Source organism: Patagioenas fasciata, chromosome 3, assembly GCF_037038585.1.
Source record: "Patagioenas fasciata isolate bPatFas1 chromosome 3, bPatFas1.hap1, whole genome shotgun sequence".
NCBI lineage: Eukaryota > Metazoa > Chordata > Aves > Columbiformes > Columbidae > Patagioenas > Patagioenas fasciata.
In genome coordinates this window covers 46,734,976-46,879,154 of record NC_092522.1, presented here as the reverse complement: position 1 = coordinate 46,879,154, position 144,179 = coordinate 46,734,976, and the positions used below count along the sequence as shown (strand labels likewise).

The 144,179-nt window shown below is 41.0% G+C and overlaps 2 protein-coding genes across 4 annotated transcripts; one reads left to right on the top strand and one right to left on the bottom strand.

Annotated features, from left to right (window-relative positions):
- Positions 1 to 44,097: 44,097 nt before the first annotated feature.
- NID1 (nidogen 1) lies at positions 44,098 to 92,396 on the bottom strand. Its single transcript, XM_065835918.2, has 20 exons — positions 92,162 to 92,396; positions 84,775 to 85,074; positions 83,323 to 83,552; positions 82,296 to 82,723; positions 80,822 to 80,971; positions 79,319 to 79,570; positions 78,009 to 78,209; positions 75,909 to 76,154; positions 75,043 to 75,186; positions 74,163 to 74,291; positions 71,644 to 71,787; positions 70,793 to 70,915; positions 60,901 to 61,125; positions 60,077 to 60,249; positions 57,964 to 58,090; positions 52,835 to 53,006; positions 50,577 to 50,734; positions 49,076 to 49,199; positions 47,806 to 47,918; positions 44,098 to 45,951 (listed from the first exon to the last, which is right to left on the bottom strand). The coding sequence occupies exons 1-20, from the start codon at positions 92,363 to 92,365 to the stop codon at positions 45,830 to 45,832; spliced, it is 3,765 nt and encodes a 1,254-aa protein (XP_065691990.2). The 5' UTR covers positions 92,366 to 92,396; the 3' UTR covers positions 44,098 to 45,829.
- Positions 92,397 to 113,702: 21,306 nt separating this feature from the next.
- Positions 113,703 to 141,107, top strand: GPR137B (G protein-coupled receptor 137B). 3 transcript variants are annotated; one of them, XM_071806268.1, is made up of 9 exons: positions 113,703 to 113,906; positions 114,125 to 114,392; positions 115,943 to 116,389; positions 124,982 to 125,031; positions 130,075 to 130,297; positions 133,958 to 134,111; positions 136,014 to 136,138; positions 138,901 to 139,025; positions 140,497 to 141,107. In XM_071806268.1, exons 3-9 carry the CDS (start codon positions 116,021 to 116,023, stop codon positions 140,606 to 140,608), a joined length of 1,158 nt encoding a protein of 385 aa, XP_071662369.1. In that variant the 5' UTR covers positions 113,703 to 113,906; positions 114,125 to 114,392; positions 115,943 to 116,020; the 3' UTR covers positions 140,609 to 141,107. The 3 variants fall into 3 exon arrangements, with proteins under 3 accessions (XP_071662369.1, XP_065690571.1, XP_071662368.1); XM_065834499.2 differs by lacking the exon at positions 114,125 to 114,392; XM_071806267.1 differs by lacking the exons at positions 113,703 to 113,906; positions 114,125 to 114,392 and adding an exon at positions 115,174 to 115,274.
- The last annotated feature ends 3,072 nt before the right edge of the window (positions 141,108 to 144,179 follow it).

The window sequence follows — 144,179 nt, the reverse complement described above, 5'->3', positions numbered from 1 at the left end:
TTTCTAGGGCAAGTTTTCGACCAGATCAGCTTGCTGACCTGTTTGATGGCATAGTCACAAGTACTGTGCCAGCACAAGGGAGGAGGGGGACATGCATCTAAAAGATGAAGGGCAGCGCCATCCATTTTCATTTCAGTCTGCATGTCAGTCTGTTAAGACTTACTGTGAAGGCAAAGTTTACTATACGCCTGCTGAACAATGTAGGTGCTGGCTAAGCAGAGTTGTATTGTACTTGAGTCTGCATTTATAGTCATCAGTTCTATACCTTCTTAACTTCAGAGGATTTTCTCCAAATGTATAGTTGTCTGAAGGGGTAACTCAGGCAACCTCTGTACAAGAAGCAGCTTGTCTGAAGGGAGAAAATACAGATGACCATCAGTGCAATGTTGCTGAAAACATGTGATCACTATTTAATTTGACCTCTCCCCTTTGGCAAGCTCTTAGAAATTCTCCAGATGTAAAGGACATTCCTACTCTTATACTGAGAGAAAACTGTTTCTCAGTTTTAAGGAGACAAAACCTGGCACAGGAGGCTATATAATACTGAAGTGGAATACTATATAAATACTATTGTGGAATTTTCTGTCTGACACAGAGACCTAAGATAATTCCTGCAGTGGTGCTATAGTATCTCCATGCTATAAAATGACCAGGAAATCTGCTTGTACATCTGCCTGGGCATTTATAAAAATTGTGATGGCTCTTTAGAGTTTTGCTTGGAAGTTGGACATCTGTAACAGGCAGATGAGGCATAAGCTTTGTCTCGTCTGTCTTCTTACCCCAATAGATTAGACATGCAGTCTAAATCAAAATTCTTATATGGGCAGTCGGGAGAGATAGGAACCTCCAGAGGACAAATCAGTCCACCCAACACAGGTATGCTGCGTAAGTGGGGTGAACTGGCCCCTGAAAATACCCCTCTCCCTCTCTCTCCACTGAGGATAGAAGAAGCTGAGGCAGCTGCCTTAAACTGAAGAAGGAAAGGAACTCCCCTGGGCTCACTAAAGGACTGATGTGAACCAAAGAAAACCCAGATTCATGAGGACTAAGTGGGCTGTGAGAGTAATCTACAGCTGTGTGTGTCAGGTGCTGTCTAAGCTATGCACAGATCTGTCAGAAACTCACACAAGCCTGTTTTCTTCTAAATTCTTGAGCTATTGTTTGCCTATGGAATGGGAGACCAGAGTGTCCATAGGGTTGGAGGTCTGGGACAGGGTGTACTTAGGCCACCAGGAAGTCCCAGGGCCCATGCAGTTGTACTAGGGTGGGAAGGGGGGGGTCTCCTCTTTCAGGTGAGTGACTATTGCGGGCAGAGGAACCACACCCTGAGCAGGACTGCAGAGGTCCAAAACCAGAGTAGAGTTTAGATCCTGCTCACAGTGACAGTGGGCTCAACATACTGGGAGACAAGCACAACAACCTGATGAAGGTCCAGCAGTCTGCAGAACCTTTAAGTTTGGAAATGCGCTTCAGGCAGAAAGTGAGAGCATCAGGCTTTGACGTCTATAGGCATGTTGTACAAAGTCACTTTGTCACTTGCTGGCTCCAGTGCAGGCAGGACGTAAATCTTACCACAAGTACAATTTTAAACAGACACTTCTTCTCAGACCAGATTTCAAGTACCTGTAATCTGGGAACAGAAAAGCCTAAATGTTGCACATGCTCAGCACCGAAACAGTCCCATTTCTGCGGCCTGCGTGTACCACAGCTGACAGCATTGGAGCCTAAGTGATGGAAACGGCTTCCTCCAGGCAGAGCAGGTTTGTTGCTGTGCCATTTCTGAGCCCTCTGCTTACTTCTCTTACTGGAAATGACTTATATTTGTTTCTAAATCTGTCTCTATTGATTAGCACTTAGTAAATGGCTGCACAGCTTAATATAATGATCATTGCTCTTGCTACTTTTGTTGTTCCTGATGCACAAAGACTGTTCTTTCTTTTTTTAGTTGCAGGATGTTCTGATTAGGTCAGCTTAGCACTGTGCTCACTTCACAGGCCAAGGTATTTGCGATTTTCTTTTCAAGTATTTTACACTGACAACAAATAGAAAACAAAGTGCATGTTACTAATTTTGAATGAAATTGTGACTATCTAACCAAACATTAATGAGGTATAAAATACCACATAGCTCATTAGTTTTTATTGCAGTAGGTATTTTGTTGGCTGTCTTTATTACAAAAAACACTTGGTTTTCTCACAATTATATTAATTATACTTGCAAATAGTTTTGGTTTACACTACTTGTAAGTCTATGATTTGACTAAAAAATAAAGATGATTTTATCAGATGAGTCCATTAATATTTGCTTTTAAATGCATTAATTGCAAATATCACATTATGCAATCACCACTACCTGACAAGCTGCTGGATTCTCTCTGTACTGATGTCCTGACTGTGGGATCACACTTTTTGTGATTGTATCTCTAAATGTCTTTTACTTAGGTCATGCATTCCAGCTCCTTTCCTGAGAAAAACTTAGTATCAGATGTCAGTTATTGGTTACAGAAATGTATTCAGCCATTGTCTTCAGCAATTTCTACTAATTTTCATCCTGGTAAGAGAGTTAGTTGAAAATGCAAGCAAAACTATATGTGGTTACACTAGCAGTCAAAGTAATTCTCATCAATGTTTGTTGTATATGTTCAGGCAGATGATCAGCAAGACAGTAACAATAACTCCACTGTAGTTCAGTGGAAAGAGAGTATATGGACTATTATATTATAGCATGCAATGTGTCCCACTATGTGATACACGTGTCCTTTCCAAAGCAGCCCTCTAATGTCTGCATTACCACAGATTGGTATAGGTCTCATATCTCCAGAGTTTGTTTGGGAAGAGGATCAAACAGACTGTTTAAGTTCCTGTTGAGGTTTCTTGGGAAACTCATATATCCACATTTCCCAGGAATGCTGCTGGCCCATTCACCTCTGCATCCAAACACCACAGCAGTGCCCGCTGCAGGCCTCCCTGCCACAAGCCACTGTCTGAGCAACACTACCAAGGGGAAAACAAGAGTTTCCTGGTGGCCACCACTGTGGTCCTCTTCAAACTGGCAGAGCTGTGGTGCAGTAGGGCCAAGCTCCTGATGGGGACACAGATACACTCATTTCCTCATCCCGCAATTCTGCAGTTGCTATTCTTCATTTTGGGACCTAGGAACATAAGTTGATGGTCAGATCTGGATCTAAAAGAGGTTGCAAAGAGCTGTTCTAGGCATAGCATAGAGCCATGCCACCAGGTTGCCACTCGAAGGTATCTGACAACAACAGTATGAATTTTTGGAGCCATCTTTCAGTCTCTGGCTCTCCCTACACAGTTCTGCTGTGCCTTGAAATCAACTCAGCTATGTCTCAACTATTCATGACCAGCAGGAAATGAAAGCTAATAATTCACTTTCATCTCTCTTCTGAGAAAAGGACTTGAGACTAGTGCTGGCACTGGGTGACCAACTGGAGTAGCCCAGCAGAGTATAGCAGCACTCCATCCTCTCCCATTGTACAACAAGGCTCCTGTTTGAAAACTTACAAGAAGCTACTGCTTCAGGTAGCTGGAACTGGTGTCCACGTCACTATGACCATAGACAAAATTGATATGAACACTGTGGAGGCAGAAGGAAAACCATTGCATCTGGAATAATGCATGAGTGAGGTCAGTTTTGCTTACGCTGGTGCTGACTTATCAGGTCAGTTCTTGAATATGTATTTTTCACAAGGAAATACTGGAGACCAGAGGCTCTTCCCTGTGGTGTGCGTTCTGCATCTCAGTTGCTTTAATACATCCAACTTGTACTGAATACACTCAGGAAATCATGGTCTAACACTTTGGATGTCACAAGAAGTATCACCTCAGTAGCACTAATGCTATCCCGACTAGTGTTAGCAGTGCTAGGGTCTTTAAAAAAGCTAGATGCCTATGTCTGTTAACATAAAATCTCTAAGAGATGGATGAAGAAGATTACAAAAATGAGAAGATAATACTAATGTAGATAGCTGATGCTGATTTAGCTGCAACATACGACAATTTTTAGTCATCCTTCGAAGGATGCTAACCTTTATCTTGGCAGCTGATAAACAAAACCACGATCACAGGATACACAAATGACTCACCTCAGCGGGCTCAGCTTCTTAAGTGCCAGTGTGATGTTCCACCTAAAACACATAAATGCAGAACATCATTTAAGAGTCGAGAAGGGCTGAGGATGGTATCCTGGGCTGTATTCTCCACTGCTCTTGCTACAGCCTCCTGACCCTCCTATATGCTACTCATAGGACTCTAAGAGAAACACAATGCAACTCAGTCACAGATGGAAGCTGTCATTTCGATAAAATGGCCAGAACTGAATTGTGCACATACATTCAGGGAGATACCCATTATGAAATGAGATGCTGAGAAAGTTCCCATCCTTAACTTCACCTTGATCTAAAATAGAAAACAAATAAAACAACAGCAACCCACATCCTTAATCTTAATATTTAAACACTTTCCAATGAGAGAGAGACATTTTTGTCTTATTTCATTCTGGTTTTGGTTGCTGCTTTTTATTACCAAAATGGGAGGAAGGATGGTCTTGTGATTGTAGTTGCAGGCTAAGAGTCAGGAGATCAACATTCAGTTTTTCAAAATTTTCCTCAGTAGCTTTGGTCCCTGTTTGCCCTAGGAAAGAGTAAGTGTCACACTTCCTTAGCTGACAGAATTCTAAGAACTTCTGAGATGTGAAAAAATGCTTTCAAGGTCTCTGTCCACATGTCTAGTCTTTATGTGGCAAGGTCCTTGATTTCCCAAGCAAAGTTTGCACAAGTAAACCATTTATTCTGAAAAGTCAGGCCTGTAACAGAGAAATGGAAGACAGAAATGTCTATGTTAGTGATCCAAAGGAAAGCGAAAGCCTGTCATTCTCTGACTGCGGCACAGATATTCCAAGAGAGTTAGTTGGTGGAAACATTGGGAGTGATTCCAGCCCCAAAATCGGTGTCAGAGCTGATGAAGACATGTTGTGATCAACACTAGGGAAATGTAGTTCATATACAGGACCTATCCAGAAGTCCTTTGGAGTCAGTGTGATGTAATGTCATTGCCTGTTATTAATCAGTCAAGCCGAGGCCTGCTATGTGTTTGGAGACCCACGTTTCCCATGGGAACATGGCATTGTGTCCTCTTCCTTCACATTATCTGTCCTTCATGCCCAGAAGGCTGAATTTGGGCTAGCGCTCTAACTTCACTGTATGCTCTTGCCGTCCCAGATTTGGCTCACAGACTTACAAATGTACACCATCATGCAGGATCCCCACCCGTCCATCCCTGCCTGGTCCCCTGCTGTATGTGAGTCTGCACTGTTATCAAACAGCAATTTCACGTAAATTTGTGTTCTGATGCATAAACCTTAACTACAGCTGATGTGAAATAATAAGTCACTGCACAGTGTCTTACACAAACCAAGCATTTAAAATTAGGGACCCGACAATCTATTTTCTTCCTGCATTCTGTAATATTCCTCCATTGTTGGTCAAGCTGTTCTTTGAATAGATCTCTGAATCATTCTTTCAATAGAGCTGCAAAAGGTCAGGAGCACCTTTGCTATGAAAAATGCTGGATTTAAAGTCTGGTGATTGCATCAATTTTTGGGTGACTAAGTCTAGTTACATTTCCAGCAGAAAATTTGACTAAATGAATGCTCTGTATGCATCTAAATCACTGTGGCTGTTCATCTTGCAAGTGAGCTTGGAATAAGCATCCAGTGGCATACCAACTGACACATGGCTCACTTATGAGATGCCATTTTCAGGTCATGGCCATGTATATACAAAAATGCCAGTTCCCAAACATATTACAGGCTGAGCTTTTCCATAGTAATGTGTCATGGAAACAACCAAGTAGTTTTACTCAAGCAATCTTGTCAACCTACTAACATTGACATTGTGGTACCATCTAAAGAGTAGCCTGTTCAGGGTCCCATTGTGCCAAGCGTGGCACAAATAAATTACCTCCCTCCTTAAAGCAGATCGCAATGTTTGGAGGCAGAGGAGATCTTGCTGCATTCGTTGTGGAATGACATATTCAGTCTCATAGGGTGGGTTCATCACTTTGTGGGAAGTTTGCAAGGAGAAACACACAGCAAGCTGAAGCAGAAAGGGCTGCTGCTTGTAAAAGCCTTGCCAGTCAGAAAGGAGACAGCCCTGAGAGTGAATTCTGGCTGCCTCAAGCTGTTGGAAACTTCTGAGAGGGCAGGCTGTGGCAGGAAATAAAAAAGCACATTGAATAAATCACTTGATGCTCTGATTAAGAGGCATGGGACTGTATATCATGTGATAGTTAAAGCCATAAGCTCCAGCCTTGAAGATATTATTTGGTACATGAGCAGTCTGAATGGGCAGATGGTATTCATGAGCAGGATTACTATTTCCAGCAAAACAGGTCAAACCAAGTAACTTAGAAATGGAATTAAAATTTGAAGATCATTATCTCTGAAGGTGTATGGCTTTTTAAAGAGAGCTAATGAATCTGGCTCATTATAGTGGCATCATTTTAAGCATTAAAATCGTTTCATGTAACAGAGAAAACCCTTGCCTTTGTTTCCTTTCTGTCAGCTAACTACACACATTTTCCAGCATGAAATTTGCCACCAAATAGGAATGGATCGGCTGGCTGGTACTGACCAAAAGTATTCATTTTCCTAAACTACCCAGTAAGGCCACAGGCTGACTGATACCGTGTCATGAGTAAAACCAAAGTTAAACAAACAAAGTGTGGTGTGCTTACAGCAATGCTTGGTGTTCTGAGAAGCACTCAGCCTCATTTTCCTATGGCATTTCTGTAAGCAGGCTCATGGATGGGTGGCTGACTGCTCTGAGCCAGGGGTTAAATCAGGTTGCTCAGGCAGCTCAGGGACAAGACTTTCTCCCCTGAGAAGGTATGGAATCGTTAAAATCAACCATGCAGCAGAGGTGCAAGACTGACTCATGGCTCGGGTTACTTCTTATGGCAACAACTGCACAACTTTACTACCTCTGATTGTTTGCTAGTCTGAAGCAGAGGGTCGGAGGACCTGCTTTTCCATACACAGGTTCCAGTAGCCCCTCAAAACTCCTGATCTCCCCACACTGAGGGAGGGAAAGTGATGGAGAACCCAGGGAAACAGCAAGAGCCAGGCAGCAGCTTACAGAGGCAGGATGACAAGCCAGTGCAAAGTCCCTGCAAAGGAGTGGAAGGCACTTTGGAAAGGGCCTCAGGGAAGGAGGCACCCTTCTGCCTTTTCTATATGAGCATCAGCCCTCTGGGACCATTTCTCACAGATCCATCTCCGGCATTTTTCTTTGCCATAAGGCCCCCCCAAGCCTCAGCACATTAGCAGTTTTAGCAGGAAAATAGTATCTTAATTGATTTTAATGGACTCCAAACACCCGGGAAGTTCAAGTTCTCTGCTTTGCCTTCCTGAGACTGGGTGAATGAGACCCTGTTCTCCTCTTTACCATGTGCCTCAGTGCCTCTTCAGCCCTGGGGAAGTCTCCAAGTCTCTTCAGTGCTGACTGACATCAGGGTCCCAAGGCAAGCCTGAGAGGTGCCTCCCAAGCCCATGTCTTGCCCCAGAAGACAAGTGACGAGCAGCTGCCAACACCAGCAGGCAGTGCTGCATGGCGAGAGGCAGAGCTGGCCCTGCAGCTCGCAGATGCTGAGGAAGATGCTGCTGGCCCGTGTCTCCTGGCAGTGCTCAGGCAGGCTGGGCCAGCCAGGGCTGTTGGAGGAAGCAGGCAGTTCCCTCACCTCGGGCAGGGGAGGGGGCAGCAGGCAACAGCCTCACAAGCTGGAGCAGAAAGAGGCCACCAACCTGGGACAGCTCTGCTTGCTTGGGAGAAACAGGGTGGCTCTTCCCTGCCCCTCCTGTGCCACTTCTGCATCAGCAGTCTTAGCAGTGTGAGGAAACTATACCTGGAGATGCCACTGAGCCTGTAAGGGCTTGGACAAGAAAACAGAGAGCGCTTTGCTCCACTGGCGTTTGGAGGTATGGCAGGGAAAAGCCATGGAGCTGCAGGAGAGCAGAGATGGGGTAAAAAAAGAGACGTGAAGACTTAAGGGAGTTGTCACAGAATTAATTACTGCCTGAAGAAGATGCTTATCATCAGGTAGCTCCTACATGAGCTGTGATTTCAGCTGGGCCTTCAGAGGCAGTGTCTGCAGCAGGGGCCAAAATCACCCATGTGGGAGGGATGGCAGTGCCGTCCCTACACAAGGCATGGGCTGGTTAAGCAACACCAAGGGGGCTCATCTAGATTGTATTGGGATGTTTGTGTGGTGGGCACAGCACAAACTCACAGCGAGACAGTCTTCGCTCCAAGGGACTTGTGCTGCAGATAGGTCCACTAGTAAAAAGTAGGAGAGAGGAGACAACAGACCTTTGCAATTTGATCTGAGGGAGTAAAGGAAGTACAGTGGAAAACAGAGTTTGAAGGTGGTAAACCATGGACAAAGGACAAGTGGAAGAACAGGCTGGCTGGAAGTGAAGGGACTGGAAGAAAGCGATGGCAAACAGTTCGGCTTGATAGATGATCAGCAGAGGAGGTAACCAGGGACACAGCACAGTCCAAGCACAGCGTTGACCTGTTTTGCCTCCCTGCTTTTGCTTAAGTGAATTCCCTGCATCAACTGGCTCTGCTCCTGGTGCCAGAGGCTCTTATGTGCAGAGCAGATGATGAGCAGCATGACCCTGAAGAGAAAGATTGTATTAGATCGATATCACACCAATTTGTATGCCAGAAGGTACAAAGCAAACGACTATGTATTTTGGCTGATTGCTATATGTAGAAGATGCAACCTTGGTCCCAAAGTCGGGGTTTAACTCATTCTGCAGTTATACTTTCATTCTAAGCTTTAGACTCTCCTGCAACTGATCAAAACATGCTTTGTGTTTCTCCTACCCATGCCCACATACAAATTCGATATGTGTAACACTTGTGAGAAATACCAAATCAAGGCTTTTGGAAAGTAAAGCCATGCATTTAATCACAAGACACATGCAGCATAAATAGGGCCTTTAGTGTGCCTTTTTCCACTATGGGGGCCACAGAGCTTGGGGAAGAGGTGCTGTAGCAGTTTGCATTTCACAGGCAACTGCTGCTTCTTCTCTCTGCTGAATCTTTCAGCAAAAGTGGCAGTTCCTGGCAGCTCTGGTGGCATCTCTGCAGCGTGCATTGGCCAGTGACTGCTCTTTTTAAAGTTTCAGCTAGAAGACACTTATTCATTCTTTGTCTTCCTATTTTTTCTTTCTTTCTCTCTCTCTTTCTTTCTCTCTTTCTTTCTTTCTTTCTTTCTCTCTCTCTCTCTTTCTCTCTTTCTTTCCTTTTTAATAGTCTGGAGAGCAAGATATAGAGAGCAAGAACCAGCAAAGGGAAATCAGTGACATTCCTTTCTGGCTCACGGAAACCTGAAAGGTTGCCAATTTGTAGACAAATATGCAAAGAACCAAATCTAAGCGCTCTCATTTGAAGTTGTAAACAGGATTTAAATGCTGCGTTGGCCTTGTGATTTCTCTTTTGACTTCTACTATCCATAATTCTTGTTACATGTGACTCATTGGTTAAATCATATGCATTATTTCTGCTACGTATGTGCCTGCTAGTGAGTTTATCTAAAACTCGTCTATGAAAAATAGCTCCCTGAAATGTGAGTAAAAAGAAACTCCTTTTGCAAATGTTGGTGGAAAATAAAAGAAAAACAGAAATAGGGTAAGTTTGAGCAAAGATTGCTTTTGGATGGGTAAAAGATTTGGAAACAGTTTATTTCCTTTTTCATTCACATACTGTCAAGCTATGCCAATTGACCCAGAGAGAGATGAGGCACAAGAGATGCAAAGGTTGTGTCTGATACAGATAAACTTCCCTTTTATCGCATTCTGTGGTCAGTTTCTGAACTGTAATTTGAACCATGGATCAAGTAAATGTAACAAAGACACAAAGCATTAGTCAGACTTCAGTAGGCACAGGTCCTGAGATTCAGTTTCCAAACTTTCCAGTTTGTGGTGAGTATCAGATATCATAAGCTTTACATCTATTCATTTAAAAGGATTCAGTTGTCTGAAGGGAACATAAGAATGCCAGTGACCAATTACAGTATACAGGTAAGTAGGTTTGCTTGCTCTTTTTTGCCTCATTTCTCCATTTATCAGATTTTACTGTAAATTCTAGCACAATTGCTAATTCAATCACAAGCACCTTCATCTGACAGCCTTCAGCAAAGGAGCAACATGTGATGGTTTGGCCCCAGCCTTTCAGAAGAATAAAAGAGTAATTTGTGCTTTGCAGACCATATGGCCACTACACAGGTGCACCTTCAGTTAGTCTGAGGTGTCATCACCACATCTGTGCAGTGTAGGGGAAAGGGACCTGGGGGTCCTGGTGGACAACAGGATGACCATGAGCCAGCACTGTGCCTTTGCGGCCAGGAAGGCCAATGGCATCCTGGGGTGTATTACAAGGGGGGTGGTCAGTAGATCGAGAGAGGTCCTCCTTCCCCTCTACTCCGCCCTGGTGAGACCCCATCTGGAATATTGTGTCCAGTTCTGGGCCCCTCAGTTCAAGAAGGACAGGGAACTGCTGGAGAGGGTCCAGCGTAGGGCAACAAAGATGATTAAGGGAGTGGAGCATCTCCCTTATGAAGAAAGGCTGAGGGAGCTGGGGCTCTTTAGTTTGGAGAAGAGGAGACTGAGGGGTGACCTTATTAATGTTTATAAATATATAAAGGGTGAGTGCCACGAGGATGCAGTCAGGCTCTTCTCAGTGGCAAACAATGATAGGACAAGGAGTAATGGGATCAAGCTGGAACACAAGAGGTTCCACTTAAATTTGAGAAAGAACTTCTTCTCAGTGAGGGTAACAGAGCACTGGAACAGGCTACCCAGGGAGGTTGTGGAGTCTCCTTCCCTGGAGACATTCAAAGCCCGCCTGGACACATTCCTGTGCGACCTCACCTAGGCGTTCCTGCTCCAGCAGGGGGATTGGACTAGATGATCTATTGAGGTCCCTTCCGATCCCAAACATACTGTGATACTGTGATACTGTGATACTGTGATCTGAATGCTGGAGTGATTCAGGGAGGCCTTAGTACAGATAAGCACTGGGCTCTGTTTGACAAGATGGCCAACATGCAAACGAAAGATAAATAAATGACAAACTGCAACAGCTTCAGCTTGCACAGTGTCAAGTAACTCTTGGAAAGCACTTTCCATTTCAATTAATTTCCATGGAAGCTGAGAGATTTCGGCATGGCCAGAATTGTTCCGTCACTTTGTAATACTGAGCCTTAGAGAACCAGAGGAGCGAGGAGCTGCAGAGTCCGGGACTGCAGGAGCTTTGCTCATGTAACAGTGACCTGCTCGGCAAACACAGCTCTGGCTGTTACTCTTGCACCCTGTTGTCTTTCTATGGCAGATAAGTGGATGTTCCAGGCACTCCAGCCTCTGAAGCATTATTTAATAAATCCAAGGCCATCTCTGCCTTGTTTAAGGATTAAATTCTCATTTTCAAGTCTAATTGTCCTGAGGAAGACCCTCCTTTCCTCCGTCTCCAGAGTGCAGGCAGTGTGGTAGCCTGTAGACAGCCTGTGTTATAGATGTCACTACGGTAGCAAAGGTGACAAGTTTATGGACATCTACTGTACACACAAAAGGAGAATATTCTACTTATCAACTCTACTTTTAATATATGTACTAATTTATGCTAGCTGGTCAGGTTCATTGAAAAGAGGTACATTTATCAAAGCTGGTATATTTATTCTAGTGAATATTTACACATGTAGTCCCATAGCAGCTGTGCACATGACAGACTAAGTATAATCAGCCTAACAGCCTAAACAGAGTGTGAGAGGCAGCAAAAATAATTCTGCAGGGTGTGCTGCTCTGCCCCAACAGAACCCACATCACCTCCTTTAGTTACTATGATACTCAGTAACTTTCTAACTTGGTTATGCAAATAATTTGCAATTAATTTGGTCCTTTTATGTTGCTTTTCTTCAGAAGATGTTTGTCAGTGTGCTTCTCTCATGCTGTGACTGCAGATCCCCAGGGGTGTGCGAAGCCTCCAGTGTCCAGGACAGGCATTTACCTGCAGGGCCTGGATTCACAGATGGAAGAATTGGGCTGTGGGGTCAATCTCGGATTAGGACATTCCTCTTCCCTGCACTACTGCGTGTTGTAACAGTGATCGTGTGCTACACTTCAGGCTGAGATGCTTGGGATTTCACTAAGTGGAATGGCACAGAGACGAGAAACTAATCACTGAGCATGAGTAGTGCTGCTCAGGAGAGGCAGATTTAACAGTGCCCAATGGAGATGCCTCATTAAACTGATACAAACCTAATAAACAGAAGAGCTGCTAATCGTCAAAAGCAGTTAAGCAATGAAAAGTGGCAGAAAGCCAAGCACCAATATTGAGCCTTCTTAATGCAAACTACCCAGCAAATTTGTAGTTTGTAATACGAGGGGGAGGAAGAGACTGATACCTTTTAAGATGAGGATTTGCACTGAATTAGTAATCCTTCCTGTATTTTTTTTTAAACTGAAGCTATTTATATACATTCAATGGATGAAGGATGGTCACAGAAGTCATGTTGTTTTAAAAATATACTTTGGAAGCCAAGAGATTCTCCTTTGGAAATAAAAAAGAGGTTCCAAATGTATTAAAAAAAAAAAAAAATACAAGAGGCACTACTTTCCATAAGTCTGCTGTACTCTGTGGCTATAGTATGAGGAGAATGTGCACGTGTTTTCAGGAAAGGAAGAAGATGCCATAGAAAGGAAACATTACACATACACTTGCATTTCTGGCTCCTGGAAACCCAAAACACTGGGACCAATATGGTCACTATGGTTACAGACAGATGCGAACGCTCCCTTTGAACAGACCATCAGCTGCTGCTGCTGCTGAGGGAAGCCCACAGACAGGTGGTGAAAGATGGGAGAGAGCGGTAACGCTTCCCCAGCCTGCAAAAGAGGATGCCCATGGTGGTTCAGAAGCCTCTCAAAACCATGCCCTGCTAAGATGGGGCTAGAACTAGCAGCCATCCTGTTGTTGTGAACAGACTGTGTCAGGCCTAGCACAAATGCAACACAGACAGAGGGATTGTCTCTGAGAAGCTGCTCTGCCTCTCTGATGCAAAGGGAGGAAACAAAGTGGGCATTAATGCACAGTCACCGGCAGTTAGGGAGTGGCTATAAGCAAAGCAGTTCTTCAGAGGTGGGCTGAAATGGACATAATGACTGAACACCATAGAGCCTCATCCCAGTGCAAATCAGTTCTCCTCTTTGCCTGTAATCCATATGATTTAGTGTTTGCATAACAAAAGTGTCCAGTCTACACAACATGCAGGGACCTGGATGTTCCTGAGTCAAGGATTCTCTGGCACAAGTTATTGCTCTCACCCCAAGTGTGGGCAGGCAAAGATGAAATCAAACCTACTATGTCTGGAGTGAATGTCATCCTTACATAACACTGTCTTTTGGGAGGAATAATCCTAAACAATACTTCCCTGACTGTGATTTGTGCAGTGAGTCAGGAAGCCCTGCACGCCGCCTGTGGTACCCTGCCCACTTCTCCTTGGGATATGGCTGTGTATGCATGTGGATATCACACATCATTTTACAAGTTGCTCTAGCTCCACTCCCGGGGGAATATATCATTAACAGTTTTCCCAGTCTTGTTGTTGACTTGGTTAACCATTAACAGAATCACCCTTTTTCTGAAGTCCTCACAAAGTCCATAAAGCGTAAATAAGCAAAAGGGGCAACGTTCTTGCCCTCAGCAGACCAGGCTCTGGTCTTCAAGGATGCAGGTGACCAGTCGCAGACTACTGAAATGTTGTTCCTGCTCCACATGTGAACTAGAAATATTTTCATTGCTTTATGCGAAACTTCAAGAGGCCTTGGATAACCCTTTTGTACCTCTACATGAACTCTCTATGAGAAATAAGGGGGTTTGGCTATTATTTTATGAACTATATTTGTGCTTCTCCAGCTTCCTGTGTGCTGCTGGATGGGGGAGAGATGGGAAAATAGTTAATCACTAGCCCTGATTGTAGAAAGAAAAATGTGGGCAAACAGTGCCCAGGGCAGACTGGTATGAAACGATCCGTCAAGAACTGAATTGGCTGTTTTCCTGAGGAAAAAGCACCATGGTTGAGATAATAGAAGGTCCAATAACTGAGAAGTAATTTCAGTAATTAACATTGTAAAAGGACATGACCTAGTAGGCAAAGATGCATAAGAAGAGGCACACAGAGGGAGGTAAAGCAGCAAGATACTTCCTGGGAAAAGCAAAGTCTGTTGTGTGGCTACTCCTGTATCTGTAGGCATAATCTGAATTTTGACTCACTATGTCCAGTGAGCTAACAAATGCTGGCTTGTTTTGAAGAGAGAGCTGCATCACTAGAATTATTTCTGATAGCACTACTTGCCTGGAAAGCACGTGCCTTAAAAAACAGACTCCTTGGCATATCTGTGGAAATGAGTAAGAGCTTGACTCACAGACCTTGTCTTGAGGGATCTGTTGGACCCACTCCACAAAGAAGATACATTGTCTCTCACTTCAGGGTATATTTGGGGAGACTGTAAAGAGGGCTGTGATCCTGAGAAGAAACTGTGGTGACTTCTTCCCCTAGGAAGAACCTATCACATGCCTTCAAATCTCATTATCATCCAGTTGCACTTGCAAGTCTTCAAAAAATGCTTTTCTGAATTGTGTGGCAATATGAAAGGCTCATCGATTAACCACCCATGGGATGGGAAAAGTGAAACTTTGGCTGCAGCTACATGCCTTATGGCTTTGGCACAAGCTGATCTGAGAGCCATCGAAAGAGGATGGCACATTCTTCCTTTCCTTTTCCCATTCCCTTTCTGCCGTGTGCTGCCAAGCCACTGGGCTCCCCCAGCTCACTGACTGGCCCCAAAAGTAGCACCGGGCAGAAGGGAGATCTGGGGACTGGGCAGTGGGAGGGACACCAAGAGGAAGGAAGACCTCTCCTTCTGCTGCCAGGGACATGTTGTAACAGCTTAGCCACAATGTGCAGCTTTGGGTGCTGAGAAATGTACAAAGACAGTGGTGAATGTGCGAAATAAATAGGTGAGGTCATGAGGAAATCACTTCTTCCTCCAGCTGCCTTCGTTGCCACACTCCAAAGTAACACACGAATTGTTGCGAGAGAAGGCTGACTTTCAAGCTGCAGGCTCAGTTTCAAGCCCAAGGTGAGAAACCTCCGTAAGATGATGTAATTTGCAAACTAAAATTATGCCTCTGAGAGAGGAGGACGTTCTGCCACCGAGAGACTGTATCGCACACTCCTCCTAACCCTGACTCTGCTCTGACACACTGTCAGCAGCAGCTGGACTCCCCCGACTCCAGGGGTGCTCTCTCTGCTTTGCAGGGTGCAAATCACTTCTGCAAATGGTGAGAAATGGTGAAAAATGTTAAGCAAGACTCTCCTTACATTAAACATAACATATATCAAAGCTATATTTACAACTTGCTCAGGAAAAAAAAAAAAGGGGTGAGGTTTCATAGGTAGTAAAGAGCAAATACAATTAAAAATGCAGACTAAACCCAGAGAGAAAACAGGTGTGTTTTTCATACAGTATGTCTTCCTAGTCATAAAACAGATGAGGCATCTGTCGTTCAGAACAGAAGAAGGTTGGAGGGGCAAAAAGAACCCCAACCACACTACAACCAAAAAACACAAAGATCCATTTTACATCTAGAAGACACAGGCAATAAAGTAGTGACTCATTCTTAACAAATTCATCGGCTATTTTGTGACTAATGTATCAAATTATATAATTCACGAATGTCCTACTCCTTCGGATTTTACTAAAAGCTATTTGCTGAATTAGAGTTAGAGATAGCAAAATGAAGCGAAAAAGCAGGGCCTTTTAGAGAAAGGGAAGCAATCAGCACTAATGGATTTATTGTGCAAAAGCCCACGTGGTTGAGAAACCACGCACGTACACACACATCTGGCTGCTTCAGCTGCTGGTAGTCATAAACAGAGCTTGCTGATGCCAAACAAAAATTAATCTCAATACAACCATTCATTTATTCATTTTTATGATATGGATCTCTAGATATTAGCTAGAACTGTGGCAACAACAGAAAACAAACAGCTAGGTTTTCCAAGAGGAAGTTAAATTTGACCAAAAGTTACTCAAAGTCCATGCAGAACAACTTAGCTAATAGATTGGCAGGGCTTACCTACTGAGTTGCAGAGGCACCGCTCCAACATCTGCAATGAAAGCAGCTGGGATATCACTTCCAAAGGAAAGGAAAAGCTCTTTCCCTTTCTGATCCGTGACTCTGACCCCCGTATGTAGGGCAGAAGCATGTGTACCTTTGTTACTGCAGGTACTCAGCACACTGTCACACCAACAATATATTTACAGAAAATACGGCCTCAGAGTTAGAGACACCCTAGTACCAAATCTTTAGATAAAAGATTAGAAAGAGAAAAGTTTTGAGGAGGGTACAGGCAGTAAGTGGATAGAAATTGTCAGAGATTCACCTTAGGTAAATAAGCTAAATCTCTGCTCAGCAATATAGACAAGCCAATCATGTTTAAAAGGGTGCACGTAGGAAAACATTTACTTCATGCCTGCAAGGAAAGGAAACAATTAAGCTGAACTCTGGATGCAGGTACTTGGCTGCCAGGATGCAATGCCAGAGTTCAGAATTTTTATCTTCACCTTGCTCTGTTCATTGGTACCTGGTACTTCTCATGCCCTAAAGCTGTCCTCTCAGCCATGCCAATTCTGAAGGGTTCATCACTAGTTCCATAGTATCAGATTATCTTCTATAAAAGCCCAGCTCTTGCATTTATGTGGTCAAGGAAGAAACTCCGCTTCCCCTTTAAAACTTACTCATATCCTCAGACTTGCAGATCAAAGCACGGAAAATGAAAGTGGTAAATTCTCAGGAAACAGAAAGCTAAAAAATAAATTTTTAATATTTTCAGAAACATGAATTCTAAAGCTGACGTCATTGTTTTCTATAGGGAGACTGATTCATAGCTTGTGGGCCTTGCTATTATACACAGAAGCTTAAGCAGCCTTCCTCCCCCAGCAGTAAAGAGGAGTTAAATTATTCTCTGTATTCTGAGCCCAGTCAACATCACATAAAATCCAGCTGCAGTTCTCCACTATTTCTAGTCTGCCTTTTGACAGCTGATGACACATATTCATTTTCTAAAAAATGGGAGGATACCATAAATATATATTTCCTTAAAACTTCCACATCACTGAAGAAATTAGGTTCATTTACGCTTCAAATTTAGTTGTGCTATTAAAATCTGCAAGGTTTCCCTTTTTCTGTTTGGACATTTCCCCCCCATCCCTTACTTGCCAACACCGCTTGGCAGAGGTGATCAGAAGAAGGCTTTTGGAAGACTTCAGCCTCTGCGTAGTGCTTCTTAAATATAACACTCTACCTATCCAAATCACATTCTTAAAAAAATCCCCCCATTTTCGGGCAAACCCTTGGGGGAAAAAAAAATAACACACACACACACAAAACCAACAAAACCAAACCAAAACAAACCCCAGTGTGCTTCCAAAATTAATGTTGAGAAGTGATCCTGAATAATAGTTTTTAAAAGCAATAATTCTAACAAATTGTAAAAATTCCTTACAGACTGCACTGTTATTCCCTTATTAACTGTGATCACACCACAAACCAGGAAACCTTATGGAAAAAGTAAGTAATAGATTGTCAACTTTAAAGGGGAAATTGTATTTTCAATTTTTTTTTTTTTTTAAATTTTGCAAGGAAATGGATTAGAAACCTGTTTTGAAATGACAAGTGAGATCATTTTACACATTTCTTCATACCAGAGAAGCTGTGTGGAGGCACGTCTTGCAAGTGCGCAGCGTCTGGCTCCAATAGCAACTCGGGGCACCCACAGGATTTGCCACTTTTAAATCAGAATGGTACATTTAACACAACAGGACACATCAAATGAAAAGCAGGATATATTCATTTCAGTGCAGAGTGGGTAGGTTGAGATGATTTAAATGAAGTTATGATTTTATCTATGGTACATTTTAATTGTGCACTATGCTTTAAATATATAAGAAGACCTAGTTTACCCAACATTTATATAACATTCTTCCTCATTAAGAATTTATTAACAGTGTCATCGACACTGAAATCACAAGAAGGAGAGGGAAAAGAAAACAGTCCATTTAAAACCACTAATTAGCTGGGTAATCTGATTATGCATTCACAACAGCTGTTGCTTTCTTGGGGTTTCAGTGATGACCTGCAGAAACAAATGCACACTGGAACATACTGAAAGAAGCTTTTTATGATTTTAGAAAACCCTCAAAGGTGGAAAAATTCCAGGAAGGTATGGAGTACATAAATCTGCACGGTCAAAATTGTGTTCAGTTTTCCTGAGGAGCATTTAAAACACTGAAAATATCTCCCGCCGTTACATGATTTTCTTCCCTGATGAAGAACACAGAGTGCTTCCCCGAATCCCTGCCATGTGGGGTTCTACTGTGCACTTCAACTCTTGGTTCCATTTATAATTATCTGACAGGATTTGTAGCTCTGGCCTCCGCTCTCCCTGAAGACAATGGGAACCAAGTTATTGAATTCAAGGAGATGCAAGTGTCGGCAGATTTTCCATCCATAGCAAACACACACATGCAGGAACAGGCTGCCTTAGGCTCCAGTTACATAGAAAACAGTCAAATGCACAGGAAAATGGTGCAACTTTAACTACTTACGTCCTGTTCCTGGTAATGAAAGCTATGAATAACATGGACTGCAATTTCCCTTTTTGTCTCAAGACAGCAACTCTTACGCCCCTAGTACTTCTACAGAGAACCAGGTACTGTTATAGGCCCTGTGCTATTGCCTAGATTTGGAGGAGTTTTTAATCAAGAAGGTTTCAAACCTGGGGTCCTCTGAAGAACAATGAACCTCATTTGTTTTCCCTTGAAGAGAGGGTGACTGATTCAATTATTTTGTACACCACAGTTGAGGAAAAGTTATAACTTCAGACAAAAAACCAATAGCCAGCTGGTGTAAATCACACAATGCTGATATCATATGCTGCCTTTAATGTAATTTATAAAGTGGTCTGTTCACTAGTGTTCATGTCAGCTGGTACAGGAGGTAGTTCCTCATAGATTGTTTCATGTCTGTTCTAGAGAGAACGTGAGTCGCTATAATTAGATCCAAGCCTACCTTCCTTCCCTTCAGATGATCAGTTTCCAGGAAATCTTTCTCATGTCACCCCTTAGTATAAAAGTAACTGGAGATCAACCACTGACAAATTCTCTTCAAGTAAGGCCATACAGCTGGTCAGTCACATTTACTCTAAGCATCTCTACCGAATAAGCAGGATTGGAATACAGTTATCATATAAAGAAGTAAAATAAGTTCAAAAATCACAAGCCTAGTCACTGACCTAACTTCTCTGACAACTTCCACAGCAAAAACATGTCCATTCATTCCTCATTCATAGACAGAAAGAGCTATGTTTTGACATTTTAAAGAACAATGTTTTGTCCCCAGAGTTAGGAACTTCAGTTTTTAAAAACAAGCTTGTGAAAGAATTTGATGTTTACTGATACTAGCTAACTTGTTATATACTATCAGAGGCTCAGAGAACTTTTCAATCTGTAGGGGTTTTTTTAAACTGTTGGTTGTAAATTACACATTCTACAGGCTGAAAAATATTTAACTAGTAGTTTCTAACATAAAAATTTTCCTAATTATTTTTCAAATGAAAGTCTGAGAGCTGAGGATGCCACTTGGTTTCTTTTCAAATAGAGGACAGAAATACCTGTGAGCACTATTGTACTTTCTGTTTCTGACATATTTCACATACTTGTCTGATAGTGCAAATAAATATTTGGCTTTGATCTCTTTTACCTTCTGTTGATCTATAGGTAACAAGGCTGAGTGTCTTCACTGATACTGTATGAAATCTGCAAGTCTGTTCAAGTGTGCTTTTGCCTTTCATACATACTTAGAGTTTTCAATTCTGAATTTTCAATTTACTTGAAACTAAATGCCCTGTGATACACCTGTTCTGTAGGTGGAAAAGCCACAGACCAGCTCCCTGTTGACATCCGTCCTTATTCCAAGACTGCCTAGAACAACGGCCTCATCTCCAGTCCTCTTATTTTTTGTTATTAGTGGAAAGGAAGGAGACCTACAGTTCTATTCAAAAGCAAAATAAACTAATCTAAAATGCTTCAAAAGTTGTTGCTTCTTTCTGTCGTGAAGAACTCAAGGTTATTACAATTGTTTCACGTGCTCTGATAGAACTGCTTATGTTGGTACCACCCCTCTGTTACAAACTCAGCAGATTTTAGGGTTTGTTTTACAAACACATTTGCTTCCAATTGCCAGCCTGCTCCATTAAATAGGATATTCTGCAAGCACGACTTACTGAAAAAAAAAAACACCAACAAAGCAAGCAAGGAAAGATAGCATTTTGCAGTCAAACCAAGAAACCAGCATGCATTAACTGGTGTGAGAAATTTTGTCATTTAAAAATCAGTGAGTTGTTCGAAGTAAAAAAGAATAACATCTATCCACAAGAGGGGTTAAAATTCTTCAGGACATTTAAGAGAAGAAACCAGCCATATTACTTTGTCAAGTAGACTGGCTCCTGGTTGTGCCCAGTAACTTCTTGCCAAGGAAGGTGCCTTAGGACTGTTAAATGTGAATGCACAGCCAGGTGCACTGATAAGTCACACCGTACTTTGATGTGCTAGATTGAACTTTCATTGCTTATCAGGTCAATAATATGTGAATCCACCTTACCTGGGTCATCTGAGACCACCATGGCCAATGTGACCATAGAAGTTGCTCAGGCAGTCAGTTAATCTTGCCATCTAAGTCAAAAGCTCCAAAGGTTTGAATCCAGCGCTGGCCAACAACAAAGTGCGCACGAACAGGAGGGTTGCAAAGGTCTCAGCTGCACTTGTGAGTCCCCTGCAGGGCCATGGGACTTAAAGATTTGGCAAGTGGAGGTTCACATGCCTTGATTACTGTTTAGATGTTGAATTACATACTTTCAAGCAAGGAAAAAAAAGTCACTTCTGTGCTTTTTCATACAGAGCTTGGCCCAGCTATCTTTGCTGAAGTTAGACATAGAAGTCCTTCTAAAAATGCAGAGTCAACAGACAGCAAGAGAAAGGTTGGGCGATGTTGTGTCTGCTGCAGAGAGGAACACTGCAGCAGAGCTCCCCTCAAGGGCTGCCAGGGGTCTGCCCTGCTGATGAGCAACAAGCCCCCAACAGCACAGGAGAGTTTATTGGGTAATTTTCTTCTGCCGTATGCATATCTGCATGTTAACCACTAACTCATTTTGTGTCATTGGACAGCAAGAAGTGGATAACAACCCTCTTCTTTTCCACTCTTTCACTCTACTCATGTGAATGCAGAGCTGGACTACCTGTGAGTCAGTTTGTTTTCAGCCACAAGAGGAAGCAGACGAAACAGTTTTACACTCTAGTGCAGAAACAGAGAACATGTGTATGTAGCCGACCTCTACCACTCTCGATAAGCAAACTGTGCCTTGAGATAAGAGCGTATTTCTGAAAAAATCCCACCCAACCATTTTTTAAATGAAAAGGTGTGAGTTCACAAAGTATAACGCTTTTATTCCTCTCTGTTCCCCCCACAACTGTGTATATACCACCACTGACATTTCCTGACTATCTGCAAGTAGATTTGCGTGCAGAGCACTTTTTAAAATGAGGTTTCAGATTAATATCATAGGAAGTGTAATTTTTTAGATCAGAAGTGATAAACCATATTTGAAGCAATGTATGAGAAATCGTAACACTTTAGTAACTGGCAAAACAATACTACACAAGAAGGAAGTTTTCCCATAAGATATCAAGCCAAATTTGTAGTGACATACATAAAGGGAAGAACCTGATCCAATTTGGTACATCATTATCACATATATAATATACCTGACAGTATAAACACAGATAGACATGTTATATGTATTGTTCAAACCCAGTATTTTCTGATAAATTTCCTTGCTTTCCCCAAGAAAAAAACATCTTAAGATGTGATACTTGTTGTAAACTTCGATGCTAAATAGGTCTACTTAGTAAAAATCATCCAAAGCCAATAAAAAACATTAACTGTTTCCGTTCCTAAAAAGCATAAGCAATCTATTCATATTTGTGAAAGTGCAAGGTAAAAGTTATCTGATTTCTTTGAAATACTAGAAGAACATCCGAATCTCTGAGGACATCTCTTTCTAAAGTTTGTAGTGACTTAAATCCTGAATTATTTCATCACATCTCAGTTTGTTAGATAGTTTTCCCTCCTCTTTCATCACCAGCGTGACAGTGGGCTGCACCATAAACAGTCCACACTTCGAGCTGCAGTGGAGCAGGCTCTTAACAGAGGAGAAGAAGCTGTTGAGAGTGACTGACCTGACCAGAGGAGAAAGCTCATGAATCATGGAGTCTTTGTTGATGTGGAGATTAAGTTTATACTCTCAACAAGAAGAATTCTCCTATATTATTTACTTCATAATGAAAACTAAAACACGAGCCTGATAGAGTGTGAGCAGTGAGAGTTCTTTGTGTAAGTGGTTGTTTTACGAAGGAAACTTGTGAAAGTAGTTGATCATGAAGAACGTTTCATTATACCAGAATTTGCTTTTTGGTGCTCAGTACCACAGCCAGTTTTAGTCCGATACCTCCATTCACTTTTAGAAACTTGAATATAGAGATTTACATTTTCACTCCTGCATTCTACACCCTGACCAACAGCTGCTTGTATTTTCTGGACTGAAAGTTCCCCAGTTTCATTCTCACTGAAAGATACAAGCTCAATAAATTTTCTACACCACCACAGTTTAGAAGGCAGAATAGAAGAGCTTTCCAGTCCTTGCCAGGTGGTAGGAATAAAGATGTTCTGAGTTTTTGTTAGTGAGAATTTGCTATCGTGCTGGCCTGGAGGTCAGTAGCTCCAGCAGACAAAGCTATGACAAAGGGAACCCTCAACTATTCAGACTACAAAGTCCAGAAATTTATCACCCTTTCCAGAATTTTACTGGAAAGGAAGAAATTAGAATAAGACAGCAAAAAGGAAGTGATTATGGCAAGTCTCTTCAAAGACAATCAGCAACTCTATCTGTAGACTGCCTGGTCTTTACAGGATGTTCCCTTCCTTCATGCTTCAGAGGTACAAAAGAATTTGCTGTGTGATTTACCTTCTGTCAGTTCTTGGGATGAGACCTTAAAAACAAGAGTCACTTTACTTCTACACAGATAGGAAATACTTGGTGATACTTCCACAACTGGTAAAGGTTTTCCAGCACGCCAAAGCACACATTTTAGGCACAGGATGACTTCAGGAAGGTCGTGTTGTGGGTAAACAGATTTTTACTGCACCACCTTTGAAGTCAATATTAACATTTCCATTTTTCTCTGTAGAAATGACAGATAGCAAATTTCTAGTAAAGCACTTTACCCCTTCCAAGTTGATTATTTTAAAATTAAATGCTAAAATGTGAGAAGGTCAAAAAGTCCCATGCTTTAGGAACTAAACCAATCCCAGTTCCCAATGCTTAAGCAGAATGCAACAGAAATGGGTTACCACACATCCATCTGTTGCTGCTTCACTACTTACAGCCCCCACTGTTAGGGATGAAGCCATGGAACAAAGGGGCAACAGCAATGGACTCAGCAGGGCAGCTCTCAGGAAAGGCTTTGCACATGTGTGAAGTATCACTTCATTAGCAACTGGTGCAAATCGGTGTCAGTGACATCATACAGCCATAAATGGTGTCCATCTGGCTGCCTGCTTTCCTGCAGACACACCATCTATTTCAGTCAAGGGTGCTGGAGGCTTGAGTCAAAGCCCATTACTGGAAAGATTCCCATGAATTTATGACTCTGTGACTCATCCATAGCTTATACAATGCATAAAATGTCAGGCTCACTAACTGCACTGTGCAAGTGTGACAGCTAAGGTTTGAACAAAATGCAAAGTGGCAGTCAGCTCCCTCACACCAATATATGCCAAGATTTGTCTGCTGAAACCACTGCAGCTGCAGCAAGATATAACAGGAATAGGTGAGACGGAGAGAAAATTCTGAACTGATACCTTTTACTTGGATGATTTAAGGGGACAAGAGGACTCTCTCAGAGTGAGAGGAACCAGTTCTGTTTCCATATCTCTCAGCTCACACTGCCATCACTGGGGATGATGCGCTTGAAAGGAAAAACATGGGCCATGACGCTTGAGGAAATTTCACATCACAGAAGAAGTGGGAGGAAGGAATCTCTGAAAGAACATTAAGAGCAGGCAGAATTCAATAGCAGCAAGCAAAATCGGAGGATGACATAAAAATAGCCAGCTGTATCTATGGATTCAAGTTGCCTTCCTTAAGTAAAGATGACAGCCCTTTTCTTTCCCATCATTATATAAAGGGGCCCAGTGCCCTGCATGGAGCTCCCACTGAAGTCAGTGTGAGTCACTTGTGCAGGCTGCTGGGAAGCACATCCCCAGGAGAGCTAATTATTACATATATCACAATAAGCTTGCAGATGAGGTTTTATAAACACCTGCCACTGTTTCATTATCTCCAGTTCAGGAAACAGAACAACTGTCAGCCTAAATGACATGGTTTGGTATTTTCCACTAATTCTGAAAATAAAGAAATGAAGAGCAAGTCTTGACAACACCTTCGGTTTCAAAGTTATTTTCAGGTAAAACACATATTTTAAAAAGTATGCTAATTTTATCTCCAGTCCCCCATAGGAGCATGCAGTAGTTAGGACCTCCTCTCTCACTTTCTGGACAAGAGGGGAATTAAAAGGCTCCCCAGTGCCTGGTTTCTCTCTTGGACTTGCAGAAAACAAAACACTCCTCCCATGGTAATTGTTCAGCAGACCTCAAACAGGTAAGAAATATAAAATTTGATTGTATAAAGCCAGCACAACAGAAAGGAGGCTTTATTAAGGATAATGCTTCTGTGTTGCACTCCATGGATTTAAAAGTCTATTTACCTAAAACAGAACATGGCTGGAAAACAAGTTATGACTACAATCTGTCTCGTCTGCAAAGACTTATTGATATTTATGGACCTTTAAAGCATGAGCCTGCTTGTGATTTAATCAAGATCTTTGAGTCATCAAATCCTTTTACTGACCAGGTACTGAACATGAACCTCATATATGGTAACCAAGATCTCTGTCCCCACATTGGCAATGGTAGAGGCTCTATAACAAGACCATTTGGTTCTTTCCTCAAGGAACTGCAGTGAAGGGCACCAGCTCTTCTCCTCTTTTGCACTTTCTCCTCTTGCAAAGTAGAGTCATAGAATAGACACAAAAGGTTTGTTTTCACTTTCTTATTCCAAGAGAAAGACTGAGAGGTTAGAGGCAGGCAAAAGGAAAAGGACTTCTGAAATCAGGGAGATGGAAAATGAGGGGAAAATCTCAAGCACAACACCTAGTCCCAAAATGAAACTGTAAGATTGGCAGCAGAATTTTTCTGGATTAGTGGTTATTTATGTACCTCATACTCAAGAAATCTCTTCTCGTGAGGGACTTTCCTTGGATGGGTAACTGAGAAGTTGTCATGTGAAACTGCTCAGCTCCATGTGGCCTGCAACACACTGAGGCAATCACAGCTACCACTAGGTACAGCCTATTGAAAATATGGTTGTGATAAATACTTGCACTCATCTTCATTATCTTCTATCAGACAATGGGTGATAAATAATAATTAATAATATATATTAAACAAAAAATTAAAAAGGGAATAGGGATAAAGTGATTTTCCCTAGACTGGTAATGTTTCTCTGAGTCCACCAGTTGTTCTGTGCAGACCCTGCTTTTATATACCTTTTATATTCCTCAAAATGTGTCAAAGGAAGATGCAGCTCCATACATGCCCCCTGGACAGCTTGCCTTTGGGGCAGTACAGCCTCACACAGGCAAAGCAGAGCAAGGCAACAGAACACATTGACTTGCTCAATACCTATGATCTATACCAATCTATTTAGCTGTCATGAACCTCAGTGTCTGCACAGTTTTGTCTTTTTTAACACTTCATTGACTTTAATACAGTAGCAAAACAATTCAAGAAATAATGCAGCAAAACTGGAACTTGCTACATAAACAGAACAGAAAACGCAGTCAAGGTCTAGGGTGGCTGTGGATACCATGTTTTACTGATGGTTACTTTAGACTGAGCCACATTAGTTTGAAAAAAACACTGACTAGAACAAAATACACGATTTGTTTTTTGTTTTATCCAAATGCTCTTTGGAGTCTCTCCTATATCCCTATATTCTGCCTGTGTACTAATGTAAATGAGAAATTACAAATCTATGGATATTAACTGGAATAGGCAAAATAAGAATTAGGTTCAAAAAAGCAGTAGTTGTGTACACCCTTAGAACATCTCTAACACAGGGACCTATGGTGTCCTCCCAAACAACGTTCACAGGTGAGAGTTCCACTTTACTTCCGTTTTGTCATAGAATCAAAATCCAGCAAATACAGAAAAGCATTTTCCCGGTTCCGGGAAACTCTCTGGTTGAGCAGGTTTGGGTACAATTCACATCTGGCTTTCTCCTTTAAATAACATTAGTAGCCCTAGAACATCCTAATTTAAAAAGATTCCAGAACAAAAGTTCAATTCTGCACTGGGTAGCAGGCATCTGAGACTCTTTGTTATATTTGTTACTGCTTACTCAATTTGTGTGCCTCAACATCACCTGGGAAAGCATTGGCATCAGACATTATCTGGCCAAACTGGAAGAACTCCAAGTCCTATTAAAAACATAACACTGGCCACACCTAGTATTTTTTGACTGTATTTATAGAACAGGGATATGAAAACATTTAATAAGGGTAAAAACACCCTCTTATTATGGCTTGACCAATTCAGAAATTATAGAGTCTATACTCACACTGCTTGAAGGATTGTCTGACGTGGCCTAAGTAAAGATGTTGTTTTGGTTTGGTTTTTTTGCCTCCAGCTTGCTTCCTCAGCCAAAGGGATGTAATGACATAGGACACTCAGCTGAGATTGGCTGGGCATGCCTGGGGACTAGCTGATGATGGGGCTAATTGCCAAAAGCTTTCATGCACCACAGCAATCTCACAGAAAAGCCCTAAGCACTAATGCCGTGGTGTGAGGCATTGCCTGGATGAGGCTTTTCCAGAACAAAGCACAGTACCGTGGCCCCCCATGGTCAGGGAAAACTAATTCATGTTGGTAGTGATGCAGAGAAAGATATGAATCTAAAATTATCTTATAAGAGGAAACTAAAACAGCTAAGCTTGTTTCATCTAACAAAGTCTGGGAGGGCATATGATCCCTTTTTGTAAAAACATTGGAAAAAACACAAAGCAAAGGAAAGAGCAGTTTAAGCAGTGGGATAACGTTGGCACAAAAACACATGGCTACGAACCAGCTGCATAAAAATTTAGACTATCATTTTTACCCATCAATGAAGTAACGCTCTGGAACAGACTACCAGGCAGAAACAGTGGCCACAAGAGGCCTAATCAGTTTTAAGATGAAGCTTGATAAATCTGATAAAGGGATAATGGGACAAGGCTGCCTGCAACAGCAGACAACTGGACTCTCTATATTAGAAGATCCCTCCAAACTCTAAGCTCCCAAAAAAATGTGGCAGTAGTTTCTCATGCTATGAGTACTTGCTAAACAGTATATTGAGTCCACTAAACTCTGCAGTATTTGACCTACAAATACATACTTAATTTAGGTCTTGGCTTAAAAACATTTCTATTTCAAAGTGCTATACATAAAAGACCTTTTGCATAGAAAAGTACATCAGTGTTGAGATCGAATGATCTCAGATTTTCTCCATTCATATAATCCCTTATTTTCAGATACTTATATGACCCTATTATTGTGGCTTATTCTTCCATTATTATTTTGCAAGGTCCTAGTAACCACCCCCATTATCTTGTGGCTTTAATACAAAACACTTTAAACATTTTCTACAAAGGACTAAATTTATTCATTAATTAATAAAGCATGTTGTAATGCCCCAAACGACTCCATATGAAAGATCTTCTAAATCAGTATTAATTATAACAGCTTTGTGATAAGCACATCGGTCAGTTCTGAACAGACACCACTATTCCTCTCTGAAGAAAGATTTTGGAGTTTTTTTTTTTTTTCAATTGGAGACAGGAGGTTCAGCATGTAAAAAACATCTTTTGCAAAGATTCAATGTCAGACGAGTCACAGATCTGGACTTTCTCCCAGAGGCCATTACAATGGCTCTGCTGTGCTCTGGCATGGCCAGTGACCAGGTACTCCCTGCTGGACCCAGACCAGGGGCATGTTGGCAACCCAGGACATGGGCTGCCCGGCATGGTAGCTGATCCCAAGGTGGATGGTCTGAGAAAGAAAAATCAGTCTGTTGGGGTTTATAGCTGTTTTACTGGAATTAACGTTTTCGCAAGAGGTTGCTTTATTGGAACTTTGTTTCTATGGGAAGCTATTTAATTAGAAGATCACTGACCAGCCCAATATTACTGCTGGCTGTTGCTAGCACAGAGCAGAATTGAGGTTTTTTCATAGGTCTGAGCTTTTCTCTGCCTGCACTGTTCTGAGTCCCCGAAACTGAACCCTACCATTACCACTCACAATGCCTTCATTCAAGAAAAATGACAGCAGTTGCCGCAATACATATTACTGATAAAAATGAATTTAACTCTATTTCAGCACAGCTGTTTGAAGATTTGCTGTGAAGCACAGCACTGTCCAGGGACCCATAAACTAAAGATTGCATAGGGCCTAGATGCCTTAATGCAGAGTCATCTCAGAGGCAGGATAGCAGCTAAAAGCTCTAAGATAATTTAATAAAATGATGGCAGCTTCCTTAGAATAGCTGTTTTCTACTAGCCCAGAAAGTCTGTTTGACACAGTGCCATCCCAAGGGGTATGCTTTACCATGTTTGGCCAGATCACACCTCATCTCTGTTTGTTATGCTCTTTTGTTTTTAATGGAAGGAAAAGGGTTCCACTCCCAGAGCTGGCCACTCATCTTTTTTGTTCCATTTTCTATAATACTAACATTTTTTCTTTCTGAACCTTCTGCACTTCCTGGTGATACTGCTCAAATCCCCAGTCACCACAATTTTTGCAGAGAACTTTCAAAGTTGCATTTCTTTGTAGTCTAGGCATCACAGCAGAAGTTCTGCAGGTTCAGACCCTGCCCAGCCTCTCCCTGCCCGCCCCTCCTTCAGGTTTGAGGAGCTCGCAGCTGGGGGAGAAGACGTGCTGTGTTGATCCACTACCACCTAGTGGTAAGTCCTGCTCCCACCCAGACTTCCGTGGGACAACTCCCTACAGCCTGCTCCGTATCAGACTCCTGAGCCTGATCTCACCGTTTGAGGGTGATAACCTGAGAAACATCATTGCTAATGCTGTGCTCAGGTGCTGCTCATGCAGCACCTTAGGGCTGCTGCTTCCTTGCTGCCACTGCTCCTTCACTAGGCCACCATGAGCAACATTGATTCTCACCATCACTTTTTTGCAAGTTGGCTGCCTGCCCCACAGAGAGTCCTGCCCAAACCATCGGTCTTCCTGCTGCAGACAGGGCTAAACCTGTGTTGCAGCAGAGATGTCTCAGTACTGCCTCAGTAGAGACTTGCTGTCTGGAGCTCAGCTCTCCCTTCCCAGAGTTAAGAAGGTAGGTGGGCTGTTGGTCTGCAAGGTGGATCCAACCTTCCAAAGTGACTCTGGTTCTTTTGGGCAACCTCCAGCTGCAGCCACAAGCTTCCCAGGCAGACACCCTGTGCCTGCTCTCAGGATCAGGACCCTTCAGCCCCTGGCTGCAAAGCCACCACCACCCAGCTTCATGAGGCAAAAGCAGATGTTAGGAAACACCTTCAGCTGAAGAAGGGCTCCTTATCAAACACAACACTCTCAAAAGTAGTTCTGACTCTTCAGGCCCTGTTCCAGAAAGTGTGGAAAACATAACAAGCTAAAGACACTGTAACATTTTAACTATTACGAATTTTTGAAGATTTAAGAACGCTATGCCTTACTCTGATGCTACGCAGGCCCTGAGACGCCAGAGAATGCACCCCCCCAAGATACAGAAATGAAAAACTTCCCACAAAAACCAAGTGTCACAGTAGGACAAAACATTAGGGTCTGCTCCCCTGATTTGTCAGCATGAATACACAGTTGCAGAGCACTCAGGTTTGCTACCAAGATGAGGTATGCGAGTTACTGGTCCTAAATACTTCCACTCTGACTAAAATTCACCTGCTTTGCCTTTGTTTGTTAGTTAGCAGATTTAAAAAACGAAAGTGCAAAAGAAGTGTTAACTCTCCCACTAGCTAAAATATGTGGTGAAAACATGCAATAGCACAGTGCTCTAACCTCAGCATTCCTGCGAAGGAAAGCAAAGAATTCTTGCAAAAGCTCTTGACATTTTCTTTCAGCTGATTTTGCAACTTATCAGTTTTCCTTCATCCAAGAATCACAGTCCACAACTTGGGGATTGTAGTGAAATATGGAACAATTGTTGTTTAGTTCTTTAGCTTGGAGAAGACGAGACTAAGGGGTGACCTCATTAATGTTTACAAATATATAAAGGGTGAGTGTCAGGAGGATGGAGCCAGGCTCTTCTTGGTGACAACCAACAGTAGGACAAGAGGCAATGGGTTCAAACTGGAATACAAGAGGTTCCACTTAAATTTAAGAAGCAATTTCTTCTCAGTGAGGGTAACAGAACACTGGAACAGGCTGCTCAGGGAGGTTGTGTAGTCTCCTGTTTTGGAGACATTCAAAACCCACCTGGACACATTCCTGTGTAACCTCATCTAGGTGTTCATGCTTCAGCAAAGGGATTGTACTAGATGATCTTTTGAGGTCCCTTCCAATCCCTAACATTCTGTGATTCTGTAAAGTATTTCTAAAACTGACAGACTGTCTTTTGCATACACCATCTAGGAAGCTTTCCACTTGTGGAATCCTTTACAAAAAATTTCAAATTCCCAGAGATTGGTTGTACAGGAGAGGGGGAGAAGAGAAACAGTGCTGCGCATTTGAAATCCTGTACTGGCCTTGATTACAATGCATTATACATACATTAATAGCTAGCTTTCTCTGTCGCTTATACTGGATTATGTAAAAAAAAATTCCTTATAATTATAGATTGGACCTATTATTTGTGTCTTTGTCCCTTGGATGCTACACATGGTATCTTTTAAGCCTTTTGATCCTCCTCTTGTATGACTCTTCCATTAACTTCCTTGAGTGATGCTTATGTGATTTTTACTGCTGCATTCAGGTAATCTCACAATGTTTTGCCTTGCCTGCTACAGAAGCCATGTCTGCAGGCCTTCACACAAAAAGCAAAACATCAGTTACAGAGAAGTGTCATCAAGTCCTTTCACTGCATCCTACAGGGTCAAAACACAACGCTCAACTTCCCTTCTGAAACCTTCCCTTTTTTCTGTCCAGTCAGACACTCCTCCCAGCCACCCATATCATTATTCAAGTCCATAATTAGTGCTGCTAAACTCATCATCCAAACCTGGTAACCCTCTGCTTTGGTAGCTCATCTACTCATTGCTGATCCACATCACTCTTTCCTCTGGGTTGTCCAAACTGTCTTCTCAAGTCTTCCTTTTATCATCCTCAACTTTAACCCTTCCCTGTTGTCTTTGGTACTGATTTCTTATCCTTTCAGTCTAGTTCTACCCTAGCAAAAAGCTGATTTTTCTACTTATCTTCCTGTGCTTTCACACTGCCGCCCATGCTACCCCAGAAAAACCTTCCTTTTGCAAGTCACTAACCCCACCACTGAGTTCCTCTTCAAAAGCACAGCCTTCCCTAATGCATCCTGGTAACTCCAACCCAATAACAGAGGTAAGTAGTGAAGCCTACGGACATAATTTTTACCTGGGTGTTTCTGTTCTTTTTGTCCCAGATCCAGCCCACTGTTTGGGCTCACTACCGATCACACATTTTGTTTCACCCTGTAAGCCTCCATGGATGGGGCTGCCATTTTTCTGGTATATTTGTTTTCTCTCAGATGCATATACACACAAGATGGAATTTAAATAAAACTAAATCAGAAAAACCTCTTCATTGCCTTAATTTTGATAACCATTTTTGTAGGCAGCAAAGATATATTGACAATGCATTTTTCCAGTCTTCACTTTAGAGGAGGGTTGTGAAAAGTTCCACTTGTTTAAAAATGGGCCCAAAATTGCCATAATCTGCCCCTCCTTCATTTCCATGAATCTGGCCTCACCCTTCAACTAAGAGACCTCAGCAAACAGCTCATGCACAGGAATAAAGGTCTTGCATATAGTGTGAGGAGCAGACAGACTTACTGAGTGGGCAGCAGAGCTGCAGCTCATTACTGTCACTGGAACAGCAAACACCTTCAGACCTCTGCAGCCTTCCTCCTCATCCATCTCCCCACAGAAGATCAAGGTTGCATCTGTGATCCTGACAGCCAAGCCATGAGGTGACAAGCTATTACCTTCCCGGATTTGAAACAAAAGAATGGATCAAGTCATGTTATCTTTGTCACAAAACTGCCAACAGAAAAGGCTTTAACACAAAGTCTTGTGTTCAAGCTTTGAACCTGGGATGCTCAGCCCTCTCCTGCACACTTGACTTACACAAGAACTACAACATGTAATATTTCTGAAATTGCCAATTATTTCTTCTCAGATCTGTAAAAGTTTTGCCATAGACAGCTTTCAGTTCTGCACGCTATTCAAGCAGAACATGCACCTAAAGAAGACTACAGAGCAAAACAGAGAAATCAGACAGGCCCCTATACCAACCCCCAGCAAATGCTACGAAACTTTAACCAGCTCAATGACCCCCTGACCTCTCACTCCAACAGGCATTAACCACCAAACCTCTCACCTTTCTCCTCTTTAACAATCTCTGCTCAGTAGGTGCCAATTGCTCTTTCAAATTCAGAGTGGCTGCTTCTGATCCACAGGTGAAGTCTATTACTTCTGTTTCACACCTGTGCCTTAAAATTATTTCCCTCTAGCTGTTTGCTCTAATAAATCACAACCTCCTGCTAATCTGACTTCTTTCAAGCAGCAGGGACATCCGTGATTTCATTCCTGTATCAGATCAGTCTGTTCATCGTGTTCCTCAGCCAAAAGCGGCATCAAAGACAAGTTGCTGGAGCTGTGTGAAACCAGACAGCTGCCAGGGAGATGATGAAGGAAGGAGGGTCTGGGGAAAGCTGCCTGATGTTGGGCCATAGAGGGGGAGCTGACGTTTGCTGGGTGGGTGAAAACCTCCAGCTGTTGAGGCTGTGTAAGGCTGCAGGAGTATCGATGCTTGTTTCCTAAAAAGGTATAACAGGTAATTCAAAGTGCTGGCAGCAAGTCTGGGTGCAGTGCTAAAGGGCCTGCAGGGTGATCCCACAAGGACTGGCTAAGGATGGGCTTCCACAGGTGCCTCTTAAGAAAGAGGGAGCATAGTATCAACAGTGGGCTCTTTGCTACTTGATCTCTCAGGTATCTTTTCCTAGGAGTAATGGGACTGATTAATAGCAGGATTCAAGATAACCCATTTGTGTTTCCTGTACCAAGGCATTTAGAGGCTAGAAGAGTTTTTTTTTAGTAAAGATGTGTCTGAGCTACAATAAATAAAGGTTTCAAGTTTACTCTGCTAGTTACATGGATCTCAACTTTTCATGTGGTTCATTGGAGACATCAGATAAAGCAGGACTACATCTACTGGGTTTTCTCATACAAAACTGTTAGTGCAAAATTTCTCTTTTCTTCTCCTTTATGTGTACAAACTGCCTGTTTTAACACATGTACTTCAAGACAGGGGCTCATGTCACAAGTTTTCTGTGCATAGTCTAAAGGTCTGGTAAAGTAAAAGGGTCTTCTCATAAAAGAATGAGCCCCAGCTGTGAAGCTTCAAATTTCAGCTCCTCTCCAAACTTTGATTTTTGCACTGGAGTTCACAATTCCTAAACAATGCTTTCCTATTTGGATGCTGTAAATTAACAGGTGGTCTGCTCTTTGAGACAGCTTTTTGTTTGTTTGTTTTGTTTTTGGCAGCTCAGTAGCTCTGATATTAGATGACAATTTAAGACCTTAGGTCTTCAAAACAGTGACCTTGTCTGTCACTTAGATATTGAAGAGTGAATGATTGTCATAAAATGAAGTAAAGCAATTGAAATACATTGTTAACAAGCAAGAGGCAAACTCTGTATCAGCTTCCTGTGCTTGAAAGAAATACTCATTTTAGAGAAGAGGAGGATGAATTTCAAATTTACTGTTCTAAAGTTTTAACCTTCTTTTGACAAATATTAATTTCTGACTGACAAACCTTGCAAACTTCAGGAAAATAAAGTACCTAGTACTATTTTCAGTTTCAGTACATACTGACAACATATATCAACCCTGCACAATTAAGGTTGTGATTTATTCTTTATTTTTAATTTTGGCTTTATTCTGCTCAGAAGAGAGCAACACAAGGAATCCATACGATCAGCTGACAGTCTCCTGAACTCATCCATCACACTGTGTTGGCCAACACAAAATTAGTTACTCAATATCCTGTTTGCAGCACACAAGCCAAGTAGAAGAAAAAAAAAGTATTTACCAAAAATTCTTAAATGGCACTAAAGCCTTAACAAATGTTTGTTTTTATAAACAACATCCAAGCTAAACACTGAATTGTCTTTGGCATTTTTTAGATGCTGCACTTTCCAATAACCTCAGAATAGCTGAATGTGTGAAGTTTTAAGAAATATTAGGCAAAACACATGTTTCAAATACTAAGCACTACTTTCCTTGCAAAGTTGGTTTTAAGCACTGCACTCAAATGGTTCATGCTTTTAAATCGGAGTAAAGAACAAAAAAACCTCCACAACTCACAACCCCCCCAAAAAAAAACCCCATGCAGACCTAGGAATCAAGTGGTTTCAAATGCATTACTGAATTCAACACATCAGACTGCTCCCAAACAAGAAACTGATTGATCATACTAATTGGAAAATAATTTCAAATGATAAATACACAGGTGATGGTTAAAAACTATTAACAGATTATTTGACAAGAAGCTGACTTTTAATTTCCTGAGTTTGAGAATCACTACAACAAATACATTTTTGTTCTGGGATCACAGAAGGTCTTCAGCAAGAAGATTCAGTATATTGTCCACCGTAAGCATTTTAATAAATTCCAGAGAATAGACCAACGTGATTGTAATCAGATTATTTTTGACCTTCTGCCACTAGATGGTGTCCAGTTACATGAGCTGTAGCTACACCTGCATTAATGAAAAAACATCAGAATTGCTGAATGCTCACTTTCACAGCCTTTGCTGATAGTTTGAGTAAGCTATTTTTCCAGGGAGATTTGGCTTTTCAAGTCTTAGTTTTGATCTCTGTACAGTCTTCTGGACAGGGAATGATGCAGCCTTTGATGTGGTTTCTTGCAGGAACAGAAGCAATGAACTACACAGCACCTGACTGCAACCAAGGAAATGTGAGCCACGGTTGAAGTAAAGCAAAATATACTTTTGAAAAATATGGGGGAAAATAAAAAGGAGAAATGCAAAGGTGAGTCCAGAGGGCAAACACCACCACCACTGTCCAACAGAGCAAGCAACAAAGATTATAAAAGCTAGTCTGGAATAAATTAAACCCTTCCTGTGTGTTGTGGAGCTTGGTATGTGGTCTTTTACCTCCCATTTGAGAGATACTGCAGAGCCATACTGTCGTGAGGAAAACTGCAAGAAGAGAGCACTGAGGGAATGTGGGATCCAGACATGAATGGATACTGGAAAAGGGTCTTTTCTCCTCTTCTACCCCATGAACAAACACAAGGACAAACGGAAAACTCAATTACTGCAGTTCTTCACTCTGTTCCCAGCTCTGCTAATAAATTAGGCACCAGGGGGCCGCAGCCATTCACTAGCAAGAAAAGCAGGACATATTAACTCTTTACTTGCTGAATTAATACACTTATAAGTCTTAATTTAGCAAGAGTAAAAACAATGTCTTCAATGCAAAAGAGGAAGAAGCAATTGAAGAGGAGTATTAAAGCTCACCTTTGCGGAAATTTGCAGTAAAATGCCTAGAAAATGTGACTCCATTTAGTTTAACTGTTTGCATGGCAAGTCTCTGAAAGCAGAGTTTCATGCTGGAAAAACAACATAACCCCTTACTTACCAGTGTCACAATAGAGAATGAAGTGATTTAAAACTGAATTAGAAAAAGGAATTTGTTTAAGACCTATAATCAGCTCTAGCAATAGATAACGAGGTGTTTAGAGATACCTATGCTGTTTATGAAGGAAGCAATTCAGTGATTAAACTCATTACTTCAGGGCTCTTTAGCTATAACTAAGAGAGTTCGTTCTTTCAGCTCTTCCTCAGAGCGACACCTGCATGTCCAAGGACAAATTAGACTCTTGTTCTGTAAAACTATTATAAATCAGTGCACCAACCGTGAGCAGACTTCCCTGACATCAATCAGGTTACGTGCAGTCTTTCTCCTACAGACTTGGGGCTTGTAACTTCTCACGTACTCTAAACCATTCAACAGCTGCCTGACAATCAGATTAATTTGATTTTTCCTATAAGACACTAGAATTACAGCCATTTGAGCAGCTGTACAGGGATTGTGGAGCAAAGTAACAGGGCTGTGGGATCCAGACAATTGCAAACAGCTCAAAAAAAACCAAACAAACAAACAAAAAAAACCCCACCTTCTCTGATGCCTGAACTATTTTCCATTTGATGCAGCTGCAGCTGGATGCATCTTGGAGTTTCAAGCAGCACACCCATCCAAGATACAAAGAACAAAAGATTATTCTCTTGCACAACTCTGGGAAGCCTCTGAAACCAAGAAAATGTTTTAGAAGCCTTTCCTTTTGGAATTAGTAATTTACCTAGACACCTGAAATGCTGAATCAGAAATTCCTATAACTTACACGATAGTCGGCAATTTTGCATTAACAAAATGATACCTGATCCGTACACAACACTACATGAAACTTCAGGATAACAAACTGCAGTTAGTTGGCTATTTAACTAATGACACTAATACAGTACTTAAAGTTTAAAACATTGTTTGTGTTACGGAACTTGAGGATATAACTTGACATCAAGGATTAAATTCTGTGACTGGTCTGAAGGCATATTGGACTCAGCTGTATTTTGCTGCTGAATGTTTTGGTATCCTGTGACTGCACTGACTGTCCTTTAAACATCTCATGAGCTCATGAGACCAGTGGCACCTCAGAGCAAAACAAATGCAGAATCTGAAATACAGACAGATACAGAAAATGAAATATCTCATCTCTGACACTGACTTCTGTGACACGTAACAAGTTGCACATTCTCCAAAGCCATTATTATATTTCAGATTGTGATATTAGAATAATTATTTTGTTTGCATTCTGCTTTGTCAATAATTGAAATGACAGAATCTTTAATTTAAATGTGTTTCCCAAGGCTTCCTTTCCTGCAACAGCAATCCTGAGTCTTCACCTCAACATAATATAAATCAGTTAGATCCAAGTCCTTCTTGCCCTACTGCTCTTTTGAGAAAGCACTTAGCTACCCTCTGCTCCCATTTATAGCATGTGTATTTTTGCAGAAATGTTTGAGGGCTGTGCTCCTGGCACCAACTCTTCCCCACCCCAAAGGTAAGCTTAGTGTAAGAAACCAAAGTATCTGTAGACAGTTCTTCCTAAGAACTGCATTCACCATTGTCCACCCCAAGCATTAAAGTCAAAACCCTGGTCAGGTACCAAGACAATTACATCCATCTACTCAGGACTCATAACACCCTGCCTGGAGTAGATCTGCATAATTTTGGGCCCTCAGGACAAGAAAGATATTCACAAACTGGAGAAGGTCTACTGAAGACCACTAAAATGGTTAAGAGGGCTTAGATTACATGGCATATGAGGAAAGGGTGAAGCAAGTGCTGTCTTCTGCTACCTGAAGAAAGGATCTAGAGCCAAACCCTTCACATAGGTGCACAGGGAAAGGAAAAGGACAAGAACCAGTGGTCACAAGTTGCATCAATGGGTATTCCCATTGGACTTGAGGACTTCAACACCAAAGTGGTTCTGTACTGAGAAGTTGTCCAGGGAGGCTGCAGCATCTCCATCTGTGGAGATTTCAGAAGCTGACTGGATAAGGTCCTAAGCAATCCGCTCTTACATGGAAGTTGTCCCAGCTTTGAGCATTGGACTTGACACACTCCAAAGGTTTCTTCAATCCAAATTTCTGTGTGAATTTTCTAAGACGACATATAGTTAACATAAATTTGGGAAAAAAATACTATCATGTGTGTTTGTCTTTTTATTTGCCTTTCAGAGTCAAGGCCATGTGTCTAAGAGCTGAGACTTTAAGAGAAAACATTGTTCTTGATAAAAATCTGTGACCAAACTCTTATTGTGTGTTCCTTAGCCACTGTACATTTGTTACTCATTAAAACAATGTCTTAAGTAGTTTTTTTTTAATATAAGAGCATGCTCCTCCTCCCTTTTTGATTCTTCATTCAAGTAAAAATCAAGCTGAAAATGAAAATTATTAAAATTGCATAACTGCAGGAACATAAATTTGTCACAGCACTGGAGAACAAAAATGAGCTAAATTTTCTTGCTCCACTAGTAATAAAATACTGTATCAGAACAAATGTATAGTTTACAGAGATTTTCACACCCTCACGTCATTTCTCACAGGCAGCCAGTCTAGCAGCCAGAACTAAGAAATTATCAAATAAATACGAGTACTGTCAACTTGTACTTGAAAAGTCTGGATGCCAGGGAACACCCAGTGAGGACTGAGCTTTCACAGGGAACACATAAACCTTTGGCAGGACCTCCCCTGAGAGAAACAATTTCCTCTTCTCTCTCAATCAATGGCTAACATTAAAAACATGGCGAGATTCTGAAATTCACAAAATTAGTCAGTAAAATATACCACATAGAGGAGCGTAGGTCACATACACCTAGGGTAAAGCATATGAAGACCAACGCCATCTGTCACTGCTGAAAGTTGCTCCTGCCATGACAAAGCATGGACACATCTACCTGCAGAAGATACATCATGCCAGGGTTTTTTTGGCCCAGCACCAAATACATTTTACATAATTGACACAGAGGCCATATCAGACTTCATGTTCTGACTTATTAGATGGGTGTAACACAGTAGAGCATCTGGTAGTCATGCCAGGATTTAGGCTGAAACAACTGTCAAACAAAACCCATTGGTTCTGCAAGTTTAGGTCAGCCAAAAATGCCAATGTGGCACATCAGCGTGACAGTTGAGTTAAAAGGCTTATAAGCACAGAAACTGATTGCACCAGATCAGTCTTCCACTGTTCTGAAGAAATCAGTGTCATGGTTGCATTGTCACTTGGCAGTCAAGAGCCTAGGAGGATATTCTGTCTGGAAAAGAATGAAATTAGCTGCGTGGTTTGCCATTTCCCCATTTGGGTATGGTTGAAAGGCCAACAGGCTGCTGAGATAAATCATTAATTACAGTACAATCACTTAAAAATACATGAGATACATCTGCTTGAAGGTTAATAACCACTAAGACTGCCTGTAAATACAATGCAAGGGGAAAAAAAATCTCATGCTTACAAATGTGTCATCAGGGACCTTTGGATTCAATCTGCTGGATAGGTTTAGCAGTTTAATAGCAGACTGGTGCTTTGCTCCTGTTTATTATTAAGGAGACCCCTGTCACACACTCGGTGTACAGTTGATGTGCACAGCAAGTCATAGCCAGAGTATCTAGTCCCGAAGAGGTGATGCAGGTGGGGATCAGAATCCGGATAGTATCAACTTGGGAGAGCAGCTGTGCCATGAAATGCCAGCAGTGGCTCACCAGGGTACCTGGGGCTTCCTCAGGAATGAGGGAAGCCATCCTCGGCAGCATGCCCTCTTTCTGGTAGGAAGCTGGATGGGCTGTGTTATTATTCTCTTCTGGCTTATCTGCTTAGGTCTCTTACCTGCATAAAGCATGGAAGAGCGGTGGGAAGAACAAAAACCTCACGCTCTTGGGTTTTGTCATCAAATAGAATTGGATCTGGGCTCCCACAGTTTATCCCACAATGCCTGAAGAGAGTGCTATGTTCAGTGGGATATTCTGGTTCTAGTGAAAAGAGACTGGAAGGGTTTCCAAAATCCACTATAACTCAGTAACTCTGCACCTCAGTCTCCCTTACCTTACCCCCAAAAAGAACATTTCTACAACCACCATGCTAATTACTCCCCCCACCTCCCAAACTTCACACACATCTGCATCTGCAGCCATCTTTTTCCTCTTCAGTTGCTTTCCAGCACAATTCCCTTCTCCATAAGCCTACACTCAGCTCCCGGGGAGATTTCCACTGCCATCTCCAATGCTGCTGTACAAGTTATTGGAGCAGATCCACAGATGCGATTTGGTATGCCCCAGCAACACCTGCACAGCAGGCCCCTTCCCCCAGCTTGAAGGCCTTGGACCAGGCAGGACACCCCATCGGGTAGGAAATGCTGCCTGCCCAGAGTGAGCAGCATCGCCACACACTGGAGGTACTCTGGTGAATACTTAAGACACAGAAGCAAAAGGCTGAAATACACCACTCTGACTACTTGTGGGAATGGCAGTCTGTCTCCATTCATTCACCAACTCAAGAATCCTTCTGGAAACAAAAGAAGAGCATTAAGTTACTGCAGCCCCATCTTCTTTCCACAAAGCAGCAGGGAAGCCCACTCACTGCATTCCGCTGGCTGCTGAGCCTTTTGTTAGTCAAGCAAAGCTCCAGTGTCATCAACATATACATTTGCAGAACACAATGTTCATCTTTCAGCTATTTTACTGACATGCTGTCCTAAACTTATTTAGAAGGAGAGATTTCAAGTGGAGTAGAATTCAAACAAAGGGGGTGATTCAATCACTTAATGAACAAACTGCTGCCAGATCCACAGCTGGGAACTTGGGTTCGGAGGTAATATGTATTAATAGTTCTTACACCCAGGCCAAGCAGGGGGCTTCTCACAACTGTAGTCTCTATAGCCACACATGTTCACAACCTGTTTGTTTGGTTTTGTTGTTTTTTGGGTTTTTTGTTGTTTTTTTCCCCAGCAAGATCTCCAAGCAATACACTATGAAATACTACACAAAAACCAGTTCGCATTTAACCATAGGTTAAACTGATGCATTGTGACACTGCCATTGAGGGGTCATTATCCTCTAGTAATCATCTGTCATTCTTAATTATAAGCCTGTAAATTAAAAATCTAATATGTTGTGACAAAACTGTGCAACTGGACAACTGCAGAGTAAGCAGTTTGCCAACTGGGAACAACACTGGACAGGACTCTGCGTTGCAGCAAACCACACTAGATTTTCACCATGAGAGTTCTTTACAGGTTAAAAATTGAGTAAAGTTGGGTTTTTCAAACACCCTTCAGATGAAAAGGTGGCTGAACCACCCCATTAAGTCATTGGGAATCCAGTACTCCTATCAGCAGATTTCACTTTTTTGCAATTTATTACATCATTGATAAACATCACTAATGGTCTTAACATGAAACATTTTTGTGTGCTTGAAGATATGTATGGAAGCATTTAAGAAAACATTTAACTTACCTCTGAATAAATCTAAGTGGTATTTTGTCTATTGTTTAACCGTTGAAGCAATTGTTCTCCTTTCCTGGAAAACCTGGGAATCTACTATTTTTTTTGGTAGCAAAAAAGGTGAACTGTAGTTGCATTGAGTCTTTTCTTCAACAACCACAGCACCAGACACTGGCATTACTACCAGGACCAGCCTATTACAACAACTAAAAAATATATGAATAATGAAATAAAACATCTCCCCATTTCCATTACCTTTTTAACCCAAAACACAATGTAAAAATGTATCTCAATGTTCTTGCTCCTGAGCAAGACTACAACAGTCAGATACTAACAAACAAGTCAGGAAAAGGATCGGATAGATGAATTAGACCCAGGTCAGCATGAGAAGAACCTGTGTTATAAAAAGACAGCATCAACTCCCTAGTGTTAGAAGAAGGAAACAATAAATTCACATTTTTATAATTCACAACACTTGTGAACATTTAACTGAAAAAATATGATAGGCACAAGACAGACACCCTGAAATAGATAAAGGCAAATCTTATCAGAGGATGAGATTCCTGACCAAGCTGTGATTAAAATAAGGAACAGCACAGATCATTTTAGAAGCCAAAGATTTAGCAAGACTCAATGAGGAAGCAAACATCTGTAGGAATAAAGAATTCCAGAGTGTCAGGAACCAGAGCACTCCCACCACTAGCAGCTTAGCTGGCTGTTCAAGGCCAGTCAGTCAATAGAAGGTATGAAGAAAACTTGAAGGAACTTTAGCAGAGGCTCTTCCTCAAACAGCTCTGCTGGGAGGCTCCAGTGAGGGCAGCCATCTTTCCCTTCAAGGCTGCTTTAAAACTGAGGCTCTCCCTCTGGTCCTTGCCTGAGCTGTGCCACAGCCATGCACCCCATTAATACAGGCCCTGGACAACTTCTCAGCTTGACTGCAGGCCTGTTTCACCACTCTTGAATTGCCTGGGAATCAGTGATCCTAGTCACTGTGTCCAGACCTGATCTTGATCCCAACTCAACTTTCAAACTTTGGACATACCCAGTCAGAACAGATTTGCTGGGTGGTCTGACCCTGGCTACCCTCATCAGCACTGTCTGCCTCACTTGGGGTACAGCGGGACTGATCCCCTGCTGGTGAAGCCACTGCTTCTGCTGGCCTTGTCATGCTCAGTACCTGGTCTCCTTTCCCAAAGGGTACAGCTTTACCCTTGCTGCTCTCTGACACAGAGCTACAACAGCTGAAGCCAGCAACAACAATTTGTTGGGAAACAAAACATGATGTTGGAGCTTTTAAACACTTCCTCATCTTTAGGTAATCAAATGCTGAAGGTTTCTTTGAAGTTGTGTGAACTGCCACATCTACAGTGCTGGCACATATCTGCTGAAGCTTCCCCCGATCTAGTGCTAGCTACTCTCAGATGTGATACCAGAGTTAACAGAGAGTCACTCAGTCCAAGAACTCAGTTCATGGTAATATCGTTTACCTCTTTGTCCTACAGGCTATATAGAAGTTCACTCATTAATACTAGAACTTCTGCTGAGGTCTATTTTCCTTGACATCTTCATCACTGCTTATTGATTAGCACTGAATTAGCTGACTGGGGATTAGTAGATTAGTAATTGTCACAATGCACAAAGAGGAATATTGTGTTTGTCCAAGTATAAAGCATAAATCATCAGTTTTAAAGGATCAGAATTTAAAAAAATAAAAATCAAAGCATACAGTAAAGAACAAACTAAAGGCCAAATTGCCTCCAGTTCCACATGTAGTTCCCAGCATGGATCAACACCAATCTCCTCCTGTAACTCCACACACCACCCCTTAGATTTCAGTAGCTCTCCTTGCTGCCCCACTGCCCACTTTCCAATGGCTCACATGCTCTTCTCCAGCTGTCCATCTTCACACCGTCAGAGGCCTTTTGCCACCCCCCGAGGCACTGACATGCTGCAGCTGTAAAAGTTGAGGAGTTTAAATCTCAGCATTCCCACCTCCAACAGCTTCACTCAGTTTGCAACTTGCCCTGCAGCCACAGCACACGTGCAGCCACACACAGAGCTGTGGCACCAGGCAGCAGAGCACCCTGTCACCTACAAACTCAGCACCAGGGCGTCTTTGAGCAGAGGGATAAATTCTGTCCCCCATTTAATCCTGTCCCTGCCCTATATTTCCACTAACGGAGAAGTCTGAAGTATGGTATAGCTCAATTATGCGTACTTGACACAGCTAAACAAGAGTTAACAACCAGTAAAAATTCCATGTCAAAACAGAAGAAGCTGTATGTTCTTTAAGTGCTTTCACGTATTTGTTTTGAATAAAAGTATCCTACTCATTTCAAAATACAAAAGCCCAAACAGCAGTTTTTCCCCAAAAGCATTGCACCTTAGAAGTACCATCACTAGATATGAGAGTTAGCTAAAACCCAGAAATCAACAGGAAGAGATTTGAGACACCATATATCACTTCCTTCTGTAGGCGTGACTTTCTTTTTTATAGAAAATAAAAACAAAAAAATTTTATTTACTGTACTGTAGATACCTGTACAGAGTGTAAACTTTAATATTTCACCAGATAAGTGAATAATTCTGGAGAAAGAGTTATCAAGCACCTTCATTTGAGCACATTTTTGATATTTACAGTGAGACATACCTGATTAAGTGTATGAATAAAATGAATTAAAAGTTATAAAAAGTTATACAAAAAATATTTAAAATGTTTATATGCTTTGTTATTTTACGATAAATATAGAATTAAAGAGGAACATATCACACAGCTAAGACTCAGAATTGGCTCTGTTTAAAACTGTTACTGTTGTGTCTGAAGAGGGAGTGAGGAAATAGGGATGTTATAATAGCTTACTGCTCTGATGGTAACTTTGTGAAATGTGCTCTGGCAGAAGCCTCACGAGCCCCATTTTGTTCTGCTGCTGCAGGCTGGCTTGTGGGTACGCTTCGTTCCTAACACACTGTGTGGAAGCCAAACTTCACTCCCAGATTTGTACAGCTAATTTAACATGAGAACATACATTTTTATCTTCCCTCCCAGCCCCAAACTTATTGGTGATGATGAAAATATCAACTTTGCTTTGATTTTCAGCATACTTTTTTTTTGCTGTTACTGAACACTGGCACACAAATGGGACATCACGATGTCTTTTAAGCACCAAGACGCAGGTGACCTTTCTGGACATCAGATTTTTAACTGCCATTGTTTCTCATCATCTATAAAAAGGAATGGCATGGTCTGCTAAAGAAGAAAGATTGCTAAGATAGAATTTAAAGACCACTTTCAGGCTTATAGAATCAAACACAGAAATATTATTTTAAAAGGTCTCAGGAGACAAGTGTTACCATATGTATCCGTAAAATCAGATGCCTCCAAATGAATCAACATCCATTCTTTGATGAACTATCATCAACTGAGGTCTATATCTAAAGTTTTGTTTAGTGGATTTTAGGAAACAACTCAGGAATCCACCTCAGACACAAGAAAAATACATCTCTTAAAATCCACCAAAACCTTCAAATCCATCCACTAAGGAGTGCTGATTATCTGTACAGAATCATGTGCTGTGGGAAAGGATCACATGAGCTGGGTGAGAACTAGCCTCACAGCACATGGATAAAGTATTTCCATAGTACAAGAGTCAAAAGTTGAGATTCAAGTTCTGGAAGTGGAAAGACTGGTAGTGGGAAGGAATGTAGTTAGGCATGAAATCTGTGATATTACTGGGTGTTCCCACCCACATCTATTCATCTTTGGGACCCCTGGTTTCTTCTCAGCTAGAGTTATGGCCCAGGCACATAAATGATTGGCTAAGTGTGCAGATAACTGCTGCACACTCTACGGTACAACCCAAACTCAGGATTTGAGTTGTGCCATTCTCTTTGTTCGATATTTGTTACTTTAATTTTACCAAGAGACATGTCCTGCTAGCCCAGCACAGGTGCAACTAAGGCCTCCACATTTACCTTTAAAAGCAAGGAGGTAACATTACAAGAAACAAGATGCAGTTGGACCCAACCTGGGCAGCTCTGTCTTGCCTAACTGCTATAAAACAGTCACTGCCATTGTGTGTGCCTGCATGTGCGCATCGTGGCTTGCTGTCACCAACACGGAGCGCTTATCTTTAGGGCCTGATTGTGTTGATAGGAGTGAATTGTTTACAGCACATTTCCAAAAGCTGTCTGCTGCTCTAAAGCTTATTTTAATGTTCAGTTTGTTTCTATACAATCCACTCCAACTGTGTTGTCAGGGCAGCGGCAAGAACGGCCTCCGGGGGTAGCCAAGCAGAGGTGAGTACAACCGCCATTATTCACTGTACAGTAGTTGTGTCCTGAAAAAGAACAGAGATGGAAAATGTTAGAGAAAAACAAAAGCAAAACCACAATAAAATCCAAAACACATACATACAAAAGAAGTGCAGAATTCATGACTACATTAAAGAAACAAGCCATAATGAGATGGAGAGTTAAAGAAAATTATGCTTTGGGGAGATAAGAGTCAACATATCCTTGTGCCAGCTTCTGATATTCACCTCGAAGATTGAGATATTGGGACAGAGCAGGAGAGGCAACACAAGAAAACTGGGCTGTTCCTGAAACGTCCATCATAAACTGTCCAAGTGGTCACAGACCTTAGAATCGAAGAGACAGTGAGTGCAGAAATACAGAGAGTGCAACGTGGGGACAATGTCAAAATGCTACAGAACATCATCCCTGAATACCACACACTACAAAAACGTGGAGGAATGACCCATGGAAATCAAAACAAATGGGTGAGTGAGGAGGAGCATATTAATATTAAAGGGGGAAAAGAAAGAGAAGACAGTGCCAGAAGCAGTAGATCTGAGGGGAAAGGCATCTGTCTCAGAAAAACACTTGAATCAGATATAGGATGAGAAAGAAATGATAGCCAGGCTCTGAATATTATAAACACAAGCATTTACTCAGAGCACACAATGTTGTTTTGTTTTACTCTGTCTACCAAAACAGAACCATGAATTAACCAGTAATAACCACACAACTATTTTCTTAATTATGACATTTATATGCATTTTTAAGCTCTGAATCAAGCCTTAAACTAAATTAAATTAGGTTTTTTACTATATATATATTGAATGATCTGAAGAGAAACTATCTTAGGGTTTTTTTAGGTCTAAGTAAAAAACCCACATCTCCTATAATTTCTGCCATGTTGCAATAATAAAAAGTGAACTCTTCTCTAACTGTGATTTGCTAAGAACAACATAACTGAACAGTGACATGGCTTCCCAAAGAAGAAATCGTTATTTCAGTCTATCAGCTTCCTCTCTTCTAAGCTTCACAAGGGGCTTTTCAATAACACGTCCAAAAAACTTAATATTCAACTGAGCAGAAAGACCAGCCCAGCCACTCTTATCACCTGCTGTTTTCTGAACATTCCCTTTTTTAAAAAAAAACACTGGATCTCATTAAGGTCATCTGGAAGAACATGGTATTCCTGTAGTTTTAAAAAATAAGTAAATAAAGTCATAGCCATGAATATAGTATTCAATTTAGACAATGACAACACAGCAGCTTTTGCCATGTCAGATCCTCATCTTGATCATACACTTGTCCTTTCATAACCGATAGAACAGACACCTTCTTCCCTCCCTATTCTGGTTTCATATGGCAACTGGAACAACTGCTTTAAAAAAAAAACAAACTAGGTTGTGGAGGGGTTTCGTTAGAAGGAGATATGTTGTTGAATTAGTCAGGTCCAAAGGAATCTCAAGGCCACTTTGAGAAGCTGAGAACAGAATCTGCTGTGAGAAAGAGGGGCATTCCTTCATTAACAGGGCCTCAGCATGGCGTGAGTTGTTGGACCTATCATCGGTGGGGCTCCAGCGTGTGGACTGACTGCCCGTGATATTCATTTAGCGAATCCATGCTTGGAGCGTGGATGTGTGATTAGAGAATGCGTATATAAGGAGACTTGTTTCTGTAATAAATGGCTTTGCGTGATTCACATTGAATCGGAGTGCTGAGTCCTTTATTGCTCCAACACTAGGTGGCTTTCAGTTTCTTTGTAAATGGAAATCTAAGCACTAACCAGTTCTTCACTACCTAGATTGGTTGGCAGCCTGTCAATTGGAGCTGCTACTAAGTTCATTTATATGCTAAGGTGCTACACAGCTGTAAAAACTTGAGAATCACATCTGGATTACCTCCTGGGCATTGAGCAAAGGCTGTCGTGATTCCATAGAGACGGGAGCGCTTGTGAGGCTGGAAGTTATCGTTTTCTATTGAAATTGTACGATCCACTGCTACAACAGCATCCCTGCCATACGCAGAAGAGAACACACAGAAGTGAGAGGAAGGTGGAAGTACAACGGAAAATAAAGCAAAACAAACAAACACAGGTGAATAAATCTGAAGCTGCTTCTTTTTTTACAATTACGAAGTAATGCCAGAAGCAAAATACTCCAAGACTTCATCTTTCCTGGACAATTCCAATATGTCATAGCCCTCATTCTAGGTAGCTAAGAAATTTAGCAGGGAGCCTTCTTACTAATTTTAAAGGTACTTCCAAGACAGGACAATGTCGCTCTACAGGAAGGCATCTGTTACTTTTGACACATTTTCCATATTCTGTCTCTCTGACATTTTCTGTGGTATAGCTGACATTGCGGCTATTATGCATAATGATTATGGACAATGCTATATTTCAGGTGGAGCCTGGTATGTGGAAGGAGTACAGCTAGTCATAAGTCATCTTTTCTTTTTAAAAATAAAAGAGCACTCAACTGCTAGACCTGTAACACAGTGTTTCCCATTTATGCAAGCCTATTCTAGAATAGCATTTCCCAGCTGTTAGGTTCTAGCTTGGAAATCCTTACATACATAAATAGCTCTTCCTGCTGTAGCTGATGCAGTCATTTGTGCAAGAGTTTGAAGATAGAGCCCACACAACCATGTACATCAAGGAAAAATAAATATTTAAAAATGCATGGACTAGATTTTTTTTTCTGAAAAATACAGTTTGAACTCTAAAGTCTTGATCGTATGTCAATATTTTAGATAATTTGCAACACAGAAAGTGTAATCAAGACAGTAAAATTGTTGCTTTTCTTATTTCTGGTTAAATGTTTAGATAATAAAAGGCATAAAAAGCCATAAGTGATTCATTTCTGCTCTCTACAATGCAGCAAGAACAATCACAAGGGAAACATGTCAGCTCTCACTCCTTTCCCAAAAATGTTCAGCGCTAAAAGCATTTTCTTAGAGGACAAATCACTATGCTGAAAGTGAAAACTCAGTTAACTGGCAACATCAATAGGTCAAATCTACAGATCCACTCCACCCTGCATCAGCTACTGCCAGGAGAGCAAACAAACAGGACTGTGTGAGAGGTCAGAAATGCAGTGTATACTTCAGTTTCTACCAGGGAGAAGAACAGATTAAAGCACTCCATTATTTCCTTAGCAGATAACATACCTTCTCCAGTCTGTGTAGTATAAATTCTTCCCATAGCTTGTAACACTAAAAGGATACTGAATTCCTTCAACAATCTTTCGTCGACCAAGCTGATTAGGGTTCATGCACTCCAGCCTCTTGGTACCTGGGTGTAGCAAAACAATTTAGCCTTTGAACCAGGGCAAGAGAGCTCTCATGAGGGATGAAGGCCAAGCGTAAGCATGCAAGCATGAACAGTGCAAAAATTCCTGGAAGTCTTGCAGTATGCTGCTTAGCCAAAGCCATCCTCCATCCACATCTCTGCGCCTGTCAAAGATGGGATGGAAAAGTACTTTGGTGCTAATGCTAGTCAGCACCTAACTTACAGGAACACACGTGTCTAGTGCAGCTATGGCCATTGCTCACAAGCTGATATTCATGCTACAGTGACCAGCACCTCAGGCTGGTGTGGAAGGTGACAGAACATCTCCTCGATTCTGGAGGGATTCTTCAACCACTAACCAGTTCCACCTCCTCTGGAAGGCATTTTTGTGAACTTAGTTTGGTAAGCACATTCCCAAAATCCTTGCTGGGTTTTGGCCATGAAGGCAAGACTGCAGGAAGAACATCTGACTTGTAGAGGTAGATACGGGTGCAAAAAGGTCTCACTGTAAAACTACTACACACATTGGGAACACTGCCAATGAGTGTAAACACCTCCAGGTTTCTCTTAAGTACTGGGTTCCAAAATTAAGGAAAAAGGAAAAGAGAAAAATGCAAGAACAAGAGAGGAAGAGAGAAAAAGAAAAGAAAGCACAAGGAGATATATTTAAAAGTTGGAGAAAGTGTCTTACAGTAAAAAAAAAAAACAGTGCTCGATCTTTTTAGTTTATTAAAAACTTGAAAGGTGACTTGAAGTGTAAAAGCACCTCCACAGGAGGAGATCTCTGACGGAGTCTACAGGGAGAAGGACAGCAAGATGAAAAAAAAAATTCAAATGAGAATTAAAAGCACAGTGTTTTTTCTTTACTGGGTAAGACACTAGCACAACACTAACAATAGGGCGGTGGTAGAACATTCATGTCTTGATTTTTAAATGTAGCAGGAACTGCTTTTTCAAGACTTGCTTCCATCAAATATAAGCCAAACTTTGCCTAAGGTTACAGGCCTTAGAACAATAGTGCCAGGATGACATTCTGTAGAGCCAGATTAGAGGAATTCATGTTTTTTTCTGGTCTTAGACTCACTACTTCTACAAAGGCCTAAGCTCTATCTAAAGAGACAGCCACATACGAGACACCTGTTGCATTCCCAGAAAGTTTTGTGATCAGAATTGAAATCTCAGCTTGCATACAGTCTCATGTGAATGCTACAGTCATAGTAACACCAAATAAATGGAGAGATTATTAAAGCTAATAAAGAACGGCATTAAATCTAAGATGCAGCCCAAAGAGCTATAAACGTTAATTGGCTGTGCATAATTTCAGGATTGGACATACTTACTCTGCTACTATTATGAAGAAAGATTGTAGCGTCTCTTTACCTGCATCTACCCAGCACAGCATGGAGGAATAAGGATCAAATGTCAGCCCATTTGGTAACCCAAGATCATCTTTAACAAGAATTCTTCTGTTTGTGCCATCCATGTATGAGGTTTCAATTTTAGGAGCTTCTCTGTTCCAGTCAGTCCAGTACAAATTTCTTAAGAGGAAGAAAAAGGCAAGAATTAAGACAGTGACTGATCTCAAAAGATTGTCGTAATTAAGGAAAATGCTAAGGACACAAGAGTAACACACACACCTCCTAAATCTTAACGGTTGGACTCAGTGATCTTAAAAGTATTTTCCAACCTAAACAATTCTATTATTCTAAATAATTTAAATAAATAAATATCACATTGTGCTTTGACATAGAAGTAACAAAAATACAGTAAAGATGTAGTAAATGTTATACTTCCATTAAAAACAAAAAGAGCTTACACATGTGAGAAGAAATGCTTTCTCTACATTGTTTAGGTTCTGTGCAAGATACCAAGCAAAAAGACCTCTGTTTCAACAGTTCTGAGGACCATTCAAATTGTATGTCTACAGCTCTCCTCCTCACCACCCATCATGCCTGCTCAAGCTAAGCAGCAAAAGCCTTTGGCATCCATTTGTAGGATTCATTCAAAGCTACATTTTGCTTTTCAGTGCACAAAATATGAAACATACAACGGAATCAGCGTAGTTTATGGTCAAGGGAGAAGCCCAGAGAGGACCGCTAATTCACTGATGCTTTATTATTAATGGTCACTTGTCAGTGGTGTGTTTTTCCTTGGATGCACTTTCTGTGGCTGAGAATTTACGTGGCCCTTCAAGGCAAGCACTTTTGTTGTTTACTCCTTAATGCACATGCACACACACACACAAAATCTACTAGGAGACAGAAGTCTGTGCTGCTTGACCTGAATCCGGTGCCCTGGGCTCCCACCCCTGATTCCATCCGTGGGATTCCTCACAGAACAGAGGTTTCTCCTCAATCTGATTATGGCTGTGCCTCTCCCCTTATCTCACACTAGAGATGTACATCCACAGCTGTTTTCATCTCACTATTATGTTAAAGACATTAGAGAAGTCAATACCCTTACTTTTTCATTTAATTTTGCATCATTCAAATTTTCATTAATCACATGCATTCTTTTCTCACTACAAACCTTGTTTGCAAACATCTGGAAGGAGGACACATCTTCCAAAGAACTCTCCCTGAGCAATATAGTACTTTCATTCATTAATGAATTCTCACCTATGACCATTCCAAATGCCTATTATTTCAATTAAGCAATCATTTAGTAGAGCTTCCCAGCAATTCAAGAAGGAAAAGAAAGACTATTTGCTTCCTGTGTAGCCTCATCTCTGTGTTCCTGCTCCAGCAGGGGGATTGGACTAGCTGATCTTTTGAGGTCCCTTCCAATCCCTAACATTCTGTGATTCTGCACTTTTGAGTATTTTGACTGAAATGTCTCTTCTCAGCAGTGGCCATGCTACAGAAAGTTGCACCAGGACAACAAGTTCAGACACTTATGAACAGACATGCAGTACTACCATGGACTCTGTAGTAGTTTTAATTTTACCTGTATTTCTTTCAATATTCAGAGAGAAAAATCTCAAAAGATCAGAGACTACATAAAACTATGTATATACTTTGACTTCCGCAGGCTGGAACCATAACTTTAAAACAGTTACGCATTCCTACTGGCACGTTGCTTCGCTATTTCTGTGACTGCTTACAGGCTAAATTTTTAAACTTCGTAGTTATCTGCACCTTCCAAGAGAGGTCTGATAGAACTTTTTCAGGCAACTGAATGACAGAAAAGATACCATGGGAGTTTTCAAAGAAAGAATGCTGTACAGGAAGAAGGTCTGTCATGATGGAAATGAAAATACAAGATTGCTTAATCTAGTATTTTAGACCAGTAATCTTGCAAAAACCATTTTTTTTAGTTAAGTGCAACACTTGTCATCCTGCAAACTATGTACTGAAAACAACGTACAAATAAGCATTTGACAAACCTCACAATAAAATATCACAGTATTACCTAGCAGGCATTTTAGATGCTTTATTTCCCATGTACCACTCAGACACATGATATAAGCAGATTATTCTATTTGTAGTTTTAGTTGTTTCAGGAAAATATAGTCCTATTATTGTCTACAGATAGCCTAAAAACACAGACGCAGAGTGTATGCTTATGTTAAAGAAATAAATAAACAAACAAAAATAAAAATCAAGCTTTGCATGTATCTCTTGACAACATATCCGTACCCTCTCATAGGATCCACAACAATTGCTCTGGGGTTCACCAGGCCAGTGTCAAAAAGGATACGACGCTGACGCCCATCCAGCCGAGCCACTTCTATTCTATCCAGTTGAGAGTCAGTCCAGAAGATGTTGCGACCTAGATGATCCACAGCTATCCCTTCAGGGCTTCCCAAGTCTGCAGGAGAACAGAGAAAAATGTGCCAAGGCATTATATTTATTCCAAATACACAATGTCAGCCTCATAAACATAACTCTTAAACGAGATAAGTTTTCTTCAGTTTTCTGGCTGTGGTCCAACAAAAGCCACTTCATCTTGGTTAGAAGAGGAATATGCATTTTGCCATATGAAGTTTAAATACACAGAACTTCCACAAATACATAGAACGACGAATTCTACGAGGAACCAACTCATCACACAGGTAAGCTTCCTCTGGAGGGGGGACACAGAAAAAGACCTGAGAGCAGCGAAATAAACAGTAGAGATTATCAGAATCTTATTCTACTCTTGTCAGCAGGCAAAGAACTAGAACGGATTTTATAATTCTTAATATTTCGTTTTCTTTGGTACTGGCATACATGGCATCCCTCTGAAAACTGGATTTAAGCTAAGTTTAGACAAAGCAATACTTAGAGATAATCAAGTTCCAAAGCACTAGAGATAATGATATTAGCTAACTGATGGAATTTAAATCCAATCCTCCACTTTTGCAGAGCAATCCTTTTTGGAACATGTTTTAGTACTGTATGTGCAGTTTTTGTTGGACAGTTAGTTGTTCCAAAAGCAACAGGAAATAGCAGATAATGACCTTACTGCTTTAGCATTAGTAATTTCTAACTCAGATGAATGATGAAGAATAAAAATATAGAACTCCACGGTTTAATTCAGCCACTATGAAAAAGTGCTCTATACTTTCCAAGGTTTGTACAACCACTGAAAAAGAGCAGGCAGCCTGTGTGGGATGTAATGAAGCCAAACACAGGTACAAATCAATTTTAGTCCAATTTCAGTTCCAAAAGAAAAATAAAGAATTGTACGACATCATTTCCAAAGAGAGGTGAAGTGACCTTTCATATTAGCCAGCTATTAAAGAAAACCCCACAACCTTTCAAATGCAGATCCACACATCATGTAAATATCCAGGACTGATGCAATGTCACCCATTAGCCTTCTACTAATTCTCAAGTTTATTTATTGACAGCCATTAAACAAACAGTATGTGACATAAACAACCTTTCTGGAGAAAAAGCATTTGGTCCAGAACACCGGGTAGAGCAGTCTGAAATTCGCTATTGTGACTTTGCTATGAATAATAATTGCACATTAGCCTAAACAGCCTCTGCTCTCTCACATAGGTGGTTTATACTTACCACACTTAAACGGGACACATGACATTATGGATGTATATTCATTGCTGAAGAGACAGAAAAGAACAAATAAGATGTATCTCACTGTTTCTGACTCACAGCTCATATACAGGGGAGCCAATAAATGAAATGTGAATCAATTTTTTCTTTACCACTCCCATGGGCACTTGGGCATACTTTAACTAGTTACACTGAATTCACATTACTACTTCTGTTTCTCCAAGTGCACCTGTGGAGCTAAACCTGTCATCTGCAAGAAACCACCTCACATTTACCTCAGACCTCAAATGTTCCTACTTCTTTTCTTGCTAGTGGCAGAGGCTGCTGAGAGTGGCCTCATTCTGAGGTGATGGTGGTGACAATCTCCAGTCTCTGGGATCAGAGGATCACCGACTAAATGGCAGTAGAGCAGCTTCCAGCCTCTTTTAGGAAACAGAAGAAGGCAGCAAGCAAAAAAATCTGCTGCCACTGACTCCCAGGAGCCCCTGTTTCCTGACCAGATTTAAAGAAGTCTAAAGTGTCTTTCCTGTCTGGTTGACAATAAGCCAGAAAAAACTATTCCCCATGGAGGGTTAAGGGAATATATAGGCTTCATGTCTCACCAGTCTTCCCAGAGGCACAAATGTGTTCCTGCTATATTGTCATCAGGCCTGACACAGTCACAGGCTCTGGCCCTGGGGACGGACTTGTACAGACATGTACAGCTGATATGACTTAAGTCACTACAACCAGGAGGAAGCTCTTCTTCCCAGCCTCCCTCCACAGCTGCAGAGCTCCGAAAGCCTCCACAAGTGATACAACTGCAGGGATAGATGAGAACTGGATAGGGCTCCACAGTAAAACATGTTTCTGCAAAGCAACGCAACTTGGATCACAAGAGCTTTAACAAACAAAAAAAGTAGTGCATTCCACAAAAATACATGTGAACTGAAGAAAGCAGCTGCAGCTCACAGGAGGAGAAAGGCAGAGATTGAAACAAAACAAAGAATTCTCATGAGTCTTCTGAGAGGGAAGTATTTTCCTATTTCCTGAAATTTTAAAGTTTCAGTTTGGGCCAGCATAGGAGACGTCTATTCAAACACTGAATATTCAACCTTATTTTGTTCTGAGTACTTTCCTGAAGAGCCAGTTAATGTACAGAAAGTAAACTGCAACATCACACAATATCTCTTCAGCAATGGCATTCACTTCCTATGCAAGCAACAGGACAATAGAAATCATAAGGTGCCTTTACAGATACAATGTTTTTTGTAGCAGGTAAAAACCATGAAGTTTCCTTGTAGCATTGAAGCATCCTGAATTACGTAAAATAATCAAAATTAGTTGAAAGCCTTCATATTTTATACACTTCAAAATTTTAAATGGGTACACATATTTTCATTAGAGTAATTCATATCCATATAATTTTTTAGCAATAGTAATTTCATTCACCTTTTAAGGTGCAGAATCTGAAAAATTGCTTTGAGTAGAAATTGGAAATCCTTTCCCCACAGAAATTGTAGTTGCACAGGCACATGGTCACACTACAGGTTAGAGTCCATTTCAGATTAAATGTGTTGGGATGAAAAAGTCTTACAAATATCTCAGCCATCAAGTTGTACAGAAATATGAAGCCCCGTAATTGCTATAATGGTTAGGGGTGGCTTTAAGCTCTCCCTTTTCTCTTCCTAGGACAACGGTAGGATCCAAGCCGCCTCCATCTCTCTGCTGTTCCCAAAAGCCTGGATGGAGGTCCCAGCAAACTGGCTATTCTGAAGCACAAACTCCAGGTAGAGTTCCTCCACACGTCCAAAGAAAACTAAAGCAAATTTATCACACAGTTTTAAAACTGGTTGATCACTGTGCTAAAATAATTTCCTAAATTTTTGTGACAATAGCTGCAAAGGATCCAAAGCAAGGGCAACATCCTCCAGTATCTTGGCTTCACAGGAGTTCTAGGATCCTGAGGACACTAGTTTTCAAAAAGTGCCTCCAGCTTTTTTTGTTGCCTTTTTTTTAAATGCCCTCACATTCACTTTGTTCTCCAAACCTCCCCCTTAACCCTTTCCATTTAAAAAAGCTTTTCATATTTAAGATGCATGGGCTTACATTTACCCTTCTAATGAAATGGACTGCAGTGAGAAGAACAGTCTTGGAGGAAAGGGTATAAGAACAGGACATAAACATAAAAGCAGTAACCTCACAATACTCTGCAGTCCAATTCTTGAATCATAGAATAACTCCAAGGGCAAAACCCAAACAAGGTCGCCTTACTCTCTTTTATTTTACAGCTTGAGTGGAAGGCATTGAAAGTCACAGCTGAAATGGTTTCTAATCACCTTTCAGTTGTTTGATCCCCAAGCTCAGGAACAGAGAACAGGGGTTCTCCTCTTCAACCTCCCTGCTCACCTGTTCTTTCTCAGAACAGCAGGCAGATGACGAGCAGAGAACACGAAAGAAAACGACTGTACATAATCCAATCTCAGCTAGCCAGTGCAATACTTTCCTTGTTTACCAGAACAAAAAATCAAAGAGTGACAACCCACAGAGGACATTCCATGTGAACATATAAATGTATCTCTTTAGTCAGCTTTAGTTTTGATTGTGTTTGATATCCATTCAACAGCAAACTGAAAATCCATCCTCGCCTTTTCAGATCATAAACACATTGAACAATGATGGGTCTACCCCCGTGCATGACCAAAGTTTTAACGAAAACCTTCGTTCTTCACATATTTACATCTTGTAGTCATTGCATCATTGTAACCAGGAATAGCTTCTATCTACAGTAGCTTGAGCTTAGCCTACCTATGTGTTCCATTTCTTAAGGCCAGGGACATGGACCTTTGCAGGAAAGATGCTGAACCACCCTTCCTGATCAGTATGGTTGACAAGATACGACTATAACAGAAGTGGGCTACACACAGGCTGCACACAACATAGCACAGCCAAGCCTCACACAGGAAAGTGAGTGTGCTTTACAAATCTGGGATGTCATGAGCTGGGGACTTGTCCTGAGAGTACCAGATGTGCTGCCCCACTATAGGGGCAGCCCTAAGGATGACAGCACAGGTAGAGAGCAGTAAAGCCTGCCTCAAGATTCCTCCCTAGAAGTGACAAAGCATCCAAAGAAGGTTTGGTTTGTTTTTTAGTTTGTTTGTTTGGGTTTTCTTGGTTTTGTTTGGTTGGTTTTGGTTTTAAGTTTTGTTTTGGCTTTGACTTTTGCTTTGGTAAATGCAGCAACAATATAGGCACAGTCTAGGACTGCAACTGGGTAAAGAAACATTGAGGAGTTGAGACACTGTTCAAAGTCCAGACTGTGAGGCTCTGAACCCCACACCGATTAGTGCCCTGAGGTATGCTTTAAAACCACCACGCACCTTGATTCATCTCTCAAACCCCTCAGCCTCCAACTAAAACACACTAGTGATGTTCACAAGACATTCACTCATTAAACAGATACAGTGTCCTGCAACTGCAAGTAAGGACAGAAACGTCTCACTGACATTCTGCTTTCATTTCTGGCCTTAAACTTAGTTTATTCAAAGAAAACCAACTTCTTGCCTGTCTTAGCAGTGGAAGGGCAGCAAAGGGCTGCCTTATAAGGAACAGATAAGGAACAGATTTTTTTTTCATTTTATGTTATCCAGACTTTTTTATTATTGTTTACCCAGATAACACCAACTTGTAAAGCTAGAGCTCAGGCAACACCTGGGAAATATATATGACTAAATACAAGTCTCTAATGCCATTAGAGAGTAGCAAGAGGAAGGACTTTTTGCAGTTACCTGTTTTGATGATGGTTGTTGGTTCCCCACCATGCAGGCTTGCTCTGCTGATTGAAGGGCCACTGATGTCTGTCCAATAAACCATCTTGTCCGTGCAGTCGTAAGCAACTCCAATAACAACTTTGTCCTGTTGGTCAACAAGCAAATTCCGTCAGCTTATGCTAAACAAAAATTACTTGCCAGCAGCACTAGCTTATGGATCTAAGTCTCAAGACTGAAAAAAAAACCAAAATTCTTGAGGAAAGGTGAGAGATGGGAAGGATAGACAAAGAAAACAACTCGGTGGCAGTCACTGTAGAATAGCTTAGCAAAATACTTTCAATTATAAGCCCCTTTTAAATAGCAGACACCATTTACAATTATGGTATTTCAAAGCAGCATTGTAGATATTACTACTGAATAGTTTATCTCACTTCTATAACTTCATCTGCATATCCATTTAAAGAAAGTTCATGTTTCTATTTTACTGTGTTATTCCTCATGTGATTTTTTTCCTCATTCTCTCTCTTTCAGGAGGAATGATGACTTCTATCAAATCAGACTTGTTCTCTGTATATTTATCAACTCATGCATGATAGCTGCATTCCAGCAGTGCTACCTACATAGCATCATTTTACTCAAAAAAGTTCTAGCAAAGTAAATTGTTAAAAAAAAAAAAAAAAGCTTAAACAAATACTACAAAAATGGTTCTGCTGGAGAGAATTTGCCCAGGCACAAGGAACATAAATATACAGTTTTCCAGGCAGAAGAAGATAGAACTAGAGTTTGTGTTTAGTTGAAACTTTCCTTCAGACAAATGAAAGAGACTACCAGGGTAAAACAATAATTTCACATGGATTCCCAGATCTATTGCCTGTACTACTTTTGTAACTTGCAGCTTCTTAGAAAGATGGTCCAAAACCATACATTAAAACATATGCACTTATTCATCAGCATACATCAATGCTGTATGCACAAAACAATCTGAACACTTTTACGCTGCTGAACACTGTCACATCGCAAACACTTAACGCTGAGGCAACACAAGCAGAGACAACACTGTCAGCAGAGACTGAAAGTTTCATTTTAATTGAAAAGTTTAATGAAGAGTTGCATCTTACCTCTTGGAAGCTCTTTTCTGAAGATACTTCTAATCAATTCATTTAAGTTAGACCAAGTAAATACTGAGACTAGGTGACAAAGATTCAGAATCATGTGTCTATATCAGCCTAACTACCCCATTTTGCACACAGTGTTTTACTTGATTTTTACATTATTGCAGCAGTACTTTAGACAAGAGACAAAAGCTTGATTTTGCCCTTACATCACAGCAGATCGTGGTACTATTTACTGAAGAGAATCTATGTAATTTAATAAGTATTTGGTCTACTAAATATTCACAGTAATGTAAAAAAAGGCCAGCATGCTACATGGTATTGCTATCTATCATAAATACAGTAATACTGGAATGAAAACGCAAATCCCAGGCTTCAAGCAAAACCAGTGTGAAGAAACTGGAAGTGAGAAGAGTTGGCATGTGTCACAGGTGACGGAAAAGATTCTCAAGACAGTAGTAAGAAGTGTGGGAAAAAGATTTACCACCCACTGGTCCTGAAAAAAGAGAAGAAAGCAAAAAAAGGCAGAAGAAAAAAAAATAAAATCTCTATATATCTTGGCTGGAGCCAAGAATTGCAGAGAATTTACTGAAAAACAGGAAGAGCTTAGGACTTAGGAAAAGACTTTGAAGGAGTAAAAGAGAAAAAAAATGCCTCTCCATATAATGCTCTTATAGGTCTCCCAGACTTTTATATCAGAGTCAGAAAGCCAATGGAAGTGTGAGCGTAGGATGGTTTATATGATGAGCTGTTGGAGGCATGTGAAATCACAAATATTAGATTTTTGTCTTATGAGATATTCTTTAAAGGCAAATAATTCTTTTTCTATAGCTCAGTTCTAGGCTTTTTGACTAGTCGGATTAGGAATTTTCACTGACAAAGTGATGGGATGCTGAAATTTTAATCAACGGTAAAAATTGAGTTTGGAACTTAAATTATCAAATTCCACAGGTGAACACTCTTTCACCTTTGTCACAAGCCTTCTAAAACACATGAACCTAGTATAGTAGGTTACTTACTGGAATATGCAAGAGTGCTTTTGCACCATTTTTCTTCATATTGTTTCCCTCTAGTGGAACGTGTTCAATTTTACCACTTTGGGCAAAAAGCAAGTGCGTTCCTGGTGGCAGAGGTACTGTATCTGGTCGAACAGAGGGCCCAATAACAACAGGAGGAGCAGCTGTGCTCAGACCTTTTTAAGAGAAGGAAACAGATGGGGAAAAAATTAGCTTGTACAGCAAAACAAAGGTTCTTGTTATTTGCAGAGACACAATTAGAGTCAGATTTCTTAGAAGGAAACAGTCCTACATGCAGACTCTAATAACTATAATCAGATACAGAAAGCTTCTGATTTTTTCCCCTTGGCTGACACAGAAGGAGCGATTGACATAATAGGTCTTTTCATGTTCAGCTTTGTAAATTGCTCTTTCCTTCAAAATGTTTAGAAAAACCTATCTATTTTGCAGCTGAAGCAAGGAAGATGTAAGAAGGAACACCCTTCATTTCCCAAGGCAATTCAGTTACCACACATTCAGATTTGCCACAGCTCTCGGAGACCAGAAACTATAGGGGTCTCTCACAGTTTCAAGGCAGGGAAGAAGTTAGAAAAACATTTTCTTATTCACAGGCTCACCACAGTTATCCAGATGCCCCAGCTGAAGGAAAAGTCTGTGCTGGAGTTACTGAAGGGCTGCAGCACTAGGCATGTTGTCACTGGGCCAGCAGAGATTGCATTGCTCCAAACCACTGCTGTATCTCAGGAGCATGACTAAGCCCCACATTTGGGACACAGTGCACTTCGGTGGAGAGACACCCAGAAGAAACAAGTGCTTCAGCCACTTACATGGTGGTCGAACTCCTGGGCCGCTTCTGGTGCCATCAATCTCATTTCCATCCCTGTCCACACACCAACAATATCCACTGCTAGAATGGCACTGAGTGGGTAGGTAATTCCCATGCTCATCACACTGGGGAATGAAATGACCAACTCTTATCTCCCTTGGGAAGAAAGTGCCTACACTTCCAAGAGCTACTTCTCGTTCACGCTGGCATTTGGTCTTTTCCGCTTCTGTGAAAAAAAATATAGATGAGTGAATATTTCTGTTTTAACTAGTAACTATGTTCCATTAACAGTTAATGTATGCCGACCACTGATAACACAAGCATTCTTACCGCTGGAGGAACATGGCATTGTTGCAGCACTCATAGGCATACGCCTTCAGCGCACCCTTAGGAGCAGTCTGCCCTATGTAAATGTGATACATTTGCCTTAAACTTATTTTATCTTTCAGTGTCTAGTTTAAAACAGAACAAACAGCCCCCCTGTAGCTTCTGACATTGAAATGTCATAAACAGAAGCTGGAGAACACTGCCTTTCTCCTTGAGGCACATTTGCAAGACCATTCTGTCCAACTTGCAAACACCATGTCTACTCATTTGGAAGTTATCCATTGGCCTTAAAATGCAACTAATTAGCCAGGCTATAGAGTGGATAAAAGGTTTTTTGTGATGCTGAAAGTCGAGTTTCCCTTCAGAGCCACAAAAGAAAACCACAACAGGAGGCAGATACCAAGCTCTCCATAGAACCCAGGAAGTGAAACCAATCATTGCTTTGATGTATATTAGATTTTTCCCATTCAGTTATCAAGTCTGAGCACTCATTTGATACTTTTGGATCTAAGAAAGGAATTGCGGGGACAGATTGTCCAGTCCCTAGTAAAGCACACAAGTAAGGCTGTACAGAAAACAGGAATACTACCATGTACACAGAGAAATGTATGATGCACAGTGGCTACACCACATGGATATGTATTCCTGCAGCGATTACAGAGGAAAGACTGACCTTCCAGATTATCAGGAGGTTCAGGGATTTGGTTCTTTTGGTTTCAATTCTACAAAACCGTCTAGACTAAAATACACATCTTATGGTATTATCTGTCATGCAATAGGGAATGTCATCTGGATCAATATATCCTTCTAGATGTCAAACAACATAATGAAATTAAAACAATACAACATTATCTTTCTTCTCTAGACAAAGAAATCTGGCTTTACCTCACACTTGAGACCCCTGAAGGGTTCTGTGCATTGGGAGAGAAAGAGCTCTAATATGGGGGAATATATTTTTCCTGTCAATGATTTCTACAGGCAGTTAGAAAAACTTACTACAAACTGCCTGCTGAAGAGGCTTTAACATTACACGCTCATTTATTCCTTCCTTGTTTTTACATTGCCTGGTGGACAGCATTAGCTATGTATGGCTCAGACTAGACCCAGCCCAGTTGAGCAAAAAGCTAATCCCATGCACTCACAGACTACTGTGGTGTAAATCACACAAATACAAAAGGAAAAGGGTATTTTTTTATTATTATTTAAACTGGTTATGCAAGCAAAAGCTTTGGACAAGTTTCATGCACCTGGACACAATTAGAGAAATACAAATGTCTGGAGAACAGCTCACTCTAAACAACTGAAGTATTTGGCATCAGCTTTAATGTGGGTGGTGGAGAGCCTTGGATCAACCTACAAAACCAGACTCTGAAGGAAAGCCTCCATTATCTATCTCAAATTTTGTTTTCACGTATTCAATACACTACGCAGTATGCAGATAAAAGCAATGCTGATTCCAGTAATTGGGCCATTTTGCCACACTTTTTTTTTTTCATTGCATTCATGACATCTTTCATAGAATCACAGAATCATTTCAGTTGGAAGAGACCCTCAAGATCACCAAGTCCAATCATACCCTAACCTAACTCTAGCACCAAATCATGTCCCTAAGAACCTGGCCTAAATGCCTTTTAAACACCTCCAGGGATGGTGACTCCACCACTTCCCTGGGCAGCCTGTTCCAATGCCTGACAACCCCTTCTGTGAATATTTTTTTCTTAATATTCAACCTAAACCTCTCCTGGTGCAACCTGAGGCCATCTCCTCTTGTCCTATCACTTGTTACTTGGGAGAACAGACCAACACCCTCCATGCTAAAACCTCCTTTCAGGTAGTTGCAGACAGTGATAAGGTCTCCCCTCAGCCTCCTTTTCTCCAGGCTGAACAGCCCCAGTTCCCTCAGCCACTACTCATCAGACTTGTGTTCCAGGCCCTCACCAGCTACATCAACCTCCTCTGCACTCTCTCTAGTATTTCAATGTCCTTCTTATGATGAGGGGCCCAAAACTGAACACAGGATTCAAGGTGTGGCCTCACCAGCACCGAGTACAGTGGCACAATCACTTCTTTAGTTCTGCTGGCCATACTGTTTCTGATACAAGCCAGGATGCTCCTGGCCTTTTTGGCCACCTGGGCACACTGCTGGCTCATACATCTTTGAGAGACACTACTAACTCCTCCTCAGTAGGACAGAAAAACAAATGTAGAAACTGGTTGGTTGTCCTTCCTATATGAAACTCCAAGAATTAGAGAGCACCCAACAGCTTACAATTTCATAAATTAATAGACTAGATCAACTTCAGGAAAATGAGTTAGCAAATATGAACTGTACAAAAGAACGCATATATACTTCCAGACAGGACACAGCTGTTATACACAAAATACATTAGTATTCATGGTAACTTGAAATATCAATGTATTTACTTATTTCAAGACAATATTCACATTATATCTGCAGATTTTATACAGGAATACTAATGGAATTTTTGAAGAATACTTACATTGCAATGATCAAGAGCAATCTCACTAATGGCCTAATTATGCAACTAGCCCCCCTAAAGTCAAGAGACTAGTCAAACAAATTATTTTCAAAATCAGCTCTTACTTTCTAAAGGCAGTGAATATGATTTGTACTTTCTAAAAAATCCCATCATCATTGAATTTTTAGTTGCATAAAACGATGTCAAATACCCTACTGCCACTAACTTTTAGGAGTGACTATGTGTTTTACTGCTTCTGTGCTCCTGAAAGTCTCTTATATTTGTGACAAACTTTTTTTTAACAGTATCAAGTGTGATAGGTAATCTATGTTAAAGAAACATTCTGAAAATAAATAAAGCCAGTGTTACCAGTTCATCTGTGCTGACTCAATCATTTTAGCTTGTCTTTCAATGTTAAATTCATTTCAACTCACTAACATGAATCTAGCCAATATCAAAATATATAAACCAAAACAAGCCCCTAAACTAGTTATGACAGTTCAAACCAGGCATTTGGAATCCATATCGTATTTTTTCTCTCCTTATCTCTGAATCATGAGGAGGATTACTATGCTTTCAGTTTAAAGACACCTAAAGAAAACTGAGATGAGTCCCAGTCCAGTATTGTAGCATATGCAGCAATGAAGTCACAATAATATTAGATCCAGCTGACAGCTGGTTGGGATAAATAGTCTGCCAATACAGTCATACATCTTACTCAATGTGCTTAAGAGAAGATGCTCTGATTTTGCAAGCTTAAAATTTCATTAATTGTCTGAAATGAGGCTAGCTATGACAGCCTGAAAGATGGGATTTACACAGTAAATACAGCACATTCCCTACCCTGATGAGCTAACAGCACAAGTTAGACAAAATATACATTAGGTCGATGCAGAAGTCATTGCGGTTTTCGCACTGTTGAAATTTGCCATTTGATACTGGATACATTATTAAATAAATGTGGTTATGTTATACACCATTTTAATGTGCTTTTCTAACTTTACTTATTTTGCTACTAACTTATTACTTGCTGTTTATCTTATATTTATTTTAGACTACGGAAATGATGTTAGACAAAAAGCTAATTGGAACAATTTTCTTACTTGAGTCCAAAATGTGTCATAAGGCAGTGGAGGCAACTTGCAACGTCAACAACGCATTTGGCCCAGGAACTGCTAACGAACATACAGCGCAGTGGTGGGTCAAAAAGTTTCATAAAGGAGATGAGAGCCCTGAAGATAAGGAGCATAGTGGCCAGCCAGTGGGAGCTGACAATGACCAATGGAGAGCAATCATCAAAGCTGATCCTCTTACAACTACACCAGAAGTTGCCAAAGAACTCAACGTCGACCACCCAATGGCCATTTGGCATTTGAGGAAAATTGGAAAGGTGAAGAAGCTCGATAAGTGGGTGCCTCATGAGCCAAGCGAAAATAAAAAAACATTGTCCTTTTGAAATGTTGTCTTCTGTTATGCTACACAACAACAGTGAACCATTTCTTGATCAGATTGTGACGTGCCACAATTTTATATGACAACCAGCAATGACCAGCTCAGCTGTTGGGCTGAGAAGAACCTCCAAAGCACTTCCCAAAGCCAAATTTGCACCAAAAAAAGGTCATTGTCACTGTGTGGTAGTCTGCTGCCACTCTGATCCACTACAGCTTTCTGAATCCCAGTGAAAACATTTCATCTGAGAAGTACGCTCAGCAAATTGATGAGATGCACCCAAAACTGCAACGCCTGCAGCTGGCATCAGTCAACAGAAAGGGCCCAATTCTTCTCCACAACAATGCCTGACCACACATTGCAAAACCAACACTTAAAAAGTTGAACAAATTAGGCTATGAAGTTTTGCATCATCTGCCATATTCTTTGTAAGCCAGCTTCCAGACACAAACCTTCTGGCTAATAATCTTCCTTGCCAACAGTAGAGTAGCCTAAATGAGGCTTCTTAGTGCTCTTCCTTTAATATAAATACAGTAATATTTCATCCAATCAAGACTTGTCAAAGATACAGAACAACTGACATCAGAGGAGTTCTCTGATTTCTTGACTGCTGTGAAGAAACTTCTATCAAATACAACGGGTAGAGGCAAGAATAGGTAATGCTTACCTGCTGTAATGGTGCTGTTACCACCTACTACTACACCTGGGCATAGAAAATGGAAAAGAAGTCCTGCCTATTTCAAGGCTCCATATCCAGAGGTTACCAGCCCTGATTTTTATTAGTTCTTACCATTCTTGAAAGCCACATTTAAAAGCCAAGCCAAACGATCATGTCAATTATGAGAAAAACGGTATATGCCAGGGTTAGTTCACACTACCAGAGATTAAACAAACAGTAAGAGCAAGACCTGGGTAATCTTCAGTGATGCAGGAAAGTGGGGGTGCCAACAGCATTTTATTAACAGCAGGACCAAGTTTCAATATTTAAACATTACTCCTTAGTATTTGTTATAAAATGGAATAAAAATCCATTCTCACTGCTTTTTGATACAGTTGATGTTTGGCTGATGAAGGTAACACACTGACATAATAGCTTTGTATTTCCCTATGTCACTCTACTTAATGCTCACAGGTTAGTATTTCTTTTGAAACAAAGCACCATACTGTGGGCTACGTTAATTTGATAAATGATTAAAAACTGAAAAATCACCTGAGTCAGTGGACGAATGTCGTGAAGGAGTGGTATTTCTAGTGAGTTCCTTAGACTTGGTTTTAAATTTCCTTATTAAGAAATTTAATTCCTTTGTTAGGATTCCAGAGGAAAACACAACCACAGGTCACACCATTTGTGAAAGAGAAATAGGCCATAAAACATGAGAAGGACAGGATCTCATCACTAGGTAAACTGAGCTCATTAAAATAAACAAGTAAATTTAGACAGTCAAATGGAAAGTTACACTTCTTGGAATACTCTGTGTAGACCAGGCTCTAGAGATAGACTAATCTTGGAAACCACAATAAAAAAAAAAGCTCTCAGCAGATCACAGCTTTCAGCAGATAACTGTGAGCAGATAAGCTGCCACTACTCAGCTCAGTCCTGCAAAGATTGTGAGGGGGTATAAATAAAAATTCAGCATATACACAGGGAACACTGCAGAGGTATAGAGAAGCACTGTGGGACTGGGGAGATGATTCAAGGAATACTGGGTCCAGTTCTGGTAAACACAGAAGCTGTAGCGCAAAACAGAGATCAAAGGCCTGATGAAGAAGTCATGTTCCACGGACCACAGTACATGCGAGTCAGACCAGATACATAGAATGGTGCATCATGAACTCAAGCTAAATATACACCCTTCCACAGAAAAACAAATTTGTATTTAATGTTTTAAATATATTTTTCCAGTTGTTTCATAAACTACCAGTAGCAACCTGGAATTTAAGTTACTGAAATATATAACGGAACTTGAAAAAAATGAAATGGAAATAGCATGGATATGGAAAGTGGGGCAGGTGAAAAACATACACGCACATACTTCCCACATAAGCGAAGAAAAAAATGAAATGGAAAAAAAAAAAACAAAAAACAAAAAAAAAAACCCACAACCAAAATCCTGAAGCCATATAGAAACATTAAACACTCATGGTCTGTTTTGGTCATAAAGGAAAGCTCTTGCAGCAGCACTGCAGAAAATTAGTTATGGACTTTTCCAAAAAAAAAAGAAGAAGGATGAGAAAAAGAGGATGAGAAACAGATGAACAGGACATGCATTTTGCAGGGGGGATTACAGTCTGATACATGAAACCAAATTCAATTAGTTCTGCAACAGCATTGAAAAATTTTAAAGATCTGATATAACCACTCAAACAGGTTTTCATTCACAAGCTAAAGACAGGAGTGATTTAAAACTGTTTCCAGAATCAATATGTAATCAAAGACTACTTTTAAATTTCCTTTTAAATTTATTGCCCACATATCACAAGAAGTTATACTGATATTTTTAATTGCTGTTCTCAGACCAAAAAAAAAGAAAAAAAGAGAGGGAAAAACCCCAAACAAAATAACACACTTCCTTTTGTCCCTTCCTTTGTAATCCTTCGCTTACAGTGCATTTCTCATGTGAAACAGATTGCATACAGAGGACCAGAGAAGGGCTCTTAACAGTCAGACCACTAGTTCCAAGAATCTAGATTTGTTTCTGTTTAGTAAACAGTGTCTGGGGTCTGCAGGGTAGAAACACTCAGACATCTGGTTGTTTGAAATGGAAAAATGAAGCGTGAGGAAATAATGAAGTACAGACTTCCTTAATAGCTGTGAGCAGTGGGACATTCCAGCATCATTAACTCTTTCATTGACCTGCTGGTTCACTGCGACAGACATTCCCTTGTGTGTGAGACTCAGATCTTTTTTACTTGTTAGTCTACTTGTTTCAAGAGTTGCTGTTCAGCAGTGTAAGATTCAACAGTAGATTTCACATAATAATGAAGACACGAAACAAGCAAGTAATCGTACACATGGATCAAAATAGGCTACAGCAAAAAGGAGTATTCAGATGAATGAAACTTTCCATGCTGTTACCATCCAGGAAAGACTTCAGTGACTTAACTGAAGCTAATTAGATCAAAACTTAAGTGGGCAAAAAGGGAAAGAAAGGGTCTCTAATTACAGCTGAATACAATAGAGCCTCATCTGCAATCTCCATTCTGAAGCAACTCACTTTACAAATTGGGTGCTAAAGTAAACTAAGCTGCTTTCTGCTAGGCTTCAAAAAGTGTATTTTAATTCTGTCTTTGGACAATGATTAACTGTTGGATATATCCATTTAAAAAGTACTGAAGCTTTAGCAACTGATGAGAACTCAAGGGCAGCTATTGTTCTATTAAGTCTCTAAGGAGGGAGGAGTAGCTACGTTTGTTGTAAACACTGCCCTTGCTGCAGACCAGCAGAGCATTACAGATAATCTCTACTTCTGTCAGGATTCAGCAAAAGTGAGTTCTTAGCTACACAGATTTTTTTTTTCCCCTGCTCGAAGCATTTCATAAGCAGAGCCAATTGTTAGAAGTGCTTCTAAAGCATGTCTTCTACTGGTAGTATAAAACAGCATAAAAAAAATCAGGAAGGTATATATGAAGACTAACAAAACCTGGCAGATCCCCACCCATGAAAACAGCAGATACAAGAAAATTCTCCAAAATATTTAGTTACTAACATTAAAGCTCTGACATAGAAAGATGCCCATTCAAGATACAATTGCATTGAATATGGGAAGTCAAGAAGTGCACAGGATAAGCAGTAAAAAATAACATAAAGCTACCACAACATAGTACACTGTGCATAGCAGATTCATAGACACACTAATCACTGCATGTGAAAAAGGGGGCGTTCAACAGAAATAACCCACTTAAAAAAGCTGTCACATGTACTTAGAAGAAATCAATTGTGTCCAGGTGATTGGTTGAATTCAAGTATCAGTGTACCAAATAACTTGTTACATCTACAAAGGGGATGTGCCGGACAGTAAAATAATATTTATTCCTCTGCAACTCTTCCCAAAGAACTGGAAGTTTTAAGATTTGTTTTTGCTTCAAGTTACTAACATCAAGTTTCTCTTCTAGGAGGAATAAGCCTGGTTTTATCAGCTGGTTGGTTAGTGAAATATTTTGACACAGGTTAGAAACACTAGATAGTTCTTCATTTCATCTAGCATTAAAATGAAAATGCATATGGGGTTTCACGCATGAAAAGTTAGTTAAAAATAATATTGAGGGACTGACAAAGTGGTACCGGCTAAAGCTTCAGAATTAAACACTGCAAAACCTTCTACAATTTACTTCTGATAGAAAAGTCTACAAACACTGAGTAATTTGACATAACACATGTGGTCGAGCACATGATGAAATGTCATATAAATATGATCTAAAACCATAAACAACCTTGTGATTTTTTTATGCCTTTCCTATAAATGATCCTTTGCCCTTTTGTTTAAAGACATAAGCATCCAATTGTAAAAAATAAAAAAGAGAACTTCAGAATTCAGGAATATTAAGTTTCAGCAATGCATCAGGTAGTAATATTGTGCCATGCAGACAAGCACTTTTAAGCCAACACATCCAATATAAAAAAAAAAAAAAACAACAAAACAAAACAAACACACACCAAAACAACAAAACAAACTCAATTTTGAATCATCAAATACTTTGGACATCATTAAGACCACAGTGCAGAAGGTGAATTATAAAGACAGCTTCCCTCCTCAGTCGTACTGCTTCTTGCTTTTTTCCCCTTTTGTCCTACGCCTTTGCTTACTCTTGGCTGCACAATTTGAGTTTCACTCTGTTGAGAGGCGCAGGGTCTTTTGCCCAACAGCAGGAATCTTAGAAGCAGAAGAATTGCTTTAGTATATTCAGAAATTAGGTTTTATTTCTGGGACGAAAGCATTCAGCATTCTGCAAAATCTGAGTGCTGTCCCATGGGTTTGCCACATTTTTGAATTAAAGTAGGCGGAACAATGCCACATGTGCTTCAATGTTCCTTACTTTTTTGTTGTTGTTTAAGCATGCCTTCAAGATCAGGAGTTTTATACTTCAAGGCCCAAACTACAATGCAAGAACAGAAGTGTAGGAACATAAAGAACTTTCTACTAAATAGAGAACAAGCTGGGTAAATACACGAACAACTGAGTGACCAAGTGCTAGTTAGAAACTGGAGTTAGTCTCTCTGGACTCTTGCCGGTTACACATGGCACATAGGCATCTAGATCCCATTGAAGACAACCATGCAAGTACTTTGGTCTCATCCTTGACTTTTCTCCTGTAATTGTCACATTACATTACATTGCCAACAGTTCCAGATATTTTATGATAAATGACTATGGTGTGTGCAAACCAAATCAGCCTGTGGTCAAGCCTTCACATAAGGCAACTTCAGAAGTTAGCATCAGCTTGAGAACTGCTGGGGACAGAACAAACAAAACATAAAACTGGACCTTGAACAGCATAACATGGAAAAGTGATAATAGTCAAGATACAGAATTTGACACAAGCTTGGTGAAGTTCAAAACAAAGGAACCAAATTAGCATATATCCTCCAATTCCCAAATTATATTTCTGGTCCCGCTTTCAAGAACTGTAAAATTTTACCTCCTAACACACACCGGAAACCATCCCCACGATAACCTGCCTTACACTGGCAGCTGAAAGACCCAGGAGTGTTGTAGCAGAAGGCATCTGGATGACAGTGGCCCTGTTGACACTCATCTACGTCTGCAAAAGAAAAGACCAATCTCAGATAACTGTTTCTCCTGTTGGACAAATCAGAGTGATGAATTTAAGTGTGAACCTTCCCTAATACTTTCAGGCTCCTATTTTGGGATATCTGATTAGAATTCTAGACATTTAGAAGAACACCTAGACAGAAATGCAAAGGAGAGGAAAAAACAAAGCATGTCTTTTTAGGTTCTGTCTCTCCACGCTCTTCTACTCCAATGGATAACTAGCATTGTTAGCTTGCACAGTATTTCGCAAATATATGCCATGTTTCTCAAGGAGAAGATTTAACACAGCAAGAGAAAGAGGATTTGACCAGCAAGGTTTCCAACATGTAGTTAGGTAAAGCTGCTCGCCCACTGCACTCCAATTGACATGAAACAGAATATAACTTTTTCTTTACATAGCCTGAGCATCACATGTCAACCACCTTAGCAATATAAACCAATACAGTGCAAACAGTTCCAGCAGATGAAGATCTGGTCTGCTAACTGCAACTAATGCAATTTCTGCATTTACCTCATCTTGCACCTTCTGTAGCTCAAATATTGAAGAGTGAATTCAAAAGTGAGGGGAGGAAAGGACAAAAGCTTAATGCAATGCCTGCCCGAGGGACCTAAACTATGAGATTTCCTACTTGAAATCGTAACTATAGGACATTACAATGACCAGTTAAGTTGTACGATAAAGAGTATAAAAACCCCACAACAAATGGTGCTACCCACCCTCACAGGCACGTCCATCTCCAGAGAAGCCAGGGAGGCATGTGCAGATGTAGGCCGACCCTCCAGTGTACACACACTGAGCACGCTGAGGAATGTCACAATTGTGTGTGCCCGTCTGGCAATGGTTTACGGCGTAGTCAACAGCTGCAGGTGAGATGTGCAAGAAAGGAGATGAAAATCTGAATTTTCCTCTGCAAAGTCTGAAGCTCACAGTAAGTTTATAGGGAGACAATAACAGCTGTGAAAGCACACAGAAGAGAAAGGAAACAAGGAAACCGGAATTTTTGGTTCTGGGGGTTGGAAATTTTTTTTGCTAAGATCTCCCCTTTCACTGGTGTTAAATCTACTTATTGATGTTTTACAAGGAACTGATTGTCCCCAGCATGTCATAAATGTTTGTTAGTATAGAACATGGCAGAAAGGCTATCACAGTGATTGATCCTAACATTGAATACTATCCCTGACAGTTTTGTTTATAAAAAGGAGTCCTGAATGAAGATAGGTCAGGGATCTCACAGAGGTACTTCACATGTTAGCTAAGTGGCCAGTTCACTACACTGGGAATTATTAGATATCCTGCTATACTAACCTAGCACTGACCCGGGGCTGTCATCACTTGGCAACAGATAGGAGTTGTGACTCACTCAATAGAAGATAAACAAATTTGTCAACTATTAGAGAGATTTTTGACCAACTGTGAAAGCTGGGACCAGCACTGCAGCTTTTCATGACCTTCTCATTGTTGACAGTAGTTACTCTGAAAGTATTGCACTACTTTCACACCAATTATTTCAGGCAGTTGCTGCTACCCTGCCCATGCTTACCTGGTATGTCAGAGAGGAGAAACAGAAACCATGGTATTTAAAATAGGAAGAGACAAACTACTATAAAAATTTTGGACCCAGCAATAGATGAGTTTGCAGTGTATAAGTCTAGGAACAGGCTTCCAGCTGCTGTTACAGAGAGCCCACTGAGCTTTTCTCTACGCGGCTCTTAGGAGGAGGTGACAGGAGACCAAGTCAAGATTCTACAATGCTCCTTTCATCACACAAACAGATGGAAACTACCACTGTATTGTCAGGGAAATAACAAAAATCTGGCATTGGAGTCAGATCTGAAAACAGTCCTTTTCTCTCCTTGTCTGAAGGAGATGACATCATTGTTTTCATCTGCTCTGTTTGACGAAGTCAGTCTTAGATTGCAAAATAATGTATGCAGAACTGGATAAGATCTGGAATTGGATCTCAAACTGGATTCCATAAGATCTGGAATTGGATCTCAAAGGGAGTCCCCCCAAGTGCTCCTACTCCTCCGTCTACAAATAGGAGAATGGGATTTATTTACAACACTCTTCTAAAGCTATATAGTGAGTCACACAGCTGGTACAAAAAAGCTGCAGCTCCAGAAAAGCTGAGTCAGATGCAAGATGCAAGAGCACAAAGAGGGCAACTGTTGCCATTTCTGGGCTTCAAGTTCTCTGCGAGTTATAAAACCCGCCCCTGTGGAAAGGCTAGCAAGATTAACATGACATTTATTTTCAGTCTGTTGGGAAAACTAGAGTTCATCTTCCCTCTCTTCAGTCTTAAAGAGGCAAACTTTGGTTTTGATTGGAGGAAGGGATCAAACTGAAGCCCTTCAAACTGGACAAGGGATTACTTGGCACTTGTTAGAAGTTTGACACATCAGCTTCATGAGAAAGTAGTTCTACAACTTCAGTGAAACACAAAGCAAACAGAAAAAAAATATACCTCATTAGGACAACCTTAGTCCAGCAAATACATATTAACTCAGACTTCCTCCAGGGAAAAAAAAAAAAAAAAAAAGAAAGAAGAAGTTTTTACATTAAATAACTAATTCAGTGACAACTACTGAATTTGAAGTTCTAATGGTTCATTAACAAATCAGGCAGATTTCCTCCAAATCTCAAAGATTTTACCAGTGACATGATCTGTAGTTATGATTCCTTTTCAGCATGATTAACTATCACTTCAGAACAAGCTTGCAATTGCCAAGACATACTGGTTTAGACCCGAGCACTGCCTTGTCCAAAAGATGAATCTGTAGCTAAAATCTAATTCTGGATTAGATATAAGAAAAACGCAAAACCCCAAAAAGCCAAAGCACAGGATTAGAGAAAATGCAGAAAAAGCCCTACCTCATCTTGAAAGTGAAATGCTGTGAAATAACAACTGCTCACTTTAATTTTTCTTTTACAAACTTGAATTTTACCTTCCATGTGAAATTTACAGAAAGAAAGAAAGGACAGAAGAGTTCAATAATAATTTCCACTTTCTATTTGTAAACGTTCTGAATGGGGAATTTTTATGAGATGAAAATCAAGTAGTTTAGGCACCTTCTTCAGTCACCTGATGGATTGTAGTCACTAATTGCAGCATGAATTTCTACATTCAACTCACTTTAGAAGTTAGTGCAGATCCTAGAAGCTGTTTTCTGTCTCTGTGAGGTGAATCACAGACTGAAAGCTGGCAGGCAGCACTTTCAACAAATGTGAAACTCACCAACACAAGTCCGTCCATCAGCTGCAAACTGGTATCCTTCAACACACTCACAGCGGTAGGTTCCCGGCTGATTATTGCAGACTGCATTGCTGCCACATAGACCTGGCTGCTCTGAACATTCATCGATGTCTAGAATATTATAAGGATTCCAGTTATTACAAAGATGCATTTAATACTGATGCCAGAAAAACAGAAACAGCGCAACCGATGAGTAACAGCAAGCTTGCGTATTTTAACTACATCTTGGATAGACCACACCTCTTACAAGATATTAATATCCTGAAAATAAGTTTTCAGGTAACTATGTCCTCAGCTAATTTGCACGCACACACACAAGTATTTGTGTGTGATTTGTGCTGTGATTCGATTTGATTATTAAAAAAATACATTAAGAGCACAGAACTGCTCAGAGCTGGGAAATAAAAGTCTTCTTGAACAGAAGGGAATATCAAAGCAAATCTTGAAAAATATTATTTCAATGGGTTCCACATACCTATGCTCTGTACTCATGTGCATACACCATTCCTCATCTCCCTCCAGAACTTCTAGCCTAGTGGACTCATTTTAAGCAGAAATTGCAGAACAGTAAATTTCTCACAGGTAGGTTCCCACAAGTATTATGAAAAGATGAACTAGGTAGGAAAGATGCTTTGCAAGTTAGCAAAACATATCCAAGTTCAACTCTTCCAGACAGTCCAACTTGCTTACTTTAATTATTGAGATACATCAACTACCCCAGCACCTCTCTAACCCATCCTTCCCAAAACCAGCGTCTCAGGACAGTTCATTTTGCCGGAATGGCTGGTCCTGAGGGTCAATACATTCCAAGCAAACCAAATGCCACATTAGCTATCATTTGGTAATGAAAGTTTTCTGATACCATAACAAACGTTTCCATCTCCACGGAAGCCAACTGAACATTCGCATAAGAAACGATTTCCAGTTCCTGGACGACATATCGCGTTGGTGTCACAGTTATGTGTACCGGTGTAGCACGGATTCCGGTTAATATCAGCAGAACCATCTGCCAAGAGAGATCACATTTAGTCATGACGACTCTATCCAAATAATAGCACTCAGATAAGGTCCAGCAGGAGAGTGCTTGCAGTGCACAGGAAACAAGGAGAGAAAATACTTTTTGCACCAGGAAGAAGGGGACTTGCAGGTGATATTCAGGACGTGAACCTCAGACACGGCAAGAGCACTTGCATTCCTTGTTACTTCTGCAAAGAATTGATGTGTTTAAAAAAAAAAAAAAAAGAGAGAAGTCACAAAAGTCTCTCTAAAGAGAAAGACTGACAAAGATAACGCATCTTCCAGTCACTGACACTACACCCAAAATGTGATTCTTAACATCTTGGTTTGTTAATTTTAATTAGTAGAACTTCATCTTTGTAACAAACAAAAAGAAGCACAGTCCTTTCTTGTACTCATCTGGCATGCATTTCCAAATTGTATCTTAGCAGCAATAGATTCAAGGTGGTATGTCAGAGTATTTCAAGGAATTAGACACTTAAATTCCACTGAATTTCAAGAGGAAATCACTTAAACACTCTTCCCCAAGTGAAAATACAAACTTTCAGCAGCCCCATTTATCTTCTTAATTTCTGGACCTCGACTAATGCAACAAATTAATATAACTCATTAATTTTAATTAATTAATTAATTAGGTAGGCTAAAAAATATAGAAGTCTGGTCTTAATTATTCACAAAAGAGATAACAAAAAATTTCAAATTCATACATACCACTGATTGGGCCGATGGAATTACTCATAGCATATCGCAGAATCTGCTCAGGTTGGTTATACAGGACAAATACACTGTCCACTGAGAGCTGCTGAGTAGCAGAAGCAGCATGGTGAGAGTCATCGTGAATGCATTCATCAAATGAGATGGTCTGTCGCCACTGATAGGCGCCTGTGTACGTGGAAGCAACCCCGTCCCTCTCTGGCTCTGTCACCGTGTACTCTCTGGTGGATGATGAAGTGATGACTGCAACACAGCAACAAACACGCTGATCAGAACAGAGAGCAAAATTACTCTGTCCGATGCTATCTGTAGAGTTGGGATACACGCTGAGTAGTGTAAATAGAATTTTCAAAGGCAAGAAGGGATGAAAGTGGATGTATTTCCATGCAAAGGAATAGGCACTTGACCAGGCTTGCTCCACTCTCAAATATTACAGCCTTGAGGAATGAGTCTCATAATTTATCTTGACATATTTTAAAAACTCAACTTTAGTTTGTGGGTTACCAGGTAAAGAAAGGAAAATTCAACTCGGGAAACTCAGAGATTTCTTTAGATTAATTTACATAATGAATCTATAAGCTAAGAAGGATAGGAGTCACCAGCACCAAACTACACCCCCTTTCAGATCATTGTGATCTGTTGGCCTTGGATTTTGACAGACTCCTGAGAAGACGCAAGTCTGAGAGCTCTTGTGTGCTTCACAACAGTTTCCTATATTGTGAAAAATTGTGACCAAAACTCTTCAAAGCAGATCTGGGCTTGCAGATCCTCCCACCTACAGAAAGCTCCTCAGAATGCCACTACTCTTCCTATGGACATCAGAAGACACCTGTATCTATCCAATTACAACTGTTAGCAAAAGCTGGATTTCTACTAAGTAATGGTGTATCAGATGTGCCAGAGGACAGCAGAAGAATAACTATTTGAGAACTGGTAAATCAAATCCAGCCAGAAGGATGCCTCCTTCCAGGCTCTGACTTTTCCTCCATGGGGACAGCATTTCTGCCAAGAAGGCAGTCGTTCTACAGAGCACACACTGCCCAAACAACTCATCTGAAACTCTGAAGTTGTTCAGCACAAAGTTGAAGCTCTCTGCTCCTCCTCCTCACAGTCCATAATGACAGGCAAAGCAGCCAGAGGGCTTCATCACTCGCTACCAAAACCATTCATTAGCAGATACAAGGCAGTGATGATGCAACTACATCATTTTCAGCTATCTCTAGCAATCAAAGTGCACCCTTGGAGCAAAGTGTACTCTCTCCAGTACTCATGTGCACCTGGGTGCAGCACAGGCTGCTTCCTTATTGCTCTTTGACAGCTGGGCTGGGTAACCAGCAGCAACACTCCAACCTCATTGTGGTTTTGCTGTGTTGAAACACCCATAATTTTATCCAAAAAAAGGAAAGCAAATGAGGGGAGATTCCCCTGTAAATAGTGAAATGAAGAAAGGCTTCCTTACCAAATCTCAGAGCCTGAGATAAGGAAGAGAGAGAGGCAGAAGGAGAGAAGTAATGAAGAGACAATGGAGGAAACTGATAAGGGAATTAAGAGGCTCCTAATTTTCTAGGCAGTTGTTCAAATTCAGCTCAAATAATACTGACAATTGCTTGTTACTAACACAAGGCATGGTCATTGCAATGCAGTTTACACAACACATACTGGTAAATAACTGGTTTGCACAGTCTCATCGAACAAGACCAAAGCCCTCTTGATGACATCACCACAAAAAGTTACACACCAGTACAGCTCCTGCTGAAGAGCTGCAGAACCAACAAAGCTTTGCAACTTGTATGACTACCATAAGCGCTGTAAAAATAAGGCCAAGGAAAGGGAAATCAAGAGTATTTGCAAACATCAGTTCAGAGAAAGTTAAATTCACATTTTTTCAATAAAAAGACTACAAATATTTGCATTGTCCCACTCATAACCCACCTCCTTTTGGGACCTGCTCCTAAGAGGCAAAATGCAACTTCCTATAAATCAAGGTGTCCATGTACACTTGCTAAGAAGGGAATAAAATAATGGGTTTTGGATTGTCTTACTCTCTGCTCTGAGAAATGTGCACTTTCTTATCATTTCATTCTCAGGCAACCTTACCAGAACTAGAAGTGTGATAGAGTTCTGTGTATGGTTCTATATGGACCGATGCACCAGATGGGATCTCAGGTATTCTGCCCTCCATTTCTGTGCTGATGGTAAGGTGACCATGCTCATCAATTCCACTGAATCTCTGCTTTATAACAAGCTTCTCGTTGTTGCCAAGAAAAGTTACTTCAGTTTGCCGTGTAAACTCGCCACCTAAAGAAACAGCATTAGTTAAACCACCTAATAGTGGTTTCTGAATCCTTCTATCCAAAATATTGCTTCTAGTAGATAAAATATAAATTACTATTTTCTGCAATCTTTGATGCAGCATAATTTCTAAAGTTCTGGGTTTCTACAGAAATAACTGTCAGAGGTATCCTGATAATATCCTTGAATAATGCAAGAAAACTATATTTTCTTAAGCGCTACGCATGCTAAATCACAAGTAAGCCTGCAGAAGTGGGTATTTGTAAACAAAAAAGTTCCAACAAAGCTGATAACAGTAGGTCTTATCCTACGGTTAAAATGGCAAAGCAGTTGTACATTTCAGAGAAAACCTCCATTAGGAAGACAGTGAGTTAAAAAAAAATCCAGTACATCTGTTTCCAAATCAAAACCAAGTGAAACGTATGTTATAAATTCCAGAACAAACTTCAAACACACATAATCCAAGAAAACCCCAAAACAAAGAGTTACGTTCCATTAAATTCATAGTACAGGGCTGTAAAGGATAAAATTTTAAAAAGAAACACATGTTCTCCTGGAACAGATTTGATCTACAGCTTGAATTCATGTCCACAAACAGCCAGATCTGGCCTCAAAAAGCTGTAATTGTGAACCAGGGTTTCCCTCAAATAAGTTAACAGAATAATTTGCATCTCATGGAGGAATTGCTTCTGTTAAGAATTTCAGACCTTTATGAGGTCAGATTTTCATTCCTCTTTTGCTCCATTGGTACAATCAGGCAGTTAACATGTTAGACGTCTTGTAGACGTAGGGGCAATGTTTTTCAGTAGCTCTGTAAACTCTAGAACCGAAAACCAGATCCTTTTAAATTATCTCTTTCTTGCACAGGAACTGGCCAAGCCATTCTTCTTTCTAATAGGCCTATGTGCTTGTGCACCTACAGTAAATTAAAAAGCTCAATATCTATAAACTGTAAACACGGAAAATGGTGAGAAGTTTGATTACAAAGCAATTCATTTGCAGCTCAGAATAAATATGTTTTCAGTCTATATTGCTTCTAAATACACATTTCTTTTCTCTCAAGACAGAGGAAAGCATAGCACAGCTTTTAAACATAATTTTAATGTAGAAGTTACCAGTAACACTGAATCCATTCTTATATCCTTGCTGTTCCACAGCAAACATCCATCCTATGATACCTCCAACAGAGGCAAGAGGCAGTAAAGAATATCCCAAAGTCTCTGGGATTTTGCTGATCGCAGTGTAGGCACGTCCTTGGTTCATCACAACATAGGAGTGGAGATCAGTGTTCTCGAATGTAACTGGAACAGGGTTATTTCCTACAAAGATTCTTCCTTTCACCTTTCCATTGACTCTCTGAGGAGAACCTGGCAAATCAATACTATACATCAGAACAAAATGACAGTTCTCACATACTCGCCAAGGTATGTGTTCAGAGTGTTCACTACGTTCAAAGACATTAGTGTTGAAATAAGTAGCAAACGCTCACAGAATTCAACAAAGAGTAAACTGCCTAGAAATAGTGTGTTAGTTTGCTTACGTATGTGCATATGTGCATGTGTTGTCATTACACAGATGACTAAGTGGCCAAAATTGCCTGAAGATATGCCCTTTATCCTCACTAATAGCTTTGTCTGCAAGGATAACTCCATAAACAGACGACACTGTTACAGTATCTCTGAAGTGGCATACAGAAACTTCTTTTGAAGATCATACTTCATACCAATACGTACTGAATGTAAATTTGTTCATTCCCTATTAGAAGGTTAACACCATTAGGTGTTAGAATAATTGACCTACTATTCTAACCTATTTTATTTCTTGACTCAAAACTATTGACCATATTAAGACTGTGTTTTACAGAAGCAGCTACTTTGGATTGCTAGCTCTCTTTTGTATATAATTTCTCCACATGCAAATTCAGATTCTTTTATCAATAGATCCTTCTTTTCTTTCTCTGGAAGATTCAGTTTTATAAACTAAAAGCTAAGTAGCAGATTTCGATTTCTTGTCTTATAAAACACAAAGTTTGCAGTCAGCTGTTTTACTTTTTGAAATGCATCTAAACTCTGAGTCAAGTCACTATGAGGATTACAAGTGTATACGTAAGAAATTCCTTTATGGATTTTACACAGGAACAAAAATCTGGCAGATTAGCCCTTGAGTAAAGAAGTTTAAAAGTCAGACAAAGATGAGCCATGCTTTTTAGTTTGATGATCCAAGTTAATTTGTTCATCCCCTTTGAACTGTCCACTTCTAGAGAGATGACCATATCAGATTATAACACACCAGAACTTCACGACTAATTCTAACAAAAAACACCGGATGTTAACCTATCTATTAAATTATGCCAGTTACAGAAGTTTATTTTTTCTAGAAAGTCAGGTTGAAATACCTAATGCATATAACTGACCACCTAAAATAACTTGCTTCATTCAAAAACCTCCACCATTTTAGAAAGTATAGCTCCCTTCAGAAATTACCTTTCAACACATTGCAGTGATATGTCTTTCAAAAAGTACTTAACCATGTCTTTTTTTACTACTGAAAACAAGCCGCCTTGTTCAAGAATGCCATGTATACTTGCTGCTTATGTGTCTAATTTTCAAAAAACTTACCTTCTGCTACACATTGTCTGCCATTTCCTTTGTAACCAGCAATACAACTGCAGCAAAATCCATTGGGATAATCTGTGCAAACAGCATGAACAGAGCACTGGTGGCGGTTGTTAGCGCAGGTCTGCTGGACATCTGTGTGGTAGCGAAACACTGTAGAAAACAAGACCAGACACTTATACTTTATGTAATTACTACAGTATTCACATATCCCTGGTTTAGTTTAGAAATATCTCTAGACTCACTTGATTAGCTTTTTCATTTTGCCTTTAAGGAAAAAAAAAACAACTGCAACTGATTTTTGCTAACTTTGCAAATGCAAGTAGTAGTCTACTATTTTGCAGAAAGTATCAGGGCTTCAGATATTAGAAGACTGTTTAATTCTACTGACTTCAGCAGATCTATATTAATCCAGATCAGTTAAACTGTCTTACTGAAACTAAACCCACAATAATTTTAGCCTGGCCTTGTTTCCAAACAAAAGCAAAAAGGAACCTTTCCAACCTTAGTTAAGATTACACGTTTATAAACAGCCCTGGGCAAAAGAGATGAGGAAATCAGTTCCTACGGAATGTGTCAGCTTTAGGAATACAGTTCTCTCTGCAGGAACCTTTCCTTTGGATGGATCCAAGTTCCACAGACACACCATAAATGTGCTCCCCTGTGAGCTTGACTGGAGAACTAGTTTAGTAGATTGGCAAGATCTGAATCTGAGGTGACATCTAAGTTAACTCCTTTGATTAATAAGATTAACTTATTAAATGTGTTCAGATGGCATCCTGGGGTGTATTAGAAGGGGGTGGTCAGTAGGTCGAGAGAGGTCCTCCTTCCCCTCTACTCTGCCCTGGTGAGACCACATCTGGAATATTGTGTCCAGTTCCGGGCCCCTCAGTTCAAGGAGGACAGGGAACTGCTGGAGGGAGTCCAGCGCAGGGTAACGAAGATGTTCAAGGGAGTGAAGCATCTCCCTTATGAGGAAAGGCTGAGGGAGCTGGGTCTCTTTAGTTTGGAGAAGAGGAGACTGAGGGGTGACCTCATTAATGTTTACAAATATATAAAGGGTGAGTGTCATGAGGATGGAGCCAGGCTCTTCTCAGCGACAACCAACGGTAGGACAAGGGGTGATGGGTTCAAACTGGAACACAAGAGGTTCCACTTAAATTTGAGAAGAAACTTCTTCTCAGTAAGAGTAACAGAACACTGGAACAGGCTGCCCAGGGGGGTTGTGGAGTCTCCTATTCTGGAGACATTCAAAACCTGCCTGGACACATTCCTGTGTAACCTCACCTAGGCGTTCCTGCTCCAGCAGAGGGATTGGACTAGACGGTCTTTCAAGGTCCCTTCCAATCCCTAACATTCTGTGATTCTGTGTAGTGAGAAGGTAACATAATATTTCTTTAGTACAATCTCTTGCACACCTCTATTTTTTTGCAGCCCATGAGTCTTAGAAGGACCCAAGCTGTACAAAAGACCTTACCTATACCAGTTTCATCAAATTCTTCCACATCTAGGACTTGGGGTTGCTGTGGGGGAAACTGCTGGACCTGGAATGGGCGAGGTGGAGCTTTTGCTGTCGGGAAATCTTGATGACTGTAAAAAGACTCAGTTGAAGGTGTTTCTGTCACATCTTGGTACGAAGTCTGAAAGTCTTCCGCAGCTAGCTGAGGAACACTATATGTAATGTGGTGCTGATCGTCTTCTGCGCTGTCGGTACTACTGGTGACATACTGTTGTCTTATTTCAGTGGAGCCATAGTCTGACATAAATGGTTTTGAAGTCATCTCCTGGTCTTGTTCATCGAACTCTAGGTTCTCCAAAATGTTGCTGATCTTGGCAGGCACAATACTGTCAGAGGAGCTGCCAATCTCGAACACCCAGACACCTTGCTTCCCAGCATTGCTGCTTCTATCAAAGAGAAGCGTATACCAAATGAAAATGATCAAGCACAAGTTCTGTGGTATCTCTAGCCTACATAAAATGTTATCCTTCACTGAGAAATATCAGGACAAAACTGTCAAATTATCTTATCTGTATGCTTATCCACAGGTAGCTTATTCAGCTATAAAATCCCTGAGAGTTTGCATAGCATTTTTTCTCCACACCCAGAGCTTTTTTCTTGAGAATTTCTAGCCTGCTTGTCTCCAAAGTGATGAGAAAAAAGGCAGATATTTGGGCCACAAAGACCTTTCTAACACTTAGTAGCACTTCGTAACTCAGTCCCTTTCAATCTTGTTCACTTTTTCTTACAAAAAAAGACTGCCAAGGATAGACTACAAGGAGTTAAAGTCTAAAGTGGTCCTGCTTTTAGAAGGGCTTTCAACAAACTAGACCAAAGTCGTCCTATTCCTCAAGAAGGTGGATATTTATCAGTGGCAGACTTTGTGATTTCTCATGCAATGCCTAATGGGATCTTATTATTTCTCATTGACTCATGTTACAATTAAGAAAAACATAGAACCCCTCAATGTTTTCTTGAGGAGTTTAAACAAATAAAAAAAGCATACTTGTGCAGGTTTCTGATGCTGTCTTCATCATTAGCAATGACATTGTAGGATCCTGGCTTTTCCCAAAAATAGTAGTTTGTAGAGGCTTGACTAAAGCCAACCATAGCAGGAATCTTTTCATCATTGTTCTTGGAGTATGTGCTATAGAACTGCAAACTGTCTTCTGGATAAAGGAAAATTGCATAGGAACTGGAATCAGAAGAGGCTAAAACAGCCTGGAATGTGTTTCTCTGTGGGGAAAAAAAAAAAATATATAATCCATTTACTCAAGGAAAAATAGTCAAAATAAACAACAGTAAAACTCTTAAACACGAACTCAGAATCAGAATTTCCATCACACAAAACAAATCATGTACTTCCTAGGAGAAATCAATATTATGCAAGCTTACATTTTGCTAATGGAGTTTTAGCTTTAGCATACATAAACATTAAAAACATAGCACTATCAAAGGTAAGTTAAATCTATTCAGAAATACCCAGAGAGGCTGTCTAAAACATAACAATTCTAAGTTCTGTGACATGCACATGATGCTGTATCCTCACTTCCAAACACAGTGATGTGCTAGACTACATAGAAAAATTCTGGAAGCAGAATATTTAAAGAAGAGTTCAAGTTTCATGTTTCTGCGAGTGTCTTTTCCTGTAGGAACACTCCTATATGCTGTAGGAACCGTCAAGATAGTACCTCAGACATCAGCTATTCATTACTACGAGGTGAAGAAACGTTACTGTGAACACAACAGTTGTGTCAAGTGATGCACAAGAAATTAATCTTTGACAAAATAAGATTTGCTAAGTTGTGGTAATGTTCTCAACTTCATACATTGTGAGCAGGCTCATCAGCTGGGATAGTTATAGTGCATAAAGTTACATATCTTTGCAGGATAGTAACTAACACGGTTTAAAAGGGAAAATGGTTTGCAAGTAATAAAAAATAACCTCTAACTGCTTCTTCATTCAATAATAGCTACAAAGCATCATCTTTTTGAGAACGCAATGTCATCTGCCCAAAAGGGATTCACAGTTTGAAGCTCCCATTAGTCCATATATCTGTCAGATTTTAGATAGTTTGATGTCAAAATGACTTAAGAGTCGGCTGAAAAATGCAAGCCAACTGGATTATACCGCACAGATGGAGGGCAGGATATGCTACTATTTCAGTTATTACCACATCACACTTCACATTCAGAGAGTTGTCAGGGAATACAAAAGAATCAGCTATGTAGATTCAAGCATATTCTTTTGAATGAATAAAATACTGTAAAATTAAAATCAAGAAAAAATTCTGGAAACTCCTACTTTGCTACAGCCTTTTCAGCAACAAAATACATTCTTAACTGTACAGGATTCATTTAAACACAAAGGAATTCAAGCCTTCAAAGCAACAGGTTACAGTGATACACTCCAGCTAAATTGTGTCCACCATGTCTTAAAGCTCTGATTAACATTCACCTTTACTTCCAAACCATGATCTTCTCCCGGTGCTTGGTAAGGAGCCACAAGCTTCCAGGTAACAATAACAACACTGCTGGGATCAAAAGTAGTCTCAGGAAAACCTCTTTTGATATAGTCTGATGCAAGTTGCAAGATATCTGAAGATGAATCTTCTCTGTAATACACATTTCCACGTCCATCTGTTGTGTCCAGGTCAGCCATAAAAGGAGCAATAGCCCCAAAACTGACTGGAAATTGACCAAGATATTTTTCTTCACTTGAAGGCTCATTCACTGCAATAATCCCATTAGTGGCAACCTAATAAAAAGGTGGAAATTATCAGATAGATACTGTTAATATGGCTGTCTCCCACACCTTTGTGCTCTAGATCACAATATTTTCATTGCACTTTCAAAAGAAAATTAGTCAAGATTCAGTATTGTATTTGTAAAGTAACTGAATTTTTTCAAGTTGTTTTTTTTTTGGTATCATAAGTCACAAGTCCTGGGATTTCAGTTGCTCAAAACTAGAGGTGTACTTTACAGATAGACTGACTTTTTTTCCCCTCAATAAAGATTTTAGCTATTTAAATTTCAGGCACTTATTGCCTCTTCTAACAAAGATACACATAACCACCATTTCTGACAAGTTCTCAAGTCTTTCTCAGACAAAGGCCCAGGGCAATCCCTCTGTCAAGAATTGTGTACAGACCCTCTCAGATGATCAAAAGCTCTTCTCATTTTCAGTTGTCACTCTCCTGAAGAGCAGTTTCACAACAACATGGCTGGGGATAGTAAGGATGAAGCAAGTATTTGCAACAGTTCCTTTTCCAGTTAACCGCTGAGCTGATTCTTACCTGCTGTAGAGCAGAGGGGACTACAGATAACCTTTATTAAAGTCATAACATACCCCCTGGGAATCTGGACTTCAATCATGAAGGCAGAGGGGGATGCTTAATCTGGACAGTTTAGAAAGTTGCCTGTTCCCAAGAAAGTCTGATGTTGGGAAAAAAAAAAAAAAAGAAAAAGAAAAAAAAAGAGGGGAAAGGACAAACTGAACAGCTTTGCCTCATTCCACACGCACACATAAGTCATGACAAAACAGGCTATGTCACTCCCATGAAAATGCGGTAAGGGGGTCAAGGATGCAAGTGGGTCAGTTGAGCTTTCCTTGCTACTGCAGCACTGCCTAGAAGCTGATAGAACTTCTGAGCAAAAAACTAATCTACACATAGATGCTCAAAAAACTGCTCCATGATTAAATATTGTAATAGCTTGGATGAAAGTCTTCGAGGAAGATGTACAGATTTCTCTTTGCTTGGCCAAGACTGCTCTAATTTTCACTTCACCCATCCTCCTAGGAAGGTGTGAGCACAGCTCCTATACCATAGGCTATAGAGGCTAGGAGACAGAATTTCTACAGCAGATACAGGCCATCCTGTAAACTCCCTTACAGTTGAGTGCCCTGACACAGTCCTATGGAAAACTGGCTCTGTTGGGGAAAAAAAAAAAAAAAAAAAAAAGCATTAACATATATAAGTGAAACTCTTAGTCTGAATATGCATGCACACCGGCTCAGTGAGATTTAACTGGTCTGTAAGATGACAACCCACAGCCAACTACCTCTGACTAAAAATAAAATAAATACATACATACAGGTACATGGCTATGGCGTATCCAAATGTCACAGCCAAACTACCTTAGCAAACCAGAGCTGTCACACACAGAAGCAGCAAGCAAGACCACAGGTGTCAGGCCTTGAGGCAGTGCATGAGCTGCTCACACACAGCTTTTTGTCCCAGATCTTCTTCCAGATGTGTATGGCACTGTACGAATCAGACACATACAAATGTGCTTCCAAGAGTTTGACTATGTGATAACAGGACACATCTGGCTACAGGCAGCCAGGCACTCACCACTCTAGAGCTGCTGTCATACATGTGGATGACTCAGAAAGTGACAGAAGTCCCAAAACTAGCTCCACAAGCTATGAAACTAAAACTGCAGTCTCCCACAGATTTATCTTGCCCACAGGGACTCCTGTGAGTCCAAGAAGAACTAACTGCTGCTGGATCTTTTCACATGGTCAAGATGTTCACAATGTTACACAATCTTTATGAATTCTTGGAATAGGGTCAGAGTGGCCACTGTGACCCAGACTGCAAGGCCATCCGGCCCTGCGGCCGGTCCCCAGCCATACCTGCTAGCTTACGGATTCAACCAGAACAAGAGAAGGACATGCTCGTACTCCTCCTAATAGCCTCACTGACCACATTCAGCTCAAGTGATTCCCTGTGGTTTGACTGTTTCTTCATCCTCAGTGGATCTCCTTCATATATTTGTTAAGTCTTCCCTTCAACACATGCAAACTTTATGCGTCCACAAAAGCCCTTAAAAAAAATTTCCACAGATCTGTGACTCATACCCTAAGGTCTCTCCTACTTTTGTTTGTTTTCAGTCTGGCTCTCAGCATCATTTGATGGCCCCTAGTTTTTGCATTGGGACATACAACCAAATCCTACCCAGTCTTTCACTCTATGTAACTTCCTGCAGAATGAAGCCCCCCAGCCTATTCATTCTCATAATCTCCAAATTTTTCTTCCCCTTTTCTACCCGTATATTTGGAAACAAGGAGGCCAATGCTACATATATTCTTCAAGACACAGAGAAATTGTGGGCTGGGCAAGCCTGTCAGGGATGTTTGCTATATATAGGTTGGCAACACCCTTTAAAATCTGGACCACCATTATTACCACTAGATATGGCAAATCAGAAAAAGTGTACTACAGGAACTCCTACTACAAATCACCCCTTCATATACAGCACACACCTATACCCTGAACCTTCCTTTGGCTATCCAGGGGGTCTGAGCATGTCCACATGCTAGTGGTCAATCAGCTTGGTATATAATGGTAAGCACAAATCATTAGCTAAACTTAGCAAATAGTTCATGAGGTATATCAGAATTTACTTTTAAAATGGCTTTATGTATGCTGTGTTGTCTGCAGATTTATAATTTCATTAGTTGCTACAGTGAAAAATAATTAAAAAGTTAATATCATGCAAAAAATGGGAAGCTTTTTTCATGCATGAACTATGTCTCTAAGATATAAAGCAGTATATAATCTGGTACAAGCATGATGGGAATGCAGGTCATGTTAGAAAGGTGAAGAGGAAGCTGAATATTGTGATTATTTTTTTTCCTCTAATAATTTGTGACTTAAGTGTGGCCACAGATCCTAAGATGAACTATGAATTTTAGGAATACAGAACTGAAAAGATAGCATGGGTTACTCCAGCCTAGACCCCGCAATGGCAGGCAGCCATGCAACAGAGCTCTAGTCCAGAAAGGTTCCCAGAACAACTATTACATCTGTACACTAGAAAATCCCTCATATCCCTGTAAAGAAAAGCTAAAACTTACCCTAAAAAGTAAAAGTCACCAGTTACACTATACCACTGGAAGAGAGTAGAGAAAATGGTGGACATTAAGACATTTTAGCAAGGAGATGCGCTTTACCTTTAAAGTAATAAATTTAGAGTAAATTAAAAGTTTTTCCCATCTTTCTTCTTGCTTACACTTTTTGTACACAAGCACCCCTACTCCCACTTCAAATCCTCTTGTGAGAGATGACTGCTGTTTGAAGTATTTTAAACAAATTCCATGTTCTTCATCAGATTTGGTGTGTGCAGTCCTTGCGGCTGCATGGTCCCCCATTTATGGAAGAGATTAAAATAACATTAAGAGAAAACACAATCAGGACTAGTTAATACTACAGAAAAAAGCAGACACCAGAAGAAATGACCTAAAATTCGGCCTTCCCCTTTTCACAAATTAAGTGCATGCTTCTGACTATTTGTTTCCTATTTTGCTAAAAATTAAAATGCAACAAGTAATGTTATTAAGGAGATCCAAACATCCCAACTCCATTTTCATTTGCTTGTAGTTTATAAATGAGACGGTTCAGTTTTGAATGTTAAGGGAATGCTTGGTTGCAAGTATTCTATCACCCAGAAAATATTTGCAAGCCATTAAATGAAAATAAATACACAAACTACTCACTTAGTGAAGAGATTTTTAGTGTACAGAAAGAACACCCATCATTACTGAAAAAATGTTTTTAGTTTTCAGATTTTACAATACATTTCTACTGACAAAGATGGGGCATAGTATGTATTAACTTTACTTTGTTCCTTTCAAGGTCACACAGATAGGTTAATGTGTGAACCCCAAAATAAAGAGAAGTAACTCAGGGTAAGTACTGGGATTCATTAAAATCTCATTCCTGTCAAAAGGGAAAGGGGAGAAAAGAAAGGCCTCAGGTAGGTGTTGTCTAAAGAAAGACCAGCTGTACTGTACATCTTTCCTTTTAGGGTATAATACTATTTAACTTGACAGGAACTAACACAGATGTATTTTTAGCATGTTAAACTTCTGGATTACACACATAGTTGACATAATTCGTGGTTTGTAACATAACAAATCACACACACTCCATTATAGGTCCACCCAAAAAAACAAGGGAGAAGGAAGTATAAAGTAACAAAATGCTTCTGTTGAAAGAGAAAGTGTGTCTGTGTGTATAACAAAAAATAAATCTTAACACAAATGAGGTATTTTTCCTTGTTCAGTCACTAGGCATTTTGAAAACTTGAATATTTCTGAGTAAGACAGTTTAGAAAAAATTGATTTATTCGTATAATAAAGTGTCAGTTGACTTAAAGCAGCAAAATTTTCTACTATAAACATGACCAACTATTAATTTAGGAAGTTAATAAAAGTAACGATTAACAAATTTACCCAAGCTTGCCTTAAAGGACTCTGATCCTTCCCTAAAAGGAAATAATCCCTAATCATTTAGCTTTTCCACATCAGTGAGCCCTAGTGTAAACTGAAAAAGCCTTAATAAAAGTGTGCTATTAAAACAAATAGATCAGTATGGCGTAGTGATGGGATTAAATGTTAAAAACCTTGCACAGGAAAACACCATATTGAAGATTACAGTACGTGAAAGTCTGTTTCCACTTATAGTAAATAAAAGTTCTCTCTTCTGTCTATGAAAAGAAAGTTAGTTTTGTTGCCAGGGATTTTATGACAAGTGATACTAAACAATCGTTCCTCAGAACTCCTTGCCTTTTTTTATTCATGTGTAGACCTAACTAAAACAACTCAGCTTCTTAGCTGGTGGAAAAATAGAGAACTCATGTAAATTCTCAAATAATTGAAGGCAAAATTTGCAAAAACCAAGCATTCAAAAATTAAGATAAAGTTGTTACATTATTCTGATGTACCATACAAAAAGAAGTATTTCATCACAATGACTCAAAATCAGATCCAGGAATTCCTTTGAGTATTATGATGTATTTCTACCAATACCACATATTACTTGTATCAGCTTGATAGTATTTACTATCAACTAGCAATACTTTGGCAGATTCAGCTCACTGAATAACATCACAGAGCTTAGTAAGTACTCACTACCAATATACAATAAAACTATGTATTGTGAAGGTGCATTAAAGGCTGCTCAATACCTCTCCTTAATAAGTATACATCTCCTTTCCCTACTTCCATACAGGTCGTACTGTGCTTTTGTTTTGCAATACTTGTGACAGATTAAATGCAAATTAGAATCCTGTGCATATTAAGCAGATGGATACTGAAATACTATTCATTATCAGATTTTTCCTATATTAAAATAATTTATCCTTAGTACTGAGTAATCACGATGCAAGAGTTCTAAAAATGATTCTGGAATAGCATCTATACAGGTATTCCTCCAGACAAAAACTAACTACAACCATTCCTGTTTTATGATACGGGCAAGTAACGAGATCATTAAACTAAAGAAACTTAGTGTTGTTAACCAATTTACTGCTCTTTGAAAACTCTGTCCCCTTTCTGTCACTTATCTGACAAGTTACTTGTTATCTTTCCTTCTCAGTGACTGATTAATACAGTTTGCTGTCTTTCAAGAATGCATCTGTACTTCAAAAAGTGTATTTTTTACTTGGGTTGTAACCATTGACCCAACTTAGAGTATGGAAGACAAGACAACGAACTAAGTTGAACCTGACTGAAATCTGAACTCCTCTAAATACTTGTGAATTAATTTGTCTTTACTGACAGTCTCAGTTAACAACATTAATTTTCTACACAGATGTAACTTGAATTCCTCAAAATTTTGGATTTCAGATGTAATTTCAGGATTTATCTAGGTAGGGGCAGTGTGGACAATTAAAAAGAGCACAATTTAAGTGACAGCACTAATATAATTCAGTGTAAAGCAAGCATGTTCAATCTTTAGTGAATACCCACAAAATGGACTCAAGTACCTGGGAACTACATACAATTTTGACTGTGGCCACATGGAGGTCTAGTTTCCCAAGTGTCTCCATGCAGAATAGTCCCCAAAGTTGCATCTTAAGCCCAAGCTGCCAAAGCATGTTGGTTTATCTGGACAGGGAGGTGGGTTTTAACTTGAACAGATTAATGCACTAAACACACTGAGCCTTCTATACTAAGACCTTTCTAAATACACTAGTTAGCATCTTCAACTGCCAGCCTAGACGAGGCTTCAGGGGAAAAGAGGCAATGATAAACCAGCCAGTACTCTTGCAGCGTTCTAAAAGCATGCTGCCATTTTTAACATTCTTTTCTGGCTACTTCTGAGCAGCTCTGCTTCAGACAATCTGGTTTTAATCCCACCCTCATATACCAAACGTCCTCCACTAACCATAAACAGGCACACAAAACTCTGGGATGCAGATTCTGCTATGGGGCATGCACACACGGCAGAGGTCTGACTGCAGCCCAAAGCCTGCAATTGGTCTGGATACATATTTCCCCTCCCCAAGGAGACCCCTGAGCGATGAACACTTGAGAATGCCTGAGCCGTTAAGGGGCGGAACAGCACTCTCAGTGCTAAGACGTGCACGTCTTGGACATGCCAGGCTGCTGGCCAGATACTCACTGTTTCAGTTTTGTGACTTGGGTATGCTGAAACACACAAAACATAGACCACAACAAGGATGTTTCTTAGCTGGACATACACCCTATGTGCGAGCACAGCAAATGCCTGGAGATAGCGTTCACTCTGGATAACCCATTACGTCCTCTTTACTCTCCTGCTGCCTGTTGCATTGCCTCTCCAGATTCTGGGCATCGCAAAGAATCAGCTTGATACCTGGCTGAACACAACTGGAACAATTAAGCTCTTTGGACCGATCTCTGACCACGGCGCTCACACAAACAACGTGAAACCCACTAAGCATCACCACGCGCCAACCCAAAGCCAGGCAGCACCACGACAAGAGGCGATAAACCCGGTGTAGAAGCCCCACCAGCCTTTCGGATCCTCCGGCAGCCGGAGCGGGGCCCCGCGCCCTCCCGGCCCCACACTTACGTAGAGGGAGCGAACGGCGGCGCCGTAGAAGCGCAGCGCCGTGCTCAGCTCCAGCGCCGCCGAGCGCGCATCGTCCCCGGGCTCCAGCGCGGCATCGCCCCGCTCCTGGCCGTGCGGCAGAAGCGCCAGCCGCTCGGCGGGCAGCGCCAGGGGCAGCGCCAGGGCCAGCAGCGCCCAGCGCGGGCAGTTCGGCGAGACCCGCATCCCCACAGCTCCCGGCACCGCGGCCCCGTCCCGCCGCTATAAGCGCGGGCAGCGGGGGTGGCCGGGCGGGGGCGCGGCCAATGGCCGCGCTGGGGGCCGGGGGACGGGCGGGAACCGCTGCGCCCCGGGGCGCCCCCGGCACGGCTCCGCCCGCCGCCGGGACCCCCGGGGACCGCTCACACAGCCGGGAGCGAGAAACAGAGCGAAGGAGTTCCGAGAGCAAAGCGGCGGGAGCTCCCGGCACGGTCTCCCAGGCAGCGCTCTTGGGGCGCGGGGCTGGAGAGACTCAATCGCTTTCGGGACCGGAGCGTGTCGCTGGTGGGGTGAGGAACTCGGGAAGCTAAATCGATGCGGGGTTACAGGCATCCGGCAGATGCTTTCAAAGCTACGGATCTCCCAGGACTGGTGGGGATTCTGTGTTAGTTTAGGAAATCTGGATTCACACTTATCCCAGCAGTTGCAGGGTCTTCCATCAGTGAAGTACCAAAATGAACGTGAGACAAAACTATGAATCCCGAGGCCATCTTCTGAAATATATTGACACCAGCTTCTTATTATCAGGGGAAAATTATGAAATACACTGGAATGCATTCCATAAATTCACACCAATGTCAGAGCTGCATTTGATTGTAAAGTAAAAGTTAAAAAAAAAAAAATCTGTAAATGAAAACTCACTGATGATAGGAGATACACAGAAAATAAATACGAGATATCTAAATACATTCTGTGTCTTGTTTTATAACTTAGTCCTGCTCCGAAGAAACACTCGGAGGCAACTGAAGAATAGTATATTCCATATATTTTTCCTAAAGCTTCCAAGTGAAGACAGCAGTGTCTAAAAATTAAATCTTGTCCAGTAAAGTATATGCCATGATATTTACACAGTGTGTTTATAGCAGAAAATCACCTGAGGAAAGGCAACTGAAATGCTACTCACATGTTTTTTACACGGTTTTTTACTTTTCTTTAAACACATTATCATTTTTCCGGTAACAAAATGTAATTTTGCATTTGGCGAACTGCAAGAGCACAAGACATTCCAAGGCAGAGCTATAGCTATGACTACCTAAAAGAGAGAAACACATTTGTATACCTAATCACCATTATTATCACTAGCACCTATTTACAACTGATTCGCGTATTTCTGTGAACACAGCCACTGAGACAAGCAGTGCAGTGTCTGGGAGGAAGACAAGTCTTCTCTCCACACAAATCAGTTTTCACTGTATTTTCACCTGCAAATTCTCTCTGTATTTTCAGTGCCTGTAAGACAGTAACGAGTGGACTCTGGGATATCTAGCTAACCACTGCTACAAAAGCAGTCTCTTGGCTGGATCACCACCATATGTGAGCACAATCAATTTCACAAAGATACCTCAAGATACCCCGCTGAGGGATCTTTCTCTTCATTTGACAAACAGATACTTAAACTATAAGCAGTTCAGAAAATTGTAACATCTTACCCACATTAGATGCATACACTGCAATACTACCAAGTGCTTTCAACACAAAATCATTCTCCCATTACAAGATCCCCTGTCCAGCATAAACCTGTTTCCAAACCTGGAGAACCTAAAGGTAAGATGTGCTTGTGCAATGCAGCTCCATAGCAAAGAGAAAGGCTAAATTAGACCCCATAACACCTCTACAACCCCATATGCACATTCAGTACATAAAAATGTCATTTCTGTTAGGCTTGAAGTCTTCCACAGCCACAGTTTCCTTCAATATGAAAGCCAACCCCAAACAGAGGAACACAAAAGCATAACAAGAAAAAAACTCTGAGAGGGTATCTTTTATCTGTCAGATCTGCATTATTTCCTAGTATTACATCCAGAATTTGGAGGATGAGGACCACTGGGAAGCCAGAAACTTACTGCATTAAATTTGAAATTGATTTGAAGGCTAAAGAGTTATCTACATGTGCATGTTTAAATAGCCATGTAATGGTAAATCCTTTGTTCATTAGTCAGTATATTGTGATTATTTAGTCTGTTTTTACCTTGAATAAGAATACCTTCTATGCAGCTCCCACTGTGAGAAAAATTGTTAGTTCTAAGACTAAAAAAAAGTATTTTCAGTTGTCATCCGTAGCATCTTCAATATGACCTGAAAAAGGGATAGAAAAGTGTGCTTAGCTATGATGTAATTAATTGGGGGATATTAATGCTAACACCAACCAGAACAGAGAACACATAAGACTTTAATGAGATTTAAGGAAGGAAGAAAGGTATTCAGATGCAAACTGGAATATCACCAGCTAACAGACCATTGGGAAAAATCTTCCAGAACACAGCTAGTAAATGCCAAGAAGAACATCATATTTTCAATGGATCATAAATCAGATATGACAGCAGTTTACAAAGCAACAGCATCCCTAGAGCAGCCACTGAGATCCTGTACAATGAGCATGTTTTACTGTGTTACAAGGAGCTGACATTGTCTGAAGGGATATAATGACACTGCCTTTCCAGAGATTCCTGTGAAATCTCTGATCTCACAAGCAAATTCACCACTGAAGACAATTCAGAGTGAAACAATAGAAAAAGATCAGAAGACTAGGAGTGACATACAAGGAATTGTTAAAGAACTTAACATGTGTACTTGGCTAAATGATAATGGGGAGGAAATTTGATTAACATATTCTGTCAAAGATACTGAGTGTCTTCAAATATCTGAAGAGAGCTACCGAACAGACAGAGGAATTATATGGGGGAGATTGAGGAGTACAGATAACCAGGAGATCAAAACAACTAAACAAAGTCATGAAAGCAAGTATCAGGAAAGGCTTCCTTACCATGCAGTCTATTTTCAGAAAAATCCTAGATTAGGCATAGTGGAAGCAGAATGACAGCAAGCTTTGAGTAGTCCAAATTACTAAACAATAGACCTTAAGGAATAATTTTGTATTTGATCATGGGACAAGACAGTCCAACAGATTCTGACCTGAGTTTCTATGTTCATAAGGTAGTAAAATAGCTCACAGGTATACAGGCACATATATTTGAAAACTTCCAGTGCCTACATGTGAGGAGATTTGGAAAAGGGGATTGCAGACACTGTGACTGTCCTGATCTTCTTAAGCTCCTCCCCAGGTTCCACTAACAGTGAGAAGGGAGTTAGTGTCCCCTTTGCTGGAATGACTGAAGGAAAGACAGTAACGCCCAGGGCCCCTAACAATGATCTTCTGCTGTCCAAAGATGACAAAGCATTCTAGTGGATGGATCATTGTAGGACAGAGTAACCACATGGTAATAAACTGGAGAGAACTGAGTGTTTGGGATAATGACAGGAAAGAACAGAATTAAGGTCTGCTGAGAAGAAGCATTTTTTAGAGAGACAAGGTCATGGGAATCAGAGGGTCACAAGCAGAGGCAAGGCTTGCAGGAAGATCATGGGGTGCGCATCATAAATTTAAATTACTTTGTCTTGGAACTTGATGTTCATTGCTCATTAGAGCGGAACATGAAAAGATTCCCTCTGTAACTCTACATGAGCCTGTATCACTATTGAGGTCACAAGACCCAGGAACAACTTCAAAAAATGCATATTTTGCAGCAGAACTTTCTGTAGAAAGAGGCTAATTTTGAAGTGCTGTTAGTTGTTCTTGAGGAGACATACAAATGAAGTGCAATACTTTATCTCACCCTTTGCATTACTGCAGGGTACAAAAGATTGCAGAATCCCTTCTTTTTCTCTCATGCAGAGATCTTACAGGGCAACAAAAGGACAAGCTCCTTGGGAACTCATATCCTGTTCTGGAGAACAGCTGGGCAACACTTGGCCAATGACCTGGTCAGTACAGAAGAGATGTACTGCTGCGATGTAATGGCACAGAGCAGTAACATATTAGTAACTTCCTGGAGCAGGGCAAGAAGCACAGGAGCAGCAGTATCTCTCAGGCCCTTCCTAAGTCTGGTGCTGGGAGAGACTCTTTCCATTTCTAGGGTTACCTTCATCTATTTCTATGTCTCATTATTAGAAATGACAAATATATTAAGAAGGTACAGAAAAAATTATCACAGAGGAAGATATGCGGTGAATTTATGCTTGTACAGAAGCACAAACACTTGTCTTCATCACAGTTTATAATACAGGAAAAAATAGAAGGAAAATGGAACAGAAAAATATCAGCATAATGGAAACTGGCTAGATAAAATAGCAGCCTTACAATCCTCCCATCCTGTAGCCATATGAAAAAATATGACGCTTTTTATCTTTTTTTATGTTTTATCCAAATACCCTTTTTATATCCTAATGCTTGTTGTCTTTCAAGAATAAAGTCTCTAATCCAGTAAGAATACTAGGACTTCTCTATAGTAAGAGAGAGTTGTAACAGGGCTAGAAAATCTACAATTAGTCTTCTATTTAAATATTCAGCACAACTACTACACCTACTAGACTAAGTCTGTTTTGCTATTATCTAAAAGTTTTAGCTTTGTGTAACAACAGACTCCAAACAGACTATAACAATCAACTTCAGATTTTCAAAAACACACAGGAGACAGGAAGAAAGAATGTATGACCAGTTTCTCATATATGCAAAAAACAATTAGAATAAGAAGGAACATTGTTTTTTAAACAATGGGAATGCCATGTGGAAAAGCAATTTGAATGGGACAGGAAGTAAGATATGGGAAAGGTATCCTTTACCTCCTATCTACTCCAAGATTAAAGAAAAAACTGCTCTGAGCCACTGATATCTTACCGTGTCAGATTTCAGAACAAAGATAATATACGCAGGGAAAACACATCTCTTTGCAGTCTGGTAATGACATGGTATTTGGTGCATCTCAAGTTAAAATCATCACTTCAGATTGAATGTGCACTCAGATCAAAAGCATTGCTAAATTTTGTATTCTGTTTTACTTGGGATCTAGACTTTGACTGCAATGACTCTGAATTTCAGTTGTACATGGAACACACAAAAACCATTTTGCATTGAGTTGCAGCAGCAAAGATTCTAGATTACAATCAATAAGAACAGAGAGGCCAAGCGCTGGTCTGATGCTAGTGGTGGCTAGAAATTCAATAACAAATGATCACAAGAGAAGCTCAGCCTCAGCTCTTCTACAAACAATCAAAAGGGCTAACAAAATCTGAAACATTGGCACAGTCTCTCCTGACAGCCAAGCTACTATCTCATTTCTGCTCCTTGTGCCTACAGAGCTCCCAGCCTCATGGAGCCTGGCCCTGCCTAGATTGTCTGCCTGCTGGAATAATACAACTTGCAACAATCACCATTTAGAAAAGGAGAATGTAGTTTCTCAGGTGAGTCTAAAAAAAAATCGTGGCAATTTAGAAAAGACACTAAACTCATTTTCTCACCATCATGATTTCCTTTTACGAGGAAAAAGACTTATTTCTGAAACAGTTTCTGATGTGGAATCCATTGCCTAAACCAGTGAAATTCACCCAGGAGAATATATCGTTACCATGAGCAGCTGTGACTAAGTCAGAAAAACTGATTTTCATTCACGGTAGATGATGCTGGGGTGCAGCAAAGGCCAACAATTTTAATTACTGCTTTTTACAACAGGACTGGATAAGGGAATAAAGACTTAATAAAGATAACATCTATTCTTACTAACTGTATGGTCTCGGAGTTAGATTGTGGTTCATCTTTACATGTAGAGATAGTGGTGAAAGCCCTGCATACAGGGAGAACAAAGTTCTACCTATAAGTCCACGCTTGGCCAGACTGAACACTATGTATTAATATTCCCTTTTAATGAGGTTGCTTGTAAACGCTTTCTTTGTTGGACAAGGTCTATTAAGAAGTAAAATTCCTCCATCCAGAAAAGAACAAGTGTTTCCTGACCTCTCCTGGTCAACTGTTCAAAGTTAGCTACACCGAAAGCTTTCTGCTTTCAGGAATCCACTCAGCACACACCAAAGTCTCCTACAAGTTAATGAAATTTATTTGTGAGCTTATTTGCTGAGTGGGGCAGATGTACGTGTGTGCTCAAAGGCTAAAATGTTTCTTCTTAGAAGTCTGCCTGAGGATGGCTGAATCATTACTTTAGACTCTAAGAACATTTTCAACAGGCAAAATTTGGAGTGACAATTCTGCTGACCATTCCACACAAAACACTAGTAAAAAACTTGAGTTGAGATTATAGCTATGATGTGCTATAAATAGAATAACTTATTCTTAGATTAGACATGCATAAGTTCAAGAACCTACTGTACATTTTTAATCTGAAGCTCTAAGCTTGGAGATAAGTTATGTTTAAAATTACTTGGACATAATGCATATAGTTGGCTGTAACACACCATGCATCTATAATGATGAAAGAAGATTTTTCTCTCCTCTCTTTAAAAACTGTAAAGACTGTGAACTTTCCCCTGGCCTGAAACAGTCCAGATCCAAAAAACCAGGAGTAATTCCATGAATTACAGCTATTTATTCTTCCTGACCCAAGGACTTATACTGCTGTTCACTTCACTTGGAATTTCCAGACTAATATAAACAGTGGTCCACTCATTTCTTCCCAAACACAGTTCAGTGTTGTAGCCTAGGATGCAACACTGCAGTTTTTGTCACAGAGCAACAATAAAACATGAGGACCTGCACTAAAGCAACTCTGCACAGAAACAATCATGTTGCCCTTGGGAAAAAAAGGCATTATTTGCAAACACTAGGTTTCATGCAATAACTTATCCATTGGAGGAGTGACAGGGTAGGAGCAAGAAAGGCAGGAACTCTTTTTTCTACAAGAAGTTGCTGAGAAAAAATTCTCTGTGTAGTCTACACTCCCAATTAAAGTGGGACAGGGTGTGATCCCTAAGGCCAAGCAGCAACAACTGGATTGTGTCCAAACTGCTAACCCCTAAAACTGCTGACCCCTAGATCTCTCTGGCTGTGTCCATACTACATAGCATTTAGCCCACGATCCCTATTGGGTGGGTTACTACTAGGACATTAACTTATCTTTCTTCCCCCATCCCCTAGTTCACAGTGTCTGAAATAAAGTGACCAGCTGTGCAGTGCAGCAGTGGTTTGGTGACAGCACAAGACTAAGGGTACATGTTACATGCCACAGCCTGCGACACGAGGGTACGTGCATGTATGTGAAGTCGCAAAGCCTTTGTGCTGGCTTTGGATGATTAGACAGGGCCAAGAGCGAAGTCTGGGCCTGGCTTGTGGCTGCCTTTTGAGCGTGGTCCTTGGAGAAAACTGTCCCCAGACCACTCCTGTGCTTTGTCTTGGAAACAGCCATTTCCCGGAGCAGGCAGGAAATCAGCAAACACTGGAATGGTTTGGATATCCTGGGTTCCAGCGCATGCAAGAGATCCCCGGCCCTCTCTCATTTAGTCATACAGATGTACCTGTACCTGTGTATCTGCAGTCAGAGGCATATTTATAAGTTCTTCAAGGGAGACAGACAGCTGAACCCACCATTAACATCATCTTCCTTTATCTTTCCCTGTAAGGGCCTTTACCTCTGTACCAGTTATGTTCTTCCCAGTTTCCTTCCTTGTATTTTTCCAGAAGAGGCTTTTTATTAACCTTTTATGATCTTAGGGCTGACCCACTTTATGGCTCATTGACTAGTTTCCATTCCTTGAGTTCTTTCTCAGAGAAATTCCTGTCTGTTTTCCTTTAATTGCAAATCTTTTATGATTTGCTCGAACTTCCTGCATGAAAAACATTTGAATGTTTTCCAGCTGCACAGATCTTTCAAAGCACAGTTCTGCCAGCATGGAGTTATTCTTATTTACAAGTAAGGCCACTAAACTTAAGGAAATTACTTAAGAAAGAAAAAGTATTATCCAAAATAAGACCATATAAATCTGTTCTTTGTCTATTTTTTTCTTGATAGATAATAATTCTAATTTATGCATTTTATGTACTTAATGCATTTGTCCCTTAAAACAATTATTCAATCCACCAATCCCACCCATCTTTAGAGCCATTAAATACAATATCAAATTCCCATTTAAGAGCCCTATTCACCATGTGTACATAGCCTATATAGTCTAAAAATATTTGGAGATGCAACCATTGAAAACAAACAATGGGGGAAAATTTGTATTACATTGGAACTATGTTTTAACAAAATGATTTATTTTTGTGGATGTACTGATATTTACATTTTTATCATCTGACGAGGGGATGTAACTTCTGAAGAATGAGCCACAGCAATTGAACAAAACAGAGCACTGTGTTATTCTTGAGGGAAATATACTGCCCTCTGCTTCTTCCATATTAGTAAATACAATTCAGTTATTTAAGTACTCAGCAGAGGACTTTGCCTCATCCACAATGTAATTATTTTCTGCAGCTTATTCTTTGCAACAGTGCTAAAGCATAAAGCAGATTTTCATACAGAAATCACAGTATAACAGTCTCAACAGCACTTTTGATTACTAGTCTATCAAATCTCAAAACCTTTCCTGGTTATTTAAGAAACATCTATTATTATTCTGCTTCACAAATAGAAAAATTAAGGTACCAAAGAAATGCAGCTTGTCTACCTGGCAAATCAGAAGACACACAGGAAACTCAGTGGAGATTTCCTGACAACAAGAAGCAGCTTTGTGAAATGAAGCAGATCATGTTTCTTTCCAAGACAAATGCCATTTTAAAGTAAAAACCGTCTCTGTTGGGATCCAGAGTGTGAAGCTGTGCAGTTATCCTTAATGCTCACAAGCCTCACGAAAGCTCACAAACTTCAAATATTCAGGGGGCTACCACATGGGAGAAACAAATTAAGAAAAAAAAAGCAAGGAAAAACTTAGAGTCAGTTTTTTGAGGTGAATATGTAACAGAGAATTCTGTTGCTGGCTGCCAAATTGAGCCTTACTGGGGGGAGGGGCATATGACTGACAAATTATAATTCAGTAAGCAGAGAAAGATACAAAACTCTTGCAACAATTTCCACTCTGGAAGAATTAAAAGGTTGGTCTTAAATATCTGCAAGCTGTTTCTGATCTCCATAAACTGTGCCATCACTTTGAAAACAGGATGTATGCTTCAGAGTGAAGTAAAATAAACAGACTGATTTAACAAAACGGCAGCAGCAAATCACCCCTGACAGTGCAGTATTTCTTCAATTAACCCTCTATCCAAAGACAGCAAAGCACAAAGATAAGAGAATTAGAGAGGAACTTGTGCTTGGAAGGATTCTTGCCTGAATAACACTTTACCTTTAAAGTTTCCACAGCGCCACATCCATTTTACATGGCAAACTATGACCAAGACTTGATTTTCTTGTTTGCCCATGCTCATTTCCACATATTCATCAGCAGATCCTGAATGTTTCATGCACCTACGTGTTCTCCAAATCTTGGGAATATTTCTACCTGAGCATTTGCAACCTTGGATTTCATATTTAGGATCATACATATTATATGTACAGAAGAACTTCTAAGTACATTATCCTTATTATTTCACTGCCACTAACTCTGCTAACTTTTTCTAGTTTCTATGATTTCTGAACATTCCCTACAGTTCACTACAGTTTTCTCAGGCTTTCCAAACTGACATAAACAGAAACCCCCCCAAATTGCTCAGCCTTGTCTAAGGACAAAATTGTTGTCATCTCCAAAGAGCCCATCTTTACCGAACGTGCTTTATCCCTCTTGATACCAGATATAAACATTTGCTGCATGTGTTGCTTCAGCAGAGTAACAACTTAGTTACTGTCCCAGCATCTGAAGCAGCTGCTTTCAGCTGTTCCTGACTGTGGCAGAGCCAGACCCAGAACTGAGAAAGGAATACTGCTGGACTTCCATGGCCTCAGTAACCTCACTCCTTGCTTTGAGGATGTCTTTTTTTCAATTGAGAGGAATAAAACAGGGAGGGGAAAAACAGGATTTCAAAAAAGGAGTCAGATGAGAGAAGGATGGTGGGAAAGAGAAACAGAACCTGAGCCTTTTAAGTCAGAGGATACAAATCGAAGCCCTGACATTGCCAGGATTTGTGCAGAATTGTCCCATTCACTTTAAGGGGGCCGATCACACAGGAATGGTAACCAGAAGAGAACAACTTAGGCTATCCAATCCTGCACGAAAGAAACAAGAGGTAGACTACTCCCAGCCCTGTCATATCAAACTCAAGGTCTCCTGATCCTGCTGGCCTGGGCACACTGCATTAAAAAACAATGGATCTCTTATTTGACAGAAGACCTCTCTCATCTTCAGTAATAGTCAGCTGAGTGAATTCTCTCGCTGTGATTGAATAAAGGAGGAATGCTGCCCCTCAGTAATAAAGGACACTTAGAAAAAGGAAAGGAATAGGCATGCCTGACTCTCTAGGCACAAGAAAGGCCCTGCTACTGGTCCAGAAAGCAAAAACTGAGAGAAGTTAGTGTCAATCAAAGAGACAGAGCAGCACATGGGAGGCAGAAAGAGGATTAAATTGTGTATTTAGAAGTTATTTCTTGCTGAGATTGACTCCTGCTTCCTATGTCTAACAGTTTGTTTTGGTCTTCAGACTCTATTCAGTGAGTGTTAAAGACTTCTTGGCATTGTAGGCTTTCTATTCAGGATATCTGGCAAACTGCAGATAGAACGAAGCAGAAGGTGAGGGCTCCAGCAGTTTTTTTACCTGTCAGAGGTCCCATACCTGTGAAGCCAACCAGTAAAGATCTAAGTGTATGCTATTCAACACACATGGGCTACAGTATGTGATACTTCTAATACTGCAATACCTCACAACCTCTAAAAGGTGACTTTTCATAGTCAGCATCAGGATTGCCTGATAACAGTCAAGAAGTTACAATATCACAAGGGAAGCAAAAGCTCAACACAAAGGATGGACCTATGCAGCCAAAGCTTATACTAAAGGAGGTAAACCCCTGTTGTGCAGCTCCACAGAGGTGTTTCAAAATAGAGCTCAGACAAACTCCTGGCATTACAGACTGGGCCTAGTGATTGACAAGAAACCCTTGCCCTGCGTTAGACATTGAAAGTGAGACACACAACTGACTCCTACCACATGGCTTTTTGCAGCACTCTGCTGCAGACCCTTTCTCCAAGAAAGCTGTTCCTTTCCTGCTCCCCCGCCTCTCCCTATCACACTGCAACTAACATACCCTGTCCTTCAGACAAGACATGGTGGTCACTGTCAGCCAGTATTAACTAATTCGTATTAACTACTTTTCCAGGCTGTGCTGGGTTTGCACAGGCCATGCTGGGAAGGGAACCGCAGGGCCCCAGCCTGCCCCACTGTGCTTCTCCCAGCACAACGTTACTCTTGAGTTTTTTTCCCCACCCTGCCCTCGTACAGAAAAGTACCAACAGCGCCCTCCGCTGGCCCCTGCCATGAAGCACCTGAAGTAAAGTGGTTGATTGGAGCTGCTGCTGGATCTGTTACGTTAAATCTGGAGAAATAGACGTTTTTACTAAACATGCTAATAGGTCATGTTCTCTGTAAGTGGCCTCCAGCTGCTTCCAGCCACTACACACATACATATCTTAGAAACAGGGGTGGTGACTACAAAGCTTATGCATAGGAAAAACACTTAATTTTAGTGTTAATAACAAGATTAATTAATTATGTTACCATCTACGAAAAGATTTATTTCCCCAACAGACTAATCTTAATTAGCACTTTAGTTATAGTACCCACCTTATTTGGGAGTTTGCAATGAAGAGTTAAATTGGGTATTATCATCATCATATTTTTTCCTCCAAGGCTTCTGGACATTGGATATGCGCAAAATTCAAACAAAATTGAGGAATGTGCATGAGGAACACAGGGTGTCTGCGTGCATGAGAGCTTGCAAAAAATCTCTTTCATTTGATCCAGAAGAAGTAAATCATGACTCTCTGTGATTAAGCACATACAGCATATTTTAACTGTTTTTCTTTGAAGATCACCTGTAAATTATTGATCTAAAAATCTTTATTTTGTGTAGCTATAGAAAACCTTTAGGTATATTGAGGTATCCAATAATAAAACCACAAAGGTTCTGAAAATAATGGTCTACCTAAAACAATTCATGATCTGATTACATGTTTATTGGGGGGGATATTTTCTCTCCTTTTAGCATATGTGCTTTCATGTAGGTTAATACAGTTTATTATTATTTTAGTGGTTGCTCCTGCAGAGTAGCAGTGACTGCAAGAGCTGGCTGATATGGATTCTGATTATTCTTACCAATTACATAACCAGGAATACCTGGACTGAAACTGGGAAAGGTCATTTATAGCCATTATATTTGCTTGCTGTAACTAAATGGAATTTGGATATTTATGTGGAATATAAATGGACAGACTGCATTTGAAATATGCTCTCCAAAGTCACGTGAGTGGATAGACACAGAATACATATACAGTGAATAGATTAATTCTTACCACGAATTCCTGAATACCCTGACAATGTATAAGAATTTACATTGGACTAGATCTTCAGCCAGTTTATGACACAAACTTGAATGAAATAAATCTATTCAGCGAATTCAATTAAGAAAGCAATCATATTTCCCAGACAGAAATAAGGCCCTGAGCTGGGGGATAAAATCAACATTAGCTGTGTCTGTCCAACAAGACAAGTGGTGGCACTGTTAGTAATTTTACCTATTCCAATTCTGGTGATGCTAAAGCTTTTTTCTAACAATACGGCAGCATGTAGGTTCTTAAAGAAATTTTTAAATGCCCAGATTTTGTATTACCAATGCTATTTTAAAAAAATCTTTATATAATTGATTAAATGTAAAAAATTACGAACAATGTGGTTGAAGCTAATAAAAGCAAAAAATTTACAATGAAAGCTAACACAGTCAGACTATTAAGTCTATACAGACTCATAGAATCGTTTAAGTTGTAAACAACCTTTAAGATCATCAAGTCCAACCATAAACTTCACACTGCCAAATTCATCATTTAACCCCGTCCCTACATGTGTTTTAACCCCACATCTACATGTGTTTTAAATACCACCAGGGATGGTGACTCCACCACTTCCCTGGACAGCCTGTTCCAATGCCTGACAACCCCTTCTGTGAATAATTTTTTCCTAATATCCAATCTAAACCTCCCTTGGTGCTACTTGAGGCCATTTCCTCTTGTTCTATCACTTGTTACTTGGGAGAACAGACCAACACCCTCCATGCTACAATCTCCTTTCAGGTAGTTGCAGACAGTGATAAGGTCTCCCCACAGCCTCCTCTTCTCCAGGCTGAACAGCCCCAGTTCCCTGAAAGGATGGTATTTGTTACTGCCAAGTTTTCAGGATTTTTAAGTGCTTTGCATACATGGGTTAGCTATCACAAAATATGACAGACACAGTTGTATCTTCTCCTCATTAATCTCTGTATTTTACAAAGAATTTTAAAAGGCTGAGAATGTTCCATGCATGGTCTCTGTGTCTGTCAGTCACTGTGTTTTCACTAGAAAGCGCTGGAGAGGTAGTTGATTTACTTTTTAATGAAAAGGGGGTTTTTTCCCAATATACTTCATTTCTTCTATCATTAAATTAATTTTTTATATGCTACTGTTACTCGCTTTTGGATATACCACTATAAGGCTTTTCTAAAAAGGATACATCGTGCAAATAACTAACTTCATGTTGTCATGATCTTTTTTTAATAAAAATGACTTTACAAAGTCTTGCAAACTGAACAAATATCAATAATTTACACTTAGTGTGTCTCAATTCAAACATTTGGAAAACCGATTTTTTCTTGTGCAACTGGTTTTTGGAGAGCTCTAGAGAGGAAACTGACCGACCTGCAACTGACATTTGACTACCAGATCACACTGCCTTTTATTGCAAACTTTCTCTGAAATGACTGTTTTTCTTCTCTTAATTAAAACTTACTGATAGACATAAACACAATAAAAGAGGTAGGTTACTAGAATAGATTTGATAAGATCCTAACTAAATTATAACCAAAGCTGTCTGAAGACACTGAAACTTGCATATCCTACCTTTGGAGATACAATCCTGGAAATTCTTTCTTCTTCATATCTGTATATCTTTATACACATTTGGCATTTGAACACGGGAAACGCTTTTAGCAAGGTGCAATAAATGGCCTAGTGCTGTAGGCCTCATAAGGGTACCGTTTCTTCCAATTTGTATTCTAAAAAAAAAAAACAAACCAAAACATAGGGACAAGCAGTCACAACATGTAACAATCCAAACAAGCACTGTCAATTAGTTAAAAACACTTTTGATTTCAACTTTGTCATTGATGCCACTGACTGGGGTCTCTTTAGTACATCTCTCACATTTAAACCGATTAATTAGGTTACACATATCTCAAAACATTTCATACTGATTAATCAGACTCTAATTCAGCTGCTCAGTCTGTTTCCTTAAGGTAGTTCGAAATTCTGTATGTTTTCACTACTCATTAATCAAGTGGTTGTACCACCTTTGCCTGAGATTTAGAAATTAATTACTTTAAAATAAAATCTGTGCCAACAAAATGTGAAAAATAAGACAAAAGACAGCAGTTTCTGATGAAACATTCTCTGCAATGGCATAGTTAAGGCAAAGCAAATACAGCTGCACACAGGAACACACCTCTTAAAACATTTTAATATCAAAAAATGATTGAAGTCCTTTTACTGCAATGTTGTCTGTTCTATAAGAGGACTGGAAATCTGCCATCATATTATTATGCATTCTGCTCCAAAATAAACTACAGCCAGCACAGCTGGAGGTGATAGAAGTATGTCCAGGATAAATACCTGCTCCCTGCTCTCCATCCCAGCTGTTATCCTATCTTTTTCTTTCACAGCATGGAGCACTGGACAGTTTCTAACTTCTCTCTGCAAAGCTCCTCAGCTCTCCTCATCCTGTAGCAACAAAGACCTGATATGCCCTTACACAAGCCCTTATTTTACCAAACCTGAATCTGTGTATATGTTACACCCTACAAACAACCATACCACTTCCTAACAACTCTGGTTCCTCCTAGAACGCTTGCGGTACTACCACTCTGGCCTCTGAATGAAGCAAAGATCCTGCAAGAAAAACAATCACTGAAGGTAAAACCAAAAAGCACTTGCAAAGCGGTTCAAACAAAACTGATAACCTTAATTCCACTATTTTCTGATATTTAAATAGTAAATATCTTATTACTTAATAATTGAACATTATAATTTATTATCTATGTATAACTTAAATTGTATTTACATTTAATAATATATCAATGTATAATATTGATACAGCTACACAATTGTTATTTTATAATTTGATTTATTATAAATGTATATCACATATTATTATGCTTATTTAATATAATAAACTTACATAGACACAGGTTTATGAAAAGAAATGAGAACGTTTTTGCTATCCACAGGATGATCTCATGAAAGAGCTTGCTCGTGAGAATTTCACAAAAATCCCCCAAAGGTTAAGAGATCTGGATAGTACTTACTGTCTCCAAGCAGTTTCTCTTTAATGCAGTTCCTGTAATAACATCTGCAGCTCTGTTTCTTCAAACATTCTCCTTTCCTCTTTTCTTCATACTTCTACAGTTCTCTGCTCCACTTCACCCAATAGGGCAATTTATTCAGCTGGGCCATTTGAACTCTAACGCATTTAATGTTTTCTCATAGTATAAATGAACATAAATAGTCGGCATTATTATTAAATTCATGAAATTATTATATTTTATTTTACCATGTTAGAAGCAAAAGCAGTTCCACTTACATATATTCTTCCATATACAATATATTCTTGGTGCTTTTCCCCCAGTAAAACCAACATTTTGTTAAGCCAGACACTATTAACTTTATTTTTCACGTAAGCATATTTTAATGATGTTAGGAGAAGGAGTTTATCTCAATTGATTCCTGCCACTGAGCCACAGTTCACAGATAAGCAAAACCCTGCAGAAGCAATTGGAACAAAGAGCAGGACAATGCTGGTGACTGCTTTGCAACAGTGGTAAACCCAAAAAGCTCCTGGTTGGGACAGGAAACCGCCTGGCTGAAGGACATGAACCTTTGTAACTTCTTCTGTTCCTCTTCCAGGGGAGTTTTATGAAGAGAACAGGCATTTTCACAGACAGGCATTACAGAAAAGCAGATGCCCTCAGGACACAGAGCTGGAGGGGGAAGAGACCAGCTGCAGCCTTTCCTCAGTGTGTCTTTCTCAGGTGACCAGCAGAAAGGAGTCAACTGCTTGCCTAGGCCCCTGTGTAACTGAATGGTGTATACACACATCTGGCAGCCTTAACAAGTAATAAAATTCAGGGGTTAGATCCCTCATACCCTCTGGGGATGACGTGGCACCGGCTGAGGGAACTGACCCTGCACCCCAGGGGGATGTGCTGGGCCTGGCAGAGTGGGCGCTGCCTCCTGCCCCAGCCCAGCCCCGCTTCTGCACTTAAGTTTGAAAGTGGAAGTTGTTATGCAAGCCCTGAGGGCCCTGAAAATAACAAAAGTTTAAAAAAAAAAAAAAAAACTGAAAGAAAAAACAAAAACAACACAACAAACACAATTTAAACCCGTCAACTGGCAGCTGGTAAAAACTTTTCATTTCTTGTTTGCTTCGCACAGAACTGTTCCCAGACTTCAGCATACGAGGCGGCTGTATTTGCACGCAGCAAGCCCCCCGCTCCCCGCCACCAGCGGCCGGTTGCGGCCGGTTCCAGCCGTCCCGGCCGGCGCTGCGCACACGGTGCGGCGCCACTAGGGGGCGCGATGGTGCCGGAGAGACGGCGTCGGGCGGGGCAGCCGCAGCAAGGCCGGGCCGGCGTGAGGCGAGCGGCGCTGAGCCGCTGCCTGCGGTGTCTGAGGGGAAGGGCCGCGCAGAGCCCGCCTGTCTCCACCTCGCTGCGCCCTCTCACGCCCTCCCGTTCTCCTCAGGGCCCGGGGCTGCCTTCGTGCCTCCACCTCCTCGCCGTGGCCCTGCTCCCCAGGGCGAGACGGGTGCGCGGTCGCGGCTGCTCCTGGAGCGGGGCGGCTGGGGGGCAGCCTGCCCTGCTCCTTGCTGCTGGCATACGGGGACAGAGGGCCGATAACCCGAGGCGAGGGGTCCGGCACTGTCTTCGCCTTCTTTCTGCTGACGGAGAGGCACCTCGGAGCGGGGGAGGAGGCAGCTGGGGCCGGGGGGCTGGCGATGACCCCCATCTGCCCCGCCAGGGAAGGTGCCGGCTCTGTCCTCTGCCTCTGCTTGAACCTGGAGGAGCGACCCCAGCGCTTCGCCCTCGGGTGTGGGCTAAGGGCTTGTACAAGCCTCATGGCAGCAGGAAAATAGCAGCAGAAGTATGCACATCCAGACACAGGATACAGCGTGCACATGGTACACACGTGTAGGGCAAGGAAGGGCAAATGTTGAAAACAAATTTACTGAAAAGGTTTGTTTACTATTTGATTTTAGCCCAGGAGTTACATCTGTCTCTGAGGTCTTTGCAGATGTCATGAGTACAGATCCTCTAGTGATCAAAGAAACTTCGTCCTGTGGGAATTCATCCCTGAGCCGTAGATATGACACATGGCTCTGGAATTTGCTGCTCCTGTGCACAGCTACATCACCTTGCAATCCCAGACACAGTCTTTGGCTTCTAACCACAGTGGCTGCTCCTTTTCACCGTGTTTTTATAGCCTAGAAAAGCCATGCTGAAGTACTGTAGGGCCATCACCAACAAAAGCGTTTTCATCGCTACTCCGAGGACAGCCCTACAGACAAAAAGTTTCTGCAGCAGGCATTCAGAGGGCAGCCTTGCCAAATGTGGTTTTGGAAAGTAAGAAAACGTCAAGCTGCTCAGGCTGTCTGTGAGTCCATTTCTTGCCATTGCGCAATCCTCTGAGTGAGCACGGATGTCAACACCAACTAGAGCAGACTTAGGATACTGGAGTTAAAAACCATCCAGGCATTAACCTGAGAAGGATTCAGCAAGATTCAGGACTTCTTGCTTCTCCAGCTGGATTCTCAGCTGCTTGAATGAGGAGATAATCAGGGCCGAAGCAGATGATTTCTAACATGTGGAGCTTTATTAGCTGTGAGACAGATGCTTCATATTGTCAAAGTATCAGAAGCCAAGGGAAGAAGATTAATTAACTCCCTTTACTGGATGTGGCTAATTTCATCCCTCTTTAAATGGGCTTTTATTCTTTAGTCATCAAGTTTCTTGTGAAGAGAGGACGCACTCCCTGCCAGGATGTCTCATAGGTTATATGAAACCTCAGACACTGGGCCAAGTGATCCTTAGCACTCAAATCCACCTCCCTCTATCGTCAGGCCATATCTAGTCCACCTCCCTTTTCCAGTCAGCTCATGCCCAGCTGACTGGTATATCTAAGGGAATCCCCACTGAAGGGAAATACCTAACTGCTTTAGTTCCTTTTTCATGGGTTTTTCCACTGTAGGGCGGGGAGGGTTGCAAAGAAGGGGGTGAGCCTTAAATCAAAGAAAGCAGAGAAGGCGAGCAAAGGCGAAAATGTATTCTACTTGAGCTAACATGGATTTGAAGTATCCTTCTGGGTTATGGAGGGATCTGGGAAACTGAAGGCTGCAAAGAATGATTTAAACAGTGAAAAGCAACAAATCCTTTTCAGTGCTTTTTAATCTTAGATCTGTAGATTGCTGAGTCTTGTTTTAAACCCCAAGGAATGTGCAGCATGGACAGACATTTCAGGGTTTTCAAGACTTTCTTACCAGTCCAGAATGCAGACTGCATCTCCAAGCTTGAGTCTGCTTCTACTGCATGTTGTGCAATGAGAAAGCCTGCAAAAGAGCCTGAAATCACTGTATAACCGCCGTAAAAGCTCCAAAATGAAACAAAGACACTGATATTCTGGTGCATCTATTTCATGGAATTGGTCTCTTTCCATCTTCTGTTTATTTAGTAACATTTAATTTTTCTAGAAAACTTTCTTCTGGTCGAGTATTGGCTGGAATTATGAAACCACAGTTTTTTTCCTTTAAAGCTATTTGCATTATTCTGATTAGTTTGTGTGGGTGAGTTAGTGCCCTTCGTGCATACATATTACTTTATTTGAAGCCAATGGAAGCTTTGGCTCCCTTAAGGATTACGGGTTAAGGCCCTACATTTGTACTGTTGTATGCCACTCTATGACCTAAATGAGATTAGAATAATAAATCCTGATTTATTGTAAGGGCTTTATTTAGACATGTTTTGAGTATGAGGTCTGTGTCAGGATTAATAGTGAAATCTAACATGCCCAGGCACAGAGAAAGCCCAACAATGAAAGGATATTTTTTCCCTTGAGAAAACTGGTTCCCAGCCCTCTGTTTGGGTTTTGTCAAAGCTGCTAAATGTTGAATGGTGCAGAGACACTGGATCCCGAAGATGGTGACGTAGCCTGTGACTTGGAGATGAGCCCACATTGAGCAAAGGACGGAAGTATCCCATCAGCAGTATTTTGCAAGGCTAAGTATTCATGCTCTGCAATGCAGTAGCATTCTAAAAGCTTCCAATATAAGGTTTTCAGAATCCAAAGACAAATGAGAAATTACCGGTTTAGGATTTGGTAACTAATACATCCATCATGTTGAGCGGGCACTAGTTTAGGTGCCTGCTCTGTAGTTAAATCAGATTCTTGAACCTGTTCCAAGGGAACGTCCATTCTTTGCAACATCCTGACCACCGTCTCTTATCAGGAAAGCTGACATCTGGTTATGTAATGCACCAAATTGCACTGGCCTGAGTATTGGACACAGAAGATATATGCTTACACCACACAGTTACATTTCTCTGTTCTAATAGCCACATTACTGAAGGCTTCAGAGGAATTTGCCTTTCAGAAAATAATTTGAATTGAAATGATTGGACTGCAAGGACGTGAGCTGGTACTTCTGTGGGACACAAAATGAAGAAAGAGGAGGTGTAAGTGTTGTGACAAATTCAAGTGAATTACATAATCGTGAATTCCACAGTATCTCTACTTCTTGTCTAATTTAAAGAGTCTCAATACTTCCACTCTCCACCAGCAAGTTGACGATCTTGTTTAATAGCAGACTTCTGTTCCACTTGTTTTTTGAGTAGAAATAGCAATAATTATTTCCTTCAAAATGTTGTTGAATTTCGTAATCATGGGTCTTAAGGAGTGCGGAATAAAAAAAAAAAAGGTTGAATCAGAATACCGTTCTCTTTGGTTTGACAAGAGGCCTGCCTATCTGACAACCTCTCCTGGTATGTCTTAGTTGGGGTGGAACTGACTGGAACAGCCTCTCACAGTTTTTCAGATAACTTTAGGGAATAGCAGCTTCTGAACAAGGACGGACTTTAAGGTCCAGCTATGATACTTTTCTCAGTACTCTAGGTTTACACCATGAGAGGCAGGTGTTGCTGAGAAACATGATCCAAGAAACCATGACGTCTCAAAAGAATGAAACAGCTGGCAGTGTAACTGAAAACAAGCTCTCTGGACTGCCACAGTATAAAATCAAAGATGAAGCTGGTTCAGTATCTAACAAAATATGAAATTACTTTATTTTCTTCACTTCTAGAAGTGCTCCTTTTTGCAAAACCCTTTCTAAAAGACTTTTTTAACTACGCACTAGATAGGGAGAATCATTAGGTGCAGAGCGCTTTAGCACACAGTGATTCACTAACAGCCTTGCCAGCAAATTCATTAACTGCAAGTGACATGAAAGATGAGAACTCTAGAGCTCCCTCCTCAGGAGCAGGGCAGCAGTTCAACTTGCAGAATCCGGATACTTTATGTTATCTACTTTTGTGTGTTTCAAGTCAAATAGCAGTGGGACAGGCTAGCTAAGCAAATTTTTGAAACATGGAGCTCCACTCAAGTTTATTCCTTTGGACAATGACCCTTAGAAAGAAAACAGTAACACACACAGAACTCCTGGAATTGCCCAATGTCCCTGAATGGCAGCAGGAGTGTGCTGAAGACTAAGCAGTGGCTGAACTTCTTAGGCATTGGAGAGTGCACGGGAAGTTTGATCTGTTAAGTAAGTTTCTTGTGATGCTGCAATGCAGTTTCCCAACCAACCTTTGCTCACCTACTGAGCTGGAGACACATCTGCAATGCAGTCTGTGAGACCACTGTTCTTTGCTGTCCATTGGCAACACCTAACCAAGGGAGCAGCAGCTTGCTTTGTTTACAACATGCTGCCCACAAAGCGCAAGTTGACAACCACATCCACAGGGGCACCAAGGGAAGCCAGCAGTTTGTTGAGTGGAAATGGATTGCTGCTTCTCTGTACATTTTATAGTATACTTCAGGCATGTGGCAGTCTTAAAATCCTGGTGGTTTGCTGCTGGCATGCTATGGAAGCCTTTACCCTCATTTAGCAGGTTAAAGTCTTATAGCACAAGCTGTGAAGAGTTGTTATAGGTCACTGATAAAAAGTAATAGAGTGCTTATGGCCACGATGGGTTAATGTTAGCCACAAGCAGAATTGGAAGGTTTGTGCTGAGAGCAGAGAGGTGGTGTGGAACCCACTGGATTTGTTATCACTGTACTCTGGCCTCTAGATAGTGCATGTGTGCACCAGGGTTGTGGAGAGTGAGGGATGTGTAAAGCAGGCCTATTGGTGGAACCTGGGAAAGGCTAGGAAGAAGTTTTCCTTGTCTGCTAGAAAGAAGTATGTAACAATCCAGGGGAGGCATTTTCCTGATCTGGGAGACGGAGCCTTCTGTAGTAGGTATTGAAGTATATTTTGTTGTATCTGTCCTATTTGTTGTGAATACTGTCGAAACTCCTGTCCAGGCCCTTTATCTTCCCCATCTTTGCCTGGTGAGCTTGATGGCTTGAGTACAGACAGCTTCTCTGACAAACTTGCTTTGGTAACTGCTCAGTTTTCCATGTTCTACACTGGTATTGATCAGTTTGTTTGTTGTTTTTTTTTTTTTTTCTCCCCAGGAAATAACACAGGATCTAGGAGAAGGTGCTAATTTAAAACTAAGTCCAAGTTTATGTTGAAGCTATAAAATTATCTTTCTGACCAAGCTATGACATGTACATGATTTTTAGTGCTTGGCCATTTCTTCATCCCCTCTCCTCTTTCCCATCATTCACCGTGTGTTCTGTATATTTCTATATATGGTCAAATTGACACAGCCACTTCGTGCTATGTATCACCCTGCTTTTGTGAGCTGTTTATCCAGGATTTCCAAGCTGACTGCTCCTGGTAAGGGTCTTAAAACCATATCTAGACACCTTAATAGAAATGACCTGATTTACAGAAGCACTGAGAATCCACAGATCACTTTCCAGTCAATGGGAGCTCAGTTTGCTTAGCACCTTTAAAATCAAACTGCTTATGTTTCAGTACCTAAACATGGATTTTGGAACATAGCATTAACTGTTCAGTGTGGTTTTTTAAAGGAAAGACGGGCTTCACTTGGAGATTTTTTTAAAGAACTATCCAAACTTATGTATGCTGTATTTATAGTAATAAGCACAATTATAATAATTGTCTTTTTCAACAAAATAGTAGTTTTGAACTCCTCAGGGTGAGACTTTAATAATGGAAATCACTATTTTAGTTAGTACTCAGTGTGAGTATCAGTGTCTGCATACCCTGAATACTATGTTAGTTCACTAGTTAGTTCACTTATGTCCACTACATGGAATTCTTTCACTAAAGGAATCTTTTTCCACTGCTCACCAGACATGCAGGGTCCTCCCTGGTGATTATTCCAGGTAACAAGCACTTCTTGTAATCAGCTTACTATGATCAATAGAACAAAACACGGCAGCGTTCCAGCCATAACCAAGCTATCTTTTAAAAACCTTGGTATTTGATGGTATATGACACTATACAGGACCTAGAGATATAGAAAGCATTTCCACCACACTACAGATGTCTAAACCACTCAGTTTCAGTTCTTACTTCTCCCTTCTCACCCCCATGAGTCAAACCCATCAGGCTGCCATAGCTCCTGTTAATTTATAGATTTAATCCCAAGGGCACATCTGCACACTTGTGAGAAGGCGTGTCTCGTCAGCTGTTGCCACAGGGATGGCACAAATAGACAACGACCAAGAAGAGAAGAACCTGTAGCTGCATGTACGCCTTGGTGAATTTGGGTATTTAGGGGGTTTTATTTGTTCCTGTATATGCTATGTGTGGAAGCCTTGATATGCCTTTTCTCCCATTCTAATGAAATGTCTTATGTTAGAAGAAAAATAAGACATTGAATGTGTAAGGTTTGCTGTGCTAATTGTTTATTTCCTTATAAAGACAAAGGTTTCTGCAATGCAGAGCTGAACTGTTACAGCTTACTACGGTAGTTTGAATTTTGTGAGTACTTTAAGGTCCTTAAAATTATTCCTAATGAAATGCAGCTAAATAAAGTACTTGCTAAACGGGAAATGAGGCAAAAAATCCTAAAAAGATATGATGTGGCTGCCACTGGGAAAATGTCAGGTACTTGCTTCTTGTAGAAAATAGAACATTACTTAACTTATTTAAAATCCAGATAATTTTCCTTAGGAAAAAAAATCATCAGAAATGTGTTTGGGGGCTGGTGGATTTCTTTGTTTCTTGAGGGTGGTAAAGATTTGTGCACAAACATCAGCAAAGGGCAGCTTTCTGAGCTGTTCCCTGCCAATTGCTGACAAAGGCAGTCCTAATGAATCATTCTGAATTGTGATCATGTGCTACCAGCCCACAGTGAGCTGCCAAAGAGGAAGTGCAGCTTGTTTTCTTTCATTTTCTTGATTCCTATGCTGTAGGAAGATGAAAGAAGGAGGAGGAGGCGGCAACAGCGGCAGCCAAACTTAATAAATAATTCTGAGGATTCCTGATATCAAATGGAGGCCCCTGAGTGGGACCCACTGAAAAATGACACCCTTCCGCCGACCCTGACGCCAGCTGTCCCTCCGTATGTGAAGCTGGGCCTGACCATTGTATATACTGTTTTTTATTCACTGCTTTTTGTGTTCATCTACATCCAGCTCTGGCTGGTCCTTCACTACAGGCACAAGAGGTTCAGCTACCAGACTGTGTTTCTGTTTCTGTGCTTGTTTTGGGCCTCTCTTAGGACTGTGCTCTTTTCATTTTACTTCAGAGACTTTGTCACAGCAAATTCTTTCAGCCCCTTCATCTTCTGGCTTCTCTATTGCTTCCCAGTCTGCCTCCAGTTTTTCACCCTGACCCTGATGAATCTTTACTTCACACAGGTAAGCAACAGATATTTAGTTGATTGAATCTGACAGAATGATAGAGCATTATTTTGGTAGAATCATGAGGAAAATGTAACTTACAAATGTACCTTGGCTATGCAAAAAGTAAATTTCAGTTATTTTGTTTGAAATTTTAACTTTTGATCTATATGCAAGTGATCAGCACTGCAATGAAACTGAAGCCTGAAGTGATCAGTTCAGGAATGGCGGATAATATATCTACTGTCTGTTAAATGGGTGTCATCTAGTTTAGAGGCTGGGGAAAAATGTATAGGAGAGCTTGAAAGCTGGACACCCAAAATGCCATTCTATTATTATTCTTTATTATTGTTGTTGTTATTAGATTATGTAAACCTCCTGGCTTAGCAGACCTGATCTCTGTATGCAGTTGGAATTGTAGTTTCTAATTTTGCTGGCACCCCCCAGCCCCCAGTTTTTCATAAGCCGGCTAACATGTTTCTGAGTGAGATTTCGGTTCTGTTTATCACAACCAAAACTGTCCATCAAGTCCTACTGCAGACCAAAATTCCTATAATGATCTCTATTATAAACAGAAGTGACTCCAGACCCCAGTAAGTGATAAGTGCTGTACAGAGGTACACCCTCGGTTTCAGGGGTGCTGTGATGTAAAGGCAAATTAGCTCGATAGTGCAGCAAAGGAAATAGTATCTCCATTTCAGAAAGAGGGGTTGAGATTGCATCTGTGTTACGGACAGCTAAGAAACCAGATGAGTTAGTCTGCATGGCATTCCAGGTTGCTGCAGTCAGAGTTGCGTGAAAGCATTTATGGTGAGCTTGGGTATCCTGGCAGTGGGCTGCAGGATGGGATACTGGCATGCTGAGGCAAAGAAAGACTGTTGGGCTTGCCTAAGGTCTCACAGGAAGCTTCCAGGGGGGCAGGGACTGGATTCTCCATCTCCTCAATCCCAGTGCAGTGCCTGGAGCAGGAAGCCCAGCCTGCACTCAGGTAACCCTTGCCAAAGTCCACTTTCCCAGTGCAGGGGTAGCTGGCCAGGAGAGCACAGGCCAGCCCTGGAGCACCCCTGGAGGTGCTCAGGATGCTTTGGTTGTTGCTATGTGCCCCACTTGGAACCAGCTCCATGCCTAGGTCTGGGTGCTTCTGTAATGCCTATGATGTTTAACAGTGCTCTGTAGTGATTACAGGCCTGTCGATTCTGAACAGCCTGGCTGGAGAGATCAGGCTGCTTGTGAGAGCTGTCATCCCAGAGCTGAAAAAGCAGCAATGGTAAGCATGACAGCTGTAAGAGGATCACTGGAGTCATAGAGAGTATTAAATGCTTAAAACCACATACCCAGTTTTGTGCTTAGGTTTACTTTTCTGGATTCAGTTTCTGGAATACCTGCTAACTCACCCTGCTGTGCTCCCTGGGACTTGAGATACATTAAGGGGTTACAGGAAACTTTCATCTACATGCAACTGAAATCCAGCTCAGGCATGTGGTGACCTAGGCTTTGTCCCACTGTGATTGTGAGAGTCATTTGATGATGGTGCAGTTCCCCAGGGGCAAATGTCCATCATCACACAGTCTGTCCCCATCACAGTGGCTGGGACTAAGTCGTAGCCCTGGGTGAGGTTCTTCCCTCAGACACACACACACACAGGGCTCTGTGGAAGTGTGGAGGCAGAATGCGCCATCCTGGCCCTTCGCCACAAGAAGCTGAGGCTGGCATGAGCACAGTGGGGTCACGGCCATCTGCACCCTGTGAATTAGAGTGGCAGCACTCAGGGGCTAAGTGCTGCAGCTAACCGAGTCCTTTTGTCTAAGGAAGATCCAAAAAGAGAGCATAGAGAATGCCCACATGTCCTTTTAGCTTATTTTTGGCATTGCTTTCTGATATCATTCAGGAAGTACAAGTCAGTGGCTGGAAACAGAAAAAAATATTAGGGCTATTGATTCTGCCTTTGAGAAAATTTCTGCTTTGTCACCATGAGTCCTCAGGATCTTCCTCTCAGTCCCTCTGTAAATGAGAGTAAGAGTTACCTGTCTTGAAGAACTGTTGTGAGCTTTTGAAACTGTATTTGCAAGGGACTTTCAGAGTCTGTGATGTGCGTCATCATCTTTAAAGATCATGGGCCACTGTAGACAGGCGTATTATTAGTCCTGTTGTTTGCTTTAGAGCTGGCTGCTCCCAGTGAAATCTCATCTCAAATATCTCCCCAGCCAAAACAAAGCCTTAAGAAATACAGGCACAGCCATTGTAGGAATATAATGTAATACAGAGAATAAGTGCACATATTTTTAATTCACCGTTATTAATTCTTTACTTCTAACCATTAAAAGGTGGTTTGGCTTGAAATTCAGCATCTCCTTGAGACTGTGTGCATCTAGCTTTCCACAGCAGGCAAGCAACAACTAGTGTGAAAGGGGTGGGGAGAGAGAATTTTGTTTTCAGCAATGACTTATAACTTCACAGACCTGTTCAAAAACAACTTTTCATACTGTTTTTTCTCTAGAAGGAAGACAAAAAAGGTCTGCAGCAGTATGTCATTGCCTGAAAACCATGCTATTTACCTAGTGCTTAGCTAGAGGGAAAGAAGCGATCTATGTATAGTATAGGGGCAGGGGGCTGGAAGAGACCTCACGGGTCTGGAATTTGCAGGCGTTTGTTGTCTGCTGTACAGCAGCCAGGCATGTGGCACTGCTAGGAAAACTTTCAGACATAGACGTGAGAAGAAAAAGTTATTCAAAAAACATTGCAAATCCTCCTGGCCAAACAAAAAAACTCATTTGGCAAGTGCCCGAGGGCATTATTTCAGAATAATAAGCGCCTTTGAACTTGACAGAAAGTTAGCCACAACTATTATCTTTTTAATAGGTATCCCGAAGTAATAGGGATGCAAATTAAGGCTGTATTTTATGTGTAACAGGACAAGTCAGCCATGATGACATCAGCACAGCAGAGGCTGTTCCCAGACTTGCACATCAGCATCAGCAGATACACCAGAAAGAGCTGTAAAGCCTTGGGGCAGGTTGCTGAAGTGGGAGATCACTGGATGAAAGAGAAGTTACAGTCAAAATAGTTTTTACTCAGGAAAACTCCAGAGTGATCTTTGGATTAAGAGCCAAATTCAGGGTCCTTTGCTATGGTTTGATGCCCTGCTTTTGGCAAAATGGGAGATAAGGCTGCTGCAGATGAGGCTGATATAGTATTAGCTCATCTCAGAAATCACATGCTGCGGAAAATACAAATGATTTCTAATGAGTGCACTACATTTATTAGAATTTATTATATCTTGTTTCTGTGTTCATTGTCTTCTAAATAAAATAAAATTACCTACCCTCTCAGGATAAGCCTCTGTCTACTTAGAAATTGTAAATCTCAAGTGAAAATGACATCCAGTGGCACTTTCATAAAACAGTAGCCGAACACCATCAAATAACTGCTTTGTACTGAGCCAGAGCAGCTCCCTGATCCACCAGGTAGGGACCTGCAGTGTGTGTTTCACCTGCAGAGACCAAAAAGCCCATATATATGTTTGCCTCACACCTGCAGCTCCCACAAGTTTATTTTGCTGCTTAATAAAGCTGAGACTGTAAGTCAGCAAATAACGTTTTTTTCCACTTTAGGTGACTCCAGTCCATAAGGATCCCAGGACAAAGGCACTCTTTATTTATGTCCTGCCTGGCCAGATCTTCCCCACCCTGACAAGGGGAGATGGAGATGAGTCTTAAGGCTTTACAGTCAGTGCCATGGGCGAAAGCGTAAAGGGGCTCTGGGAAATAAAATAAGGAGTTGCCTATTTTGGTGTGTTTGTGAGGGGTGGGCAGAGAAGGGCTTGCTTCACTTTGTCCTGTTTGCTTCAGACTTTACATTTCCCTGGGGAGCAGGCTACAAATGAAACAGGAGGGAGGCTAGGATGGAGGGTTACAGATTGAAAAAATAGGGTCAGGGCCAAAGACTGTGAGCTGTAGGGGATGCTGGAAATCCCAGGTCTCCCCTATAGCCCGGCACAACAAACCATTTGGTGGGCTATAGGTTTAATCTTCAGGTTGGGAACTCCTCCAGGACCTAGGGAACGTGGTGCTGAGCTGAAGAACTGTGAGGCTGTATGGGCGAAGAAGGCCTAATAGGCAGATTTCCCTCTCCTTCCTCCTTGCTAGCCATCTCTCCTTGTATCTGGTATCCAGATTGGGAAGCTTACCCTGCCTTCCAGGCAGGGCTGATAAAATCAGGGACTTTCAAATGAAGAGAAATTGTGTGTCATAAGACAGTTCAGAGGGGAGCTCACCATGCTGGAAGCACCTGGCAGGGCAGGGCAGAACCAGCACAAGGCTTTCAGAGAGGCCACGTGTATCCCAGTGGAACTGAGGTATGTATTAGCTCTGGGAAGAAAATTTCTCATCCTCTAATTACCGGGGATAGCATTTCGAAAGTAATACCATCAGTTGGAGAGCAGAGAGGGCTTTTGATTTAGGAGAAATATTAATTTTTTAGTAGACATGAATACACCGTATTTTATAAAGCTTGTTATTAATTTAAAGCATGCTTTAGATGTACATAGAAATACACAGGAGTCTAACTACAGATAATATGTTTGGCGTAAAAAGTTGCCCTCACGATTGGTTCTATAGGAGACAAATTGCAACTGCAGACTGGCTGGCTGTCAGCGTCTGACATGAAGAATGAGCTCATTTGACTTAGAAAATAATTTGATAGGAAAGCTACACATGCAAGTTTGCTGTGCCTGCCAGCCTCACAATGGTCCTTCTTCTTTCAGGACTATTTTTACCAATTTGCACAAGGCTGAGTAGGGTAGTGAGTCATGTTGCCCAATGTCTGGAGGCCCTACAAATCATGTAGAGTTTAGAGCGTAGAGGGAAAATTTCCACATTTTGGGGAATCTGATGCAAATGAAAGAATGAACATGAGAGAAAGAAGGGGAAAGATGGGCCTGGGGCTGGAAGATACACAGCAGAGGAAAGGCATATGTGCTGATGGTGAGGGGCTCCGGGCCTGTCTGTGCTTGTGGCATATTTTTGGGGTGCAAAGAGAAGTTTGCAGAGTGTGATGGAGGAAGAGAGAGGCTGTGGTCAAAGGAACTGGGAAGGAAAAGTACATGCTATGCTCTTGACAGAGTTTTTGAAATGAGAACCAGTAAATAAAGCTGAACTTCATTCCTATGTAGAGGGGCCAGCTTGAGGCATATGCCAGCACTCAGCACATACCTGAGGCTTTCTGGTAAGCTGAGCTGTGGCTCCTATAAGAGTGAATTGATCAGGTAGCACTCAAGGTACACTGGAGGTTTGTGCCAGCCATCACGTCAGTTCAGCTAAATCAGAGCGTGGGCTGAAAATTGCTTCAGTGAGATTTTACTTATCTTTTGCTTTGGGAATATGTGACTTGGCTTTGATACCTGTTTCATTGATACTTACAGGACCAGAGTGGCTCCTGATTTATTAAGCCACAGCAGCCAGGCCCTGTCTGCCTTCTCTGCCGCACAGCACCTCTGCAGAACCCTCTGCAGCCAAGCTGCGGATGGACTCCCATGCCATCCTCACTGCTCCTCTGCTGGGACCTGCTAAAATGTCTTTACGGGCAGCTGATTATAGCAGTTCCTGCAACAGAAATTTTCCCTGGCTGTACGAAGGGCTTTTTGGAGTCCTTTTGTACTGCTGCAGGTTTATATGCCAGACATATAGCTCACAGGAGTGGAGGAGGGAGAGTGAGAATCTTTCCAGTCCTTCAGCAGAAACAAGGAGTCAAAACAAGATATTTCTCCTTTAAAGAACAAGCAAAAGGGGAAATATTTTTAAGAATATTAAATAACACGTCAGACATTAGAAAATTAGCAAGGAATTTTACTGATTTTTCCGTGTTACTGTTCATCTTGTGGCTCTCTGAAAGGTCTTTTTAAAAAAGTCTGCCTTCTGCTTGCTGTTTAGTCTATTCTTAGGAATTGCCCGGTTTGCTGGAAGACTTGCTTAGATGACTCAGATATTGACTGGAAGCTTTTTCAACACTGCTGCGGGGAGGGACCATTGAGCAACCAGTCTCTTGAGCTAAATGTTAAAAGCAGAAAGCAGCACCCACGCATATAAGGTACATTGAGATCAGCTTCTGACATCCTTACTCCCACTTGAAAAGCCCTTTATTCTGTGACAGTCACGTTGCTTCCAGCAAGGGTACTCATGAACTAAGGGCCCATCAGTGTTAAAGCAAAGGTGGCAGAACTTGGCTGCCTGTATTTCTGTCTAGCAGTGAATTTTTGAGAGTGTCCGTGCTTTATAGTGGAGCTTTCATTCTATGTAGCATCTGTTTTTTGTGCAGTGTTCATTTCCAGCTGGAAGAGGCCGACCAAATGTGGAATCAGGATAACGGCTGTTCTGGCGTTCTCTCATCTGGAGATGTTCCTGGATCTGCAGCAGGAACGTCATGTTTGGTTTGAGCTAAGTTATCCATGGAGCTTTTGCTAGGTAGGGCAGCCTTGGACTGGCTTATGTGACAGGAGTGCTATGTGACAATATAAGAGTGAGTGGGTCCTACTTGGGGAACCCCAGGAAACAGTATACAGGAACTTGTGAATTTTCTCAGTTTTGTGGACCCAGCACAACTCATTGCCCACTGCAAATTACCTATCTTTCATAGTCCTTTGCACAGGCTCTGAATAATTCTTTTCGGTGCTGTTCCGAAGGCTGTCAAAATTAACGGTACAGTGAGTGTGATTAAGTGCTACTCAGAACAGGTGACGAATGTGGAATGGCCCTAGAGACAAGTTTTACTTGTTTAGTTTTATTGAGGTCAGGAATCTGTTCCTTCCTGCTTGACCAGAGTGTCTTTCAGAATAAGCAATGTCTAGTACAAAAAGTGTACAGGAAGTATTTTGAAACCTATCTCTTCTCTAAAAACTGACAGCCTCTCTTTGTGTACCATGGAAACAGAACATTCACAAGCCTCTTGTAGCTCTCGACTTAGCACCAAGTAAGTAAAACAACATAAAACTTATTCTTGAACTCCTGTGAGAATTCATGATCCAGGAATTTGGAGAATGAATCACAGAAATCTTTTATAAGGGATACTGCCAGTGATGTTAAAGATTTGAAAACAGTATCAATGGTTGCAGAATATTTTTAGAGATGTTTTTCCCCAACTTTTCAATTTTATTCTCAGCTATTATTTTTCTAGGGCCTGCTGAAAAGCTCAGTGTTCTCTGCTGGTTCAGCCAGTGCTAAGCAGGCTGATGTGTCACAAAAATAATTTCCATGTCAAGGCAGCTGTTTATGGTGAATAAGAGTTAGATGACAAGTTGTTCCAGGAGCACTGGAACAAGTGAAGCCTGATTTTCTCCAGATCTGTGTCTCATTTTTGACTTTGAGCTGTTTCCATAACTGTGGCATTTCTTATGATACTTTGCTATGCAGACTCTCATATTGGGTGATGTGTGGGATCGTTATGCAGGGTTCTCCTCACAGAGGTCATATATCAGATGCATCTATAGGTTTCCCTACTTCTCTTGGGTCACTGATTTTGAGGAGGGTGATAAAGGTGCTTCAAGTATTTTTCCATCAGTTCTCTGACTGGAGTATTTTAAGATTAGTAGGGGGACAGATAAACAAGTTGACAGGCAGACACATGCCTGCACATACATAGTGATCATCTAAGTCCTGTTTCCTTGGGAAAGCATGATAATCATTGCAAATATTATGCAAGCTATACTAAAGGGCATGCAAAACCAAGTGAAATGGATAAGGCAGGGTAACTGGAGGAGAAAGCAATTAGGAAACAAACCAGAATAAGTCATACAGCATGTTTTTTTTTTTGTAATACTAGCAGTCACTGTGCTTTAGTGTTGGCTTGAATGAAGATTTGTAAGCTGAGTGTGCTTGTAAACCATGTTAGCTTAGGAAAAAGCAGTGATGCTTTCCCGTATTTTTTTTAATATATAAAATATGCTGATGTATTTTTGCATAATTTCTAATGGTGGTTAAACACCTGTGACTGATACTACCCAGCCACCTTGCAGAAAACACATCAGGATTTTGTCTTTACAGCAAGGTAACTACTGGGCCTGAGCTGTTTCTCTGTAAAAATACACATTGTTATATAGTGGTCAGTCAGTGAGCAGAAGCCAAATATGCCTCAGAGTACAAGAATGAGTTTGGCATCCTTTTGACAATGTAACATGGATACGAACATACAGATCCAATTTCAGGCCAGGGTAACATGACAGGCTCTTCATGTGAATAGATTATCTGACCCAACATGCCGGTATGAGCTGGTCTACTTGAGAGGCAGGTACTGTTAGGTCATGTAAGAGCTTAATAATTACTTGCCTCTATTATTACTATTGTGAATGCTGGTATAGAGGACCTTATTCACAAACCAGAATAAGTGAAAATAATGGCGTAGGCAATTTGTATACAAGTACACCGTGATCACCTGCTGAATGGCTTTAATACTTTGCTTAGAACTTGCCTGCCATGGGTCAGCAATAAATGCAAATCTGTGATGTAATGAAACCTATCTTTACATTTCTCGTGACCTGTGAGACAGGATTCCTGCAGATCACAGCATCTTTATTTACTGACTTGTATCCTCTATTTGATGCAATATTTTTCTGTTTTGCAGGTGATATTCAAAGCTAAGTCAAAATATTCCCCAGAGCTACTGAAATACAGGTAAGAACTATGCAGACTTTCAATGTGTAAAGAAGAGTAGCCATGCTGTTTGAGAAACATATCATCTTTGCTAATCTGGTGCTCATATCACAGCTATTCATATTTATGTACCAATGTTTTATGATTATGGTTCTGAAACCAACTTCTTCCTATGATATTTAGAAATCTGTCGTTCCCCAGCACAAGTGCCATTTTTAGACATTCACAGATTTCAAAGGCAAATATTTCAAATGCAAGCAGAAGAGACTCGCCCTGATGATTTGTTGATAGGTTCTTAACAGTTGTATTGTTAGGCGAATTCAGATCCAGTGCTTTGGTAAAGGTAGCAGAGTGATGTATTTATTGTGACAGGAATTGGAGGGACTGGGTATGTATTAATCCATTAGGTCAGTGGTAATAAAAGACTCAAAAGTTTTGGGAAGATCAGAGAAGAGTTGTGAAGAGAAAGAAGTAGAGAGAATGGATGGAACTTGATGATGTGTTCAGGAGCTCACAGATAACCTTCCCCGATGCCATAGAGCTGAGGTTGGGGTAACTTGGGATTTAGGTGGACAAATTTGTTTGGGATCTTGTTAGGCAGGAGAGATTTTCAGGAATTACTTGAATGCTCCTCAAAGGGCAGTAATGTCCAGAAAGCTGAGGAAGAGCTCAATAAATAAATGTTTATTGTGGCAATGCCTAAAGGCCTCAGTCAGGGGCGACGTTGTTTAGACAGGGAAGAGAGAGGGGTTGCCTCCATTCTAAAGAAAGAAATTTACAATCTGAAATCAGGATAAGAAAGCAGAGTAATGTGAAACCGAAATCTGTTATTTGCTGACTGTTCAAGAGAACACAGTACTGTATCAACAGGTCAAATATTAACATTGTCCTTGGACTGGAAAAGTTTGTTATCCAGTTGGATTTTGATACAGCTGGAGAGGTGATCATCTGGAACAAGTGCTTCAGAAACTGTGTCTGGTAGAATGGCGATACAATGAGAGTAGGCCTGGAGTGGGCTGTGCTCAGGCTGCGGAGGGTACAGGACACACACAGTGTGTGTCTGACCGAGGGACGTGGCTTCATGCTGAGCTGCAGCTGATGCAGAAGTTGTCAGGATGGGAGCAGAGAGGCTGGGTCAGTTTTGGTGGCCTCAGGTATACTTTCAGGTTAGTGAGTCTGTGTGCACACCGTGGCCACATCCCAAACCACGAGGGTCAAGAACTGGATGCTCCCTGGTAAACACTGCAGCATATGAAAACATTCACCCCCTCTTTGCACTCTGTGGGGAGGAAATCCAGGAACATGGGCTGGCAGACAAGCACAGCACACACCAGCCAGGTCCCCAGGCAGCCCCCCAGGCAAGCGTACCTGCCCCTGACAATGCGCATGGGCAAGAGGGACAAAGAGGACAGCTTTGCACAAAGCCTGGGCTGCAGGTCAGGGTGCTGTAGGGCAGGTCTGTGAGCGTGTTCCTGGCTGGCTTTAGAGGTGAGAGGTAGAAGCTTTGAACCTCATCTGTTACTGACGTTTGTGGTAAGACTTTATTCCTGAAAACTGCTTGGAAGTGTCTTTCTTCAGGGAAAGCAAAGGGAGCTTGTGATATTTCATCAGTGCTTATGAAGTGGCCACATCAGCACCCTGCTGCTGTAGCTCTTGGAGTGTGTCTGATCCTAAACGTTTCTGTATTGCGACTGGAATTACTCATGCACAGACTACCCTCCCCACAACAGTTCCATATCCACCATGACTCTTGCCTACTGCATTCCCAATGCAGATCACTCTTGGACCTGGTCTAGCCTTTTCTCTCTTATTCAGCTCTGTTGGTAAAGGACTTCAGCAGTATTTTAATATCTAGAACCCTTAGCATGAGTGTGGTTAGCCTGTGTAAAAAAGCCATATAAATAAAGCTGACCTTATTTCCTGTCTTATATAGGGCAATTGAAGAGGTTTCAATGTGTGCACACCCACAGCTGAGGTCCTGAATCTTATTTGTAGCAGACTAGTGAAAGATTGTAGAACCACAGAGTGGTTTGGTTTGGACGGGACCTTTGAAGATCTTCGAGTCCAACCCCTGTCCCATGGACAGGGACATCCTTCATTAAATCAGGTCATTCAAATCCTCATGGAAAGATGATGATGGATGATAGAAAGGTGGGTGGCCTACAGAAAGGGACTGGAGTCTGCACTTACTGGATTTTAGTTTTCTTCATTGCTGAATGTTTCCTTTTTTTTTTCCATTTTCTTTAATAAGTGTCAGACCTTATTGCGTGGTATTGGTGTTTCTGCAATAGATAATGGCAATATAAGCAGGGCAACAGATACATAGGACTGTAGTCTATGTATTGGCACAGGCCTCAGAAATCAGAACCATTTAATACACAGAAAAAAATGATACAATCCTGTGAGAGATCCAGAATCTTAAGGAAAATTTACTCAACACAACCTTCATGATCCTAGTCGCTGTGGCAAAAAAGCTCATGGCAAAGCCTTTTACCAGCCCAGCTTCATACTTAAAGAAAATCCTTCTGCACGTCTCCCTGGGCTTGGGGATTTGTTACAGTCACTGGGTTTGGATGAGGCTTGCTGTGCATGCCTTGTTACACACAAGCCTCAGACACTGTATGATTTCTGAGGAAACCACATAGTAGTTTCAAATAGATTTTCCTGTTAAACAAGGCAAAACTCACTGCATTCATCTGAAGTTTGATTTCAAGCTCGAAGAAAAATTTAGGGATACATCCAGTCTGACACAGAAAGAACAGAACACCCTGGTATGTTCCTTCCTCAGCTAAACCAGATTACACACAGCTCCTTTTAAGGCAGTAGCCCCAAAATGGGGGTTAGACACAACAGGCTTTTGAACAGTCACTGGTGCAGTCTGGAAGCACCTCTACTGCCTCTCTATTTCTAAAAAACCCCATATGCATATCCATGCCTTGTAGGTGCCCTTGTAGTTGAGCTGTAAGGCTGCATTCTACATTTGAATTAGGAATGCTTTCTGCAGCAGCAGGGACCCTAAAACTGCCCTGAGAGATCCAGCCTGTATCTCCATCAGTGCTGCTTCAGAAGTCATGCAACAATGCTTCTATTGTCAAAACAGGCAGACGTTTCCCCAGCCACACTGTGTTATTAAGAGGGAAGGAAGATCATCATGTGAAGAGCTGCACAACCGACTGGCCATGACAGCTCACCCTGGCTGTGAGGTTGTGGGCATGAGAGCGTGACAGTGGGGGTTTTTTGCTAAAGTCCGTCGAGGAGGAGCCTGGCCCGGAAGCATCTGCGCCTTGCTGGTTGCAAGCCAGCATCAAGGGCATGCAGGCTGCGCTGGAGCAGAAGGTCTCTTTGACTAAGCTGCGCGAAAAGAGAGCACGTACTCACTGTCCTGCACAAAGGCAGCACATAAGAGCTTGTCTTTCCTCATAAGCCTGAACCTCATGAGAGTATTTTACCTGCATTACAGTGGAGGAGCAGACATGAAGCTTTGGGAGGGGAAGGAAAGGAAGACACATTACCATTATTTAAAGACTATTGAGATATTAACAAAAGCTGTAAATGTACCACTACTGCAACTGGGAACTGCATTCTTCAGAGGAAGCTATGTGAGAGAGGAGCTTCAGGACTGCAGTGTTTCCAGCTTTGTACTGTGAGGTTTAAAGGAACTACCTCCAGCTGCTTATCCTAAAAACAAAGCCTTGTCCTGGAAGCTTTAAGAATGAGCACAATCTTCCCCCTGAGAGGGAATTTCTGTGACTGGCAAGGAAAAGACAGCATCCTCACTCACTGCCAGATATAGCTGGAAAGAAGGGCACTGATTCACAAGCAGAGACTTCAGGGCTTCCAGTTCTCACTGCTACACGTCTAAAAAGTCTCAAAGGTATACCCCTTCCTTTCTTGCCCTCTGAAAAGAAGCCGGCTATGCTTCAGCTTTGTAGCTGGGTTGATGCTATCCCAAAAGGATATGAATGTGTGAAAGAAAAAGATCACCACTGGGTATTTTTAAACAATCAGAATTTGATGCCTCAGGGACAGTCAGGATCGTTGTCATCAGCCAAATTCAAAGTTCCCAGCAGGCATGAAAAGCATTGGCCAAAACCTCTTGTTCAGTGACTGCAAATTATTTACCCTTATCAGTAATTGCCTTGGTCAGCAGTGATAATGGAGCAAGCAAACACCTGAAATGGAACCATGCTTTTTTTTTTTTTTTTTTTTTTAAGTGAAAAGCTCCACAGGTCTATGTAGGAGTAAAGAGGAATGAGAATCAGCTTTCCTTGAGTATGTCGTATGCTTGTATTGCAGGTATCAATGTTGGGTAGGTGGGAAAGAACAGATGAAGAAAACCAGTCTAGCTTCTGTCTGTCACATTTCTGTTCCAGCTCTGCACCTGTGTGCAAATGAACCTTTTGCCTGGCATAGATGGCAAAATGCTAACCCAGAATCAATATGCATATTTAAATTTCTTGATGTCTCTTCCAAGAGGTTGCCCGTGGCCAAATTGTTTAGGAGAAGGGACAGTGAAAGATGCTGGTGAACCAGTAACTCAGAGATTTTTCCTTCTGTTAGACACTTCCCTCATTTAATATGAAATCTGACAGCAACATCAGCAGTCAGTGGTGCTTCTCATGGCAGTGGTGGTGTGGTATAATAAAATCAGGATCAAACCCAGACCGTTCCAGACAACTCAGCCTTTTGCAAGGTTTCTCCTATCAGTGAGCACTCAGAGGCTTTGTGCTGTACATGAAGTACCTGCTCTAGGGAAGTACTTGTGTATTATAAGCAGATTTCAAGAACTGTGCTGTTGTATTTCTGCTGCAAACACTCTTCCCAGGTTTTGCAACTCAACATTAGATTCTTTACTTAGAGTTTGTTGTGTAACTGTAAAACCAGATTTGAAATAAGCTAAATTAATCTCTCTAGCAATCTGGAGCAGTTTGATTTGGGCTGGGGCGGCCGGTCACTCTGTTGGCCCAACATGTGCAGCTCTCATTGCTCAGAGTGCAACTTCCATCTCATGACTGACACTTGCTGAACAATGTTGCTAAAACTGTTTTCTCCTCACTCTCCCAGGTTGCCCCTCTACCTGGCTTCTCTTTTCATAAGTCTCCTCTTCCTCTTGGTGAATTTAACATGTGCAGTATTGGTGAGGACACAGAATTCAGAGAGAAAAGTCATTGTCTCTGTCCGGGTGGCAATTAATGACACGTTGTTTGTGCTGTGCGCAGTTTCACTCTCCATCTGCCTGTATAAGATTTCCAAGATGTCTTTAGCCAACATTTACTTGGAGTCCAAGGTAAGGTACATTTTCAGTTCTTTTTAAGTACCTTCTGAGAGACCAAGGCAGTGGGAGGCAAGGCCACACAGTTCTTTCGATCCCCTGAGAGCTGGAGGCCTCACACTTCCCAGCTTGTGCTTGGCTGGCCATCCTGCTCAATATATGAATTCAATTCTAAGTGCTAGCAAGGGTGCTTTTGGCTCACACCAGTGACCCCAGAACAGGTATTTCTGAGGCAGAATGTACAGAACTTACTGACTGGAGTTTTTCACAGCTGTTTTTTAAGCGAATGCTGCTTTCTCCAGATCCCTGTCTGAAGACCACTTTGTTTCAGTATTGCTAGTGGAAGTGGTCTATACTTTAGAATCCTTCAGCTTGTCCAATTATTGACTGATTAAGTTAAATGTTTACGGTAGCAGCATGCTGAAGATAACTCAGAGACAGAATTATGAACCTCCCTTTATACATTTGCATACAGCCTTTTAGATAATGAGAATGTGTTTTAAAAGACTTAGTACATTATAAATTCAGCCATGTGGGGAGAAGGAGAAAGAAGTCTCTCATATTATTCTACAAAATGTTATTTAAAGACATATTGTTAGGTTTACAGTTTTGTATACTTTCAGTGGTTAAGGTGCTGGGTAGCATCACATAAGCCTGCAGTGTTTATTATAAAATCAGTGAAGGTGTTTTGTATTTATCAATAATGAAACATGGCTTTCAAAGGTCTTTGCGTTTGCAGTAGATAGTTAAAACTTAAAATAAATTACTCATTTAATCAAAAGCACATTACCACAACAAACTTTTCAAAAATGTAAGTTTCAGCTACTGATTAGAAAATCTTCTAGTAAAATTCCTCTCTCCATTTACTTAATCAGATGAAAGCAGTACTTTTCCTGTTTAATCAAATCTGTCTGTACTGCACAACAGCTGAAAGTTCAGGGCTGAACAGACGATTTAAAAACACAGCTTAGTTTGTTTTGTTTCTTTCAAGCCTGTCACTTGCTGACCAAAGGGCATGGGCAGTGGATTATTTTTACTAGTAAGAAAAGTTTTTTTACTGCTGCAAATCACAGAACCATAAATCTGTGTAACAAAGCAGTGTTAACCTAAGGGAGGCCTCAGCAGATTACTGTTCCGTTTCCTCCTCCTGCAGGAAACTTGGTCTTCTTTACTTTGAGCTGTTTCACAAAAACCAAACAACTCTAACATTACAGCAGATGGGAAAGGACAGAACACTCAGCTGATGAAAGTTTGAATGTGGCAACGAGAACTGAAGAGTGCTTTGCTCCTTTCTGCTGACCTGAAATGGGAGTTCCACTGGGAACTTCTAGTAGGATTTGCCTACACATACTTAGGGATACAGATGGCTGGAGCTGGCAGCGAAAAAACATCCTGGTTTAATCTGCTAGTGTTGTGCTGAAAAAAATAGCTAAAGAAGGAAAATCCATTTTCTGCAATGATATAATAGAAGTAACTTTGGAGATAATGCACGCTCTGTGATGCATGTAGCTTGGCATCGGTACTGGTAGTCTTTCATTTGCATCTCCTGTCTGCTGGCACGGATCTTCTCACCACACGTGAAGCGTGTTCACCTCCATGGCCCAGCATGAGGGACTGGCCTGGATCCCTGCACCAAGGCTCCCACAGCACCAGGGAGGTGCACTGCCCTGCCCTTAGGTGCCCACCTGGGCCAGTTCTGTGCTGGCCAAAAGCATCATATGGTGGCAAACTCGAGGCTCCCTCTCTTTTCTCTAGGAGCCAGTGACTGAACAAGAATTCCCCTGGCTTTACTTTTACTGCTGTGCTCCCACTTCCTCAAGCCACCGAATATATTCGACTGGCAGCAAACCCAGGACACTTCCACTCCCTTTTTTTTTTTTATATTTGGTGGGATTACAGTTCGTTAAATCTCTAGCATATTTAACTATTAACTGTTGAAGGATGACAGCTATGTAGAGAAGCCTATATGGGGAAATAACTGACCCCATTGTGCCCTTCACTTCTGCTGTCCGCAGTCTGTAAATGCCACTGAGCTGGGATGCAGTATGTGCCAGTCAGCAGCTTCTCTCTGCTGGCTCACCCTGCGTTTCCATGGCAGCGTCACTGACTTGCTAGTGCGGACAGAGGACGGAGAAGTGCCGAGCAAACACTTCCTCTTTGTGGCATTTCCTGCTTGCTGGTCTTGCCGCAGCTTTCACCACGGCCTACGGCAGAGCTGGCCTCAGTTCCCGAACAGCAGCAGGCTCTGGGCTCACTCCTGACGTGGCCGCAGGTTGTGGCCCGCTGGGCAGCGGTAGTTCCAGCGTGTTTTAAGCAGGAAGTCAGTCAGAGAGGCTGACTGCCTTGGGGGTTTTGTAATACTCAGGAGCCTGACTGTTCCCTGAATCAATACCATTTTGCTGGGAAAACATGCAAGCCAGTTTTCTGCAAGCTTTTCTGCAAGACTACTCCCTGAGCAACTCTTTACTGACACCCACCAGGGAACAGCCAGCTCGAGGAGCTTGGCTGGCAGAGCCACAGAGACAATAGCCACTAGTGTGGGCAAGCAGCAGAGGAGCCCTGGTAGTCTCCTGAAGGCCAGGGATTCAGGACACAGTGACTTGGTGATTCTCCCTGATACTCCAGCAGCCATTGCATTAGGTCTGTGCTCCACCTGCCACCGTGCTTTGGACCTCTGCTCCTGGGCTGTGAACCTGGAAGCAGAGTGTGTGTGTGCAGGGAGTTGGGTGCAGACCTTCAGATCTCCTGCACTGGTATAAAAGGTCCTGCAAGGGCAGGAGCAACTTCCCTCTTGGCTTCTCTCTCTCACACAGATGAGAGGAGCCCATCCTCATGGTGTGGGTCTCTGTTGGGAGAGGGCAGGGCTCATGAAGCAAATGTCTGCAAGATATTTTGCTCCCCTAGAACACACACAGAGCTTTAATCCATCCTTTGGCTGGGCAAAGCACTATTCCAGAGCCAACTGCACAGAGTTTTCAAAGCCAGCCCCATTTTTGTACATCTCTCTGCCTTCCTCACACTGGATTAGCCTCTTTCCACTCCTCTGTCCATTTTTTTCTCTAGGCCTTAGTAACTGTTCTGATTTCAGACTTTGCAACCTCATTCCTTCCCTTGTTCCCAAGCTCTCAGTCTCAGACTGCCCTGCCATGATCATTCTGCCCATAGGCCATGCTTCCACTTTGTCTCCTCTGTGTTGACACTGGGTAAGGCAGGATATTCTGTTCCTGTCTGTGCTGTGTTCATCCGCTGACTCCTACGATCTGCTCCGTACTTAGGAAATAGGTGCACAGCAAGCAGTTGTAAAAAGATGCAAGGTTGAATCTGATATGGGATGCTCAATAGCTGATGCACAGCCAGAGGCTGAATTCTTTTGCTCCATCTGATACCAAGTGTAGTTCTTATGTATTTTCATTGCTCTGAAAGGAGCACTTATACAGTGAGTTGTAGGAATTAGTCACAGCCCATCTTGGTAAGGGCTGGAACTGCTACCATTACCTGGAAAACACTGTACTCATGAAATACAGGGATATACATAGTATGGGATATACTGATTGAAAAAGGAAAGAGAAAAAGTCACGGTAGGCAGAGTAGCATGACAACCCTCAAAGACCTTGCAAAGCAATGTTCTTGTCAGCTGCCCTTATGAATAATAACCTGTGTTTAAATCTCTTCCAGGGCTCATCTGTCTGTCAGGTGACAAGTATAGGAGTGACTGTTATACTACTTTATACCTCACGAGCCTGTTACAACTTGTTCATCTTATCATTTTCCCAAACCAAGAAAGTAAATTCTTTTGATTATGATTGGTACAACGTTTCCGATCAGGCAAGTATGAAAATATTTGCTAATGAGAAAAAAACCTTTCTGTTCATGATGGCTGATTTCATAATGCTATGACAAGAGGAACTAATCAATTAAAATCCTGTTACTTTTTTCTTTTATTCAGTGCATTAAGATTGTTTCACTCCAGGAGTACAGATTTCTGGTAATCTCAGTGTAAGGAGGAAAAAAAACCCCAGTGCTAAAAGAAAGAAGTAACCACTAGCTGAGTAATTGAAAAAAATAATCTTTTATTTACCTTGATTTTATTGTTTAAAAAAATGCCTTTTATTAAAAAAGACAGATGTTTTGTCCATTAGAAACAATGTACTGTAGTTGGAGAAGCAGAAAAACAGTACTTGATTCCACTGAAATGCCCAGTTTTGAAGTCTTAATGAAACTTCCCATTGCCTTCCAGGGCTGTGTAGTTATTTACCTGAATTCTGTCAGTAGTGTGACACCTTCTGTAGTTTGAGGATAAGGCTATGATTCCTTCCAGCCTTTAATTGCAAGTGACAATTCAGATTGAAAACTAAACAGTGATAAAAACACTTAAGGAAACAGCAAGGGATTCTTTCTTGAATATTACGGAGTTTGGGCATCCAGCTCCTTTCTCTGCTTTGGAGCATGTAGTTAGGGCCCGGTAGTTTCCAGTTCTGTCAAGCCTGGGCAAAATGGCAGGCCTGGCTCTGGACCATGAGTACATTTTGTTTGGCCTCAAAATCCCAGACACATGACGTAGGTAAACAGTAGGGTAGGATTGCCCAGGGGACCTCACTATGAGTTAGTTGAATAGGGTCTGTCAAGGGACCACTAACCCACTGTGCTGCGGTGCAGTGTGGAGGAGTGCAGGTAGGTGGTGCCATGTAGTTCATTTGGAGACACGGGTTTTAGGCAGAAGGGCACTGGGTTGTGATTAATCTCCTGAATCAAAACATTTTTCCTCTCACTGTTGGGGCCTAGAGTGTTCCTGCTGCCGCTGCTGCTGCTCCCTTGCAGGGGACACTTCCTGTGCTGACCCTACGGAATATTTGGTCCCGTTTCCCCTGTGGAGGCAGAGGTTGTTCATGGGGAGCTCAGTGGAATGCTGTAGGCCCTAGGTCACTACTGCTGATTTTTGAACATCTGATCTGACTTGTGACATTAGGGTTGCCTGGATTTGGGGGTAAATCATTTGAGCCATATGTAAAGGGCCTGGAACTAGGGAGGGGTTATTCAGTTTCGTACTGGAATCAAAAGTCACTTTTAGAAGCACAGCCCGATATTAGTACTGTGCTACTGCCTCAGGTAACCTGTCAGAAACATTACCCTTTTCTTTCATATGCAAAACACATGAAAGGACAGGATTTGCCCTCTGCAACTATGGTGAATGGTGGAGGGGAAGTCTAAAGAGAAGTCCAAAGCTACAGCTAGAGTAACAGTATGGTTATTAAAGCACCAATTTGAAGGGATCCAAGTCTTAATTTTTAAAAGGCAGTTTGCCAACAATGCTCTTGAATATCTGGGCGTTGATTGTTCCTTTTACATACTATTTCTAGCTGAAAAAGGACTGGAAAACTAGTTTCTCATTACCCGGATTTGATCACTGGATCAAATGGTTGCTTGCCAGGCTCTTGGACTGGGAAGACCCCTTCATTAAATTTTGATTTTGCTAAAGGAAAGATAGCAGAAGAAGGAGGAAGAAGGGTAGAAGGAAGGTGTAGTCATATCCAACAAGATAGCATTTAGATTTTTTTAGTATGCCTTTAATCATTAGACATGTTAATATGGATGGAGTTTCTGGCCATGTTGTCAAGCCTGTCAGCCATTTCAATATAAATCTTCCTAAGAAGTCATGTTGTCTCCTGCACCTTTTAATGAGCTGCCATCTTTGTTTTTAAATACTTTTCTCTTTGACGTTTCTGACAGGCAGATCTGAAATGTCAGCTGGGAGATGCAGGTTACATAGTGTTCGGCGTGATCCTTTTCGTCTGGGAGCTCTTGCCTACTTCCTTGGTTGTGTATTTCTTCCGTGTCCGAAACCCCACAAAAGATCTAGTAAGTGGCATTTGTTAGTGTATTTTTTTAGTGTAACATCCAGGCAGGTCTGGAGGGCTCAGCTTCTGAAGAAGCTTTTGTTTCTTTACATTTTGACTTCTCTTTTTGAATGTGTCCTTGGCAGAATAAAAGCAATGTAGACTTCCCACTTCTTTTTACTAACTCCTCATGAGAGACAGTCATCATATTTACCCAGAAGGAAGACAAAGTATTTCTCAGGCAGTTAAAAATCAGGAACCTTCTTAAATTTTAATGACATCTTCCCTTTGGGTTAATGTGATACTTAACTGAAGTCACTGGGAAAGAATTTTGTTATCCAGACTTGGGATCTTCCATCACACAGCCATGAAAATGGTTGTGTGCTAACTGTTCAGCAGCATGTATGAAATAATAGATCGAATTCTTTCAGCCCTGCACCCAATGAATTGTTTCCACGTCAAAGACCAAAACCCATAGTAAGCACTTGCTGACATTTTGTTTGCTATTTCAGCAGAGCAGAGATTAAGGTGTGAGTTTTAAGGATAATTCCCTGTAAATATCCATATCTGGGTAGTTAATAGATGGAAAGGTAAATATTCCTCAAGAAGGATGTAAATGGTAAATTCACATGTAAGAGAAGCAATTAATAGAATAACTTTTTAGAGAAGGCAATGGGTTTTATTCTCACATGCAGATTTCAGAGACAATGAGAAAGTCAAGCTGAACAAGGAAGTAACAAATCCCCACCTGTACAAAGCCCTTGTTACTAGTTACCTGTGATACCTGACATTGCGTTAAGAAAACACATGGATCCCAGGGTCCATCATAAAAAAAATGTCTCAGCCCCACTTCTGCTTAGAAGTTAGCAAGGACATCTGTAACAAGAAGAAATATTTTGAAGTACAGTTCAATGGTGCTGCTCTTCTAAAATGTGACCACAGAGAAATCTCATTTCCTTTAAAGTGAGTTTAGTAAGGCTAGACTTGGTGGTCAAGTTTGGATAGTGTGGGAGAGATACACAAGCGAATGAAATGAAGTGATGTGGCCTAATCACTCCTTTTGAAAAGCTGATCACATAAAGATGTGGAATCCTACTCAGAGGAGCTCAAATGGAGTCAAACAGGCAGTATTCTCGCATAAGTCAAAGAGCACTGTGGTAACACATGTAACATTATATTTTGCATTGTCACTTGCACAAAGCCTTCAATCTCCAATTTCATAAACATAGATTTCAGAAGAGCCAATCAGATAGCACTTTTATGGGTACATTTTTTAGGGTAGACAGTGTCATATATGGATTTTGTCCACACAACGCAAATATTTATGCTAACAGTATTGTGGCAAGAGGAAAACTGGAAGCAACATCAGAAAGAAACAAAAAATAGAGAGACTTCTGTAGCAAGGCCAAACTGAACTTCAGTGCAAGTATGCCACAAGAGGGAGACCAAGGGCCACAGGCCTTTAATCTAAAGCGTTCAGTAGGGTAACTGATACAGAAGCATCAAATGGTCCAGTGGTTGAAAATACCTGGCCAGAAGGCATGGGGTTAGAATTAAAATAAACCTTCTTTTAGTTCAAAAATCTTAACAACAACTGTCATTCAGCAAGAATCCAAAATGTCCTTTATTTTTAATAAGGAACAATCCCAAGAAATAGTTGCACTTTGGTTTTGTGTTTCATTCACGACTTCACAAGCAAAAAACTTGAGCGGAGGCAGCCTGCGTTCAGCTCGGCTCACATGTAAAGCTCCACTTGACAGACGATAGCCTGGAACGAGCTGTCTGTCTGCTTCAGTGCTGACGTGGGGAACTGCAGCACCAGGGCCTTTGCCTTGCTGTCACCTTCAGCCAGGCAAAGGTTGGAAGTGGGGAGACGACAGATGGACCTATTTTTAGTTAATCTTTGTCAAAGTTATTTAATGTCTGAAAAATAGGGGGAGATTAAACTGCTCTCCTGCTTAAGGCCAAGAAGATCTCATCCTGGCTTATCCACAGGTGCAGGGAACCAACCCTCTTCCCTGGGATGGATGCAGTGGGCCAGTGGAAGAGGCTCAGCTGGGTCCTAGATGATCCTCTCCGCTGTTTCCAGAATCAAACTGACCTTTTGAATCTCACATGTTTTCTGTTTTGATTAATAGGGAAATAAAAGCAAAATGTTTTGTAAATCAAATGGTTACATATACAGCTCTTTCCCTGTTTAATGAAAGGACCTGTCCTTGAGATTTGACCCTTGCAGAACTGTGTGGTAGATACTGAAATTGCTCAGCGATGGGCCAAGAGGCTTCTCAGCTGTGGCTTCATTAAGCACGATGCCAAGGTCCAGCATGACCAGTTCCTGAGGCACAGAGGAGATAATGCACCGGGCAAGAGGGTTACAAATGTGGGGGATAAAAACAAAAGTCTTTAGGTGTTTCATATCCTTCAGATCCTCATCTGCCTCCCTACTGCTCACATAAGTCAGCTGGCTAAAAGTGCAAAGTGCCCAGGATGGACAGGAACTCAGCAGACAGGTTAAATGTATACTGGGAGGTGGTTTCAGAACTGGATCATATCTGTTAGCTAGAAGAAAGGAAAAGAAAATGCTGTTAAGATCTGTGGGCTATCACTATACTGGTAGAGAAAAAGAGAAAATGCAAAAAGATTTCTATTGTCTACAGCAAATGTGAAATTGCCTATTTTATTTTGTAAGCCAGAAGGAAGGTCTGTAGTGACTTCTTTTAGAAGTCTGGCACCAACCAGTATATCTGTCTGTCCAAGCACTGACTGAGGTTTCCCTTCCCTCAGGCCAGCGCAGGAATGGTCCCAAGCCATGGCTTCAGTCCCAGATCTTATTTCTTTGACAACCCTCGCAGATACGACAGTGACGATGATCTAGCATGGAATATTGCACCACAGGGGACACAGGGCAGGTGAGATACAAGAGGGAATCGCTTGCTTCCTGTAACAGAAACTGGAGGAGAAAAAACTCTCACACCCGGCAAAAAAGTAATGTATAATAAGTTGTCTGGTTCCAAGTGTTGCAGAAGTTCCAGGCGGTGAGGGGAAGCAAAGGGAGAAGCTAAAGTAGAAAGGCAGCACCCAATGACTGTAGGGATCTGAGGGCCCCATAGAGATTGCAAAGACCCAAGAATGAAAACGCATAATTTAAGAATTGTAACAGTATGGTGCTCTTTGAAAAAGTCAGGTCAGATCTTTGGGTTGCATGTTTCACCCTCTATTTCTTCCAAGAGTGGCCTAAGAAGTGCCATTTACTAGTTAAGTGTGTGAGCAAGGCAGCTGAGAAAAACAGCTGTCTCCCCGTCTTCAGGGAGAGCAGGGAAAAGCTTGACAGCACAGGCAGCAACTTGCAGCAGTGGCAGTGAGAAGCCTCTCAGCTTAGGTTGCCCCGTACCATGGCTAAATGTCTCGAGGCTTACCTGAAATGAAGGGGGTGTTTGTTTTCCCACTTGCTTAAAGCTCAGGTGAATCCACCTAACTGCCAAAATCCCACACAAACCAGGAGTGGTGCAGAAGCCTGTTTTCTCTGTGTAACTGTGAGCTTTAGGTAAGGATTTCCTTCTGTGAAGGAGCAGTTCACAGCATGAATGATGGCACCCAGTGCTGAGAAGGCAAGGCGCTGCCAGGACACCATCCTGCCCTGAGAGGATGCTCAGTCATGTTACTCATTTGCTTCTTCCTGTATCTACAGCATGCTAGTAGTAGTTTGGTGTAATCAGTCATCTTAGCAATAAAAGCTCACTTGCTAATCCTAGCTAATATACACACATCTAGTTCTTGTCACTCATTTAGCTGAGATTGTATAGCCACTGTCTCTGAGCCCAAAACATGATTCAGCAAAGTTGGATATTTGCTATTTACAGTTATCAGTCACCCTACCCCAGTGTTAGTTTCTTGCATATTAACTAGACCCATGGAGGCTGCTGGAGGCGCTGTGCACCCGCCTGGTTCCCAGCCTGAAGCCAGAGTCACCCTCCCTTCCATGCAAAGGCACAAGGGAACCAGCCACACTGTTAACGCAGGCACCAACCAACCACCTGCGCTGCTGTACACTTGTCCATGGCCACAGGAGGTCCAGGTCTGTCAGACGGGCCCTTCCATGGCACTGCTTCTAGGGTTTTCAAACACCTCCTAGATTAGCAAAGCAGAAAGGGAAGAGTCTTTAGTGAACTAAGAGAATCGGGAAGTAGCGAGTTGAGAACACTTGGGCCAAACTAATTGACAGGTCAGAAAAATAAATAGCAGCCTGGTGTCCTGGTTAGGGTTTTATTTTTGCACTTTGGCACGAGAACTACACCTACATGATCAGGTTTTGGCGATATTCACTAGACAGATATCTGCAGAAACAACCTGCCAGTTGCTAATTCTTGTTTTCTTTTTAAGTTTCTCTCACGACTACTATGACTGGGGCCATCAGAACAACAGCTTTATGGCTTACATAGGATCCCTCCAACAAGATCCAGCACTGGACACAGACCGGCCAAGCCCTGTATAACTTCAAGCAACTGCAGCATTCTAGGACATTCCAATATTAAACCAAATGTTCTCAAAACAAAGCTTAGCAATTTTTCTTCACCTTTTGGTTTTTAGAAGTGTTCCTATACACAGATAAATGAAGAACTTGTCTTTGCCATGAGCTTTTCATAGTTCAAGAAGTATAAGCTAATGATTTGAACTTTGAAGACTGTTCTAATTAATACCTTGTTCTAAGCCATGGTATTTTTGGCTTTGAATAGAGTTGTTAGAGGGTATAATTTAATCATTTTATGCTCATTTTAAAAGAGCAAGATTCATGAAGTGAAATGGCTTAATTATTTTCTAAGTATTTTTATTTTTACACTGTATATTCGGTTAGAAATACACGATTATGATGTGAATATACTGTAAACACATGAATGGGTTGTTCAAATGCATGACAGTAACAATTCTTACATGCACATGAAAGTCTGTAAGGGAAAAATATCAACCCAATTAAATACTGTCTTTTCAAGTTATTGCTACGGTCTCAGAGCACAATTTACTCGTTGGATCATCACTGCTTACTCAGTGTGGCAAAATGGTTGGGGGCTAAGTGTCATCTACTCCAGTTATGATCTCAAAACACTGCATTCTTCTAAGAAAGCAAGAAAAGTGCATCTTCTCAGCAGCTATAGGGACCATCTCAGAATGGTAGAGAACTGCAAAAGAGGCTGGAAATTTTTAAGTCTGAAAAATTAAACTTCTACGATAATCTCTATCAATAAGTTCTTGGTATATCATGTAGAAGATTAACTCAAATATCTTACGAGGGAGATGGATACATATAACAATACTTATTTATTTAATAAAAAGCCAGGAACCACAGTTGGGGAACAAAACAAGAGCCAGGAATACATAAAGCAGGAAAATCCTCAAGTGCACGTAGAGGATAAATTCTGCAGAAAGTCAGCAAAGCTGTGCTTCAGCCTTGTATGTTCAGGGATAGATCTGATGGTTTGTGGGGGAAATGGTGGATAAACACCATTCTAATAGGTGACATTTGCACATAGTAAGCCTATAAATAATGAATACTAATCTACGGTGAGCAGACTCCACCAACACTACTTCAGGTTTCTTTATGGTGCCCAGTACTGACTGGTGTGATCTACTGGAAAGAATTCTGCATGGTCTGCATCTTTTTCTCCTTCCAGCCGTGAAACAAATACTGTAATACAACCCACATTTCCCTAGGAGAACAACATTTCTTAGAGTAATCTTTACTTCTATAAAAGTAGTTTGTTTTGAGGTGGACAGGCTTGATGTTTTCCTCATATTCAACCTCAGGAAGCATAAGAAATAGACAATTCTTATGTACGTTTCACAGAGGATATACAGGAAAAAAAGAAGGGTTGGGGAGTAGATCTGATCAGCTCTGCAAGGAAGCCAAAAGCATTGTGGTGACACACTCATGTTCTGAGTCTTCCACAGGGTCTTTGATGTTTGGGGCCTTTGTGGTAAAATCAAAGCACGAGCGTTGCCTCTGGCAGAAGCACCCTGCCATTTGTTTGCCCTCCAGAGCTTCCATTAGGTCCTTCAGGTCTCCGGTGTTCACTGAAGAAAATAAGCCAATTAAACTATCAGCCAGAGATTAAAAATGGTGCTACAAGGTTGGGAGAAGAACAGAAATTTTATTAAACTCTTTGGAGCTCTACAATCATGTTTGTACAAAACTGCCCGAAGACCTAGTGCAAGAAAAGTTTGCAGGAATTACATTTTCTTCACAGTAGATATAGTTGCACAGCAAAAAAAAAAAAATTACGAGAATTCTGTGCCTAAAACAAGCTTAATCCCCGTGCCACAGTATGCGTGCAAAAAAGTGAAATTAAAAGTGACTGCAACCAATCACAGTAATGAATTAAGCACTCTCAGACACAGGAGATTTAAACAACAATGTGAAAGGTACAGATATTAAATTTTAAATAGATTACTCTAATGATTATCTCCTGTGTAACAGATATTTACCCACCTAAACTGAGGATGAAATATGTGTATCATTTTTAGTGAAGTAATTTGTTAAAAACACATACATGGAGTTAAACAGAAAACTGAAGAAACCCTGTAGGGAGAATAATTTCACAGGAAGAGCCCCACTGGGTAAACCAATCAGAAAAAATATTTACAAAACTGATTTTATAAGCCATTCTGAGAAAGGGGCACAACAGGCCAAACTTCATTTCAAAATATGCCGTTTTGCCTCTTAAAACAATTGAACTTAAACAGTGGGTAATTTGGCCATATTCATACACAAGCAAATTGTAATTCTGCCACATTAATTTCTGATGTGCTGACAGGCTAGAACGCACTGTAAATGGCAACAGGCACACTGGTTACATTCCTCTTGTGAGCATAATTAAATTGAAAATGAAAGCCTGCTCATCATCCTAAGCTTAAATGACTGACATGTAAATAATTTAAGTTGTACATTTTCTACCAAGTGCAGTTGAAAGGTAAATGCAATGAAAAGAAAAAACATTTTAAAACAAAAACCCAAAAATTTCATCCACAAAAGAAGTTGTAGCAGAAAATATTTTAATTCGCATTTAATAGATTCAAACATAGCGAAGATTCAGAATTGTTTAAATCTCAGTAAACAGTTCCAACATTGATTTTGATTTTAATAAATATTCCTTTTTAATAGGCTAGCTATATGGAGGAATTGTAAAGTGATGAACTGCTGATTGCTACTTTATAAACATAAGCATCTAGATTATTTACAATATATTACAGGCCATTTTCCAGAAAAGCACAAAGCAAGGTCAGATAAAGGCAACCCAGCCATCAAAACACAACTCAAGAAAGTGTGGCACAGTGTATTCCATGCACATATCATGACATACAGCACAAATCATCAGCTGAAGTAGAAAACCACTTCTGTTATTCCAGCTTACACAGGTCTCTGTATTTTGCTGGTTTAATTCTATATTCTCACCTTCCTCTGCAGGCACTGAAGAGCAAGTTGTTCAGCAACAGCGCCTTACAGGTTACCTGTGCAGTTTGCACCAAGACTTTTTTACCATTTCACTTAAGTCTTCACAACTTGTGGAAGACAAACCATGCTTCTCTGTCTTCTCACTACCTCTGGGATTACAATCATTGTGTCATTTCTAAAAAGAAATGTACTTTTACTCTGAAAGAAATGGCAGACAACATTGAGAAGCTGATTTCCAAAAGGGAGCTGGAATTTAAAATTGTTTACAGGTCATGAACAGTGTCACCAACCTTATTCTTCAGTATAAAAACATATCTGTAAATTTCTAAAATTTAATTTAACATATAAAGAACTAAGTCATCCATCTCACATGGTAAAACTTCATACGCAGCACAGTCACAGAATGTACATCAGATGCAGTAAAAAACATGATAACAGGAAAATTATTTCAACTGATTTGTAACAAGAAAAAAAAAATCTTATGTCCTATTTCTACCATGACAAATGAAATGCCTTCCATATTTGACCACCAAGCGAGATGTACCTTCAAATGCAACAGAACTTCCCCATCCACAGCACTTGCTGTTCAGCTGCATTCCTGTGTCTTCATTACACAACG

Excerpts from the sequence above, each read along its gene's own strand:
- GPR137B (XM_065834499.2), top strand. The coding sequence starts at position 116,021 with ATGGAGGCCCCTGAGTGGGACCCACTGAAAAATGACACCCTTCCGCCG. Across the intron at positions 136,139-138,900 it reads GAAACCCCACAAAAGATCTA|GCCAGCGCAGGAATGGTCCC; the intron begins GTAAGTGGCATT and ends CCCTTCCCTCAG. Across the intron at positions 139,026-140,496 it reads CCACAGGGGACACAGGGCAG|TTTCTCTCACGACTACTATG; the intron begins GTGAGATACAAG and ends TTTCTTTTTAAG.
- NID1 (XM_065835918.2), bottom strand. The coding sequence starts at position 92,365 with ATGCGGGTCTCGCCGAACTGCCCGCGCTGGGCGCTGCTGGCCCTGGCG. Across the intron at positions 76,155-78,008 it reads CTATCACACTTCTAGTTCTG|TCATCACTTCATCATCCACC; the intron begins GTAAGGTTGCCT and ends GCTGTGTTGCAG. Across the intron at positions 71,788-74,162 it reads TGATGGACGGACTTGTGTTG|CTGTTGACTACGCCGTAAAC; the intron begins GTGAGTTTCACA and ends TCTCACCTGCAG.